The sequence below is a fragment of the Xenopus tropicalis genome, chromosome 9 (assembly GCF_000004195.4).
Source record: "Xenopus tropicalis strain Nigerian chromosome 9, UCB_Xtro_10.0, whole genome shotgun sequence".
NCBI classification, from domain to species: Eukaryota; Metazoa; Chordata; class Amphibia; order Anura; family Pipidae; genus Xenopus; species Xenopus tropicalis.
Genome location: NC_030685.2, coordinates 2,806,137 through 2,928,032, shown reverse-complemented (window position 1 = coordinate 2,928,032; position 121,896 = coordinate 2,806,137). Strand labels below are relative to the sequence as shown.

Genomic DNA, 121,896 nt, shown 5'->3' with positions numbered 1-121,896 from the left:
TATGTATTGAGAGGGAGAGAGAATGATGAGTGTGTAACGCAGCAGAGAGACCCCCTTTGTACAGACAGACAGTCTCTTCTCACTGTGCCACTCACAGTGCCCCCCTCACCTCTCCAGTCAGCAGATAGATAATCTCCAGTGTGAGATTCAGGATTCTCTCCTTCCGCTCCTCATTTTTATCCTTCTTCCCCATCACTGGGTCACTCGCTTCCTCCCACATTCCCATTGGCTCCTTGTGGGAGGGACTGGCCTGGAAGTGGAATTAAGCACTTACACGTTTCTATAGGAGATTATTCCCAGTAACATCCCCTGAAACAAACCAGATCCCTTGAATAGGGATGTAGCGAACCTAAAAAAAAATGTTCGCGAACCCGTTCGTGAACTTTCGCCGAAAAGTGCGAACGTTCGCGAACTTTGCGAACCCCATAGACTTCAATGGGAAGGCGAACTTTAAAACCTAGAAAAGCCATCTCTGGCCAGAAAACTGATTTTAAAGTTGTTTAAAGGGTGCCACCACCTGGACAGTGGCATGCAGGAGGGGGATCAAGGGCAAAAATTTCTCTGAAAAATACGTTGTTGACACAGCGTTGCGTTTTGTGCTGTTAAGGGGAGAAAACACACTACATTCCTAAACTTATGTAATAAACTGCTTTAAAAAGTCCGGCATCTACATTCCAATCAAGTCGTGTAAAGGTTACGGCCGGTTCACACGCAAAGACAAAACGCCGCATTTACTGCAACGAAAAAAAACGCAAAAAGCTTTAATGATACTGTCAAGTGTGCGAATATTAGTTTTTACTAGTTGCTTGTCACCTCCAGGACGTTTGTCCCGTCGGTGGGAATATTTCTGTAGTGGTGTGTTTAGCAGTCACCGTGCTTGTGCGCACGTGCACAGTCAGGCAGAGGTAATTCAATGTACAGTAACGTGAACCAAAAAACACTGATTCTGCAGTGTGGGCCCAGGTTTGTCCTACCTTTTCGATCACCTGTGGTGACCATAAAAGATACGATTTTGCCGCCGTTGCAGAACCCTGAAAAATCAGGAATGTGTACATTCCTAAAAAATTATGGTTTTTTTGTTGCAGCCACTGAAGCACAGAGGACAGAAAAAATATGTTAGATAGATGGTATCATAACCAATCCTGAGGCAGAACCTTTAAAAAATCGAAGATAGCGTACCAAGCACAGAAGACAGAAAAAATATCTTAGATAGATGGTATCATAACCATGCCCCAGGCAAACCCTTTCAAAGAACTCAGATAGGGTGACAACAAGCACAGAAGACATTAAAAACATCAAAGCTAGATGGTATAATAACCATGCCCCAGCCAAACCCTTTCAAAGAACTCAGATAGGGTGACAAGCACAGAAGAGTAGAAGAGAGAAAAATTCAGGATTTACCTGTCCAAAAAGTTTGGCTTACAATTAAGCCAGTAGGATTTGCACCCTAGTTTGTACGGTGGAGGAGGAGGACGCTAAAGGACAGCTGTGTGTGGTGTCAAGCGGCGTGCAGAGAAGGACAGCTGCATGGGCAGTCAGAACAAGTCTTCCGGCGTGCAGTAACCCTCCGAGATCCATGCCTCATTCATTTTAATAAAGGTCAGGTAATCAACACTTTTGTGACCTAGGCGAGTTCTCTTCTCAGTTACAATCCCTCCTGCTGCACTAAAGGTCCTTTCTGAGAGGACACTTGAGGCAGGGCAAGACAACAGATTTATGGCAAATTGTGACAGCTCTGGCCACAGATCAAGCCTGCGCACCCAGTAGTCCAGGGGTTCATCGCTCCTCAGAGTGTCAATATCTGCAGTTAATGCCAGGTAGTCCGCTACCTGCCGGTCGAGGCGTTCTCTGAGGGTGGATCCAGAAGGGTCCTGGCGCTGCCTTGGACTGAAAAAACTTTGCATGTCTGACGTTACAGAGTGGCCAAAGTGCATTGTCCTTGCAGGTGTGCTCGTGGGAGGATTACCGGCACCTCTGCCCCTGGAATGTGGAGTGACATCACCCTTAAAAGAATTGTACAACATGTTTTGCAGGCTGGTTTGGAAATGCAGCATCCTTTCGGACTTGTGGTACGTTGGTAACATTTCTGCCACTTTATGCTTGTAACGAGGGTCTAGTAGCGTTGCCACCCAGTACAGGTCCTTCTCCTTAAGCCTCTTGATACGGGGGTCCTTCAACAGGCATGACAGCATGAAAGACCCCATTCTCACAAGGTTGGATGCAGAGGTATCCATCTCCCCTTCCTCGTTATCAAGGACTACGTCCTCATCCACCACCGTCTCCTCCCCCCAGCCACGTACAAGACCAGGGCTCCACAAAAGGTGACCACAAGCCCCCTGGGAAGCCTGCTCCTGTTGGTCTTCTGCCTCCACAAAGCCACCTTCCTCCTCTGACTCCACTTCTGACACCTCTCCCTGCATTGCAGCAGGTGCCTGGGAACGTTCTGGTGATTCCGCCCAGAAATCAGGCTCTTGGTCACGCTGGTCTACAGCATCATCTGTCACTCGTCGCACGGCACGCTCAAGAAAAAAAGCAAAGAGTATTAGGTCGCTGATGGTGCCTTCAGTGCGACTAACCATATTTGTGACCTTGTCAAAAGGGCGCATCAGCCTGCAGGCGTCGCGCATAAGCACCCAGTAACGGGGGAAAAAAATCCCCAGCTCTGCAGATCCAGTCCTACCACCCAGTTCAAATAGGTATTCATTGATGGCTCTTTGTTGTTGCAGCAGACGTTCAAACATCATTAGCGTGGAATTCCAGCGAGTCTGGCTGTCGCAAATTAAACGCCTCACTGGCAAGTTGTGCCGCCGCTGAATGTCAGCAAGGCGTGCCATGGCTGTGTAGGAACGTCTGAAATGGCCAGACACCTTCCTGGACTGCCTGAGAATGTCCTGCAATCCTGGGTACTTCGAGACAAACCGTTGGACTATCAAATTTAAAACATGTGCTATGCAGGGCACATGTGTTAAATTGCCCAGTCTCAGTGCTGCCAACAGATTGCTTCCGTTGTCACACACCACTTTTCCAATTTTCAGTTGGTGTGGGGTCAGCCACCGATCAGCCTGTGAGTGCAGAGATGACAGGAGTACAGATCCGGTATGGTTTCTACTTTCCAGGCACGTCATGCCCAAGACAGCATGACAACGGCGTACCTGGCACGTCGAATAGCCTATGTGGAGCTGGGGGTGCACAGGTGTGGAGGAGGACACAGCAGCAGAGGAGGAAGAAGCCGAGGAAGAAGCCAAGTTAGAAGACGACTTAGAAGATGAGTTAGAGAGCAAAGGAGGAGTAGAGGTGGTGGCAGACCCGCATGCAACCCGTGGCGGTGACACCAACTCCACTGTTGTTGAACCACGCATTCCCTGCTTCCCAGCCATCACCAGGTTCACCCAGTGGGCAGTGTAGGTGACATACCTGCCCTGACCATGCTTGGAGGACCATGTGTCAGTAGTCATATGGACCTTTGCCCCAACACTAAATGACAGAGATGCGGTGATTTGGCTCTGCACATGCTGGTACAGGTGTGGTATTCCCTTCTGTGAAAAAAAATTGCGGCTGGGTACCTTCCACTGCAGTGTCCCAATTGCTACAAATTGGTGGAAAGCCTCAGAGTCCACCAGCTGGTATGGTAAAAGCTGGCGGGCTAAGAGTGCAGACAATCCAGCTGTCAGACGCCGGGCAAGGGGATGACTTGGAGGCATTGGTTTCTTACGCTCAAACATGGCCTTCACAGAAACTTGGCTGGGGGCAGATGAGCAGGAACTGGAAGGCGGAGTGGAGGGTGGTTGAGACGGGTCAAGGACAGCAGAGGTAGAGCAGTAAGATGCTGGAGCAGAAGGAGGGTGGCTTAGCGTTTGGCTGCTGCCTTTGAGGTGTTGCTCCCATAGTGCTTTGTGTTTGGCGTTCATGTGCTTTCGCATAGCAGTTGTACCTAAGTGGGTGTTGGGCTTCCCAAGACTCAGTTTCTGACTGCACTCATTGCAAATTACAGCGCTTTTGTCAGAGGCACACACATTAAAAAAATGCCACACTGCTGAGCCTTTTGATGTGGGCTTTCTAGCAGTAACAGTAGAAGTTGGCGGGTGCGTTGGCTGGCTGACCACAGGTGCCGATTCATGTTGTTGCCCTACTGTTCCCTGGGAGCTGTCCCTGCTTCTTCTAAGTCTTAATCTCCTCCTGCCTCTCTGACTCTCCGTCTCTCCATCTGAACTATCCTCCTCTTGCTCTCTTCTTGTGGGCACCCACAAAATATCACTCTCCTCATCATCATTCTCCTCAGATGCATCAATTTCTTCTGACAGCTCACAGAAGACAGCAGCAGCGGGGACCTCATCACACCTTATGTCCATCTCTGTTGTGTTGCCTGCCTGAATTATGATATCTGGTGTAACGTCCGCATCTCCTTCATCTTCTTCTGGCAATAATGGTTGCGCATCACTCAGTTCAACAAACTCATGAGTAAATAACTCCTCTGACTCCAGTGAAGAAGGGGTGGCGGTGGTGGAGGAAGTGGTAGGTGGGGTGCCCATAGCAAAGGAGGATGAGGATGTTGTGGCAAAGTTAGAAACAGTAGAGGATGGGGTGTGCTGTGTAAGCCAGTCAACTACCTCTTCAGCATTTTGGGAGTTCAGGGTAAGTGCCTTCGGAAAACTGGGCAATTTCCTAGGGCCACAGGATATCATAGCAGCACGGCCCCTAGTGCCTCTGCATGGCGGCCTGCCTTTGCCTGGCATTTTTTTTATTTTTACAAAACAACAAAAACTTGGGTGATGTTTCTGGACACGGAATTATTATTGTTATTTAGACAGATTGTGAAAAAGCTCACACAGCTAGGTGGCACTTGGTTGCAGACACCGGGCAACAAGGCCTGCAAGGGCAACGTATACAGTAGTGGATACGGAATATATTATTGCTGGTGGAAAACCGTCACTCAGGTTGTGTTTCTGGACACGGAATTATTATTGTTATTTAGACAAATTGTTATTTAGACAAAATATACAGAGCAGTAGAAAGTAGATTACTAGCCAGAAAAACTACTTAAACTCTGCCTCAAAATAAATACACAGCTCCTCAGTCCTCTCCCCACACAAATACAGAGCAGTAGAAAGTAGATTACTAGCCAGAAAACCTACTTAAACTCTCCCTGAAATGAATGCACAGCTCCTATCCCCACACAAATACAGAGCAGTAGAAAGTAGATTACTAGCCAGAAAACCTACTTAAACTCTCCCTGAAATGAATGCACAGCTCCTATCCCCACACAAATACAGAGCAGTAGAAAGTAGATTACTAGCCAGAAATCCTACTTAAACTCTCCCTGAAATGAATGCACAGCTCCTATCCCCACACAAATACAGAGCAGTAGAAAGTAGATTACTAGCCAGAAAACCTACTTAAACTCTCCCTCAAATCAATCACAGCTCTCTCCCTACACTATCTCTTCAAGCACACACAGGCAGAATGTAAAATGGCTGCTGGGCTTCGGTTTATATATGGAAGGGAGTGGTCCAAGGGGGGGGGGGGTGGCCCAGGAGGGAGAGCTGCCTGATTGGCTGCCATGTATCTGCTGGTTTGGGGTGAGAGGTCAAAATTTCGCACCAGCTAAGGCGAACCCAAATGGCGAACATACGCCGAAAGTTCGCGAACACCCGATGTTCGCGCGAATTAGTTCGCCGGCGAACAGTTCGCTACATCCCTACCCTTGAATACCATGTAAGGGAATAATAAATACAGCTTTGTCACCTTGCCATAATCCACGTTATTATTTATTTTTTCTAGTTTTCAAATTGTTTGCCTTCCACGTCTACATCTTTCCAGCTTTCAAATGGGGGTCACTGACCCCGGCAGCTAAAAACTATTGCTCTGTGAGGCTTACTATTGTTACTTATCTCTCTATTCAGTCCCATTTAGATTGTAAGCTCTTCAGGGCAGGGGCCTCCATTCTCTTGTCTCTTTGACTCTTAACTTATTGCAACCTTACCTTGTATTTATTTGTATTTATTATGTCACTTTGTATGTATCTATTATTGTAATAACCCTGTTTATGAATGTTTTGTTTAGCTGTACAATGCTGTCTACATAAGCAGCAGGTGAAAGCTGCTATTTGTTTAAGGAAAATGGGATGGTGCTGGTGAACAGATGGAATATATGCAGTACAAATGCCATGTGGTGGGGGAGATGTGCCCAACTTATATACAGAATGTAGGCTCTAAATGTCCTTTAAAGGGGACATATTGTGTGAAAAACTGTGCAAATAAAGTAGTGTTTCAGGCTGATTTATTGAAAATTACTCCAAACCCCCCCCACTAGCCCCGCCCATGTGTGCCACTTCCTGCTGCCTCCTTTCCCAGGTTGTGCAGGGGGACCGGCGGCACTGTAGGATAGGAACCAATCAGCAGCTAGGCTGACCTGATAGGGAACTGAAGCCTGTTGTGCTTGTGTGAGTGCAGGGCTGTGATTGGCTCTCCCCCTCCTACTGTGCTTCTGGCAGGGACCGTTAGGACACGCCCACCCCTCCTGCGTCTCTGTGTCCCTGTATGGGGCATCATCACAACAAGTCCACCAATGAATCAGACGGACACACATCTCTTGGGAAAGGAATTTCACAAAATAGATTTAATGATTTAAAGAGATCCTCCCTATACTGATACTGTAACGTCCTTTATTTCAGTGTTGATAGATGTCCCCGTGTTATTGGCATCCCACCAATTAAACATTCTAATCATATTCTATACACACAGTAAGAGCCTATGTACCCGGCAAGTCATTCCCAGCTGGGTATATCCCCATTATGTTACCTACTGTGTGAGCATTAGGGAACAGCATCTGCCCAAGTGATACCCTGGGGGGCTCGTACCCCTTGGAATATGTCCCTTCTTGTTGGTGGGAGGCGGAGATATATTCCAGTGTCGCTGTTCAGTGGGGCAGGTCCCTGTACTTCCTTTTAAAGGGGTGGTTCACCTTTAATTTAAAATTTAGTATGTTATAGAATTAACAATACTAAGCAACTTTCCAATTGGTATTTATTATTTTATTTTTTTTGTTTTTGAATTATTTGCCTTCTTCTATAAACTCTTTGCAGCTTTCAAATAGGGGTCACTGACCCCGGTAGCCAAAACCTATTGCTCTGTGAGGCTCTAGTTTTATTGTTATTGTTACTTTTTATGACTTTCTTTATCTATTCAGCCCCTCTCCTATTCATATACCAGTCTCTCATTCAAACCACTCCCTGGTTGCTAAGGTAATTTGGACCCTAGCAACCAGAGTTTCTGAACAATTATTGAATTAAAAAACTATAAATAAAAAATGAAGATCAACTGCAAATTGTCTCAGAATATCACTCTCTACATCATATTAAACATTAACTCAAAGATGAACAACCCCAAACAGAATATGTGAGAGCGCAGGGCACATAGTGAGGAAACCTCGCACCGAGCCAATAATAAAGCAGTGCCAGGAGGAAGGCACTTATGGTGCATTTGCTTTGGTGCAATCGCCTGTCCTGGCACAAACCTGTCTCTCATCAGGACCCAGCGAGTGCCAAGTACTGGGCTAATGTTTCTCATATGGATAAATGCTACGCTGCACAAATCTGTCCTCTACCAATATCAAAATCCATAATAAAGGACGTCAACCCCAAAAATATGTTTTTCTTTAATAAGAGAAACATAATTATAAGCAACTTTCCAATATGAATTTATGAAAAACATTTCAGTGCTTTAAAAGTTATGTGTAAATGTAATTTTTATTGAAAGAAGCATTTGCTGAACTCCTGGTTGTTACTTTTTAAACAATGTTGCAAAGGTCAGTCTCCCCCAGCGAGTCAGGTCTGTCAGGCTGCTGCCTTGTGTTACACTGTTTCAGGGGTCAGTCTCCCCCAGCGAGTCAGGTCTGTCAGGCTGCTGCCTTGTGTTACACTGTTTCAGGGGTCAGTCTCCCCCAGCGAGTCAGGTCTGTCAGGCTGCTGCCTTGTGTTACACTGTTTCAGGGGTCAGTCTCCCCAGCGAGTCAGGTCTGTCAGGCTGCTGCCTTGTGTTACACTGTTTCAGGCGTCAGTCTCCCCCAGCGAGTCAGGTCTGTCAGGCTGCTGCCTTGTGTTACACTGTTTCAGGGGTCAGTCTCCCCCAGCGAGTCAGGTCTGTCAGGCTGCTGCCTTGTGTTACACTGTTTCAGGGGTCAGTCTCCCCCAGCGAGTCAGGTCTGTCAGGCTGCTGCCTTGTGTTACACTGTTTCAGGGGTCAGTCTCCCCCAGCGAGTCAGGTCTGTAAGGCTGCTGCCTTGTGTTACAGTGTTTCAGGGGTCAGTCTCCGCCAGTGAGTCAGGTCTGTCAGGCTGCTGCCTTGTGTTAGTGTTTCAGGGGTCGGTCTCCCCCAACGAGTCAGGTCTGTCAGGCTGCTGCCTTGTGTTACAGTGTTTCCGGGGTCAGTCTCCCCCAACGAGTCAGGTCTGTCAGGCTGCTGCCTTGTGTTACAGTGTTTCAGGGGTCAGTCTCCGCCAGTGAGTCAGGTCTGTCAGGCTGCTGCCTTGTGTTAGTGTTTCAGGGGTCGGTCTCCCCCAACGAGTCAGGTCTGTCAGGCTGCTGCCTTGTGTTACAGAGCCCCCAGTGCAGAAACACTGCTTCTAATAGCCATTATACATACAAATAAGTCAAAAACCATTGCAAATTTGTCATGAATCTATATTGCAAGATTGCTTAGAATTTTGTTTTATTAGGCAAAGAATTATCGTGGGTTGACTTGTCCTTTAAAATATAATCAACATGTTTGCGTGAGTTGTAAATCATTTCACGCACAGAGCTTACGCTTTTCCCCCCGTGTGACTCTGAAAATGTATCTTAAGGTTACTGTTACGGGTAAAACATTTCCCACACTCAGAACAACAAAATGGTTTCTCCCCTGTGTGAGTTCGCTGATGATTATTAAGGTGGGATTGGTTTATAAAGCATTTCCCACAGTCGGAACAAGAGAAAGGTTTCTCCCCTGTGTGAGTTCGTCGATGGACTCTGAGGTCAGATGAAGTGGCAAAACACTTCCCACACTCGGCGCAAGGGAATGGTTTCTCCCCCGTGTGGGTCCGGTAGTGTCTCTTTAGATCCCAGCGCTTTATAAAGCTTTTTTCACACTGAGAACAGGAGAAGGGTTTCTCTCCCGTGTGGGTTCTCTGATGGACCGTAAGTTCCGACGGCTTTTTGAAGCATTTCCCACAGTCGGAACAAGGAAACAGTTTCTTACTTGCATGACATTTATGAAGGTATCTGCAACAGGGGAAGTGTTTCTCTCCTGATTGGGTTCTTTCACGTCTATCAACGTCTCTGTTTTGAAGAAAAGGTTTATGGCACGGATCGTATTTCCTATGTAAAGGTACCTGAGATTCATATGAGGGCGTATAGGCATTTTCATCATATTCATTACCCTGTATTTTTAAGACGCTGCAAACTAGGTTGCAATCTGATTGATTTTTGCCTTCCCAAGAAGCCGCCTCCTCTTTGATGCCATCCAATATATATTTAGCTGCCGAGCCGTTATTCAGGCTGCACCCCATGATAGGAGTAGCTGTGTCTGTTCCCTGTATCTGTTCTGTAAGGGGATTAATGCTGCAATCTGATTGGTTCCCTCCTTCCCATGAAGCCGCCTCCTCTTTAATCCCATTGGCTGGTGGGGGCTGTTCCGCTGGAGACATTTCAGGGTTTGTGAGATTTCCGTCGGCAAAAAAATCTGCCCCTTCAGCCCCAATCTTGCTTGGCTCATTATTATAACATAATGTTCCTCCCAGATCAGCTGGAATCTCTCTCATATCTTCATATTCACCGTCTGGCAAAGAGAAAATTACCCACTATGGATTATCACAGAGATATATCAGCTTGAAAAAAAATTCTAAACACAATACAGAAAACAGGTAGCATTTATTCATTGTACTACTGGACTAATAATTATAGAGTTTCCATTAGGGGTAGTTCATAAGATTTTCTGGTTGGAATGTTGGGAAGGATTTTAGCCCAGCCCTGCACCATGCATTTCCCAATACACAATGCAGGCAACTCTTACAGATCTGTATGACAGCTGGGCGCCTGTGCCACAAGCAATTAACTGGGTATAAATAGGTGCCCTAATTGACATGATCCAAGGTCTCTCAAAAATTACAAAACATCCTGCGTACTGTGCATATGATAGAAACCATTACTCACCCAGTGGGCGGAGCTGCTGGGGCTCCTCCTCCTTTATCCCTTCCCTGTAAAGGGTCTGATTTCCTTTTATATACTCCCACTCCTCCAAGGAAAAATAGATGGAAACATCCTCACACCTTATGGCAACCTGGCACACACAATGTTACAGTCATCCCCCAGCCAGAGAAAGGGATTATCATACACTGTTACTAAACAATAAGGGGGGATTGGGGGGCCGCACCCACCTCTCCAGTCAGCAGCTGGATGATGTTGGAGATGAGTTCCAGGATCTTCTTGTCATTTTCCTTCTGTATGACGGAGCCAGGGGCATGCAGGGCCCCCAAACCCACAGTTGGGCTCTTCTTCTTAGGGATGACGTAGCCCTATGTATTGAGAGGGAGAGAGAATGATGAGTGTGTAACGCAGCAGAGAGACTCCCTTTGTACAGACAGACAGTCTCTTCTCACTGTGCCACTCACAGTGCCCCCCTCACCTCTCCAGTCAGCAGATAGATAATCTCCAGTGTGAGATTCAGGATTCTCTCCTTCCGCTCCTCATTTTTATCCTTCTTCCCCATCACTGGGTCACTCGCTTCCTCCCACATTCCCATTGGCTCCTTGTGGGAGGGAGGGGCCTGGAAGTGGAATTAAGCACTTACACATTTCTATAGGGGATTATTCCCAGCAATATCCCCCAAAACAATTACAGGGGCCCAGACCCACAGAATCCCATTAATGGGACACTGTATATTTGCTGCTGTAACACAGAGCAGACAGTTAGTGTGTGAGTTGCAGGACTGGAGATAAACAAAGCTGCCCTGTACCTGCACTCTGATTGATGTGGGCGCCTTGCGCATGATTTGGATGGGGGGTAGTAAAGGGCCCATAAGGGGGGCAATAGTACAGACCTGCTGTGTTGAGGAAAAGGTCGGGGAGGAGGTTGGGCGCTGGGGGGAGAGTGGCCCCTGTGAGTTTAGCTCAGTACAACTCAGTTGGCTAGGGCAGAGATGCCAAGACTTACACCCACCCTGTGCCATGTAACAAACCATTACTGGGCATTTTGCTCTGGAGCTTTACTTACCCTTTAAGATAGAACACAGGGATGAACAAACCCCAGTAAGTGCCCCAGTTAAAGGGATAGGTGGGTAACCCTAGTGCTGCTGGGGATGTTGCACATACAATAGAATCCCTAGTACCAGTCCCAGGACTGCCCCTAACAATCCCCAGCTCTTACCCCCGACTCACTGCCCTGAAGCTCCTTATGTCCCACTGACACAGTCATTTCCGCCCTACTTACTGGCTGAGTTGGTTGGGGGATTGAGCGCTGCCCCGGTCCCTTACTGACCCGTTTCCGCACGCTGCTCCGCTGCCCGAAGCTGTAAGGGGAGGGGCGACACGCTGACTCGTTGGCTGAGAGTAGAAGGGGAGGGACGCGTTAGCCGATTGGCTAAGTGCTGAATGTAGGCGGGCACAAACAGCTATCGAGAAGAACAATTGGATTAGAAAAGACAAGGCGGGACTGAGATTTAGGGACAGAGGGAAAATGTATTGCTGTTTGTACAAGAGTAAAATATAAATAAAGCCCATGCGTTTTGCTAAGGGATACAGGCATCCGGCAAGAACCGAATTATTTTATTACAATTCTCTCTACGGAATTTCTGCCCCTCGGAGAGTCCGGAGCTAGCTTATATATCACTTGTAATATCGCCCATAGCAACTAGTTTTCGGTAGAAAATGAAAGCAAGGCTCTGATTGGTTGATGTGTGCAACACCCCCTGGTGATATTTATCAGTTCCAGCCCCTGGGATTTCATTCCTGTTTATATCTGAGTTTGTCTGAGCTCCTCATTCTGCCTAAACCTGCTGGGAAGTCTCTCCCTGAGCTGGGAATGGTGTGATCCAACTGTACCCCAGCTGGGCCTCCCAGGGAAATAGCACCTTGGCCCAGTCTGGCTCTGGGGTCATTCCCAAACTCCCCCACTAATGACTGCACAATCACTTAGATTGTAAGCTCTACGGGGCAGGGACCTCCTTCCTACTGTGTCTCATACCACATGGCACTTATAATAAATAAATACTATATATATATATGTGTGCAACACATATATCACTTGTCCTCCCTGTGTGTAATTCTGTATATTGTAAGATTGTACAGCGCTGCGTACCCTTGTGGCGCTTTATAAATAAAGTTATACATACATAAATACCATGTAATCACTTCATACATGCAGAGCCCTGTAATATGTAACCAATCAATCTCTTGGAAAAACAATAATATAAACTAGATTCAATGGGGTGAGCCCCTTCCTATGCTGATTGTGTGACCGCCTTTCCACCAGTCTCAATTCAGTTTCTATTGCCCATGTCTATATGATATAACATGCTGTAGCTCGTACCCTCCCTTTAAAGGAGACATATTGGATAAATGGGAAAAATGGCTAATTTTGTAGGCAATTATGAATAATATCCGGTGCTGGTTTCCCTTTGGGCTAAACATTAACCCTATCTGTAACAATGGCCCCTTAATTGGAGCTCCCTATAGATCCTCTCACTTCTCTGTCTGAGTTTGAAATGGAGAGTGGGCGTGTCCTAACGGTCCCTGCCAGAAGCACAGTAGGAGGGGGAGAGCCAATCACAGCCCTGCACTCACACAAGCACAGAGAGGCTTCAGTTCCCTATCAGGGCAGCCTAGCTGCTGATTGGTTCCTATCCTACAGTGCAGGGTACGGAGGGCCGCCGGCTCCCCAGCTCATCCAGAGAATTCAGCCAGCAGGAAGTGGCACAGATGGGCGGGGCTAGTGGGGTTTGGGGGAATTTCTCAATAAATCAGTCCAAAATACAACTTTCTTAGCACAATCCTTCTATATCTAGAGGAGTATAATTCCCTGGTACATTCATCATTTTTATAGGATATGTCTCCTTTAATGCTGAAATCATTCAGATGCTTTCCCTGCGTGAGTCCTGGCACTCGGAGTACGAGCCAATGGTTTCTCTCCTGTGTCAGATCTGTCAGGCTTGGAGGGTAGTGCTGTGTGTATTCCCCACACTCAGGGCAACAAAATGCCTTCCCTCACCAATGAGAGCCGTGGTGTCAATAAAAGTTCAATATTAGGCACGGTCAGTACTGGGAAATAGTTTCTCCCGTGTGAGTCCTGTGGTGTCTCTCAAGGTCGTGTGCAAAAATACAGACAATAATTTAGGGCACCTGGTGCAGCTGTAGTTTCTCTATAATGTATGGTTTGCTATGTGAGATTCAGACATGGAATGACAAAAACTTAACTTCAATACTTAAAGGAGAAGGAAAGGCTAGTAAAGAGTTAATCCCAAAATGCAGGCATACCTTCAGTTCTCTCAATAGTGCCCTTAAAGGAGACATATTGGATAAATGGGAAAACCCCTAACCCTGTATGAATATTATCCGGTGCTGGTTTCCCTTTGGGCTAAACATTAACCCTATCTGTAACAATGGCCCCTTTATTGGAGCTCCCTATAGATCCTCTCAGGTCCCTGTCTGGGTTTCACATGAGGGGTGGGCGTGTCCTAACGGTCCCTGCCAGAAGCACAGTAGGAGGGGGAGAGCCAATCACAGCCCTGCACTCACATAAGCACAGACAGGCTTCAGTTCCCTATCAGGTCAGCCTAGCTGCTGATTGGTTCCTATCCTACAGTGCAGGGTACGGAGGGCCGCCGGCTCCCCAGCTCATCCAGAGAATTCAGCCAGCAGGAAGTGGCACAGATGGGCGGGGCTAGTGGGGTTTGGGGGAATTTCTCAATAAATCAGTCAGAAACTGTTAAATATTGGGTATTGGAAAATAAGTTGTATCCCAGGCCTGAATGAGTTAACATGGTTCAAATGTGCACCCTGACTCACAATCTACACTATATCTCTATACATACACTATACATACCCCATTGTTCCTTGAGTCTGGAATGTGATTGATAGGAAACATATGGTCTTAGGGGTAATACAGTGGGGGAGGATTTTCCAACAGGGATATATATCAGCAACAAAAGGCTGGTCTCACAGATATACAGACACACACACCCTTACACACTCACACAAGCTCTCACTTACACACATTCACTCTAACACACATGCATACATACATTTTTACCACTTTAAATGAATACATACATACTTTGTATTGTATTGGGAAGCTGTCAATATTGTTTGTGACTGGCTTAATCATTGGTAATTTGTATGTACTTTTTGTAATTCTTTTCCACACATTAAATATACTTAAAATATCACCTTGGTGAGTGGTGTTTGTTGACCATAGTACTTATACAAATATATAAGAGAAAAGATAATTATAACAGATGGCGAGTCCAACCAAAATATAGCCCTGGACACTACACATATACACACTCTGTCAGCTTCAAAGGGGGACAGAAGGGTGTAGCTGAACTGAAGCTTCCAGATGTCTATATGAGTAAAAGAACCTAGAAGTTACTTGTGTAAGTATTAATTGCGGGCGCAGGAGGAATATTCTGCTTTCCGGTGAGTATGGATTTTCTTGATAATTTGGCTAGGAAAAGCAAATTTGAGTTTAAAATCCCTCATAGCATTATGTCTGATGCAGAGATATGGTCAGATATGTACAGTCAGTGTGTGGAGGCAAATGTTAAGTTAGAAGAAGGAATGTCATTTTCTAAGATGAAGCACAAAATTAACAATGTTATGTTAATGGTGAAAACATTTAATATGTTGATGTGCTCAGGTAGGAAGGGAACTGATGATGTAGGAAAGACTAATTCTCATTCTGGTGAGGAAAAAGTTGAATGTGATACAGTTAGTACTGACTGTCTGGCTAAGGGGATTGCTCAGCATGAACTGAGATTGGCAGCAGTAGAATCAGTTTTGCAAAGGAATAACCAGGTTTCGGTTATTACAAAAGAACAGAGATCTATGTTTATTCCGGATCTCAGTGATCCAGAATTAGATTATGATAGGGCAAAACTGCAATTAAAAGTTAATAAACAACTTTTAAAAATTGTGAAAAACATTCCACATTTTAATGCAAATAAGAGTGTTTTAACGAATTGTGATCTGTTCGAGTCTCATATAGAGAGATATGAGTTAAGTGAAGAACAGAAGAATAAAGCATTTAAACTGTGGGTGCCAGCACGTATTTCCCAGAGGTTATCAATCCCTGTGAGTGCTCCCGGCACTGATACAGATGGGAATCTAATACACGGCACAAGGAGGGACAGGCTATTAATGCTTAATTATATAATTAATGGTGAGAATATGCTTGATATAGAGGTGCTTAATAATCTAGAGACCTCTATAGATGATGACCCCTTTACATTTCTGGTTTTGTTTGAGCAAGTTTACAGACTGGTTATGGGCATTGAAGAAGATCAAGTTACACAGCAAATGATAAAAGCTTTTGTAAACAAGTTTAAATATCTAGATCCTGGTGCTAATATTTTTGCTTGCAGTCTGGATACTCTTCAGAAAGCAGCATCACATATAGATAAGTACAGGAGACAGCTTATACTGCATAACTCAGGCCCCTCAATCATTCACATGATAAGGGAAATATGCCAATCAAATAAAGCAAAGATAAAGGCATATACCCATGCAATCTGCCATTTTTGCAGAAAGCCAGGTCACTTCTTTAAGAGATGTTTTAAGAGACGTAATTTAATCAAAAAGCAAATTAAAAATGATAAAGATTCTGAAATGAGGCAAGAGCAAGCTCAGGTCTGTGCTGTTACACAGGCAAGGGAGCCTGATGCACAGAATGGCCACTCCCAGGGTCCCATGAATAGACCAGTCTGTCGGTATAAAAGACCCAGGACTGAAGAGAAAAGGAGTTACTCATTGTTACTGAGAAAAGGAATATGCACATTATAGGGTTAGTGCTAAAGAAATGTTAGTACTTATTTCTTAAAGGTTTGTAAACATTGTGTAATTTAATATAATTGGGTATACCTATTGAGAAAAACTTTTACATGGAAATATGTAGCAGTGTTATTGTGATTGTAATGTTTCATTGAACTGCAGAAGCAGGAAAGTTTAATGTGTGTTGAAAATTTTTATACTGTAGAATTTCTGCAAATGATAACCCCCTATTTAGACAAATGCCAAGTTAGGTTTGTTGAAAAGCTATTTTGGCAGTGGAATCATAAACATCAGAATTGTATTGTTATTTGTAGCATAAAGTGTCTCTGTATGCATTATGGGTTCTGAAGCCATATACTGTCTGTAGCCTAAATGTCAGGAAATTATTCTTGAGATTATGTAGCCCAGATATTATAATGGGTATAAGGGAGACAGGGAATATTTAAGGGAATGATGTCACCCAAAAGTTGTGGAGCAGAATTTATTAATCTATTATTCAAAGTTTGCTTGTGATGATCAAATAAAGGAGGTTTGGTGTTGATTGGTTCAGATTTCTAAGGCTGGGTGAATGACTAGGTTGAAAATTATTTTGGAGGATTTTTAAGATTCAGTGTAGTAAAAAGGTATCAGCACTGTTTTCCTATTTAAACAAGGCTCTCAGGAATATTGTACCAACCCCCATGCCAGAGTGATATGTTTTTCTAGTCTGTTTTACTAGAACCAGGAGAATATTGTGTTTCCACTGACTAATATGTTAGAAAGATATTGTCTCTAACAAAATCCGAGGTGATTTGAAGAAGCATATGCCCAGTGATTGATTGACATTATGGGGCTGGATAGTCTTGAAACATATAATATAGGGTATATGGTAGGCACATTGTGGATTCAGAGGGGGAAGGTAGGCATGGAGCATGATCTTTGATGGATGTGGGGGCCCAGAAAGTGTTAAGACTTTGTCTAGTTTCCATTTGTTTTTTTCAGCTGTTGGGGCCCCTAACTCAGGCCCTGGGAACCCTTTTGTGTGTACATCCTCTGTCTTCATTGTGTTGTTTCATCTGGTTCTCCAAAATGCCATACGGTCATTCCCATTCATACAGGGGCCTTATTATAGCAGTCTTTGGTTCCAAGGGGCACACTGGTAACATTCAGGTTACACCAGGGAGTGATGTGTAGAATTGCTCAGTCATAGGTATTGTGCTCATATAATGAGCATACTTCTACTGTATAAAAGTTGGGACAGTTAAACAAAGCTTATTTTGTGAAGATTGCATTGTATTTCCATGTAAATTGTTTCATAAACGGAGGGAAATTATTATTATAGGCATATTTGCCAATAAGGGAATTATTTCACTAACCTTTACCAAATAAGTACAGGAACAAGAGAGTAGATACATTTCTAATCTATAATTGCATTAGTACAATTTTTGGTTTGTATTTAGATAAAGGGTAACAGGGAAAGATGGGAAAAAGCTTGAATACACTAACATCTGCGAGGGGGATTCACAGAGAGTAAAAGGAAGGCTTAGGCCCTGAGTGATACATAAGGAGAGTAAAAGTTAAACAGATGAAATTACTGAAGGTGTAAAGAATGTTAGGACCTTGTAAACTAGTAAAATGAAAGCATACTAAGTTATATATTGTTTAACTAATTGTGAAATTTGCCAAGTTTTTGTGATTTTTTCAGATGGGTTTCTTCCTCTACTGAACAGACCAAGGATAATAAAGAAATGTGGTGTCTTCTGGTAGTCCATGGACAGACTATGCATGCAGTGTGGTTTTATGTGACATTGTTTAAGGACTGTCTGTTAATCCTTGGTCTCATAAGTTTGTTATATGTTTGTTTGTAGTGACTAACAGGAGCATGATTGCATGGTTCCAATACAGGGAAATCTTAATTAACATTGATTAATCTGCTCTCTGTTAACTACACTGTACCTGATTCAAGTAATTTTTACGTGTTTAAATTTGAAACTTAAAGGTGCACATACTGAAGTCCTGCGCAGGTTAATAAATTGTTTTTATATAAATTATTTTTGATAACGTACGTTTCAATCCATTGATGTTATGAATATGTTGGAAGAGTACTCTATATACATCTTATGGACCTTTGATAGTTTGGATAATCATATGACCTGGCCAGTTATGTGATGAAATGTTTAAACCTATCAAAGATGATTATAAGATGTATATGTTTAATAACTATGGTTTAATAACTAAGTTATGATTATGGATCCAATATTTTTTTCTCTTGCAAGATCATCAACTGTATATACATATGTTTTAGGTTTGTTTGGAGGTATAAAGTCATACTCAGTGTTAATTTTTTTTATACGTGTAATGTAAAATATAATTTCCATCAAAGTTTAGATTGCACAGGTTAATTAATTTAACCTGTATGATATTAGTCAAACTATTGAACTGGTTTCCAGTAGAGAGGTGCATTATTGCAAGAGGTTAACTAACTTAATATAAATAAGAAATGTTATCTAGATACTATTTCTAAATCTATGAAAGATGTCATTATAGAAATGTTACTATGGACCACATATTAAGATATGATGCAGGAATGATAACCAACTTTAATGCAGGCAGGAATTATTAAGGTATGAGGCAATTGCTGGGATGGATAGGATTATGTTTTTTAAGGTCTCAAATAATGGTCTTTTTGACTATGTAAGTTTATTTGTTTTAACATGGAGTCTGGTTAAATTGGTTGAGAACCTTGGTTTTTAAGGGTCTTTGAAACAGATGGGCTTTGGTATCCTATTACACAAGGACACATGTGATTCCATACTATACACACATACTACTGATCTATATATTATATAGTTAATACAGGGTATAAAGTGTATGTGTTAGGAGTTTGATTTTGTTTTTTCTCAATAGTTATATTAACACTAATGAAAAACAAAAGACCATAAGACACCAGTGACAAATACATTTCCCAGCAAAGAACAAAGAACTCATTCTTGTTTTAACAACATGTATATGCGGTATCATTATTTGTATAAATAAAGCAAAGTTGGGGATTTAACATTTCATTGTACAGGTAATACATCTTAGACACTCATCTGGATGAGAAGAAACATCTGAATAACATCAGCTGCTGAAATATTTCTTTTATATTTCATAGGAAATATTAAATGTGTTGATCATGGGGAAAAGTATCACATGGATAAAAACATCCTGCAATAGATAACAGATTATACAGTTTAAGAATGTTTTCCTTAATATGCAATTATGTTGGGACCATGAAAATAGTTATTACTTACAACATTTTAAAAGGTTAAGGTAATGAATGGACAATAATGATTTTTATGTCTATGCCTTAAACACATGTTTGTTAAGAACTGGGAAGAAGGCATAATTTTTATATGTTTTTATTTATAATTTTTTCCCATTTATGTTTTCCTTGCATTTTCATAAGATATTTATGATTTTCAATATGAAGGACATTATTAAGCATGAAATGTATAACATCATATTCATAAGAATGGCATGGTAATACAGTGATAAAATGTTAGATTAGTATAAATGTGCAGTTTAGCAGTAGCTATAGGCCATGCTGGACAAGACTCTGCAAAACAACAGAAGAGGAACAACATCCTTTGAAGAGAAGTGCTGGTTTTGGTGTGAAGTGATTTGCAACACAGACTGTGACTCAGGGTGAAATTATACTTGAAAGATAACATTCATAAGGGTTACCGGAGAAATTATTTGATTCTGAACTTTATGAACTGTTCACAAAGTGACTGTCTTATCCCTCCTGATTCTGTCAGTGTCTGGTTCAGTCTCTAACAGACTGTTTTTCTAAGATCCTGCTAAAGACTGTGTTATTACTGCTTATTCAAGTCCCACCATCCTTTCATTGGGTACGGCCTATGTTATGGCTGTTCTACATCAGGATAGATGCAAACATGCCAGGAACCTCAGAGTGACATTGGTGATGCCGGTACTGGTACAACTCCCTGATTCTGTAAAGGTGCTTAGTGGCTGATCTGCTAAAAGAGCCAAGGCTTAAATCCATTGGGCCCTACAGGACAAAGGGTTGCAGGATGCCGGGGATTTACCCAACTACAGGGAGCCCATCTGGATTCATTCACAGGAGAAATGTTTGATAAATATGGAATAACAATGTAACAAGGAACAAGGTTTCTTGGTATAACTGACTCCCATAATTGAGTACCGAACTTTTATTTGTCACTTTTGATGTTTGCTGACACATTTTGAATACAAGACCATGAAAGGTGTGGTAAGAAAGTGCAGTTGAAGTTACAGTTTCAATTGCAGTGAAACACAGTGCTATGACCAAAGACTGTAATGGAAGATTTTTAAAGTCAAACCAGGAAACAGTGAATGGATGAGCAGAGGATGGAACCGCCTATAGATAGATTATTTTAAATCTTCTAAATTATCACTGTTTACCATCTCATTACATGATATTACATCAGTTGTCATTTGTACAATGAACATTTGGTGTATTGCAAAGGAGTTCTGGAAATTTGTAGACTGGGTTTTCAAGGACTCTCTCTTCAAAGTTCTTTTCCAGTTTGTGTACAAATATTATGTTCTTGTCAAGTCAGTGTGCAAAGGGGGAAATGTTAAATATTGGGTATTGGAAAATAAGTTGTATCCCAGGCCTGAATGAGTTAACATGGTTCAAATGTGCACCCTGACTCACAATCTACACTATATCTCTATACATACACTATACATACCCCATTGTTCCTTGAGTCTGGAATGTGATTGATAGGAAACATATGGTCTTAGGGGTAATACAGTGGGGGAGGATTTTCCAACAGGGATATATATCAGCAACAAAAGGCTGGTCTCACAGATATACAGACACACACACCCTTACACACTCACACAAGCTCTCACTTACACACATTCACTCTAACACACATGCATACATACATTTTTACCACTTTAAATGAATACATACATACTTTGTATTGTATTGGGAAGCTGTCAATATTGTTTGTGACTGGCTTAATCATTGGTAATTTGTATGTACTTTTTGTAATTCTTTTCCACACATTAAATATACTTAAAATATCACCTTGGTGAGTGGTGTTTGTTGACCATAGTACTTATACAAATATATAAGAGAAAAGATAATTATAACAGAAACACAACTTTAAGCACAATCCTTCTATATCTAGAGGAGTATAATTCCCTGGTACATTCTTAATTTTTATAGGATATGTCTCCTTTAAGTCTCCCCATATTTCTCCCGTTCAGATGATCAGAAGCCTCATAGGGGAAAAAAATGCTGAGCTGTGTAAAGAAAGTTCCCATAATGCCTCACTCTTCACAAACCCCACTAGTCCCGCCCATCTGTGCCACGTCTTGCTGCCTCCTTTCCCAGGCTGTGCAGGTGGGGCGGTGGCACTGTAGGATAGGAACCAATCAGCAGCTAGGCTGACCTGATAGGGAACTGAAGCCTGTCTGTGCTTGTGTGAGTGCAGGACTGTGATTGGCTCTCCCCCTCCTACTGTGCTTCTGGCAGGAACCTTTCTTACTTTTACTTGGAGGCGTTAGCCACATTTTCACAGTCGGTTTACCGTAAAATTGTTTCCAAAAATCCATTCTGCACTATTCAGGTGATTTTTTTTTTTTTATTTGCAATCATGCTGAGTGGCTACTGAATTCGATTAATAATCACAATAACATATAACTTCCTACTAACGAGCATTAAAACCAATTTTAAGAAATGCACCAGTGAATCAATATACACGCAGCCCATCTCTTGGGAAAGGGATTTGACAAAATAGACTTTAGAATGTAAAGAGACCTTCCCTATACCGTACCCCTTGGAATATGTCCCTTCTTGTTCAATAAAACCCAGATTATTATCTGTTGGGGGGAGGGGGAGATGTATTCCAGTGTCTGGGAACTAAGGGTGACATTTTAGAGAGATAACCTTTATTTGTTCCGCTCCCAGCCCAGGAATTACCGTAAAGATTAGAAATAACGAAGACAGGACCAGACCACATGTAACAATGCGGTGGGTGTAGGGTGAATCTACTAGAGCTTATGGGGGGGTTCATTTTGTCTCTCGCACATATCAGGGAGTTTTGAGAATTTCTGACCAAGTGTTATAATGGGTATATCAATGAAGGGTTGAGTTAGGAGGGAGTGGAATTGGGATACAAGTAGCTGAAGCTCCATAATAGGCATTATATGTTCCAGTCTCCAGCAGAAGTATCAGCGCACTTGTGTCCGAATTGAGAATTAAAGGCATGCAGGGAATGGAAGGATATTTTGTTGGGTATGTTATCCTTTAGCAAGAGAAAAGAGGGTATCTTCCAATGTATATAATGTTATGAGGCCCATTCTTGGGATCTGCAATGGCTTTTTGGGTGCCATAATGGAATGTCCAAAGGATAATAGTTTGTGTCTCCAAGGGAAAACTAAGAACCAGCACTGCATTATACACCAGCAGTATACGAGAGCCTCGGCTGAGCGCCTGCCCGGACTAATAAAGTCAATAATCCTTGCAATTTTTTCAAACCAACTGACAGGGACATTAGAGCATTAACTATAAAACATGGAGGATAAATACTTAAACAAATGAACCAGCCCCAGATAGATAAAGGCAACTTCTTATAGGTTTCCCCGTCCTATAATGGGAGGTAACAATGGATCCAGATTCAGCTCAACATATTTATCATATTCATTAGAAGCCACACCCCCCAGGACAGTATTCTGTCCACTGCAAAGGATACATATTATACTTAGGGTCTTCCATGGGGTCACGTGCTGCTATTATACTTCCCCCATTATTCTCCTCTTTACATATTGCAATACATGTTAAATTATATATCTAATGCAAAATAAATGTAAAAACATTGCACCCATTAAAGGGAAACTAAACCCAACCGTAAAAGCTTTCCCACAGCGCCCCCTAGTTCTCTATAGAAGTTGATGAAAAACCTAATTACACATGGAAACCAATTCACCAATGAGAATTCTACTGACCCAAAACTTCATTATAGATGCAAGAGAAGTGACCAATGAGAATGCTGATTCCCTGTGTCAGGCCCCTTGCTGGTACCTTACATATAGAGATAATGCCATTTTCCTGTCATTATATGGCACAGGAATCAGACATGGGGATAAAGGGACAGACTTGTTCAGTGCTGGGAAACTGTGCTTATTGCTCCCAACTCCAATTGCAGGAACAGAGAACAGGGAGCCGGATTTACTCACATCAGCTGGGATTCTCATTGGAGGATTCTTTTGCATTTCTGCCAATGCGGGCCCTAGAGAGCTGGGAAAGTTTTATTGTGCAATATTGCTTTAAGAATACAACCCTGATGTTACTGGACTACAGCTCCCAGCATGCCTCACCCTTCATTATATGTTACATTATTCTGGGATTTGTAGTCTAGCAACAACTGGGTAAAGTTTGGTTGAGCAGCAGGGTTTAATGTCCCTTTAAGAACAAACTTATGGTTTTGCTACTTTGTGCAGCTCAAGGTGTAGTTTTAGGGTACGGTTACGCGTGAAACATTTCCCACACTCCAAACAGGAAAAAGGTTTCTCTCCCGTGTGGGTTCTGTGATGGACAGTGAGTTGTGTTGATCTGGTAAAACATTTCCCACACTCAGAGCAGGCAAATGGTTTCTCCCCTGTGTGGGTTCGGAGATGGACAGTGAGTTCGGAGGACGTGGCAAAACGTTTCCCGCATTCCGAACAAAAAAATGGTCTCTCGCTTGTGTGCATTCGTCGTCGATGGACAGTGACTTCTGATGAAGTGGAAAAACATTTCCCACATTCAGAGCAAGAAAATGGTTTCTCCCCTGTGTGAGTTCTCTGGTGATATTTAAGGTTATTTTGATTCGAACAACATTTCCCACACTCGGAACAAGAAAACTGTTTCTTATCGTCAGGAACGCTCAGATGATTATGAAGAGATCTGTGATGAAGAAAGTGTCTCTCTTTTCTGTGAGTTCTTTCATGTCTATCGATGTCTCTTTTCTGAAGAAACTGTTTATGGCACAGATTGCAGGTGTATTTCTTGCGAATAATCTGTTTTGTTATGTCACATTCATGTTCGGTTGTAAAGGCATTCTCATCATGTTTATTATCCTGCATTATAAATAGGCTGCACCCCATGACAGGAATAGGGGTGTCTGTTCCCTGTTCTGTCAGTAGATTAATGCTGCAATCTGATTGGTTTCCCTCTTCACATAAAACCACCTCCTCTTTGATCCCATCCGATATACAATTAGCTGCCGAGCTGTTATTCAGGCTGCACCCCATGATAGGAGTAGGTGTGTCTGTTCCCTGTATCTGTTCTGTAAGGGGATTAATGCTGCAATCTGATTGGTTTCCCCCTTCCCATGAAGCCGCCTCCTCTTTAATCCCATTGGCTGGTGGGGGCTGTTCCGCTGGAGACATTTCAGGGTTTGTGAGATTTCCGTCGGCACAAGAATCTGCCCCTTCAGCCCCAATCTTGCTTGGCTCATTATTATAACATAATGTTCCTCCCAGATCAGCTGGAATCTCTCTCTTATCTTCATAGTCACCGTCTGGCAAAGAACAACAGAGATTATTTATGTTTGATTGCAGGTTTTGGGTATTAGGATATTTAATTACAACGGTTCTGAAGGCAAAAAATGAAAATTGCTTAGTGTGTTCTCTACAGCACATAGAGCCATTTTGCAATATAAACTTATTAAAAAAAACAGTACCATTTGCCTTTAGATCCCCCTCATAGGGCACTTATCGCCCTTATCTATACGAACACACGCTTAAAGGAACAGTAACACCAAAAAATGTATATATTTTAAAGAAATTAAAGGAGACATATTGGATAAATGGGAAAACCCTAATTTTGTAGGCAATTATGAATAATATACGGTGCTGGTTTCCCTTTGGGCTAAACATTAATCCTGTCTGTAACAATGGCCCCTTTATTGGAGCTCCCTATAGATCCTATCTCTTCTCTGTCAGAGTTTGAAATGGAGAGTGGGCGTGTCCTAACGGTCCCTGCCAGAAGCACAGTAGGAGGGGGAGAGCCAATCACAGCCCTGCAGTCACACAAGCACAGACAGGCTTCAGTTCCCTATCAGGTCAGCCTAGCTGCTGATTGGTTCCTATCCTACAGTGCAGGGTACTGAGGGCCGCCGGCTCCCCAGCTCATCCAGAGAATTCAGCCAGCAGGAAGTGGCACAGATGGGCGGGGCTAGTGGGGTTTGGGGGAATTTCTCAATAAATCAGTCAGAAACAATACTTTTTAAGCACAATCCTTCTATATCTAGAGGAGTATAATTCCCTGGCACATTCATCATTTTTATAGGATATGTCTCCTTTAAACTTACCAGTGCAGGGCAGCAGCACATTATAAAGTTTTGTGTTTGCTTCAGAAACATTACTAGAGTTTATATAAACCCTGGTGTGTAGCCATGGGGGCAGCCATTCAAAAAAAGAAAAGGCACAGGTTATACAGCAGCTAACAGATAAACCCTGTAGAATACAATGGTGTCTTATCTGTTATCTGCTATGTAACCTGTGCCTTTTCTCTTTTTTCCCAGCTTGAATGGTGAAGAATATTCTCTCAGATTTTCTTTAAGGTTCTTTGTTCTCTTTATACATAGATCTTAACAAAGGAGAGCTTTCCCATAAAGTTAGCCAAGCAGCTGCTATGTTAATGTCCTATACAATAAGTTAGATATAGGAGCAGGTGCAAGTCATATAATTTAATTAGGATTATATATATATATATAAAGTCAAAATGCGAGCGGCTTCTTTTTCTTCTTATATATATATATATATATATATAAGCCGAGGTACCTAATTTTACCTAAGAAAACTGGAAAAACTTATTGACTCGAGTATAAGCCTAGGGTGGTAGTAAGTTTCATTTTTTTTGTTCTATACTGTACTGTATGTGTGTAGCTTTAAATTACAGTACTGGTAACTAATGATAATTAATAGCCTTTTTCAAAGTGAATAAAAAGCACACAAAGACCCACTGACACCTCCTAGCGGGGGCATAATAAACATAAATACAAATAAAAATAAAAACAAACAGTAAAACAGTAATGTTATATCACAGAAAATAATAACACAAAAAAAAATATAGATATATATATAGATATATAAGACATAATAGGACATTCACAAGAAAGGAAAAGAAGTGTTTCAGGAACACAACCTGTTTTGCTTAACTGCAACCCTCCTGTAATGCCGAGTGTTACAAGCTAAGGGTGCGCAGGTTTTTATCTAGGTAGGAAGAACAAGTGACGATCGTGTCACTTATACATTAATATTCACTGAAACGCAGAATGTATGCTTAGGCCATATAGAAAAAATAACTACCTCGAGTGTGATCCCCTGCCAGCAGTTCCTGCTCCAGCCCGCCCCACCAACCCAACAGACTGCCTGCGCGCCGCTCCCCTGCCAGCGGTTCCTGCTCCAGCCCGCCCCGGCAACCCCAAAGACTGCCTGTTTGCGCTCTTCTGCGCGGCGCAGTAGTTCCTGGGGCGGAGGTGACGTCACGCTCCCCTGCAGAAATCCCGGCCTTGACTTCTATGTAGACAGGAACTACTGCGGTGCGCAGAAGAGCACAAACAGGCAGTCTTTGGGATTGGCAGGGCGGGCTGAAGCAGGAACCGCTGGCAGGGGAGCGGCGCACAGGCAGTCTGTGGGGTTGGTGAGGCGGGCTGGAGCGGGAACCGCTGTCAGGGGATCACACTCGAGTATAAGCCGAGGGTGACTTTTTCAGCACATTTTTGGTGCTGAAAAACTCGGCTTATACTCGAGTATATACGATATATATATATTATGGTCTGATGTAATTAGCTTTGGGTGTATGTGTGTGTTTTATGAGGATTGGGGGTCTGGAGAGAAATCTGCAGAATAGGAGATATGTCAAACTTCACTGATAAAGTACTATAGGGTCAAAAAGGATATTTTAAGAAACGTGAGAAGGGTCATTATAACCTTGACCTTAAGGGCTCTGGCACACGGGGAGATTAGTCACCCGCGACAAATCTCCCTGTTCGCGGGCGACTAATCTCCCCGAGTTGCCATCACCTGGCATCCCACCGGCGAAAATGTAAGTCGCCGGTGGGATGGCACACGCGGCGGCACGATTTTGGGGAATCGCCGAAGTTGCCTCGCAAGGCTTTTTTCGGCGATTTCCCGAAATCGCGCCGCCGCGTGTGCCATCCCACCGGCGACTTACATTTTCGCCGGTGGGATGGCAGGTGATGGCAACTCGGGGAGATTAGTCGCCCGCGAACAGGGAGATTTGTCGCGGGTGACTAATCTCCCCGTGTGCCAGAGCCCTTAGGCACAATAGAATATATTGGAGTAATTTATACATATTAGAGAACAAAGGAAGTACATATATTTTATCTTATATGTTGAAATATTCAAATGGTACATACATGGAAATAGATAGAACATATATACATCATGAATATATGACAAAACCAACATATACTATGTAGTTATTGTATATTTAGTGTTTTTGTGAATATATATGTTAAACTAATTGTATAGCCTTAGTAATTACAATTGAAGCAGAACTGACATTTTGATGATGATTAATGATCCAATTTAAAGGCAGATGGCACTTTTTATGACAGTTGGATATATTATGTAAAGGAGTTTATTATTCCAAGAACTGTATATAAACTGGCTGAAATTTTGAGTAAGAGAGCTCATTCCTTACTCTTACCACCGAGAAGGTCCGAACAATCAGAGCTCCAACTGTGCGGAAGGCTATCAGATTCCCACCAGTAATAACTGCCTTCCAGTCACTCTTCTGTTGATGGTCATTTGTATCTGCAGACTCTAAGTTTTGCATTACTATTTTTGCTGTTAGAAATAAATTATTTTCCTAAGCTATAAGGCTTGGTGTTTGTGGACTGGGATAGAATTCAATTTATTTGGCCCAGAATTCTACAAATGGCTGCCCCCGGGGCTACACAGCAGCTTATTTATATAAACTATATTAACGTTACTGTAGCAAACACCCCAGCTGTACCGGTGCAGGAATGGCTGCCCCCGGGGCTACACAGCGGGGTATTTATATAAACTATAGTAGGGTTTCTGTAGCAAACACCCCAGCTGTACCGGTGCAGGAATGGCTGCCCCCGGGGCTACACAGCGGGGTATTTATATAAACTATAGTAGGGTTTCTGTAGCAAACACCCCAGCTGTACCAGTGCAGGAATGGCTGCCCCCCGGGGCTACACAGCGGGGTATTTATATAAACTATAGTAGGGTTTCTGTAGCAAACACCCCAGCTGTACCAGTGCAGGAATGGCTGCCCCCGGGGCTACACAGCGGGGTATTTATATAAACTATAGTAGGGTTTCTGTAGCAAACACCCCAGCTGTACCAGTGCAGGAATGGCTGCCCCCGGGGCTACACAGGGGGGTATTTATATAAACTATAGTAGGGTTTCTGTAGCAAACACCCCAGCTGTACCAGTGCAGGAACGGCTGCCCCCGGGGCTACACAGCGGGGTATTTATATAAACTATAGTAAGGTTTCTGTAGCAAACACCCCAGCTGTACCAGTGCAGGAATGGCTGCCCCCGGGGCTACACAGCGGGGTATTTATATAAACTATATTAGTGTTACTGTAGCAAACACCCCAGCTGTACCAGTGCAGTGCCACAGTACGTTATATTTGCATTACTTTAAAACATTTTTGGTGTTACTGTTCCTTTAATACGTAAATTACATTCCCAGTATATCTTTAGCAACCATAGTATGGGGTATGAGGTGCAAAACGTATTATAAAAAAAACCTTGAAACCATGCAGAGCATAGATATGCTTTGACATATGATCGAAACCATTACTCACCCAGTGGGTGGAGCTGCTGAGGCTCCTCTTCTTTTATATCTTTTGTGCTAAGGGCATTGTCTTTATTCAAATTCTCTGACTCCTGCAAGGAAAAATAGATGGAAACATCCTCACACCTTATGGCAACCTGGCACACACAATGTTACAGTCATCCCCCAGCCAGAGAAAGGGATTATCATACACTGTTACTAAACAATAAGGGGGATTTGGGGGCCGCACCCACCTCCCCAGTGAGCAGACGAATGATACTGAAGATGAGTTCCAGGATCTTCTTGTCATTTTCCTTCTGTATGACGGAGCCAGGGGCATGCAGGGCCCCCAAACCCACAGTTGGGCTCTTCTTCTTAGGGATGACGTAGCCCTATGTATTGAGAGGGAGAGAGAATGATGAGTGTGTAACGCAGCAGAGAGACCCCCTTTGTACAGACAGACAGTCTCTTCTCACTGTGCCACTCACAGTGCCCCCCTCACCTCTCCAGTCAGCAGATAGATAATCTCCAGTGTGAGATTCAGGATTCTCTCCTTCCGCTCCTCATTTTTATCCTTCTTCCCCATCACTGGGTCACTCGCTTCCTCCCACATTCCCATTGGCTCCTTGTGGGAGGGAGGGGCCTGGAAGTGGAATTAAGCACTTACACATTTCTATAGGGGATTATTCCCAGCAATATCCCCCAAAAGAATTATGAGGACCCAGACCCACAGAATCCCATTAAACCTCCCTACATTCTGTATTCCTTCCTATCATTATGGGATGTTCTAACAAAGAGGGAAGGGGAAGAAAGAATTACGTGGGGGGTTCCAATGTACAAAAGATCAGTACAAACTGAGGTGCCCTTGGTACCTGCACTTCTCATTGGTACAATGGACTCACATTCTGATCATTGCAAGGCCCTGTATCAGTATCATTAGGAGATCAGTGCTCTCCCTACATAACGTTGCGACACTACGGACAAATAAAAAGGCACAGGCCATGTATGTATAACCTGAGATATTGCTTCGTGCCCCGATGCAGAACGGGAATGAAAAAGCAGCCAATCAGCGGCCAGTTCCGGGTAAATTTACCAGTAGGTGGCGCGTTGCTGATGACATCATCCGCAGCGCGCCGGCATTTACTGCTAAACTTGCCCTTACATTTGCCAACACTTTTTTTATTTTGCTCAGGATTACGAACTTCCCTTTTCCCGTTCGGCATGCAGGTACCTGGGACCCTGGTGCAAACACCGAGCAGGGATAGTGCAGCGCACAGCATAGTGACCAACCCTCCCTACTTCCCCGGGACGGTGCTACAGTGAGAATCACCTCAGGTGTGAGCGCAGCGCCGCTCCCTTACCGACCTGTCTCTCTCACTGCTCTGCTTCCTGTAGCTGGACACGGGGGGCGGGGCCGATTCCACTATTGGTTAAGAGGTCAGGAGGCGGGATTATGAGCTGCAGCGGCGGAAAGAGAAATGTTTAAGAAACAAACGCGCCAGGGACTGCTGCAAATTCTCCGACACTATGAAAAGCGAACACATTTTTGTGGCACACGGTTTATGCAGAAGGGAAAGGACGGTGTTTAGGGGGAATAGTAGCAGCTATGCCTCTGACTCTAGAAGCTCCGAACGGACCTGAAGATGAGGCTCGGAACGCAGAATGAGCCCGCCAATGATTGGCTGAGCTGCAGGGCGGGGCGTTGTATACAAATCAGTACTTTGTTAACCAAACAGCGCTAAGGTGCTTTGGCCAATGGAACTGGTTTACGAGTAGGCTGTAACCTGCCGATGGCATCCAATCAGGAGTTAGTTTGCTAAATGGTCCAGAAAATAATTGTACAAACTTGGACAATTGGGCGGTACGCCCGCCTGGAAAAGGGTGTTTTTTGTAAAGTGGGCGTTGTATTTAGGGTGTGGCCACAAAGTGGGCGTGACCGAATTCGTTTTTTTGTTCTTTCTTTGTGGGAGCCATGTTTGTGCCAAGTAACAGTAATGCCCATCATGGAGCTGCCACCTAGGGTCGCCCCTCACCCCTGTAATACCGGCCGCATATTAAACCCACACCCTGCCCCCCTGACTGGCATTAAATGCACTGACTGCGCATAAAACTGTCCAATCTGCAGCAGCATCGAAATGAATTGCTAACGAGCCCCGCGGGGTGTGGGTTTAATATGCGCCCGGTATTACAGGGGTGAGGGGCGACCCTGGGTGGCAGCTCCATGATGGGCATCACTCTATGGACCCCAGGCCGCCCCGCAATCAGGGTCCAGATTCCTCAGCACAAACCAGAGGAAAGGAGAGGGGGAGAAAAGAAAGTAAAAAAAAAGAAGGATATTGGGGTATGTTGGCAGTTATACGTGGAAGAGCTCGGCGGTAGATACCTGGGTGCCGGGTGCAAATGCCCCCCACCTACAGCGTGAGGGGAAGTTCTACCTCAATACACACGGGGGCGCTCACACATCCCACGGGCAGCCAATAGCAGCTACAAACAAAGAAGCTTTATTGCAATTAGACCACATTATAGCCTTACGCGTTTCATGCACTTAATCATAGGCTGGGAAACAGGATACAGAATGCACCGTATATACCCCATATTCACCAATCACAAATACAGTCTCATTAGCCAATCAGATCAAAGGGAAAAAATATAATTTAAGGTGCCACAGACAGTCACTATTTATTGGGCTGGGTTTGAGCCTCTGGGTACTGGGAATGCCAGGGCCTATTTTGACTCCCAGGCCAGACCTGCACAGGTTGCTCTAACCAGGTGGGTCACCATTCTGATGGGGGTTTCATGGGTTTCTAAGCTCATTTTACTGAAAGCATCAGAATTATCACAACCGGACACTGCCTCTAGGTGGCAGAGTTGAGCTTCTGTTCTAAATTGATTTGCAGCTCAGGTGATTGGACACAGGGATGGCGGGGTTGGTGATGCCCTGGATGTTATTCCGCAGCACTTTCCGCTTTTACTGCATCCGGACACTTCAGTCACTAAGGCGGGAAGTAATACAAAGTATGATCACAGCAGCCCAGCCGTCCACTTATATATAGATCCATGGGACCAGAGCGGGAACTTTAATGAGGGCGGAGTGCGTGTGTAACGTAGCCCTTGATTGGATAATACAAATATTCCTTTGTCTACTTATAGCCAATGACAGAAGCCTCAACACAAAAAAATAAATTCAAATCGCCCGCCAAAGTAAAGAGACAACTATTTAACTTCCATTTCAATTCAGTCACTGGGGCTGTGGGATTTGTTACTAAAGAATAAGGGGCGGCTGTAACTTCTACCGATACACTAGGAAAAGCTCGTAAGGGCTCTGTACCAGAGAACACTGTATATTGTCCTCATAGCACATTACAGCCACTTGAGCTCTTCCCTCACTGTATCAATGCCCCGTCACTAACTCTTCTACCTACATGCCGGGATGCAAGAGTTTTATTCTTCCAACACCACGTTTTCTAACCAGCTTTCATTCTACACACAATAACCAGTTACAGATCTTATAGGGAGGGGGTGGGTGGCTCTTAGAAGAGCCTTTGTGTTGCTGGGAGTAGGGCAGGAGATGGGGCAGCAGTTACTTGGCGCTGGTGTACTTGGTGACAGCCTTGGTGCCCTCGGACACGGCGTGCTTGGCCAGCTCCCCAGGCAGCAGCAGGCGGACCGCGGTCTGGATCTCCCGGGAGGTGATGGTGGAGCGCTTGTTGTAATGAGCCAGGCGGGAGGCTTCCCCTGCGATGCGCTCAAACACATCGTTGACAAAGGAGTTCATGATGCTCATGGCCTTGGAGGAGATGCCGGTATCGGGGTGCACCTGCTTCAGCACCTTGTACACGTAAATGGCGTAACTCTCCTTCCTTGTCTTCCTGCGCTTCTTCCCATCTTTCTTCTGGGTCTTGGTCACTGCTTTCTTAGAGCCTTTCTTCGCGGCTGGAGCGGACTTGACTGGATCAGGCATGATCAACTATCCTTACGCTTTCCAATAAACGAGAAAACTGTTTCCTCCGCCTCCCGGGCTGCTGCTTTTATAGCCCTCCCATGCAAATGAGGCTGCTTGATAAAATTGATTCTAACTGGCCAGCTTTGTCACATGGTATGAAATCCGTCCTCCTTCAGACTCTAGCAGCAAATGGTTGGCGTTTGATAAAGCTTCTTTGTAATTGGCTGCAGTATATCCAGCTTGGAAAAAAAAAATAAAAAATATAAGGCGAGTCGGTATCTTAGTCACCTATTGGTGCTTTCTGAACCAAGCTATGTGATTGGTTAAATTGAGAATCAGCCAGTGAGAGAAGAGAGGCGGGCCACTTACTGTCTATAAAGTGTGGGACATAGTACGAATTTGGTACTGTTTCGTCTATTTGAATACAGAAGCTGAGATGTCCGGAAGAGGCAAACAAGGCGGGAAGACTCGGGCTAAGGCCGGAAGACTCGGGCTAAGGCCAAGACCCGCTCATCTCGGGCTGGGCTGCAGTTCCCAGTTGGCCGAGTTCACAGGCTCTTGAGAAAGGGCAATTATGCTGAGCGGGTGGGAGCCGGAGCTCCGGTCTATCTGGCCGCAGTGCTCGAATACCTGACCGCTGAGATCCTGGAGTTGGCCGGGAACGCTGCCCGGGATAACAAGAAGACCCGTATCATCCCCAGGCACCTGCAGCTCGCTGTGCGCAATGATGAGGAGCTGAACAAACTGCTCGGAGGAGTCACTATCGCTCAGGGCGGGGTCCTGCCCAACATCCAGTCCGTGCTGCTGCCAAAGAAAACCGAGAGCTCCAAGGCGGCCAAGAGCAAGTGAGCTGCCCGGTCACAGCGCCCCCATCAGGAAACAACACAAAGGCTCTTTTCAGAGCCCCCACACCGGCTAAAGAGGGCTGCATGACACATATACAAAGCGCACACTGTTCTGAAATTACCGCTATTGTGTCAGCAAAAGGGAAATATTCAACGGTTTCATCGTAACGACCATTTCATGTTCCAATTTGAAAATAGCGCAAAAGCATTTTTGCGGGATTTCTGTATTCATAACTGATTGGCCAGAGAACACTGGGTGGGTTTTTAGCGAATCAATTATTGGGAGTATTTGCTCGGGGGTTTAAACGCAATACTGATATTTTCAGCTGATTAAAGTGACGTTTCTTCCGTAAACTGGGAAAATTAAATTAACTGGAGCTTCCATCATTCCCCTGAGAAATTGAAAAATCTTAGTTGGTTTGGCGCATTATTATCCGATAGGGGATTCCCGGGAGTAACAAGTACAGGGGCTGAGAGCTCGGAGGAACCTGCATCTCAGTCCGTGTATAAATAGGGATCAGTAATGAGCCGGTTCCTATTACAGAGCCCGGGGGGGGAGGTGCAGCAGTTTCCGAGCTCTGCTCTGGTGCAAAGGGAGTCAGTGAATTGCCCGTGGGGGTCTGAGTGCAGGGGAAGTAGAACTACCAGAGAATCAATACATACAAACCCATAACTAGATATAACCGCTACAAATTTGATCAAGCAGTAACAGCTCTGGGAGAGTGAGTGGGGGCTCTGAAAAGAGCCTTTGGGTTTAAACCGGTTTATGAGCAGATTCAGCCCCCGAAGCCGTAGAGAGTGCGGCCCTGGCGCTTGAGAGCGTACACCACATCCATGGCGGTAACGGTCTTCCTCTTGGCGTGCTCGGTGTAGGTGACGGCGTCCCGGATGACATTCTCCAGGAAAACCTTGAGGACCCCCCGAGTCTCCTCATAGATAAGGCCAGAGATGCGCTTGACTCCCCCTCTCCGTGCCAGGCGGCGGATGGCGGGCTTGGTGATGCCCTGGATGTTATCCCGCAGCACCTTCCTGTGCCGCTTGGCGCCTCCTTTCCCCAAACCCTTCCCGCCTTTACCGCGTCCGGACATTTTCACTGATGCTCCTAAGAATAAACTGTGATAATCGACCCGCTCAACCGCTTTATATGCAGCTGGAGAGGACCTGAGAGAGAACTCAAGGAGTATGGGCGGAGTCCACCAGTGGGGTGTTAGTCGCGTAATTTCTGATTGGCTAATGGAAATGAATTATAATTTAAAGCCACTCACTATATTCCATCTACACCGGGAACTGAATCTAATAGCGGGATACCGGGCAAGATCCTATCGCCACATCCCGGGTATCGCTTGATAGTGACATCAGCCTTTCCCGGGGTGCTGCCAACTCGCTGCAGTTCTGTATAAGGAGCTTGTATGAGCCGCTGGCAGAGAGAGGGTTACACGCCAGGAGCCCGAGTTAGTTGTGCTATCCACTTAACATGCCACTTGGAGGCGCTGTTACCACACACTGCGGCTTATAGAGCCAATGCCGGACTCTCCTTATACCGCAGTGTTCGGCTGAGACACAGGGAGTGAGTGCAGCAGTTTCCTTATTTGTACATTGGGGCTGGGGGAGTTGCTGCAGGTCGGGCACTGGGGGAGAAGGCTACAATCAAGTGGAAGGAAATTGTATGTTCCCGCCATACAGAATACTTGAAAATATTGTTTATCAGCTGTGTTGTAATTAGTAAAAATCAAGCGTTTGTTTTGAATTGCTAAAAGCTCTAGGCGTCATCTTCAAGGCTTTTTGTTCTGTTCCCCTTTATGTCACGCACATATTTTCCTTACATACATTTATCAGATAAGGACAGAAACAAACTCGGGGCTCTGCATTCTGATTGCTATTCAGTAGGATCGCGCCTTCCCCCCCACTCCCATTGAGTAACCCTTGTACGGCCGCTGTTAAGTAGGAAAGGAGAGGGTTTCAGGGAATTGCTGGATAAAATAAGATTCAGCTCATTTTATTGGGGATTTGGTGGCTCTGAAAAGAGCCTTTGTGCTGTTGGGGAGGAAGGTTCTGCGGGTTGGATCTAAGCCCTCTCGCCTCGGATCCTGCGGGCCAGCTGGATGTCCTTGGGCATGATGGTGACCCTCTTGGCGTGGATGGCGCACAGGTTGGTGTCCTCAAAGAGACCGACCAGATAAGCCTCGCTGGCCTCCTGCAGAGCCATGACGGCTGAGCTCTGGAAGCGCAGGTCGGTCTTGAAGTCCTGAGCGATCTCCCGGACCAGGCGCTGGAAAGGCAGCTTGCGGATGAGCAGCTCGGTGGATTTCTGGTAGCGGCGGATCTCCCGGAGAGCGACTGTGCCGGGCCGGTATCTGTGAGGCTTCTTGACGCCGCCGGTGGCTGGGGCGCTTTTCCTGGCTGCCTTGGTAGCCAACTGCTTGCGGGGAGCTTTCCCTCCGGTGGATTTACGGGCGGTCTGCTTGGTACGGGCCATTGTAACTACAAAACCTCTCTGAGTAACACACTCAAACTGAAACAAACGGCTGCTGGTTTCTGCTTTATTGGCGCCTCCTCCCTGTGATTGGGTGATTATAAGCACGCCCCTACCGCCTCCGCAAATCCACCTCGATTTCTTGAATCCCGCCTAAAATATCCTGTGTTATTGGCTAATTTAAATAGATCCCGCCTCTATGTCCGATAACCGCTAAGTTTCATTTGGCCGCCAAAATAAACCAGGGTTCCCTCTAGCAGCCGCCCCACAGGAATATATATTTACAGTTTAGCGGTTCAGTTTAATTTATTAGCGGTGATATTTCGGCGCGTGTAAATGCTACGCGCTTTATACAGAGTACATTTTGCTCTTATATGTGTAAAATGTTTTCGAAACCTAAAACCTCTGGCCTTTTGCTAACAAACTGTCCTGCCAAATCCCACTGCCGTCTCCTCTGAATCGGAAGCCCCACTGGGCCGCGTATAACTGGCAACTGGAAAAGAAACCACGGAACCAGTCTCCACTAATCTAACGCCCGGCACTGATTGTTACACTGTTCCTTGGTGCTCGGGCGACACCTAGTGGCAGGATATGAATAAATAGCAGATAAGGGACATTTCAGGCTACACATAAAGTCTTACTCTGCCGCAACGTCTGCGACGCAAAATAAAAATAATCCCCTCTCCCCGTATCCTGTAGCAACAGATTTGGATTCAGTTCGTTACTTAGAGCGGGCTGTTTTGGCGGGTCATTTGAAACTGAAATCGATTTGTCTGGGGCCAATCGGAGATGAAGGATTTTGGCGGTACATATAAACCCCGCCCGAACTCTTTTGGCTCCTCCTTCTCAGTTTTGTATAAAAAGAGCGGCCAGAAAGCCTTGGTTACAGACTGATTCTATCAGAGCTAGTAGCAAGATGTCCGGACGCGGTAAAGGCGGGAAGGGTTTGGGGAAAGGAGGCGCCAAGCGGCACAGGAAGGTACTGCGGGATAACATCCAGGGCATCACCAAGCCCGCCATCCGCCGCCTGGCACGGAGAGGGGGAGTCAAGCGCATCTCTGGCCTCATCTATGAGGAGACTCGGGGGGTCCTCAAGGTTTTCCTGGAGAATGTCATCCGGGACGCCGTCACCTACACCGAGCACGCCAAGAGGAAGACCGTTACCGCCATGGATGTGGTGTACGCTCTCAAGCGCCAGGGCCGCACTCTCTACGGCTTCGGGGGCTGAATCTGACTGCTGATTCGCTCATAAACCCAAAGGCTCTTTTCAGAGCCCCCACTCGGTCAGTCTCAGAGCTGTTACTGATTTTATGTATCGCTTTGTACCGTGAGGGCTAAACTCAATGGCAGAGCAGTTCGTATTATTTGCAGTTATCCCTCCCGGGAAATCCCGCCACATCTAATAGTGCCTGTACCCCCTGCCATAAAATCAGCCCACACACACACAGAATGTCGGGGTACAACTCGCTGTGACAGAAACTTGATCTAAAGTAAAAGATCGCATCGCTCCCTGTCTGTTCTACACGGGACACAGTGGGTTTCGGTCTCCGCACCCGTACTTGGTACTCACTGAGCAGCACAATCTCCCACAGTCCCGGCCCCACACTGACCGCTACAGTTCGGTCTCCAGCAAATCCATAATAAACCCAGATCTGTTTGAAAACCCTCAGTGCTGGGGAGTTAGAAATAGAACAGGAGACTCCCCGGAACCCTGACAGCTGCGCATTGAAACAGAAGCGCCGGGTTTCACAGGATTCTCTCTGCAAAGAAATAGAGGTTTCCCAACATCTTTCCCTAATGAGTTATTATAGGCCCACAGCCAGTTTATATATCCGCACTACGGACTGACCTGTCTAATACCACTGGGCGCCTCCACCGCCTTCTGTCTGTACTAACGGGCTTGTAAGGAACTATAATGATCAATAGGAATTCCCTCCCCCCCTGTGTGCGCCATGCAGCCCTCTTTAGCCGGTGTGGGGGCTCTGAAAAGAGCCTTTGTGTTGTTTCCTGATGGGGGCGCTGTGACCGGGCAGCTCACTTGCTCTTGGCCGCCTTGGAGCTCTCGGTTTTCTTGGGCAGCAGCACGGACTGGATGTTGGGCAGGACCCCGCCCTGAGCGATAGTGACTCCTCCGAGCAGTTTGTTCAGCTCCTCATCATTGCGCACAGCGAGCTGCAGGTGCCTGGGGATGATACGGGTCTTCTTGTTATCCCGGGCGGCGTTCCCGGCCAACTCCAGGATCTCAGCGGTCAGGTATTCGAGCACTGCGGCCAGATAGACCGGAGCTCCGGCTCCCACCCGCTCAGCATAATTGCCCTTTCTCAAGAGCCTGTGAACTCGGCCAACTGGAAACTGCAGCCCAGCCCGGGATGAGCGGGTCTTGGCCTTAGCCCGAGTCTTCCCGCCTTGTTTGCCTCTTCCGGACATGTTCTCACGATCAAAGACAAAGATATTGCAGAATGTAAAATTACCGACTGGTTCTGCTTTTATAGGGAGCTCTGGACACACCTCTCTTCTCCAATTGGGTAAGTTGCAATGCAACCAATCACCGTATAGGTTTTGAAAGCACCAATCAATTGCTCTAAATATATTCCTCCTTTTAATGGGCGGGATTGAGTGCAACCAGTCACACAGTTGCTTTCAGGTACACCAATCCATTGCTGTAGATGGGAGAGCTTTATACTATGTGACAAAGCTGACCAGTTAGAATCAATTGTATCAGGCAGCCTTATCTGCATGGGAGGGCTATAAAAGCAGCAGCCCGGGAGGCGGAGGAAACAGTTTTCTCGTTTATCGGAAAGCGTAAGGATAGTTGATCATGCCTGATCCAGCCAAGTCCGCTCCAGCCGCGAAGAAAGGCTCCAAGAAAGCGGTGACCAAGACCCAGAAGAAAGATGGGAAGAAGCGCAGGAAGACAAGGAAGGAGAGTTACGCCATTTACGTGTACAAGGTGCTGAAGCAGGTGCACCCCGATACCGGCATCTCCTCCAAGGCCATGAGCATCATGAACTCCTTTGTCAACGATGTGTTTGAGCGCATCGCAGGGGAAGCCTCCCGCCTGGCTCATTACAACAAGCGCTCCACCATCACCTCCCGGGAGATCCAGACCGCGGTCCGCCTGCTGCTGCCTGGGGAGCTGGCCAAGCACGCCGTGTCCGAGGGCACCAAGGCTGTCACCAAGTACACCAGCGCCAAGTAACTGCTGCCCCATCTCCTGCCCTACTCCCAGCAACACAAAGGCTCTTCTAAGAGCCACCCACCCCCTCCCTATAAGATCTGTAACTGGCTCTGTGGGACTTGCCTGATCCCTTAGGGAATCCAATGTAACTGGGAGTAAAGGAACCTTTTCCCCAAACACTAAGTGGATACTCTGTGTTTCTTGTATTCTGAGGGAAACAATAATCCAAGAAGCTCCCGGGCGTGAGTACAATATACAGGGCCGTTTGTATTATGAGGGAGTAATAATCCGGGAAGCGCAGCTGCTCTAATATACAGGGAGTACAGGAGCGCAGGGAAGGAAAGCAAAGCTGCTACTCTGGGATGTTGGAATCGGACAAAAGGTTTTGGAGGGATGGTTGAAATTCCCAACGGTTGTGGTGCAGCCAATCAGAATGGGAAGGGGGCGGGGCAGTGGGTTTCGATATATATTGTATGTATATTTTCTTTATGAAGCGCTACTTATGTACGCAGGGTTGTATAGTAGAAAATAAATACAAAGTATAACCAAGAAAAATAAAAACACGTTCAGTTGCAATAAATTAGGAATCCAAAAGATAAGAGGATGGAGGTCCCTGCCCCATAGAGTTTATAATTAGTGATGAGCGAATCCATCCTGTTTCGTTTCCGAAAATAATTCACGAAACAACTGGAAAAATAGCAAAACGGCGATAAATTCCACAAAACACATTTGTTGTGCAACTTTTTTTTTTTTTTTTTTTTTTTTTTACTACGTGCCCCGACCCAATGCCTGTTGCCACTCCCCTCACTGGGGTCCCCCGACACATTTCACTTATATGCGCTCAGGGGAGGACGTCGGACTGGTAGTGGGGGCCCCTTGGGGAGTGTTGGGTCCCTGCACCCTCCATTCTGACCCTGACCCCAAACTACTGAATCCGGAGTCCTGTGGCGGGAGAGAGGGGTAATGTGCACTTCAAATGCATTAAGATTATTTTTTTTCCCACAAGCATACCTACTATATTACAAACTGACAAATCAAACTGTGGAGAGAATAGGCCCTCCAACTGCTGGGGGGGCACTGTGGGACTAATAAGCAGCTGCAATATATATTCAGGTATAATGACATTATGTAGGAGCCGCTCATATCAGTCAGTAAATAGATCCCAATACAAACAGCCGATGTGACTCTATAATAACCAGTCATTCCCCTGCTGGAAAGTTCATGTAGGAGCCGCTCATATCATTCAGTAAATAGATCCCAATACAAACAGCTGATGTGACTCTATAATAACCAGTCATTCCCCTGCTGGAAAGTTCATGTAGGAGCCGCTCATATCATTCAGTAAATAGCTCCCAATACAAACAGCCGATGTGACTCTATAATAACCAGTCATTCCCCTGCTGGAAAGTTCATGTAGGAGCCGCTCATATCATTCAGTAAATAGATCCCAATACAAACAGCCGATGTGACTATAATAACCAGTCATTCCCCTGCTGGAAAGTTCATGTAGGAGCCGCTCATATCATTCAGTAAATAGATCCCAATACAAACAGCTGCCGTTACTCTATAATAACCAGTCATTCCCCTGCTGGAAAGTTCATGTAGGAGCTGCTCATATCAGTCAGTAAATAGATCCCAATACAAACAGCTGATGTGACTCTATAATAACCAGTCATTCCCCTGCTGGAAAGTTCATGTAGGAGCCGCTCATATCATTCAGTAAATAGATCCCAATACAAACAGCCGATGTGACTCTATAATAACCGGTCATTCCCGTGCTGGAAAGTTCATGTAGGAGCCGCTCATATCAGTCAGTAAATAGATCCCAATACAAACAGCCGATGTGACTCTATAATAACCAGTCATTCCCCTGCTGGAAAGTTCATGTAGGAGCCGCTCATATCAGTCAGTAAATAGATCCCAATACAAACAGCCGATGTGACTCGATAATAACCAGTCATTCCCCTGCTGGAAAGTTCATGTAGGAGCCGCTCATATCAGTCAGTAAATAGATCCCAATACAAACAGCCGATGTGACTCTATAATAACCAGTCATTCCCCTGCTGGAAAGTTCATGTAGGAGCCGCTCATATCATTCAGTAAATAGATCCCAATACAAACAGCTGATGTGACTCTATAATAACCAGTCATTCCCCTGCTGGAAAGTTCATGTAGGAGCCGCTCATATCATTCAGTAAATAGATCCCAATACAAACAGCCGATGTGACTATAATAACCAGTCATTCCCCTGCTGGAAAGTTCATGTAGGAGCCGCTCATATCATTCAGTAAATAGATCCCAATACAAACAGCTGCCGTTACTCTATAATAACCAGTCATTCCCCTGCTGGAAAGATCATGTAGGAGCTGCTCATATCATTCAGTAAATAGATCCCAATACAAACAGCTGATGTGACTCTATAATAACCGGTCATTCCCGTGCTGGAAAGTTCATGTAGGAGCCGCTCATATCAGTCAGTAAATAGATCCCAATACAAACAGCCGATGTGACTCTATAATAACCAGTCATTCCCCTGCTGGAAAGTTCATGTAGGAGCCGCTCATATCAGTCAGTAAATAGATCCCAATACAAACAGCCGATGTGACTCTATAATAACCAGTCATTCCCCTGCTGGAAAGTTCATGTAGGAGCCGCTCATATCAGTCAGTAAATAGATCCCAATACAAACAGCTGATGTGACTCTATAATAACCGGTCATTCCCCTGCTGGAAAGTTCATGTAGGAGCCGCTCATATCAGTCAGTAAATAGATCCCAATACAAACAGCTGATGTGACTCTATAATAACCGGTCATTCCCCTGCTGGAAAGTTCATGTAGGAGCCGCTCATATCAGTCAGTAAATAGATCCCAATACAAACAGCCGATGTGACTATAATAACCGGTCATTCCCCTGCTGGAAAGTTCATGTAGGAGCCGCTCATATTATTCAGTAAATAGATCCCAATACAAACAGCTGATGTGACTCTATAATAACCAGTCATTCCCCTGCTGGAAAGTTCATGTAGGAGCCGCTCATATCATTCAGTAAATAGATCCCAATACAAACAGCCGATGTGACTCTATAATAACCAGTCATTCCCCTGCTGGAAAGTTCATGTAGGAGCCGCTCATATCATTCAGTAAATAGATCCCAATACAAACAGCTGCCGTTACTCTATAATAACCAGTCATTCCCCTGCTGGAAAGTTCATGTAGGAGCTGCTCATATCATTCAGTAAATAGATCCCAATACAAACAGCTGATGTGACTCTATAATAACCGGTCATTCCCGTGCTGGAAAGTTCATGTAGGAGCCGCTCATATCAGTCAGTAAATAGATCCCAATACAAACAGCCGATGTGACTATAATAACCAGTCATTCCCCTGCTGGAAAGTTCATGTAGGAGCCGCTCATATCATTCAGTAAATAGATCCCAATACAAACAGCCGATGTGACTATAATAACCAGTCATTCCCCTGCTGGAAAGTCCATGTAGGAGCCGCTCATATCATTCAGTAAATAGATCCCAATACAAACAGCTGCCGTTACTCTATAATAACCAGTCATTCCCCTGCTGGAAAGTTCATGTAGGAGCTGCTCATATCATTCAGTAAATAGATCCCAATACAAACAGCCGATGTGACTCTATAATAACCGGTCATTCCCGTGCTGGAAAGTTCATGTAGGAGCCGCTCATATCAGTCAGTAAATAGATCCCAATACAAACAGCCGATGTGACTCTATAATAACCAGTCATTCCCCTGCTGGAAAGTTCATGTAGGAGCCGCTCATATCAGTCAGTAAATAGATCCCAATACAAACAGCTGATGTGACTCTATAATAACCGGTCATTCCCCTGCTGGAAAGTTCATGTAGGAGCCGCTCATAATATTCAGTAAATAGATCCCAATACAAACAGCTGATGTGACTCTATAATAACCAGTCATTCCCCTGCTGGAAAGTTCATGTAGGAGCCGCTCATATCATTCAGTAAATAGATCCCAATACAAACAGCCGATGTGACTATAATAACCAGTCATTCCCCTGCTGGAAAGTTCATGTAGGAGCCGCTCATATCATTCAGTAAATAGATCCCAATACAAACAGCTGCCGTTACTCTATAATAACCAGTCATTCCCCTGCTGGAAAGTTCATGTAGGAGCCGCTCATATCAGTCAGTAAATAGATCCCAATACAAACAGCCGATGTGACTCTATAATAACCAGTCATTCCCCTGCTGGAAAGTTCATGTAGGAGCCGCTCATATCATTCAGTAAATAGATCCCAATACAAACAGCTGATGTGACTCTATAATAACCGGTCATTCCCCTGCTGGAAAGTTCATGTAGGAGCCGCTCATATTATTCAGTAAATAGATCCCAATACAAACAGCTGATGTGACTCTATAATAACCAGTCATTCCCCTGCTGGAAAGTTCATGTAGGAGCCGCTCATATCAGTCAGTAAATAGATCCCAATACAAACAGCCGATGTGACTCTATAATAACCAGTCATTCCCCTGCTGGAAAGTTCATGTAGGAGCCGCTCATATCATTCAGTAAATAGATCCCAATACAAACAGCTTCCGTTACTCTATAATAACCAGTCATTCCCCTGCTGGAAAGTTCATGTAGGAGCTGCTCATATCATTCAGTAAATAGATCCCAATACAAACAGCTGATGTGACTCTATAATAACCGGTCATTCCCGTGCTGGAAAGTTCATGTAGGAGCCGCTCATATCAGTCAGTAAATAGATCCCAATACAAACAGCCGATGTGACTATAATAACCAGTCATTCCCCTGCTGGAAAGTTCATGTAGGAGCCGCTCATATCATTCAGTAAATAGATCCCAATACAAACAGCTTCCGTTACTCTATAATAACCAGTCATTCCCCTGCTGGAAAGTTCATGTAGGAGCTGCTCATATCATTCAGTAAATAGATCCCAATACAAACAGCTGATGTGACTCTATAATAACCGGTCATTCCCGTGCTGGAAAGTTCATGTAGGAGCCGCTCATATCAGTCAGTAAATAGATCCCAATACAAACAGCCGATGTGACTATAATAACCAGTCATTCCCCTGCTGGAAAGTTCATGTAGGAGCCGCTCATATCATTCAGTAAATAGATCCCAATACAAACAGCCGATGTGACTATAATAACCAGTCATTCCCCTGCTGGAAAGTTCATGTAGGAGCCGCTCATATCATTCAGTAAATAGATCCCAATACAAACAGCTGCCGTTACTCTATAATAACCAGTCATTCCCCTGCTGGAAAGTTCATGTAGGAGCTGCTCATATCATTCAGTAAATAGATCCCAATACAAACAGCTGATGTGACTCTATAATAACCGGTCATTCCCGTGCTGGAAAGTTCATGTAGGAGCCGCTCATATCAGTCAGTAAATAGATCCCAATACAAACAGCCGATGTGACTCTATAATAACCAGTCATTCCCCTGCTGGAAAGTTCATGTAGGAGCCGCTCATATCAGTCAGTAAATAGATCCCAATACAAACAGCTGATGTGACTCTATAATAACCGGTCATTCCCCTGCTGGAAAGTTCATGTAGGAGCTGCTCATATCATTCAGTAAATAGATCCCAATACAAACAGCTGCCTTTACTCTATAATAACCGGTCATTCCCCTGCTGGAAAGTTCATGTAGGAGCTGCTCATATCATTCAGTAAATAGATCCCAATACAAACAGCTGCCGTTACTCTATAATAACCAGTCATTCCCCTGCTGGAAAGTTCATGTAGGAGCTGCTCATATCATTCAGTAAATAGATCCCAATACAAACAGCTGATGTGACTCTATAATAACCAGTCATTCCCCTGCTGGAAAGTTCATGTAGGAGCCGCTCATATCAGTCAGTAAATAGATCCCAATACAAACAGCTGATGTGACTCTATAATAACCAGTCATTCCCCTGCTGGAAAGTTCATGTAGGAGCTGCTCATATCATTCAGTAAATAGATCCCAATACAAACAGCTGATGTGACTCTATAATAACCGGTCATTCCCCTGCTGGAAAGTTCATGTAGGAGCCGCTCATATCAGTCAGTAAATAGATCCCAATACAAACAGCCGATGTGACTCTATAATAACCAGTCATTCCCCTGCTGGAAAGTTCATGTAGGAGCCGCTCATATCAGTCAGTAAATAGATCCCAATACAAACAGCCGATGTGACTCTATAATAACCAGTCATTCCCCTGCTGGAAAGTTCATGTAGGAGCCGCTCATATCATTCAGTAAATAGATCCCAATACAAACAGCTGATGTGACTCTATAATAACCAGTCATTCCCCTGCTGGAAAGTTCATGTAGGAGCCGCTCATATCAGTCAGTAAATAGATCCCAATACAAACAGCTGATGTGACTCTATAATAACCAGTCATTCCCCTGCTGGAAAGTTCATGTAGGAGCCGCTCATATCATTCAGTAAATAGATCCCAATACAAACAGCTGATGTGACTCTATAATAACCAGTCATTCCCCTGCTGGAAAGTTCATGTAGGAGCCGCTCATATCATTCAGTAAATAGATCCCAATACAAACAGCTGATGTGACTCTATAATAACCAGTCATTCCCCTGCTGGAAAGTTCATGGCAACTCAAAATGGCACCCTCCTAGTTGCGGATTAAAGGGGACACATTGTGGGAAAAACAATATTGTGCCAATGAATTGTACTCATCTAAATACAGAAGGCAGGGTCGGACTGGGCCGCCGGGACACCGGGAAAAATCCCGGTGGGCCCCTGGGGCCCTAGTGGGCCCCAGCGGCCCAGTCCGACCTTTACCGGCGCTCCCCCTACTGACTGTTCCTCCCCGACACGTTCAATTTATACGCACTCGGGGAGGACGTCAGTCGGGGGCCCTTCGGGGGGGTTAGGGGGCCCCCTGGGGGGGTTAGGGGACGCGGCTGGGGCACCTGCAGGGCCCCTGGGGCGGGAGGCGTGGTGGGCCCTGCACCCCCCAGTCCGACCCTGACAGAAGGAATGTAAATGTAGTGTTTTAGGCTGAATTCTTGAAATTCCCCGCAAACCCCACTAGCCCCGCCCCTCTGTGCCACTTCCTGCTTCCTCCTTTCCCAGGCTGTGCAGGGGGGACAAAGTGAGTCATTTTTATATGAAAAGAGCCCTGGCGACTGCTAGAAAATAGGGTTAAAATTAGGGATGAGTAAAATTTTGGATTCGCAGTAAAATTCTGCAGTTCACCATTGGCGGATTTTTCCGCAAAACAGCCACAAAACTTCGTCATGAAACAAGTTTCGGTCATGTCAAAAAAGTCGGGGCCTGGACAAAAAATGTGTCGCCGCCTTTGACAAATTTTGTGCCGTTCCGCAAATTTTTTCACAGTTTTGCGAATTTTTTTTGAATATCCCTGGTACAGAAAGAACAGAGAGAGGGGAATGGGGGCGGAGCCAGGGGTGTGACACAGCTAAGCTCATCCCCCCCAACCACCTGATCACTACAGATCCAGGCAGGAATCTTTGCTTTTAATATTCATTCTGAGGGGATAGTTTTCCTTTAAAGGAGACATATTGGATAAATGGGAAACCCCTAACCCTGTAGGCAATTATGAATAATATCCGGTGCTGGTTTCCCTTTGGGCTAAACATTAACCCTATCTGTAACAATGGCCCCTTTATTGGAGCTCCCTATAGATCCTCTCAGGTCCCTGTCTGGGTTTCAAATGAGGGGTGGGCGTGTCCTAACGGTCCCTGCCAGAAGCACAGTAGGAGGGGGAGAGCCAATCACAGCCCTGCACTCGCACAAGCACAGACAGGCTTCAGTTCCCTATCAGGTCAGCCTAGCTGCTGAATTCAGCCAGCAGGAAGTGGCACAGATGGGCGGGGCTAGTGGGGTTTGGGGGAAAGGAGGCAGCAGGAAGTGGAACAGATGGGCGGGGCTAGTGGGGTTTGGGGGAAAGGAGGCAGCAGGAAGTGGCACAGATGGGCGGGGCTAGTGGGGTTTGGGGGAATTTCTCAATAAATCAGTCAGTAACACAACTTTTTAAAGGAGACATATTGGATAAATGGGGAGCAACGCTAATTTTGTAGGCAATTATGAATAATATCCGGTGCTGGTTTCACTTTGTGCTAAAAATAAATTCTCTCTGTAAAAATGGCCCCTTTATTGGAGCTCCCTATAGATCCTCTCACTTCTCCCTCCAGTGTGAAATGGAGAGTGGGCGTGTCCTAACGGTCCCTGCCAGAAGCACAGTAGGAGGGGGAGAGCCAATCACAGCCCTGCACTCACACAAGCACAGAGAGGCTTCAGTTCCCTATCAGGTCAGCCTAGCTGCTGATTGGTTCCTATCCTACAGTGCAGGGTACGGAGGGCCGCCGGCTCCCCAGCTCATCCAGAGAATTCAGCCAGCAGGAAGTGGAACAGATGGGCGGGGCTAGTGGGGGTTTGGGGGAATTTCTCAATAAATCAGTCAGAAACACAACTTTTTAAGCACAATCCTTCTATATCTAGAGGAGTATAATTCCCTGGTACATTCATCATTTTTATAGGATATGTTTCCTTTAATAAAATAAGATTTAGTGAATCTTGGGGTGAGACACAGAGCGTTTTGCATTTTCTTATTCATTTACATCCCAAGTGCAGTGAGTAAAGCAATCGGCAGGGCTTTCCCATAATGCCATGTTTTTTCCCAGGATTCCGCTGTGGACAGGATAGGGCTTTGTGCCTGAGCAGCTGCCACAGTAATTACGTGAGTTTCCCCGCAGTTCACCATAAATTACGTTGAAATACCTCCAAGTAGTGATGAGTGAATCAGTCCCATTCACTTTGCTGAAAAATTCACAAAACTGCAAAAAAAAAAGTCACGAAACGGCAAAAAAATTGCAAAATGCAGGTTCTGCACGACTTTTTTTATGCACGTGACTTTTTTGACTCAACTGTGCCTTTTTTACAGAGCCACAGATTTTGGGGGCAAAATTTTGTGGAAGATTCATGAAACAATTCGCCAATGACAAAATGCGGAATTTTGCTGCGAATTCATGCCTGGTAAAAAATTAGCTCATCGCTAGTGATGAGCGAATCTGTCCCGTTTCGCTTCGCCAATAAATTCGTGAATCTTTCAAAAGATTCACGAAATGGCGAAAAAATCGCGAAACAACGAAAATGTTGCACAGAAAAAAATTACTATTCTTTTGATGCCCGCGACTATTCTTGCAACAATTTTTGGACGCGCTGTGAATTTTTCCGAGGCAAATTTTTTCAGAAAAAAGCTGCAGTTGCATTAAAAAAGTCGCATGTGTAAAAAATCTTGCAGGTTCCATCATTTTGCAGTTTTGGGACAGATTTGCTCATCACTAACAGGCAGCTCTGAGTTTGTTACGGTCCCTGTCTGTGTTCCCAACGTTTAATAAAGTTTTCCTTCTTCAATAAAAAAAAAAAAAGGCAGCAGAGAGTGAAGGGGGGCTGGGCGTGGCTTCCTGTGTGTGGGGGAGGGGCTGCTTGTGGCTGCCGGGAGGGGATTTGGAAGAGAGGAAAGTGGAAAGAGAAAGAGACAGACAGAGAGGAGGCGCAGAAGGTAATGACAGAAATGGGGAATGAAGGGATAAGCAGCACAGAATGTGCAGCAGCAGCAGCAGGAGAGAGAGGGGAGGAGTCTGGGAGGGAATCATGGGAAAGCATTTAGCACCAATGGCAGTGAGGGGAGAGTTGCCCATCTGCTCATATGTACAAGTGTCACACACCGTACTGTGAGGGAGACTCTGCCCTACAGGTTCCACTCAGGCTGCTGCTATTGGCTCTTTATCATTCTTATTAGTATATTCCTGCCCCACAGCCCCTCGCTGCCCCCGGGTAAGGCTCCTACTCACATGGCAGCAGCCTGTCTCCCTGTGTCCGGCCCTGAGTGGGGCCCTGAGTGGGGCTCTGAGTGGGGCCGTGAGTGGGGCTCTGAGTGGGGGCCTTAGTGGGGCCCTGAGTGGGGCCCTGAGTGGGGCTCTGAGTGGGGCTTATACACTCGCTCCTATACAGGCCTGGGGGGGGAGCAACTGGCAAAGTAACAAAGCTGTATTTATTATTCCCTTCCATTGGTATTCAAAGGATCGGGTTTGTTTCAGGGGATGTTACTGGGAATAATCCCCTATAGAAACGTGTAAGTGCTTAATTCCACTTCCAGGCCCCTCCCTCCCACAAGGAGCCAATGGGAATGTGGGAGGAAGCGAGTGACCCAGTGATGGGGAAGAAGGATAAAAATGAGGAGCGGAAGGAGAGAATCCTGAATCTCACACTGGAGATTATCTATCTGCTGACTGGAGAGGTGAGGGGGGCACTGTGAGTGGCACAGTGAGAAGAGACTGTCTGTCTGTACAAAGGGGGTCTCTCTGCTGCGTTACACACTCATCATTCTCTCTCCCTCTCAATACATAGGGCTACGTCATCCCTAAGAAGAAGAGCCCAACTGTGGGTTTGGGGGCCCTGCATGCCCCTGGCTCCGTCATACAGAAGGAAAATGACAAGAAGATCCTGGAACTCATCTCCAACATCATCCAGCTGCTGACTGGAGAGGTGGGTGCGGCCCCCCAATCCCCCCTTATTGTTTAGTAACAGTGTATGATAATCCCTTTCTCTGGCTGGGGGATGACTGTAACATTGTGTGTGCCAGGTTGCCATAAGGTGTGAGGATGTTTCCATCTATTTTTCCTTGGAGGAGTGGGAGTATATAAAAGGAAACAAGGCCCTTTACAGGGAAGGGATAAAGGAGGAGGAGGAGGAGCCCCAGCAGCTCCGCCCACTGGGTGAGTAATGGTTTCTATCATATACAGGGCACAGTATGCAGGATATTTTGTCTTTTTAGAGAGACCCAGAAGAATGTCAATTAGGGCACCTATTTATACCCAGTTAATAAAACAGATCTGTAAGAGTTGCCTGTATTGTGTATTGGGAAGGATTTTAGCCCAGCCCTGCACCATGCATTTCCCAACATCCTATCCGGAAGATCTTATAAACTAGCCCTAATGGAAAACCTTTAATTATTAGTTCAGTACTACAAATAATAAATCCTACCCATTTTCTGTATTGCCTTTATTAAGTTTTATTTTTCAAGCTGATATATCTGTAATAATAATTTTTCTCTTTGCCAGACGGTGAATATGAAGATAAGAGAGAGATTCCAGCTGATCTGGGAGGAACATTATGTTATAATAATGAGCCAAGCAAGATTGGGGCTGAAGGAGCAGATTTTTGTGCCGACGGAAATATCTCAAACCCTGAAATTTCTCCAGTGGAACAGCCCCCACCGGCCAATTGGATTAAAGAGGAACCAGCTTCATGGGAAGGGGGAAACCAATCAGATTGCAGCATTAATCCCCTTACAGAACAGATACAGGGAACAGACACACCTACTCCTATCATGGGGTGCAGCCTGAATAACAGCTGGGCAGAGGATTATATATTTCAGAATATAAAAGAGGAGGCGGCTTCATCTGAAGAAGAAAACCTTTCTGATATCAGAATTATTACTGTTTCAGAATCAATACTGGAAACCGACACATCTGCTTCTATGACGGAATGGAGCCTAAATACCAGCTTGTCACCATCGTGTGAAGGGGGAAACCAATTAGATTGCAGCGGAACTCATGCTGAGCAAGAACCTTTGTCTTGTGTTGAATCCGATGCAGGACACAAGCCGTTTTCTTGTTCTGAATGCGGGAAATGTTTTTCGTGTCGATCAGACCTTGACGATCATCAGAGAATTCACTCAGGAGAGGAGAAACCATTTGCTTGTCCTGAGTGTGGGAAACGTTTTCCTTATCGCAGATATCTCAGTTATCATCTCAACGTTCATGTGGGTAAGAAACCTTATCCTTGTTCTGAATGTGGGAAATGTTTTGAAACGTCATCGAAACTCACTGTCCATCGGAGAACTCACACGGGGGAGAAACCCTTTTCTTGTTCTGAGTGTGGGAAATGTTTTGCCAAATCATCAGTGCTTAGAGTTCATCAACGAAGAACCCACAAAGTGGAAAAACCATTTTCTTGTTCCGAATGTGGGAAATGTTTCTCCTATTCCTCAGACCTCAATTATCATCACAGAACCCACACAGGAGAGAAACCGTTTTCTTGTTCCGAATGTGGGAAATGTTTTTTATATTCATCAGATCTTAAACATCATCACAGAACCCACACAGGGGAGAAACCGTTCTCTTGTTCTGAGTGTGGGAAATGTTTTACACGTAACAGCAGTTTAAAAATACATTTCCAGAGTCACACAGGAGTAAAACCATAAGCTTGTCACATCTTAATATGCATTTCTGTGGTTTCAGAGGAGAGGAACAACTTTGTGTACAACAAAAATTATCCACAGGACAATCCCGTTCAGCTGAAGGCTCCAGGGCCTAATGAAGGTGAAGGCTCAGACAGGTCCCCCATAATGCTCTTCCCACGGCACTGTGTCCCCATTGGGAACTGAGGGACCTCATTTCATGCTTAGTTCCCAGCCACTGGAATATATCTCCCCCTCCCCCCAACAGATAATATTCTGGGTTTTATTGAACAAGAAGGGACATATTCCAAGGGGTACGAGCCCCCCAGGGTATCACTTGAGCAGATGCTGTTCCCTAATGCTCACACAGTAGGTAACATAATTTAACTTACGCAATTTGTAGAATGTTTAATTGGTGGGATGCCAATAACACGGGGACATCTATCAACACTGAAATAAAGGAGGTTACAGTATCAGTATAGGGAGGATCTTTTTAAATCATTAAATCTATTTTGTGAAATTCCTTTCCCAAGAGATGTGTGTCAGTCTGATTCATTGGTGGACTTTAAAGTAGGATTGAATGCTTGAGCAGGGAATGTGATACGCAAGATATGGAGGTTATGCAGGGAACGTCACAGGAATTAAACATGGAGGAGCTTTGGTTTCCTTGTTAAGCTCAAAAATAACTAAAAACTTTAGATTGTGATAAAAAAAAATCCCAGGGAAAAAGTATGATCAGCACAAGTTCTATTCATTGCACGTATATTACACAAGGTGGGATACTGCCCCTTTAGCCTGCCTGTGTGCCTCTGGAGCGTGGATGGAAAAAGGAGCAGCTGGAGGAAACTCAGAGACGTGGAGGGAACTCACAGACTCCTTGCAGACAGTTCCTAGGCCGAGCTCAAACTGAGTAACTATAACTGCACGTAGTGTTGCTAAACAGGGATCCACTGGTTAATATCTGGGGGGGGGGGGGGGCAGATAAACTTCCACACGTAGAAACAGTTTTGCTTATAAAACACCAAACCCTACACTCACTCCATAATGAATACTGCTGCCAGGCTCATACACCTCTCCAACCGCTCCTCCTCTGCCGTGCCACTCTGCCAATCCCTGCAGTGGCTTCCCCTACCATCCAGGATAAAATTCAAGCTATTGACCCTCACATTTAAAGCAGTCCATAACTCTGCCCCACCCTACATCTCTGAACTCATCTCTAGGTACCATCCAACCCGCTGGTTACGCTCCTCTACTGACCTGCTCCTCAACTCCTCTCTCATTCCCTCCTCACACGCTCGCATTCAAGACTTTGCAAGGGCTGCCCCCCTTCTCTGGAATTCGCTCCCACAAACTGTCAGACTTTCTCCCAATCTTACTTTGCAAGGGCTGCCCCCCTTCTCTGGAATTCGCTCCCACAAACTGTCAGACTTTCTCCCAATCTCTCTGCCTTCAAGAAATCTCTAAAAACACATTTATTTAGAGAGGCTTACCCTAATCTAGCTTAGCAATACCCTGTGCCCCACCTCTCACAACTCTGGTCATGCCCATTCCCACACCTTGTGTCTCAACCCTTTCTCCTTGTAGATTGTAAGCTCTTTTGGGCACCTCTTGTATCGGTTACTGGTTGCTTTATATGTTACTCTGTATGTCCAATGTATGTAACCCACTTATTGTACAGCGCTGCGGAATATGTTGGCGCTTTATAAATAAATGTTAATGTAATGTAATATAAGGAGCTTCTGGCTTAGTGCCTGTGGGGCCTGGGTTCTACTGCGTGGATGAGCATCACTGCCATGGCTTTTGTTTATTTTGCCTAGAAAGTCTGAGACATTTCCACAAATACACTTCTAAATATGATAATTCAATAAGTCTGTGCAAAAAGGTCAAAGCCAATCCCTGCCGAGCTGATGGACTTCCCACAAATCCTTTTAGTTCAAAGCAAACAAGAAAAACTATTTGCCCCCTTCCTGATTTCTTATTCTTTTGCATGTTTGTCACACTTAAATGTTTCTGCTCATCAAAAACCGTTAACTATTAGTCAAAGATAACATAATTGAACACAAAATGCAGTTTTTAAATGAAGGTTTACGTTATTAAGGGAGAAAAAAAACTCCAAATCTACATGGCCCTGTGTGAAAAAGTGATTGCCCCCCTTGTTAAAAAATAACTTAACTGTGGTTTATCCCACCTGAGTTCAATTTCTGTAGTCACCCCCAGGCCTGATTACTGCCACACCTGTTTCAATCAAGAAATCACTTAAATAGGAGCTACCTGACACAGAGAAGTAGCCCAAAAGCACCTCAAAAGCTACACATCATGCCAAGATCCAAAGAAATTGAGGAACAAATGAAAACAAAAGTAATTGAGATCTATCAGTCTGGTAAAGGTTATAAAGCCATTTCTAAAGCTTTGGGACTCCAGCGAACCACAGTGAGAGCCATTATCCACAAATGGCAAAAACATGGAACAGTGGTGAACCTTCCCAGGAGTGGCCGGCCGACCAAAATTACTCCAAGAGCGCAGAGACAACTCATCCGAGAGGCCACAAAAGACCCCAGGACAACATCTAAAGAACTGCAGGCCTCACTTGCCTCAATTAAGGTCAGTGTTCACGACTCCACCATAAGAAAGAGACTGGGCAAAAACGGCCTGCATGGCAGATTTCCAAGGCACAAACCACTTTTAAGCAAAAAGAACATTAAGGCTCGTCTCAATTTTGCTAAAAAACATCTCAATGATTGCCAAGACTTTTGGGAAAATACCTTGTGGACCGACGAGACAAAAGTTGAACTTTTTTTTTTTTGAACCCGTTACATCTGGCGTAAAAGTAACACATCGTTTCAGAAAAAGAACATCATACTAACAGTAAAATATGGTGGTGGTAGTGTGATGGTCTGGGGTTGTTTTGCTGCTTCAGGACCTGGAAGGCTTGCTGTGATAGATGGAACCATGAATTCTACTGTCTACCAAAAAATCCTGAAGGAGAATGTCCGGCCATCTGTTCGTCAACTCAAGCTGAAGCGATCTTGGGTGCTGCAGCAGGACAATGACCCAAAACACACCAGCAAATCCACCTCTGAATGGCTGAAGAAAAACAAAATGAAGACTTTGGAGTGGCCTAGTCAAAGTCCTGACCTGAATCCTTTTGGGATGTTGTGGCATGACCTTAAAAAGGCGGTTCATGCTAGAAAACCCTCAAATAAAGCTGAATTACAACAATTCTGCAAAGATGAGTGGGCCAAAATTCCTCCAGAGCGCTGTAAAAGACTCGTTGCAAGTTATCGCAAACGCTTGATTGCAGTTATTGCTGCTAAGGGTGGCCCAACCAGTTATTAGGTTCAGGGGGCAATTACTTTTTCACACAGGGCCATGTAGGTTTGGATTTTTTTTCTCCCTAAATAATAAAAACCCTCATTTAAAAACTGCATTTTGTGTTTACTTGTGTTATCTTTGACTAATAGTTAAATGTGTTTGATGATCAGAAACATTTTGTGTGACAAACATGCAAAAGAATAAGAAATCAGGAAGGGGGCAAATAGTTTTTCACACCACTGTATAGTGTAGTACTTTCTTTTAACAATCCAAAGTATAATTATACAAGTGATCAGTAGAAAAACATTCAGTCTATAAAACCAAAAGATTCCCAAACCGATATACAACACTTAAACCAAAACGAATCCCTTATCTGGGGTGGTTTTTATAAAGGAGAAAAAAACAACTATTACTTATATTAGAAAGAGAAGGGTTCTAGTTGTACTGTAACTCTCCCACTAGTTATAGTGCAGGCTCATCACATTGGAATCATAGTTGATAATCTTCCGTAATATTTCACATCAGCATAATGGTTCTCTCTAAAAACATATAACGAGCAGGAAAAGCTCCAATAGTGTAAAATCTTTTAGTAAAGTATTTTAGTATTTTAGTAAAGTATTGCACTTAGAGGGTTAAAAGCATTTTTGTGGCACTCAAAAAGCAGCGTCCTGGATTTGAAAAGTGGGTATAACCAGCGCCCTGATCCCCATCTCCTGCCAGTCTTCAAGAAGTGTTTTCTGCCTAACGCGTTTCACCCGGAGGGCTTCCTCAGAGGCGTAACTTAAATATCCTGCCTCCCCCCTTGTGAATTCTCTTGTGCACATCGTCCTGACCGGAGTGTGTAGCTACTCCAATCCTGTGCTGAGCAGGACTCTGATTGGCTGCTCAGATACGGCCTTGCCTACTCTCACTGTAGAAAAACAAAAAATACCTTAACTCGCACACCCTCGGCTCTCCTGACAATTTCAACGCTCGGTGCACACTGCTGGGGGGATCAGCACCCTCCCAAAAATTCTGTGTAGATAAATTAGCACTGGCACTCTGGAGCTGTATACGGGACAAGCCCTTTAATTATCTTTATTACGGAAATGCAACGTTTCGAGGCACAAAGTAGCCCCTTTGGCAAGCATGCTTGACAAAGGGGCTACTTTGTGCCTCAAAACGTTGCATTTCCGTAATAAAGATAATTAAAGGGCTTGTCCCGTATACAGCTCCAGAGTGCCAGTGCTAATTTCTCTACTCTCACTGTAGGCCACTGGGCAGTACTGAGGGTACTAGGCTGCACTAGAACTGATCTGCTGCCTTCTACCAATGATACACTGCTCTCCAGGTACTTCTACCCCTCAGCACAATGTTCTTTTCTTCTCCCGAGACTGAATAAACTTGGGTGAGACACTGGCTGCACTGCCATGGAAAAGAACATTCCATTAAAGGAGACATATTGGATAAATGGGAAAAACCCTAATTTTGTAGGCAGTTATGAATAATATCCGGTGCTGGTTTCCCTTTGGGCTAAACATTAACCCTATCTGTAAAAATGGCCCCTTTATTGGAGCTCCCTATAGATCCTCTCAGGTCCCTGTCTGTGTTTCACATGAGGGGTGGGCGTGTCCTAACAGTCCCTGCCAGAAGCACAGTAGGAGGGGGAGAGCCAATCACAGCCCTGCACTCACACAAGCACAGACAGGCTTCAGTTCCCTATCAGGTCAGCCTAGCTGCTGATTGGTTCCTATCCTACAGTGCAGGGTACGGAGGGCCGCCGGCTCCCCAGCTCATCCAGAGAATTCAGCCAGCAGGAAGTGGAACAGATGGGCGGGGCTAGTGGGGTTTGGGGGAATTTCTCAATAAATCAGTCAGAAACACAACTTTAAGCACAATCCTTCTATATCTAGAGGAGTATAATTCCCTGGTACATTCATCATTTTTATAGGATATGTCTCCTTTAACACTTTTGCATCTCACACTACGATTGGTTTAGAACAGCGGAAATGATTTCCTGAGAAGATAAAAGATAAATGTTAAGAACATTTTAAAAACTGACATAACTTAGACATGTTCTTATTTGCTGCTATTTCCTTACGAGATCCGCCTGGGGAAGTCTTGCTGCTCAGACACAAAAGACGAATCTATAGATGCTGATTGTTATCCAGGTCTCCGTCTTCTCCTTCATGGTGTAATCTTCCCAATGGTGATTTGTATTGAACCACCACTCCCTGTTTGCTTGCATTTGGGGAGGCCTAGTAGATCTATACCCCCTACTGTAAATGATAAGGATATTAGCAGTCACTGAGGGGTTCTGTGCCCCCCATATAAAGGCACAAGGCTGCAGGCTGAGTTATACAGGGAACTCTGAGTATCACTCATGTATTATAAGGGATAATGTACCCCCTACTGTAAATGATAAGGATATTAGCAGTCACTGAGGGGTTCTGTGCCCCCCATATAAAGGCACAAGGCTGCAGGCTGAGTTATACAGGGAACTCTGAGTATCACTCATGTATTATAAGGGATAATGTACCCCCTACTGTAAATGATAAGGATATTAGCAGTCACTGAGGGGTTCTGTGCCCATATAAAGGCACAAGGCTGCAGACTGAGTTCTTTATAGAGATAATAATACACTAAAAGTCCAAGTGACTGTATTGAGCACAGTTTACCCTTAAATCATGTGACCATGAGATGAGATGGGGGGGGGGTGGGGGGTATAGGGCAACAGCAACATTTTTGGTTGATAAGTGAACGTTGGGCTGATAGGGCACAATGCAAGGATACACAGCGCTGTTACTTGATATAATTGTTACAACTGCACATTCTGTTCCCAACAAGTTCCCTTGGGTGAGAATGTAGCAACAGTCACAGCGATAAGCAACAAACTCCTGCAAAAACACCAATATATATAGAAATATAAACAAAAAATACGGAAATGTAATGTCTGTCTATCTATCTATCTATCTATCTATCTATCTATCTATCTATCATCTGTCTATATATGGCCCCTCACAGTGGGGACTGAATTGATAAAAGACTCGGCGCAATACCAGGCACCTAGTTCCTCTCACTGTGAGTTTAGCACATTCCCTGTTACTTTAAGTTGAGACAACGTCATGGCAAATAGACAAGTAGAACAGGGACTTCTGTGGCATCCTGGGATTTGTAGTGCAGCTGTGCCTCTATGGCTAGAAATTATCCCCCGACAAAACTACATCTCCCAAGGAGCACCGCTAGGAGGGTCACATGATAAATTGTATCTCATGATCAATTACAGCCTCAGCAGATAACGTTCCAGGAGACAAGGCAGTATCACATGACAAGCCAGAACCAATCAGAGTGACGCCTGTCCCTGAGGGAAGATTGGAGGCGGGGCTTGTCAGGCAGAGATTGCTCAGGTAGGAAGGAGTTTGCGGCTGAGTGAGTAGGTTGGGGTTGCTCTGGAATAATGGCGTTGTGTATGGCTTGTGGGGAAGTTCTGTGAGGGGGAAAGTGCCCTCTGCTGTCTGTCCGGCATCTGTCCTGTTTAATGCCCGACACTCTGCACTCACACCTTGGACAGACGAGTACTCAGCTGGGGGACTGGCGCTGAGCTACAGATCCAGGGACTGAGGGCAAGGCTGGCAGTGCCAGTAGCACAGTACCCCGGGCTGGCACACAGATCACCATGGGTGAGACAAGGGCACATAGTGCTGCTGCCATGCTGAGCTGCCCATATAAAGGTGCCTGGCACTGATACTTATTGGGTTTCTACAATGAAACAGCAGGGAAACAAAACCAGAAGCATTAGCTCCCCACCAACCCATTCTAACAGGGTTGCGTCCCCCCTGCCTCCCTCTAGTTCCTCTAGTAACGGGCTAAAGCACAATATTTATCTGAAAAGACACATTTGCCTATGGACAGTAACCCATGGCAACCAATCCAATTTTTGCATTCATTGTTCTACCTGCAGATAGCTGAAAAAAGCCAGTTGCTGATTGGTTGCTATGGGTTACTGCCCATGGGCAGGTTTGCACAGTGTTGATAAATGAACCTCACTGTGTTCTAATTACTTTGATACCAGTGTGACTATAGGAACTATGTAATGTAAATATGCCAACGTACTCTGTGCATCCAGCAAGGAGAGCTTCTCTGGTGCAACTAATACCTTAGGCTTCTCCTCCATACCCCAAAGTAACACGGGCGGAACTACCCCCAGTCTGGCACTGGCACCTCAGTATGAGGATAAGGGAAAATAGCCCCCTACCTGCCTGACACAGAGCACAGGGAGATTTAATGGGATTCTGTGGGTCTGGGCCCCTGTAATTCTTTTGGGGGATATTGCTGGGAATAATCCCCTATAGAAATGTGTAAGTGCTTAATTCCACTTCCAGGCCCCTCCCTCCCACAAGGAGCCAATGGGAATGTGGGAGGAAGCGAGTGACCCAGTGATGGGGAAGAAGGATAAAAATGAGGAGCGGAAGGAGAGAATCCTGAATCTCACACTGGAGATTATCTATCTGCTGACTGGAGAGGTGAGGGGGGCACTGTGAGTGGCACAGTGAGAAGAGACTGTCTGTCTGTACAAAGGGGGTCTCTCTGCTGCGTTACACACTCATCATTCTCTCTCCCTCTCAATACATAGGGCTACGTCATCCCTAAGAAGAAGAGCCCAACTGTGGGTTTGGGGGCCCTGCATGCCCCTGGCTCCGTCATACAGAAGGAAAATGACAAGAAGATCCTGGAACTCATCTCCAACATCATCCAGCTGCTGACTGGAGAGGTGGGTGCGGCCCCCCAATCCCCCCTTATTGTTTAGTAACAGTGTATGATAATCCCTTTCTCTGGCTGGGGGATGACTGTAACATTGTGTGTGCCAGGTTGCCATAAGGTGTGAGGATGTTTCCATCTATTTTTCCTTGGAGGAGTGGGAGTATATAAAAGGAAACAAGGCCCTTTACAGGGAAGGGATAAAGGAGGAGGAGGAGCCCCAGCAGCTCCGCCCACTGGGTGAGTAATGGGCGCAGGGCACAAAATATCAGAAGCTTGCGTGCAACTGAACTTGTTAACAGGACCAGTACAAGGGCTGTGTTGGGACTATAGTAGCCAACGTATTGTGGAAGTACAGAGGACCTTAAAGGGTTAACAGTTTGAAAAAAAATAAGTAGATATCGTTATTTACATGACCAAATTGCAAATATAATATATATTACTATATCTCCTTATTTTTTTCAAACTGTTATAAAAGTGAACCACCCCTTTAAAGAGTATTTGTCAAGATGCCAGCTAATGTCTTTTTAGTGAGTAGGAAGCCAGCAGCCAGGCTGACCTGACAGGGGACTGTAAAGGTCCCCATACACGGGCCGATAGTAGCTGCTGATATGGGTCCCTTAGACCGATTCGGCAGCTAATAGGCCCGTGTATGGGCACTACCAACGGGCCTGCCAGACCGATATCTGGCCTGAAATCAGCCAGATATCGATCAGGCAGGTTAAAAAAAATCTAGTCGGATCGGGGACCGTATCGGCTAGTTGATGCGGTCCTCGAACCAACTTTGCCTACACCTGTCGTTATAATTCGATCGTTTGGCTTCAGGGCCAAATGATCGAATTAGCCTGGATTCTCCTGATATCGCCCACCCATAGGAGGGGATATCGCAAGAAGATCCGCTCGCTTGGCGACATCGCCAAGCGAGCAGATCTGAAGGTGTATGGCCACCTTAACACTCTCCCTTTGGGAAAGCAGAGCTGTGCTATCCGCATTGTCCTGCATTATCCCCCCCAGACCAGAGAAGTACTTTAAGGAGCATCAGTAGGGCAAATATAAGGGCAAATATTTAAAGGTAACGATCCTATCTAGGCCAAATTGAAATCAAGCCCCATATTTTACTTATATGCAGTGCCCCATATCGAGTACAGGGTGCTGTCTGACACTATGGGCCCGATTCACTAAAGTCCGAAATAAGGAGTGCTATTTATAGCATGCGTTAAAAATCTTATCACTTCTTATTTTTCGTTCGATTCACGAAAAGGACACTTGTCATAATTAAGAAGCGATGTTCTTGGCGTTATTTATCTTACGATGACATATTTTAATGAAAAAAACTATGCGATAAGCGTTATAGGGGCCGATTCACTAAAGGTCAATAACGCTTATCGCATAGTTTTTTTCATTAAAATATGTCATCGTAAGATAAATAACGCCAAGAACATCGCTTCTTAATTATGACAAGTGTCCTTTTAGTGAATCGAACGAAAAATAAGAAGTGATAAGATTTTTAACGCATGCTATAAATAGCACTCCTTATTTCGGACTTTAGTGAATCGGGCCCTATATGTGATTGGATACAGGGTGAGGGGGGGTTAAAGACCCTATGTGCCATCTTGTGTGTGGTTATTTGTACTTACATGATAGGTGTGTTCTTACCTGACGGGTCTCTTTCTGTTACTGTTAATCAGGAAATAGTTTATCAGTGCATTTTATACAAAACTAATAAAGCAGTCTTTGTACAAGAGATTTAGTGTCCCGCGATAAATCTATGTTATTGCAGACACCTGACCTCTCCAAAATGCCTTTTCATCTGTAACCATGGGAATCACTAGTGGAAAGGCCTACGCATCAAGTCACGTGAAGTTGCCTGCAGGAGGAAACTTTGTGTGACTTCGGAAAGCCAAATCGATGCGCAGGCCTTTGCACCGGCAGTCGGGCGTTAACCTAAATGTTTTAATCAAATATTTTCTGTTTGCCAGACGGTGAATATGAAGATAAGAGAGAGATTCCAGCTGATCTGGGAGGAACATTATGTTATAATAATGAGCCAAGCAAGATTGGGGCTGAAGGGGCAGATTTTTGTGCCGACGGAAATATCTCAAACCCTGAAATTTCTCCAGCGGAACAGCCCCCACCAGCCAATGGGATTAAAGAGGAGGCGGCTTCATGTGAAGAGGGAAACCAATCAGATTGCAGCATTAATCCCCTTACAGAACAGATACAGGGAACAGACACGCCTACTCCTATCATGGGGTGCAGCCTGAATAACAGCTCGGCAGCTAAATATATATCAGATGATATAAAAGAGGAGGCGGCCTTACGTGATGGGGGTAAACAATCATATTGCAGCATTATTCCCCTTAAAGAACAGATACAAGGGGCAGATGCACTTACTCCTATCATGGAATCCTGTCCCAGTAATAGCTTGTTACCTGCTTATGTGCCAAATGTTGTTAGAGAGAAACCCCCATCTAAGAGTGGAGAGCAGGGCTATTGCAGGGGTAGTACAGATGGGGAACAGACACAGGGGCCAGATGTATGTGCCCATAGTCACTTACAAAACAACACCTTACCAGCAGTTTCCAATCAAACAGGGAGCCATAACTGTTTGCTGAGCAATTGTAGCAAAGAAGAAGAGAAGGCGTTTGCTTGTTCCCAGTGCAGGGAGAGTTTTGCAGTTCACTCTCAGCTTATTGCGCATTCTCAAAGCCACACGGGGGAGAAACTGTTCATTTGCTCTGAATGCGGCCAGTGTTATAAATCGTACTCGCAGCTCAGCGCGCACCAGAGAACTCACAGGAAAGAGAAGCCATTTGCTTGCTCCGAATGCGGGAAACATTTCAGCCAGCGCTCCGGCCTCAGTGAACACCAGAGAAGTCACGAGGGGGAGAAATCACATACTTGCTCGGAATGTGGCAAAACCTTTGCAGATTCCACACAGCTCACCCGCCATATTAGGACTCACACCGGAGAGAAACCCTTTGCTTGCCCTGAATGTGGCAAATGCTACAGACGCCGCACGTCCCTCATTATCCATCAGAGAACTCACAGGGAAGCCAAAGCCCTTTGCTGCTCCGAGTGCGGTGAGTGCTTTAAATATCGCTTCCAGCTCACTCACCACATCAGAGGTCACACAGGGGAGAAACCATTCACCTGTTCGGAATGCGGGAAATGTTTCCCGAACGTCTCCAAACTTAACACACACCATAAGAGTCACAAAGAGGAGCGGCCGTTTGCTTGTTCCCAGTGCGGGAAATGTTACAAACATCACTCGGACCTCACCAACCATTACAGAATCCACACAGGGGAGAGACCTTTTATTTGCTCCGCGTGCGGCAAAAGCTTCACCAGTCGGCAGATTCTCTCGCAGCACTTTAGGTGTCACACGGGGGAGAGACCCTTCACTTGCTTGGAGTGTGGGAAAAGTTTTACGCGGTGCTCCAGCCTAACGGAGCACAAGAGAATGCACACAGGGGAGAAGCCGTATCCTTGCTCGGAATGTGGCAAGTGTTTCACTAAACGCTCCAGCCTAAAGGAGCATAAGAGGATTCACACCGGGGAGAAACCCTATATCTGCTCCGAATGTGGGAAGAGTTTCATAAAATGCTCCCGGCTAACTGAACATTATAGAAGTCACACTGGAGAGAAGCCGCACACTTGATGGAACCATGGGGGGGAGCCATATACCTGCTCCGAATGGGCAAATGTCTAATTACTGATCTATGCAGAATTCATCTATATTATCTATAATTTGGTGCATGAAACCCTATTATAACATTATTATATTCTGGAGTCCGAAGCTCATTTTGTCGATGATTCTTTATTCGGTTTCAGTAAATGGTTTAAAGGGGAAATCTAGTGTCGGTAAAAAGCATTTCCCCATAGCATTATACACCAGTATAATAGAAGGAATGTGACATTCCACAGCTCCGGTGCACAGGTTTCTCACCTTCTGGGTGTTTGTGAATTGGTGCTGATCACATTCAGTCTCCATATATATGACTGCTTTTTATATAAAGCCACCAGGCGTGGGGGGTACTCTTAATGCCCTCGCCCCCCTCCACCTTAGAGAACTTCACGCCAGGCAGCCCACCCTGGGCTATACAAGGACAAGCAGGGTCCACTTTACAAAATATGGGGCCTAAGGTAATAGTTAAGCTTTATCCAGATATGTTGGTGTATTCACTACAGAAAAGGGATGAGCATATTACCCTCAGACATGCCAGCCAGATCATTGCAGAAATGGGCAGGAGCACTCTGTTAACCACAGACATGCCAATAAGATCACTGCAGAAATAGATAAATTACATCACCCAAGCAGAACACCTCACACTTTTCTTTTTTCCCCCTGACGCTGCCTCTTTCTGTCTCCTGCCTAGCTGGAATGCACAGCCATTCTTTTTCCAATCTCTACTGTGAAACGCACGACTGTGTTTGATTTTCCCCCCTCTCCTTTTCCAGAAGGAAGCGGAAAGCTGTGAGTGGTCGGCAGGTGCCCCACCCCCTTGGTTTGGGTCCACCAGAATTTATTCCCCTATCCCAGTGGGCCGGTTGGGCCCTGATAGATCAGAAACAAGCGGATCTGCTTTTTATGCCTTTCTATAAGTAGTTGTGGTTTAGAGAGGGTCAGTACAATAACTGGTGTAAATGAATGTGGTCTAAAACTCCCAATTGTAGAGCGTTGGGAGAAAATAGTAAAATAAACGAATTTGCTGTATAATTAATGCAGTCATGTTTTGAATCCTCGTCACCTTCCTTTTGTCATGGGGTAAGGTAAACAGAATTACATGGATTCTACACCCGGATGGAGTCATTGTAAATAGACTCTCTTTTTCTAGAGGGAGGGGCTTCAAAATAAACAGTGTATTTGAGTAATGTCAGGCGCAGCCACAGGTGGGTGGCTGGCAGGTAGGAGCTTATATGCCGTGTAATATGGGTACAGGGGGTACTTCACTTGTGGATAGCCAGGAAACAAGTTATGCTGCTGAAACATGATTTATTAATGAAAATTGAGTAATAACAATATGGAAGTCCTTACAACAGGCCAGTGGTCAGAGGCAGGCAGAAGACGAAACAAATCCGTAAAACAGGCAGAGGGTCAGGACTGGCAGCAAACAAGGAGGGTCCGGAATAACGGGCAGTGGTCAAAGGCAGGCTGAAGGCAGGGAGAGTCCAATAATCAGGCCGAGGTCAAAACCGGGAGATCAAACAGAGGTAAGGAACAGGAGTCGTAGAACAGGGTAAGGTAACGGAATCAGGCAGGTATGCGGGCAGGAGTCGGGCAGGAACAGGGACTGGAACAAGCGGGTAAGGTCACTGGAACGTAAAGGGCTTATAAAGTCAGTTAATTGACCGATTGGAACCACCTGGGCTAATTAAGGGAGGAGAAGGAGAACATAAACACAGAAGCAAAGAAGAGGGGTTAACAGAATGTTCAGGCTGGATGCCCAAAGTCTCCAGTGGCTCAGTGAGGTAATGCAGAACCTGCCCAACATAGAGTCCAGAGTTCTGGTACAGGCAGGTCCTGACATTACCCCCCCCTTGAGGATCGACCTCCGGGCGATCCCAGGATCGGGTGGACATCTTTCAAACATCTTCTTTACAAAAATGTTTTCAGTCCAAAAGTCCAAAACTTTCAAGTCCACAGAACCCAAAAACAGAAAACCTGCAAAAATAGAAAATACTGGCCCAAAACTACTTTGGAAAATCGCAGAAAAACATAAATTAAACCAAAAGAAAAAACTTCTTAGAAAAAGTCCCAAACAAGGTGAATGCCAGAATAGGTGGTTCATCAGAAACAGCGGCCAGAACAGGAGAGTAACCAAGTCCAGGAACCACAGCAAAGGAGACGCCAGGGACTGGAGCCAGAACATAGGAGTGCCTAGGGTCGGGAGCCAGAGCAACGAGTTGCCAGAGTTGGAAGCCCGAATAGAAGTGTCACCAGAGTCAGGAGTCAGAGTGGATGAAATGCCAGGGTCAGGAGCCAGAGTGGATGAGACGCCAGGGTCAGGAGCCAGAGTGGATGAGACGCCAGGGTCAGGAGCCAGAGCGGAGTCGTCGCCAGGGTCAGGAGCCACAGCGGAGTCGTCGCCAGGGTCAGGAGCCAGAGCGGAGTCGTCGCCAGGGTCAGGAGCCACAGCGGAGTCGTCGCCAGGGTCAGGAGCCACAGCGGAGTCGTCGCCAGGGTCAGGAGCCACAGCGGAGTCGTCGCCAGGCAAAACACCCACTACAGGTGGAAGAGAGATGCCCAGGGAAACAACAAGACCACCAAACACTGCAACAGAACTGGCAGAGTCTGGGACACCAGAACTACCAGATCCAGTAGCAGGGAAGGCAGGTCCTGAAGCAGTTTTGTCCTCAGATGCTGGTGGCAGAAGTATTGGCACCGAGGCAGGAGCAGGCACGACCGCTGGCACCGAGACAGGAGCAGGCACAACCGCTGGCACCGAGGCAGGAGCAGGCACAACCGCTGGCACCGAGGCAGGAGCAGGCACAACCGCTGGCACCGAGGCAGGAGCAGGCACAACCTCTGGCACCGAGGCAGGAGCAGGCACAACCGCTGGCACCGAGGCAGGAGCAGGCACAACCACTGGCACCGAGGCAGGAGCAGGCACAACCGCTGGCACCGAGGCAGGAGCAGGCACAACCGCTGGCACCGAGGCAGGTTCAGGCACAACCGCTGGCACCGAGGCAGGTTCAGGCACAGGAGCTGAGGGTTGCAGTTCAGGCACAGGAGCTGAGGGTTGCAGTTCAGGCACAGGAGCTGAGGGTTGCAGTTCAGGCACAGGAGCTGAGGGTTGCAGTTCAGGCACAGGAGCTGAGGGTTGCAGTTCAGGCACAGGAGCTGAGGGTTGCAGTTCAGGCACAGGAGCTGAGGCAGGACAAGGCCGCTGTCTGGGTGCTGGAACTGGACAAAGCCGCTGTCTGGGTGCTGGCACAGAGGCTGGAGCAGGAGACTGAAGTACTGGCACAGAGGCTGGAGCAGGAGTCTGAAGTACTGGCACAGAGGCTGGAGCAGGAGACTGAAGTACTGGCACAGAGGCTGGAGCAGGAGACTGAAGTGCTGGCACAGAGGCTGGAGCGGGAGACTGAAGTGCTGGCACAGAGGCTGGAGCGGGAGACTGAAGTGCTGGCACAGAGGCTGGAGCGGGAGACTGAAGTGCTGGCACAGAGGCTGGAGCGGGAGACTGAAGTGCTGGCACAGAGGCTGGAGCGGGAGACTGAAGTGCTGGCACAGAGGCTGGAGCGGGAGACTGAAGTGCTGGCACAGAGGCTGGAGCGGGAGACTGAAGTGCTGGCACAGAGGCTGGAGCAGGAGTCTGAAGCGCTGGCACAGAGGCTGGAGCCAGCAGAGGTGCCTTGGTTATATTAGAAAAACAAACAAATTGAGGTTCAGGCCTAAGATCTTGAGGGGCTGATACAGCAGGAAAAGAAACAGACAGAGGAATAGGAGAGTTCTTGGAGATAGACCGACCTTTAAACCTAGTGGTAAATGCCGTAGGTATTTCTTCCTCATCTGAGTCCAAATCTTCCCATTCTTTGTCGTCAAAAATATCTTGCCAATCTTCCTCATCAGGTGAATCTTCAGAAAACTCTTCTACCTCAGAAAACTCGCTGAAAGAATTTGAAGCAGGTGTGCAGTCTTTGGGCCTGGGTGAGTACCTTGGAATCGGAGGAGTGAGTTGGAAAGTTTTGGGTAGTACAGCAGCAGAAGGATTTGAGGTGGAGGAAAATACATTTGAAACTGGCCATAGATCTCCTGTAAATGTTGCTTTTAAAAATGAAAGAAAAGAACAGGGGTCTTCTAAAAAATGTGCTTCTTCATCAATGCAGGTTTCAGCCCACTCTGCGGCCTCACCGCCCAAAAGGAATAGAATAATTAACTTGCTCTTCATATTATCAGGAGCTTCTTTGAAAAAAGGCACTGTAGAAAACTTTTTACATAAATCAAGCAAATAATTGAATGAGTCTTTCTCCCCCTCATACCTCTTAATGGAGGAAAGCCATTCTGCAGAGAGTTGTAGTTCAGCATTACTTTGAACCTCAGAGTTGTTACCAGCAAGCTCCTCTTTATGTGGCTTGATCATTCTGTCAGGCGCAGCCACAGGTGGGTGGCTGGCAGGAAGGAGCTTATATGCCGTGTAATATGGGTACAGGGGGTACTTCACTTGTGGATAGCCAGGAAACAAGTTATGCTGCTGAAACATGATTTATTAATGAAAATTGAGTAATAACAATATGGAAGTCCTTACAACAGGCCAGTGGTCAGAGGCAGGCAGAAGACGAAACAAATCCGTAAAACAGGCAGAGGGTCAGGACTGGCAGCAAACAAGGAGGGTCCGGAATAACGGGCAGTGGTCAAAGGCAGGCTGAAGGCAGGGAGAGTCCAATAATCAGGCCGAGGTCAAAACCGGGAGATCAAACAGAGGTAAGGAACAGAAGTCGTAGAACAGGGTAAGGTAACGGAATCAGGCAGGTATGCGGGCAGGAGTCGGGCAGGAACAGGGACTGGAACAAGCGGGTAAGGTCACTGGAACGTAAAGGGCTTATAAAGTCAGTTAATTGACCGATTGGAACCACCTGGGCTAATTAAGGGAGGAGAAGGAGAACATAAACACAGAAGCAAAGAAGAGGGGTTAACAGAATGTTCAGGCTGGATGCCCAAAGTCTCCAGTGGCTCAGTGAGGTAATGCAGAACCTGCCCAACATAGAGTCCAGAGTTCTGGTACAGGCAGGTCCTGACAAGTAACTTTTGGGCATAAAACCAATTTGTCTGATTCTCTGATGTGAATAGAAGCCCCAGTGTGTGCCCAATACAGAGAGCTTGGTTATATCATCCGCTTCTCTCCTGTAGTACAAAAGGGGCCGGACCGCCTAATTACACATAGTCACAATCATTTCATGTAATTATAAAAAAATAGGGGTGCACCAAACCACTATTTTGGGATTCGCCGACCCCCGATATCTATGTGAGAGATTCAGAAGCTCGCGGAACCAAATCTCAATCCTAATTTGCATATGCAGATAAAGCAGCAAAGGGCTTAAAGGGAACTGTGCGCTGAGAACACGGTTCCCATAGGGAAATGACCCAACTGTATATTATAACATTATTATACCCTAAGCATGTATTTTCTTTGATGTGTAGATGCTAAACTGGTGGAAGCCCTGTGACAAGCGCACTTTATGTTATGTAATAAAATAGAGGTTACACTAAGAGTTTCCCACAGACAACAGATTTCGATTTTTTTGTCTTCTTGTGTCGGTGCGTGACAGATGTTCCCAACTGTGTGAGCCATATTTAGGATCCTAAGGGGCAGTTATGTCAGCTACCACAGACAACTGATCTCCCTGAAACGCCTTCCCGCTGGTAATAAAGTGAATATCTGGCGGAAAGGCATACGTGATAAATACAGTTATCTGAAGTGAGGAACAGTGAGAGCTCCCCCAGTTCAGGCACAATAAGGGGAAGAATAGAGCCTCATCCTGAGGCGGCTGTGGGAAAATGGCTGCCCTACTGCACATACAGCCCCTCAGCAATGGCCCCTCCAAGCCATACCTCCCAACTGTCCCGGTTTTTGCAGGACGGCCCCTCTTTTCACAGCTCAGCCCGCAGTCCCGGATTCTTACTGAAAAGTCCCTCATTTCCCTCTGATCTCCTGCACCGAAGCTAAAAAAGATACAAATTTAATTAAAAAGTAGCTTTTGGCAGAGAGCCCAGAAATCTGAACCAGTGTCACCTGCACTTAGATACAGTGTTTCTCACATTTAATTAAATAAGTGGCTTTTGGCAGAGGCTGGAAAGGTAAAAAGCCCCCCCTGCACTGAGATACAACTGTAACTAATAAGTTAAACAGGTCTCTTAGGGGAACTGAGACTCACAGCTTAAAGGAGACATTTTGGGAAAACCCCTAACCCTGTAGGCAATTATGAATAATATCCGGTGCTGGTTTCCCTTTGGGCTAAACATTAACCCTATCTGTAACAATGGCCCCTTTATTGGAGCTCCCTATAGATCCTCTCAGGTCCCTCTCTGGGTTTCACATGAGGGGTGGGCGTGTCCTAACGGTCCCTGCCAGAAGCACAGTAGGAGGGGGAGAGCCAATCACAGCCCTGCACTCACACAAGCACAGAGAGGCTTCAGTTCCCTATCAGGTCAGCCTAGCTGCTGATTGGTTCCTATCCTACAGTGCAGGGTACGGAGGGCCGCCGGCTCCCCAGCTCATCCAGAGAATTCAGCCAGCAGGAAGTGGAACAGATGGGCGGGGCTAGTGGGGTTTGGGGGAATTTCTCAATAAATCAGTCAGAAACACAACTTTAAGCACAATCCTTCTATATCTAGAGGAGTATAATTCCCTGGTACATTCATAACTTTTATAGGATATGTCTCCTTTAAAGGGCAATTTCACCTTTTCAGCTAATAACACATAAAACAGGACCCCAAAACCCCCAGAAATATGTTTAAACTTTAAATAACCTGCCAAATTTAGTCAAATGGGAGTGGCATTTAGGGGATGTGGTCGCAAAAATTGGTGTAGTCAAAAAAATTCACCACGCGCAGCATTTATTTTTGTCCCTCTTTCCGTTTTCAAAATGTTGGGAAGTATATTCCAAGCGGAAATTCATTTTGAGTGAAAATCATTTTGTGTTCATTCTGACCAGCACGCAGGTGTAAAATATGTGCACAAAATAAATGTTTCAGGTGCTTTGGGACAATGAAATGAGAGGGAACGTTATGGCACCTCAGTATGTATCAGCAAGGGGTAATACTATGGGGTTATGGGATGTGCTGGGAACCCTGCCCATAGCCATACTAAATACAGTGAGACTCCTACTGCCAACCCTGAACTCCTAACTTCGCTCTGTCACTGATGTATAAAACAAAAGTGCAAATTATTAGATGGAAATATGTGGCTATCAATGGCATTCTGGGCTTTGTAGTGCCGCTGTGCTACTGATAAAACTACATTTCCCAGAGTGCGGCAGCGGCAGGATAAAGGAAGAGTCATATGACAAGTCACAGCCAATCAAAGTAAAGCCTGCTTCTGAGGGCGGATTGGAGGCGGGGCTTCTCAGTCAGGGACTGCGGGGAGTCGGGAGGGAGGAATCTCGGAGCGGACCGTACGGGCTGGAGGTGAAGTTGGTTTCCCTGTGAGATTAATGCGCCGAGTAATGTCATTCTGTGGGGGAAGCAAATGTATTAGAAAAAGTGTTAGTGACTCTGGGGAGGGAGCAGTCTGTCTCCTCATGTGTCTGTCTGTCTGCACTCCTGCATCCTGACCCGTTTTATTCCTGGAATCCTGCACAGGCGCTCAGGGTCAGGTACCAATACAAGCCCAGTGGTGCTACAGAACCTACTGATGTTCTATGTATGTGCCCTGCCAGCAAGGCTTGTTTACAGCACTGCTCATGGGAGAGACCTGGGTAGGAGAGATAGGAAATGATATCTGAGCCAAAGCTAATGAAACACAGGCAGTGTAACAGGTCCCACAGATTTAACTAAATACTAAATGGCTCATACATTGCATGGAGATTGGTATTGAGCTTATTTGTACCCTCCCTTGTACCGACACCGGCAGAACCACCCCCCACTCTGCACTCTTTCCCCAGCGAGGAACGGCCCCAGCACAGGCACAGACTGTAGGGATTCTGTGGGTCTGGGCCGCTGTAATATTGCTGGGAATAATTCCCTATAGAAATGTGTAAGTGCTTAATTCCACTTCCAGGCCCCTCCCTCCCACAAGGAGCCAATGGGAATGTGGGAGGAAGCGAGTGACCCAGTGATGGGGAAGAAGGATAAAAATGAGGAGCGGAAGGAGAGAATCCTGAATCTCACACTGGAGATTATCTATCTGCTGACTGGAGAGGTGAGGGGGGCACTGTGAGTGGCACAGTGAGAAGAGACTGTCTGTCTGTACAAAGGGGGTCTCTCTGCTGCGTTACACACTCATCATTCTCTCTCCCTCTCAATACATAGGGCTATGTCATCCCTAAGAAGAAGAGCCCAACTGTGGGTTTGGGGGCCCTGCATGCCCCTGGCTCCGTCATACAGAAGGAAAATGACAAGAAGATCCTGGAACTCATCTCCAACATCATCCAGCTGCTGACTGGAGAGGTGGGTGCGGCCCCCCAATCCCCCCTTATTGTTTAGTAACAGTGTATGATAATCCCTTTCTCTGGCTGGGGGATGACTGTAACATTGTGTGTGCCAGGTTGCCATAAGGTGTGAGGATGTTTCCATCTATTTTTCCTTGGAGGAGTGGGAGTATATAAAAGGAAACCAGGCCCTTTACAGGGAAGGGATAAAGGAGGAGGAGCCCCAGCAGCTCCGCCCACTGGGTGAGTAATGGGTGCAGGGCACAAAATATCAGAACCTCATATTTAACAAACTGGCATAATTAGACCACAACACACAGATATTGTTATATTATCTAATAGCCCCTCTAGTTATGTAAAGGTGCGGATAATGTTTTTATATATTCTCTGAGCATTTTTTTAAAATAAAACTAATATTGCTAACTAGATATATGGCTGATCTGTGCACTACATGTTATTTAAAAAATATTAATTGCTTTTGTCTTTTTTTTTTTTTTGCCAGATAATGAAAATAAGAATAATATTAAAGATAATCTCAGAGCAACATTATGTTATAATAAAGACCCAAGCAAGATTGTGGCTAAAGCAGATTTTTGTAGTGAAATGTCTCCAGTTGAACAGCCCCGACCAGCAAATGATATTAAAGAAGAATCAGATTGCAGCATTAATCCCCTTACAGAACAGATACAGGGAACAGACACACCTACTCCTATCATGGGGTGCAGCCTGAATAACAGCTCGGCAGCTAATTATATATCAACTAATATAAAAGAGGAGGCGGCTTTATGGGAAGGGGGAAACCAATCAGATTGCAGCATTAATCCCCTTACAGAACAGATACAGGGAACAGACACACCTACTCCTATCATGGGGTGCAGCCTGACTAACAGCTCGGCAGAGGATTATATATCAACTGATATAAAAGAGGAGGCGGCTTCTTGGGAATGGGGAAACCAATCAGATTGCAGCATTAATCCCCTTACAGAACAGATACAGGGAACAGACACACCTACTACTATCATGGGGTGCAGCCTGAATAACAGCTTGGCAGATAATTATATATCAAATGGAATATACTATGGAGTCAGTGAAGAGAACCTATTTATTTGTTCTCAGTGTGGGGAACAGTTTGCAGTTGAATCACAGCTTATTGGGCATTACAGGTGTCACACAGGAGAGAAACTATTTACTTGTTCTGAATGTGGCAAATGTTTTACAAGAAGCTCGAGCCTTAATGAACATAGGAAAATGCATACGGGGGAGAAACCATACACATGCTGTGCATGTGGGAAATGTTTCACAAAACGCTCCAGCTTAGTCGAACATAACAGAATACACACTGGAGAGAAACCATATACCTGCTCTGACTGCGGGAAATGTTTTACAAAAGGCTCAGGACTAATTGAACATAAGAGAATGCACACGGGAGAGAAACCATACACATGCTCTGAATGTGGCAAATGTTTTACGAAACGGTTCAGCCTGACTGAACATAAGAGAATACATACAGGAGAGAAACCGTATACCTGCTCTGAATGTGGCAAGTGTTTTGCAAAATGCTCAAGGCTAACTGAACACAAGAGAATGCATGCAGGAGAGAACCCAAATAGTACTGAATGTGAGAAAGGCTGTACAGAGTCTACAAATCTTAGTTGCAGCAGCCACGCAGGAAACAATCTGTCTACTTGTGGTGAGGGAAAATGTTATAAAAGTAGCGCATCTCTTGTTCTTCACCAAAGAACTCACACAGGGGCAAAACCCTTTGCTTGCTCACAGTGTGGGAAATGTTTTAAATATCACTTGCAGCTCACTCACCACGCTAAGAGCCACTCATTGGAGAAACCATTTAGCTGTGATGAATGTGGGAAATGCTTTCCAAGTAGCAAAAGCCTGAAAATACATCATAAAAGCCACAGAGAAGAGCGGCCATTTTCTTGCTCTCAATGTGGGAAATGTTATAAACATCAGTCGGACCTCACTAATCATAACAGAATTCACACCGGAGAAAGACCCTTTGTTTGTTCAAAATGTGGCAAAAGCTTTACCACTCGCCAAATCCTAACCCAACATTTCAGACGTCACACGGGGGAGAAACCATTTACCTGTTCCGAATGTGGGAAAGGCTTTACAACTCTGTCATACCTTAATGTACATCAACGACTTCACACAGGGGAGAAACCATTTACTTGCGCTGAGTGTGGGAAATGTTTTCCAAACAGCACAAACCTGAAAATACATCATAAAAGCCACAGAGAAGAGCGACCGTATTCTTGCTCCGAATGTGGCAAGTGTTATAAACATCACTCGGACCTTACCAACCATTTAAGAATTCACACAGGAGAAAGGCCGTTTGTTTGCTCGAAATGTGGCAAAAGCTTTACCACTCGTCAGATTCTCACCCAACATTTTAGACGTCACACGGGAGAGAAACCATTCACCTGTTCTGAATGCGGGAAAGGATTTACGACTCTGGCGTACCTTAATGTACATCACAGAAGCCACACTGGGGAGAAACCATATGCTTGTTCCGAGTGTGGGAAATGTTTTGCAAAACGCACTGAATTGACCGACCATAGCAAAGTCCATCTTTAAAGGAGACATATTGGATAAATGGGAAAAAAGGTAATTTTGTAGGCAATTATGAATAGTATACGGTGCTGGTTTCCCTTTGGGCTAAACATTAACCCTATCTGTAACATGGCCCCTTTATTGGAGCTCCCTATAGATCCTCTCACTTCTCTGTCCGAGTTTGAAATGAAGAGTGGGCGTGTCCTAACAGTCCCTGCCAGAAGCACAGTAGGAGGGGGAGAGCCAATCACAGCCCTGCACTCACACAAGCACAGAGAGGCTTCAGTTCCCTATCAGGTCAGCCTAGCTGCTGATTGGTTCCTATCCTACAGTGCAGGGTACGGAGGGCCGCCGGCTCCCCAGCTCATCCAGAGAATTCAGCCAGCAGGAAGTGGAACAGATGGGCGGGGCTAGTGGGGTTTTTGTGGAATTTCTCAATAAATCAGTCAGAAACACAACTTTTTTAAGCACAATCCTTCTATATCTAGAGGAGTATAATTCCCTGGTACATTCATAATTTTTATAGGATATGTCTCCTTTAAAATCATATATATATTGTGGTACTCGAAATCCAGTTATAACGATATTATACGACTTACAGTATTTGCAAGATCCATGAACTTTATACTTGGAGATTTGACGATATGAGCACAATCATGTAAACGACCCTCAAAAAGTATTTATGTAATGAATTACATAAGGCAGCAGATATTTATGTTGTTGTATGTGGGTCCTGATGATGTTCATGTTTGTGAAGCCGATAATTTACCTGAAGGTGTTGCTCAGTGTACGTATGACTGCTCCTACATGGGGGTAACTGGGCAGGTAGTATTCTTATGGATATGGCACTGAATATTGGATAGATCTCTCTCACTGTGGGGTCGTACTTACACACACACTGTGCCTTACACCTGTATCTTTTATCCTGTGATCCCAAATCATGAAAGTGTTAAAGGAGACATATTGGATAAATGGGAAAAACCCTAATTTTGTAGGCAATTATGAATAATATCCGGTGCTGGTTTCCCTTTGGGCTAAACATTAACCCTATCTGTAACAATGGCCCCTTAATTGGAGCTCCCTATAGATCCTCTCACTTCTCTGTCTGAGTTTGAAATGGAGAGTGGGCGTGTCCTAACGGTCCCTGCCAGAAGCACAGTAGGAGGGGGAGAGCCAATCACAGCCTTGCACTCACACAAGCACAGACAGGCTTCAGTTCCCTATCAGGTCAGCCTAGCTGCTGATTGGTTCCTATCCTACAGTGCAGGGTACGGAGGGCCGCCGGCTCCCCAGCTCATCCAGAGAATTCAGCCAGCAGGAAGTGGCACAGATGGGCGGGGCTAGTGGGGTTTGGTGGAATTTCTCAATAAATCAGTCAGAAACACAACTTTAAGCACAATCCTTCTATATCTAGAGGAGTATAATTCCCTGGTACATTCATCATTTTTATAGGATATGTCTCCTTTAAGGGCATACAAGTGTGCTCATAGGTTATGGAGGAGAGGGGATGTGGCCTAAAAGTCCAATTTTTATATATTGAATGTCTTGATCGATGTGTATAAAAGAAAACAAACAACACCGGGTACAAGGTTCAATTGGATTTTAGCCTCTCAGCGAGGTAATACGTTTGGCAATAGGACAGATTCCAAGTCAGTGGTCCAGTAAACGGAAAGAAAGAATTATAATGTACAAACAAGAAAGGGTCCTAATTGGTTGGCATTATTTGCATTTACTGGCGTATAGTTAAAGGAGAAAAGACAACAATGTTTTTTTGTTTTTTTAAATCCAGGATTCGGCCAAATTCTAAAACTTTTTGTTAAAATTGGACAGCCGAATCAAATCTAAACCCGATAGACCAGCGTTTTTCAACCGCTGTTCCGCGGCACACTAGTGTGTTGCCTGGTGTGCCGTAGGCAGGGCCGCAATTTTTACTTTAAAAAAAAAATCCGGGCCCTGTCATTGGTTGCGCCCCGTGTGTACGGGTGACGTCAGTACGCACGGGGCGCAACGTTATAAAAGGGCCTGTGTGCGGTCGCGTGTAGGCAGAAGTGCAGAGGCGGCGCGCGTGAGGGGAAGATGCTGCTGAAGCCGCCGAAGAGTAAAATGCTGCTGGGCACCAATGTATTAGGGGGGGCCACGGGGCACACTGACTTATGGGGGCACTGCTGCTGGGCACCAATGTACTAGGGGGGCTGTCTCTTGGCACCAATGTACTGGGGGGCACTGCTGCTGGGCACCAATGTACTAGGGGGGCACTGCTCTTGGCACCAATGTACTAGGGGGGCACTGCTGCTGGGCACCAATGTACTAGGGGGGCACTGCTCTTGGCACCAATGTACTAGGGGGGCACTGCTGCTGGGCACCAATGTACTAGGGGGGCACTGCTCTTGGCACCAATGTACTAGGGGGGCACTGCTCTTGGCACCAATGTACTAGGGGGGCACTGCTGCTGGGCACCAATGTACTAGGGGGGCACTGCTCTTGGCACCAATGTACTAGGGGGGCACTGCTGCTGGGCACCAGTGTACTAGGGGGGCACTGCTCTTGGCACCAATGTACTAGGGGGGCACTGCTGCTGGGCACCAATGTACTAGGGGGGCACTGCTCTTGGCACCAATGTACTAGGGGGGCACTGCTGCTGGGCACCAGTGTACTAGGGGGACACTGCTCTTGGCACCAATGTACTAGGGGGGCACTGCTGCTGGGCACAGAGTTAAATTTTTTAACATTTTCTAATGGTGGTGTGCCTCGTGATTTTTTTCATGAAACAAGTGTGCCTTTGCCCAAAAAAGGTTGAAAAACACTGCGATAGACAGCAGACATAGTGGTCCCATCATATACATATATTAACATCTCTGCAAAATATCCACTCAGCCAAAGTATCTACCAGTCGTAGAGGAGATATGGTTTCTTCCTGTTTAGGACACGTACCACTTATTCAAGGAAAACTGTCTGTTACCGCCAAAATGCCTTTCCACCAGCAACAAAGGGAATGGCAGATGGAAAGGCCTACGTATCGCTGTGGATTTCTAAAATCGTTATGAAGTAGCCTGCAGGAGGAAACTTTGCCCGACTTTGGAAAACCGAAGCGATACGTAGGCCTTTCCATCTGCCGTTCCCTTTGTTGCCAGTGGAAAGATTAGTTGGCTGTGGTATCGGAGATCTATTGTGAGCGACTAAATCTCTCGGTGGGACAGTAGCCTTATAGTGCCGAGACAGGAAAGGGCCCCTCAAACTGTTCCACAAAAGAGGGAGCATTGAATTGGCAGGAATGTCATTGTAAAAATTTAGTGTTACTTTTCCTTTAAAGTAAAAAATCTATTCTACCCTGCTCCAATAATTGCCCTATCCTGCACAGCATTTATTATTTAGAATGCTTTACTAGAAAATACCTTCTAAAACTTTGCATCATTTCAAATACTGCGATCTTCCCTCTGCACAATCCACTATACGACGATCCACATCTCCTCCTTGCCCGACTCCAGAACCTGAACCTTGCCTGTACAGAAGGAAGGCTAGGAGGAGATGTGGATTGTGCAGAGGGAAGCAATGAAATGAATGGATGAAAAGTTTTAGAACAGGGGTGGCCAATACGTCGATCGCGGTCCACCAGACGATCTCCCGTGGATTTCTGGTGGACCACGATCAAGCCGGGGATGCGGAAGTGCTGCGTGAATGCGTGTGTTGGTACGCTGCGCCAGATACGTACGCATTCACACCGCAATTCCGCGTCGGTCCGGTCGATCGCAACTGAAGAAAGTCTGTCCACCCGTTTTAGCAGGTATTTTCTAATAAAGCATTCAAAATAATAAACGCCGTGCAGGATAAGGCAATTATTGGAGCAGGGTAGAATATTAGTGTTACTTTTCCTCTAATTTCATTGGCACCAAACCATCAGCCCCAGACCGTCTCATTGAATATTAATGAGGATATATGTATTTTCATGTATCAGCCCAGAGTGATTTATCTTCAGCAGTGTTGGAGCCTCTGGCACAAGAGACTTCCTCAGGTCCAATCGTACATTGTTGAACTTTCCCCAACAGCTCCCCAATATAAATTCTGGCTTTTGGTGGACGCTGGAAGTTGCCCACTGGTTGGTCAGCTCAGATATAAACTCTGTTGCCATCTTGCCCGACTATATCTCACCTATACCTGCAAATGTTGCACTGTAGGGCCCCACTGTAGGCATGAAGGCCCAGGAGAGTTTTGGTTGTTTCTGTATTTACCTACTAAAGTGTTTCCTGTCGAATAACCAGCCTTCCATTGTTGCTTTATTAAAGGGGATATAAAGCCTGACCGAGCAAATGCAACTCATGTACCTAACAGCCAATGACTGGGAGGATGGAAGCCTCAAAGTAATACTCTTTTTTTTCCGGATCCCACTAACTTCCCTGTGCAGGTTGCACTGCAAATGCTCAGTGGGCTACTGTGGCACTTCCCAGGCATGCCGGAATTCATATTGTCTATAAGCCTGGTCAACATGAGGTTTAGGTCTCAGACTCAGACTGTGAGTATATGGTGCTGAAATTAAGTATTTGGGTTCTTCACTGCTAATTCCATAGCAACGGCTCTCTTCCTAGAAAAAAACATTTTTATACCTGTCAGTCCCATCAGCCCCAGTACTTACCTTTATACAAAGCTCCATTTGTCTGTACTGTTTCCCCTGGCGTCAGGCAGAGTAGCTTGGCTTAGGCTGGCCATACACATACCGATAAGATTTCGGACTGTGTGTGGGCTCTGTATAGTCCTGATAATTTTCGTACCATGACGATCGGTCATTTTGTTGATGGGACAGGTTAGAACATTTTAGTCGGCTAACAGAAAAATCTGTGCATTACTGTGTATCAGGTGATATCCGTGGGGGACCTACAAGTCACTATCGTACAATTGGTGTCTGCTGTATCCTACAATATCAATCTGAACGTTCATCGGAAGAAGACTAAAATCTAAACATGTATGGCCGGCTGTAGAGACAACCGAGGGAATTATATATAGTCAGTTTTAACCTATAGAACTGCTCTAAAGCTGGCCATACACGCACCGATAATATCGTACGAAACCTCGTTTCGTACGATATTCTGTGCGTGTATGGCAAGTCAACCGATATCGCAGGAGGCTGCTGATATCGGTCAACTCGCCGATCGGGCCAGTAAAAATATTTTGATCAGGCGCCATAGAAAACGCCTGACCAAAATCTGCCTTCAGTGCTGAATCGGCAGAAGGAGGTAGAAATCCTATCTTCCGTGCGACCATCAGATCGCCACGTGTGTGGCCACCTTTAGAACCTGCTGTGTAGGTCTAAGCTATCCCATCAGCCCCGGTGCATAGAGTAAGTGCCTTCTACCTGGGTCAGGATTGGGGGCAGTGCATTTGCCTACCCAAGGGGAAGAAACTCATGCAAATGGACCTAGTTTTATTGACCGCTGTGGACTTAGACTTGGGCGATACCTCGGATTACTGGTTGTATATTTTCTGAACTAGGCACTATCAGAAAGAAAAAACAAAGCTTTTGTTGGTTCCTAAAGAACTGGACAGCAGACTGTCCCTTTAATCCTTAGTGTATATGTCTAGGCAACACAGCAATAAAACTACACACAAAACAATTTGGCAGAGCGCCTCATCAAGCAGACATTTTTTAAAACGGGTTTTTCGTACGTTTTTTTTTTTCTGAAATGTTATTTTTACAGGACATCATCTTGAATAATCACATAACACACAAAATACCTGTGTATAGTCACGGGAGTCACACCCATACCCCACAGCAACGATATCATTCCACACATTTTAATACTTTCATAAAAAGTGAAGATTTTAGCCGCTAATTCCAGGACAATCTCCGGAAGTTTCCCAGTCTGCTATCTGCTGCCTTCTTACATGAAATGGGTTGTCTAGGAAGTGCCGACTGTATTACTATCCCTTGAATAAAGCCATTTCAGTTGGTTTAATCTCACCTTGAAATAAGAACTCACCCTAATTTACTTTTAAGATGTGCTATAGATGTATCTATAAGTGCATTCTCCCCAAATCTCACCCTAAGGGGAATATTTATAATGCTGTGTAAAAAGTGGAGCAAACCATTACCAGTGATGTTTGCCAGGGCAACCAATCAGCAGTGAGATTTCAACAGTTAGCAGCCAATCAGGTGCTTTACTTTGGTTTTCTATAAGCAACATCAGAGACCCTCTACTCCCTGGGGGCTATAGGCAGGCCACTTCCCATTGGTTGTTGATTTTGGTCAGTAATGGGTTTTACTAAGCAGGGGCAGAACTAGAGGTAGGCAGGTGAAGCTGCTACTGGGCCTGACTCTGTTACTAAGTGGTGTGTTTTGAGGTAAAGTCAGACCGTACATCCCCTGCCAACGGATGTGGCGCTGGGAAGTTAAAGGCGACTAGTCACATTTCGCCCATTTCATGCAAATGAACCGTGTTGCCTAGCTACTCGGATGTTTTATAGGGGCTCCTGGAAAGAAAGGGTTTATAGAGACGTTGACACTTTTACAGTTAATGGTCCCCTCCCCACCCCAATAAAACGCTTCAGTTTTGTCAGTGCTACAGATGTTCCGAGTTCCAGCAGTGATGGATCTAGAACCCCGTGATACGAGGAGACTAAGCGACACCCGTGCTCCTCTGCTAACGGGAGCCGAAGCGGGACGACTATCTGCAATATAAATATAGGGGAACAGTGACCCTAAAAGCATCGGTATCCATTTCCCGTAAGAGGCAGAAGATAACAAAGTGGTACCAACAAGCACAAACGTATTTATGTACGTGGTGCCGGATATGCCCACCAGTCATGATGGTTTTTGCACCCTAGAGAATCGCTAACATCTAGTTATATAGGAACACAGTTAATATCCTAAGAATAAACACCAAAAGGTACATCAGGGATTTACAGTGAAGCCAGGGGGGACTTTTCTGAATCTGTGGTTACGCCCAGCACAGCTTGCACTCACGCAGCAAGAACAATACGAGTGCAGGAGCGCCGAGACGCCCCCAGAAGGCAAAGGGGTGCACACAGCTTACATTCAGATAATAGACTCAATAGGCTGACAGCCAGGGTACTCAGAATGGGACTCCTGGGCGTTAAAGGCAGATACAGAGTTAATACACCAAGCTTGCACACGGAAGGAGGCACACAGGTCGCACACAGAAGGCAAAGTCACCAACAGAGCTTACACTACAATACACAGAGCAGAGAGGTATATACACCCAGAGATGTGCCTAAATAGAAGCTGAATTGCAACCATGACACCCTAACAGGAGGACCAATGATAAAGGAACAGTTCAGGGTTAAAAGTGGGTAAATAGAGAGGCACAATAACAACTGGTTCCAGTAGACTTAGCCAAAAATGTCATCTATAAAGGCTGGAGGGGATGTCTAATGTCATAGCAACAACCCGACTTCCTGCTTTGCATCTCTCTAACCTGTTACTCGATGGGACAGAACGGTTCAGTTTCTAAGCACACAGGTCAGGATAAAAAAGCAAACTAAATGAATAGTTCTGTCCCATGGGGCCCCCCATCCAGCCACTGACCAACAGGTAAGAAAGATACAGTTTAGAGAGACATAAAGGAAGAAGTTGGGTTGTGTCTATGATATTATATTAACAACATGTATTTAAAAAGCATCAACCTATCCCGCAGCGCAGTACAATAAGTGGGTTTATACACTGGACATACAGAATTACATACAAAGCAATCAATAATTGATACAAGAGGTAAAGGGGATCCTGCCCAAAAGTGCTTACAATCTATAAGGAATGTTAGACATGCACTTTCACCAGCCTTCTGTATAGATTATAGGATTGGCCACTGCCTCTATTGGAACCAGCCTCTCTATTTGCCCACTATTATTGTTACCATAAACTGTTCCTTTAATGTCCAATACAGCTAAAAATTATACAAAATTAACCATTGTGATCCCAGGGACCTTGTGAGTGGGTGCTCATACCAGTTAAAAAAAACCTGCAATGTTTATAATGCAGCTGTAAAAACCACTGGCGGGGGGGGGGGGGGGGGGGCGAGGATACAAATGCAACAAAGAATCAAAGCAAAACATTGGCCCTGTCCATAAAAGCTTCCTTGTATCATAGGGCAAACTCTAGGGGCAAGGAGCCAATACATTTTGGGAAAAGGCTTCTTTGATTAGATGTATCTGCCCTTGCACGCATGTGAATGGCCGGGGGTAGCAGGAGTAATGGCAAAGGAGGGGGGGGTGGGTAGAAGGTGATACGGGAGAAGGAAGACGGCAGATTTTATCACACAGAATTTCCTACTTCCATAAATATCTCTAAAGCTAAAATACAGCCAACACCGGGGGGTGGGATGGAAAGCAGCAGCCGGCGCTCTGTGTCACACAGCAGGAAATCTAATGGAATCGCTATCTTAATGGGGGTCGATGCTTTATATCCCATGTGACCTCACATTCTGTTTTAGATCCAGTAAATCCGGCCTAGTGATAGATTTAACTACATTGTCATTGTACATCCTGCGCCCCGGCCAATGCTTCCCTTACTGCTGCCTCCTTAGTGAATCGGTGTCATTCCCCAGCCCTGGGGGACTGCAAGGCACAGTGATAGCTCCGAGCCCATCACAGACGTTGTGCTGATCAATCTTAATGACTTGTTTCATGAGTAACATGAGTCCTTTAGTGATCTCAGTTCCTTATAGTGTCACTGTCGTAACCGTAAGTGTCCGTACTGTAGTGATCAATACTGTCTCTGTTGGTATGAGATTCTTGCACCCAGTCCGTGCTGCCATGTTTACTCCTAATGGGATAATCACAGAATGAAACATTTCCTACTTTGGGCACCAGAAACCTTTTATTTTGCCTCGAGAAATCCGCGTTAAGGCCAGCCGGTTTTGCTTTACAGATTGAAGAAAGGAAAGGGTTTGTTGATCAGGTGAATCTTTTCATGAGCGGTGAGGTGGGAGTGACGCGTGAAACACTTGCTGCATACGGAACAGGAGAACGTGTTCTCGCCAGTGTGAATCCTCTGGTGCTCAGTGAGGAGTGTATGGCGCTTAAAGCACTTCCCGCATTCGGAACAAGAGAAGGGCTTCTCCCCCGTGTGAGACTTTTGATGTTCCACGAGGATGGAGTAGAGCTTGAACCATTGGCCGCATTCGGCGCAAGTGAATGGTTTCTCTCCGGCGTGGGCCTTCTGGTGCAGGAACAGCTGAGCACTCTGCCTAAAGCGCTTGCCACATTCAGAACAGCAGAATGGCTTCTTGCCCATGTGGCCCTTTTGATGAGCAAGAAGGTGTGAGTGCTGCGTAAAACATTTGCCGCATTCGGGGCAAGTGAAGGTGTTCTCTCCGGTGTGGATTCTCATGTGCTCACTAAGCAGCGAAATGCGCTTGAAGCACTTCCCGCAGTCGGAACAAGCAAACTCCTTCTCCCCCGAGTGAATCCTCATGTGCAACTCCAGCTGTGGGCTCTGTGCAAAAGATTTCCCGCATTCGGAACAAACAAATGGCTCTTCACCCGTGTGGCACTTACGGTGCTCGGTGAGCCGCGAGAACTTCTTAAAACACTTGCCGCAGTCGGCGCAAGTAAAGGATTTGTCTCCGGTGTGAGTCTTGTGATGCTTGATGAGAAGCGAGCGCCATTTAAAGCACTTCCCGCACTCGGAGCAGGAAAACGGTTTCTCTCCTGTGTGATTTCTCCGATGCAGAAAGAGCTGCGAGCTTTGCCGGAAACATTTCCCACACTCGGAGCAGGAGAACGGTTTCTCCCCTGTGTGGATTCTGTTATGGATGTTCAGTTGTGTGCGACGGGTGAAACCTTTCCCACAAACAGAACAGGTGAACGGTTTCTCCCCTGTGTGGGTTCTTCGGTGCACATTAAGGTCTGCGCGCTGCGTAAAACACTTTCCGCAGTCGGAGCAAGAAAATGGTTTTTCTCCGGTGTGAATTCTCTGATGCCGGACGAGGTTGCTTTTATTGTTGAAGGCTGTGTGGCACACCTCACAGTTGAACATTACACTCAGAGCACCTTTGCTTAGCTGAGACGTGCATGCCGCCATACTGTTGTCGTACTCGCTGCCTTCCGTGCTGTGGGGAGAGGCATCTGCTACCTGCGCGGGGTCGGTAACTGTGATAATTCTGTAGTCGGAAAAATGTTCTTCATCATAGGGCTCCTCTTTAATAGCATTTGGCATGAAATTAGGGGATGAGCTGTTATTGAGGCTGCAGAAAGTATCCGGATTGGGATCTTCCAATACTGGCTCTGAAACAGTAACAATTTTGTAATCGGAAAGTTTCTCTTCTTCACACGAATCCGGCTCCTCTTTAATAGTTTTTAATAGATAATCCTCTGCCGAGCTGTTATTCAGGCTGCACCCCATGATAGGGGGAGATTTATCTGTTCCCTGTATCTGTTCTGTAAGGGGATTCACACTGCAGTCTGAGCGGTTTTCTCCTTTGCACGATCCAGACTCCTCCTTTATTCTGTTTGCTAGTGGGGGCTGTTCCGCTGGAGGGAATTCTGACTTTGGGAGATTTCCAGCTTCACACAAAGTTGCTCCTTTATCCATCCTAGTGTTTGGCTCATTATCGAAACGAGCCATTGCTTTCAGACTGATGCTTACGTCGGCCTTGTCTTCATATTCACAATCTGGAAAAGGCAAGCGTATAAATGAGTGGCACTTGTGAGTCAGTCTGCGTCGGGCAGTCCGGTACATTTTGTGAGGATGTAACAAAACTGTTTTATATAATTGCTAGGATTCTTACACAGTATCAGGGGAGCTTTTATTTCATCATATATCAGATCTAATGGTATTAATATCTGTTTTATCATGGGTACTGTGCTTCTCCCCAATAGCAGTAACCCATAGCAACCAGTCGGCAGGTAGAGTTTTCTGGTCACCTGTTTAAAAGCAAACATCTTTGTTGCTATGGGTTACTGCTCCTGGGCAAATATAGTGCCTTTTATTACATATGGGGGATAATTGTGCTTGTAGTTAAACTACATGAGCGGGGTCCATTTCCAATTAAGATTACTTATTTTTCCCCTTCAAATTATTACTTACCTGCTGAGTAGTGTTGCTGGGGATTCTCTTTTATCACGTCACTGTGAAAGATTGTGTTTCTTTTTATACATCCCCATTCCTAAAAAGGAAAAATAGATGGAAACATCCTCACACCTTATGGCAACCTGGCACACACAATGTTACAGTCATCCCCCAGCCAGAGAAAGGGATTATCATACACTGTTACTAAACAATAAGGGGGGATTGGGGGGCCACACCCACCTCTCCAGTCAGCAGCTGGATGATGTTGGAGATGAGTTCCAGGATCTTCTTGTCATTTTCCTTCTGTATGACGGAGCCAGGGGCATGCAGGGCCCCCAAACCCACAGTTGGGCTCTTCTTCTTAGGGATGACGTAGCCCTATGTATTGAGAGGGAGAGAGAATGATGAGTGTGTAACGCAGCAGAGAGACCCCCTTTGTACAGACAGACAGTCTCTTCTCACTGTGCCACTCACAGTGCCCCCCTCACCTCTCCAGTCAGCAGATAGATAATCTCCAGTGTGAGATTCAGGATTCTCTCGTTTCGCTCCTCATTTTTATCCTTCTTCCCCATCACTGGGTCACTCGCTTCCCCTGACATCACATCAGCTCCTCATAAGGGCGATTGAAGTTCTCTCTGTAATTAAGCAGAAGGACATTTGTATACGATATTCCCCACAAACATGGCACAGAATTAGGCTGTAGTTCAGTTACACCTAAGGGGTTACATTAATGCCTATAAGATAGTATTGAAATGGTCACATGCTATTTAGGAGCAGGAACTGACACTGCTGATTGGCTAGTGTTAGATTTAGGGGCTGGGGTTCTGGTAGGGGATTTATATTATAAAATGAAAGTAACAGAGGCAGCACCATTCCTTCTGTTATAACAAAACAGCACAAAGGCTCAGTAAGTAGAAATACACCGCAGGGCAGTGTCTGGCAGAGTTGTATCTGGACTCCATGACTGGTTTGCGCCATTATAATCCCCCTCCCACCCTGTTGGGGTCAATAAAATGGTGGTCAGTGAGACTGTGTGGGACAGAACAGGGCAGCGGGGGGAGGAACATACCCAGCAGAGCTCAGTTCCCCGGTTAAAGCCTCACAATGAGCCGAAAATCCCCTCCCTCACAGCTGCTGCCAGGGAGACAGCGGGCACAGAACGGAAGCCCGGGACAGAGACAGCGCTCAGCCAGACAAAGCGACAGGAAGAGAACCAAGGTAACCAGGAAGTGAACTCACTTGGTAACGCAGCCACTCGGAAGAGGCGGTCCTAGGAACTTCGGCTGCAACAGGAAGCGATAGGTGAGTCACATGACCTCAGGAGCGCAAAATGCGGAAGTTCTGGCTAGAGAAAAATCAGAACGGATTATGGCTTCATTGTAGGAAGTGCGCAAGTCAGATTCACTCACTGGGGCCAGAATATGCGAACTCACCTGAACTCATAGGGAATGGCCGGGCTGTGCCCTGTACTGTAGGGCTGGGGGGGAATGGCCGGGCTGTGCCCTGTACTGTAGGGCTGGGGGGGGAATGGCCGGGCTGTGCCCTGTACTGTAGGGCTGGGGGGGAATGGCCCGGGCTGTGCCCTGTACTGTAGGGCTGGGGGGGGAATGGCCGGGCTGTGCCCTGTACTGTAGGGCTGGGGGGGAATGGCCGGGCTGTGCCCTGTACTGTAGGGCTGGGGGGGAATGGCCGGGCTGTGCCCTGTACTGTAGGGCTGGGGGGGAATGGCCGGGCTGTGCCATGTACTGTAGGGCTGGGGGGGGGAATGGCCGGGCTGTGCCCTGTACTGTAGGGCTGGGGGGGAATGGCCGGCTGTGCCCTGTACTGTAGGGCTGGGGGGGAATGGCCGGGCTGTGCCCTGTACTGTAGGGCTGGGGGGGGAATGGCCGGGCTGTGCCCTGTACTGTAGGGCTGGGGGGGAATGGCCGGGCTGTGCCCTGTACTGTAGGGCTGGGGGGGAATGGCCGGGCTGTGCCCTGTACTGTAGGGCTGGGGGGGGAATGGCCGGGCTGTGCCCCTGTACTGTAGGGCTGGGGGGGAATGGCCGGGCTGTGCCCTGTACTGTAGGGCTGGGGGGGAATGGCCGGGCTGTGCCCTGTACTGTAGGGCTGGGGGGGAATGGCCGGGCTGTGCCCTGTACTGTAGGGCTGGGGGGGGAATGGCCGGGCTGTGCCATGTACTGTAGGGCTGGGGGGGGGAATGGCCGGGCTGTGCCCTGTACTGTAGGGCTGGGGGGGAATGGCCGGGCTGTGCCCTGTACTGTAGGGCTGGGGGGGGAATGGCCGGGCTGTGCCCTGTACTGTAGGGCTGGGGGGGAATGGCCGGGCTGTGCCCTGTACTGTAGGGCTGGGGGGGAATGGCCGGGCTGTGCCCTGTACTGTAGGGCTGGGGGGGGAATGGCCGGGCTGTGCCCTGTACTGTAGGGCTGGGGGGGAATGGCCGGCTGTGCCCTGTACTGTAGGGCTGGGGGGGAATGGCCGGGCTGTGCCCTGTACTGTAGGGCTGGGGGGGGGAATGGCCGGGCTGTGCCATGTACTGTAGGGCTGGGGGGGGGGAATGGCCGGGCTGTGCCATGTACTGTAGGGCTGGGGGGGAATGGCCGGGCTGTGCCATGTACTGTAGGGCTGGGGGGGAATGGCCGGGCTGTGCCATGTACTGTAGGGCTGGGGGGGAATGGCCGGGCTGTGCCATGTACTGTAGGGCTGGGGGGGAATGGCCGGGCTGTGCCCTGTACTGTAGGGCTGGGGGGGGAATGGCCGGGCTGTGCCCTGTACTGTAGGCTGGGGGGGGAATGGCCGGGCTGTGCCCTGTACTGTAGGGCTGGGGGGGAATGGCCGGGCTGTGCCATGTACTGTAGGGCTGGGGGGGAATGGCCGGGCTGTGCCATGTACTGTAGGGCTGGGGGGGGGGGAATGGCCGGGCTGTGCCCTGTACTGTAGGGCTGGGGGGGGAATGGCCGGGCTGTGCCCTGTACTGTAGGGCTGGGGGGGAATGGCCGGGCTGTGCCATGTACTGTAGGGCTGGGGGGGAATGGCCGGGCTGTGCCATGTACTGTAGGGCTGGGGGGGGGGGGAATGGCCGGGCTGTGCCCTGTACTGTAGGGCTGGGGGGGGAATGGCCGGGCTGTGCCCTGTACTGTAGGGCTGGGGGGGAATGGCCGGGCTGTGCCATGTACTGTAGGGCTGGGGGGGGGGGGGAATGGCCGGGCTGTGCCCTGTACTGTAGGGCTGGGGGGGAATGGCCGGGCTGTGCCATGTACTGTAGGGCTGGGGGGGAATGGCCGGGCTGTGCCATGTACTGTAGGGCTGGGGGGGGAATGGCCGGGCTGTGCCCTGTACTGTAGGGCTGGGGGGGAATGGCCGGGCTGTGCCCTGTACTGTAGGGCTGGGGGGGAATGGCCGGGCTGTGCCATGTACTGTAGGGCTGGGGGGGAATGGCCGGGCTGTGCCCTGTACTGTAGGGCTGGGGGGGGGGAATGGCCGGGCTGTGCCCTGTACTGTAGGGCTGGGGGGGGAATGGCCGGGCTGTGCCTGTACTGTAGGGCTGGGGGGGGAATGGCCGGGCTGTGCCCTGTACTGTAGGGCTGGGGGGGGAATGGCCGGGCTGTGCCCTGTACTGTAGGGCTGGGGGGGGAATGGCCGGGCTGTGCCCTGTACTGTAGGGCTGGGGGGGAATGGCCGGGCTGTGCCCTGTACTGTAGGGCTGGGGGGGGAATGGCCGGGCTGTGCCACTAACGATAACAAATTGGGTGCTGAACAAACCCAAGGCGACTGTCAGACTGGAGTACCTGGGGCTCACCCCCTGCACAGACACAGACAAGCAAGGTTGCCTCAAGGTTAGGTAAAAGTAAGGCAAGGGGATCCAAAACTCTAAATAAAAGATGGGCGTGGGTATCACTGCAGAGCAACTTTACTTTATTACATATTTGACACAAATACAATTCATAGCATTTCGCCATGGGGGAGGTGCAAGGGGTCACACAGGGGCACAGATTGGTGGGCGATCAGGGGGCCAGAAGGCAGCGAGTGGGGCCCAGCAGGACTAATTGTCCCGGTATCCCAGGGTACAGGGTGTTTCTGTACCACATTCTACCCAAGAAGTCATATGTAATATTCACCATGGCAGCTCCTATTACCCTGCCCGCCCCCCCCCCCAGGACTCTGTAGTTTGGGGTTTGCCCAGATATGGCTGTAATTCGCGGGAGGAGGTGTACGCCAGACTCATATACCTCTCCTCCCACTCCCCAAGTGCCGCCCGTCTCTGCCAACCGTTGCACTTCACGATTCTCGTACTCACCTTCAAAGCACTCACTGGTGCCGCACCCCTCTATTTATCCCCCCTAATCCCCAAGTACCCCCCCAGGGGTAACCTTCTCTCTACACACGACCTCCTTCTCTCCTCACTCATCCCCTCCCCTCACTCTCACACCCATCCTCTGGAACGCTCTTCCCCATCCCATTAGGCACTGCCAGACTCTCCAAGGCTTTAAACGGTCTCTTAAAGGAGACATATCCTATAAAAATTAAGAATGTACCAGGGAATTATACTCCTCTAGATATAGAAGGATTGTGCTTAAAGTTGTGTTTCCGGCTGATTTATTGAGAAATTCCCCCTAACCCCACTAGCCCCGCCCATCTGTGCCACTTCCTGCTGGCTGAATTCTCTGGATGAGCTGGGGAGCCGGCGGCCCTCCGTACCCTGCACTGTAGGATAGGAACCAATCAGCAGCTAGGCTGACCTGATAGGGAACTGAAGCCTGTCTGTGCTTGTGTGAGTGCAGGGCTGTGATTGGCTCTCCCCCTCCTACTGTGCTTCTGGCAGGGACCGTTAGGACACGCCCACCCCTCATGTGAAACCCAGACAGGGACCTGAGAGGATCTATAGGGAGCTCCAATAAAGGGGCCATTGTTACAGATAGGGTTAATGTTTAGCCCAAAGGGAAACCAGCACCGGATATTATTCATAATTGCCTACAGGGTTAGGGGTTTCCCATTTATCCAATATGTCTCCTTTAAAACTCACCTTTTCCTTCAAGCCTGTAACCTAAACCCTCAGAAATGCCATTACCCACTGAGCACTAGTGATGACCGAATTTTTTCGGCAGGCAATTTTGGATTTGCAGCGAATTTCCACATTTCGCCATTGGTGTTAAGTGAAACTTTCGTGAAAATTCGCCGCGCAAAATTTTTGTTTGTTGTGCGTCAAAAAAGCACAGGCAACAACAACAAAAAAAATTGTGCAACAAAAAATATTGCGCAACAAATGCGTTTTGTGGATTTTTCGCCGCTCATCACTACTGAGCCCCCCTATTCTTCCCTCAAGCACTCACTAACCACTGGTTTTCACCTCACTCCGCACTTACTGTCACTTTACAGATGAACTCTAACGCCTGCTAGTTACCCTGACTTTATGCCTCAACCCTCCCCTTTTAGAATGTAAGCTCTTGCGAGCAGTGCCCTCCCCCTAGTGTCTCCAATCCTCATCCAATGTAACCGAAAACCATTTTTTTAAATTGTTTATATGTACATGTTAACGGTTATGTATTTTGTACCCCTCTATTAATAATAATTTACTTATAAAGAAGCTGAACCATAGCAACGATATTTCCAATAAATAGTCCAACCCACTGCCCAACCCCCATCACATTCTGATTGGCTGTGCAGCAACCTTTGAGAATTTTGAAAAAGCCCTCCAAAATCTTTTGTCCCATTCCAACATCCCAGTGCAGCAGCTTTGCCCCCACCCCCAGTTACCAATAACTCGCACTGTATATCCAGGGAAGGGCCAGGAATTACTGCATGGAAACCCCATGTACTGTCCCTGCAAAGCTGCTCCCATAACCGGACCTGCCACTAAAGGAGTAATTGGAATGAAAGTGTATATAGTACCGGCACCCTGGGGAGTTTCTGTATATTAGAGCACCTGAGCTTCCCAGATTATTGCTCTCATAATACAAACAGCACACTGGATCCCCTAAGGCAGGGGGCCCCAACCTTTCTTACTCGGGAACCACAGTCAAATGTAAAAAGACTAGGGGAGCAACACAAGCACCATAAAAGTTCATGGAGGAGCCAAATAAGGGCTGTAATTGGCTATTAGGGGCCTCTATGCAGCCTATCAGCTTACAGGGGACTTTATTTGGTAGGAAATCTTGTTTTTATTCAACCAAAACTTGCCCCCCAAGTCAGGAATTCAAAAATAACTACCTGGTTTGGGGGCACTGAGAGCAACATCCAAGGGATTGGGGAGCAACATGTTACCCCCGAGCCACTGGTTGGGGATCACTGCCCTAAGGGATCAGGCAAGTCCCACAGAGCCAGTTACAGACCTTATAGGGAGGGGGTGGGTGGCCCTTAGAAGAGCCTTTGTGTTGCTGGGAGTAGGGCAGGAGATGGGGCAGCAGTTACTTGGCGCTGGTGTACTTGGTGACAGCCTTGGTGCCCTCGGACACGGCGTGCTTGGCCAGCTCCCCAGGCAGCAGCAGGCGGACCGCGGTCTGGATCTCCCGGGAGGTGATGGTGGAGCGCTTGTTGTAATGAGCCAGGCGGGAGGCTTCCCCTGCGATGCGCTCAAACACATCGTTGACAAAGGAGTTCATGATGCTCATGGCCTTGGAGGAGATGCCGGTATCGGGGTGCACCTGCTTCAGCACCTTGTACACGTAAATGGCGTAACTCTCCTTCCTTGTCTTCCTGCGCTTCTTCCCATCTTTCTTCTGGGTCTTGGTCACCGCTTTCTTGGAGCCTTTCTTCGCGGCTGGAGCGGACTTGGCTGGATCAGGCATGATCAACTATCCTTACGCTTTCCGATAAACGAGAAAACTGTTCTCTCCGCCTCCCGGGCTGCTGCTTTTATAGCCCTCCCATGCAAATGAGGCAGCCTGATATTACAGATTCTAACTGGTCAGCTTCGTCACATGGTACGAAATCCATCCTCCTTCAGACTCTGGCAGCAAATGGTTGGCGTTTGCTAAAGCGTCTTTGTAATTGGCTGCAGTATATCCATCTTAAATAAAAAAAAAAAAAAAAAAAGATATGGCGAGTCGGTTTCTGAGTCACCTATTGGTACTCTTTGAACCAGCTATGTGATTGGTTAAATTGAGACTCAGCCAATGAGAGAAGAGAGGCGGGCCACTAACTGTCTATAAAGAGTTGGAAATAGGAGTCATTTGGTACTGTTTCGTTTATCTGAACACAGAGGCTGAGATGTCTGGAAGAGGCAAACAAGGCGGGAAGACTCGGGCTAAGGCCAAGACCCGCTCATCCCGGGCTGGGCTGCAGTTCCCAGTTGGCCGAGTTCACAGGCTCTTGAGAAAGGGCAATTATGCCGAGCGGGTGGGAGCCGGAGCTCCGGTCTATCTGGCCGCAGTGCTCGAATACCTGACCGCTGAGATCCTGGAGTTGGCCGGGAACGCTGCCCGGGATAACAAGAAGACCCGTATCATCCCCAGGCACCTGCAGCTCGCTGTGCGCAATGATGAGGAGCTGAACAAACTGCTCGGAGGAGTCACTATCGCTCAGGGCGGGGTCCTGCCCAACATCCAGTCCGTGCTGCTGCCCAAGAAAACCGAGAGCTCCAAGGCGGCCAAGAGCAAGTGAGCTGCCCGGTCACAGCGCCCCCATCAGGAAACAACACAAAGGCTCTTTTCAGAGCCCCCACACCGGCTAAAGAGGGCTGCATGGCGCACACACAGGTGGGAGGGGATTCCTACTGATCATTATAGTTCCTTACAAGCACGTTAGTACAGACAGAAGGCGGTGGAGGCGTTGTTAAGCTCCCCCAGTGGTATTAGATGGGTCAGTCCGTAGTGCGGATATACGGTATAAACTGGCTGTGGGCCTATAATAACTCATTAGGGAAAGATGTTGGGAAACCTCTATTTCTTTGTAATCCTGTGAAGCCCGGCGCTTATGTTTCAATGCGCAGCTCTGTCAGGGTTCCGGGGAGTCTCCTGTTCTATTTCCCCAGCACTGAGGGTTTTCAAACAGACTTGGGTTTATTATGGATTTGCTGGAGACCGAACTGTACCGGTCAGTGTGGGGCCGGGACTGCGGGAGATTGTGCTGCAGTTGTACCCGTCATTGTACGTGTGGGGCAGATTCTATGTCAGGGGGTACTGGCACTATTAGATGTGGCGGGATTTCCCGGGAGCCAAGGATTACTCGATCCCGGCTTCATGTACCTAACAGCAGAACAAAAACGATATTGAGTTTAGCCCTCACGGTACAAAGCGATACATAAAATCAGTAACAGCTCTGAGACTGACCGAGTGGGGGCTCTGAAAAGAGCCTTTGGGTTTATGAGCGAATCAGCAGTCAGATTCAGCCCCCGAAGCCGTAGAGAGTGCGGCCCTGGCGCTTGAGAGCGTACACCACATCCATGGCGGTAACGGTCTTCCTCTTGGCGTGCTCGGTGTAGGTGACGGCGTCCCGGATGACATTCTCCAGGAAAACCTTGAGGACCCCCCGAGTCTCCTCATAGATGAGGCCAGAGATGCGCTTGACTCCCCCTCTCCGTGCAAGGCGGCGGATGGCGGGCTTGGTGATGCCCTGGATGTTATCCCGTAGCACCTTCCTGTGCCGCTTGGCGCCTCCTTTCCCCAAACCCTTCCCGCCTTTACCGCGTCCGGACATCTTGCTATTAGCTCTGATAGAATCAGTCTGTAACCAAGTCTCTCTGGCCGCTCTTTTATACACAGCTGAGAAGGAGGAGCCAACAGAGTTCGGGCGGGGTTTAATGTACCGCCAAAATCCTTCATCTCCGATTGGCTCCAGACGCATCGATTTTGGTTTCAAATGACCCGCCAAAACAGCCCGCTCTAAGTAACGAACTGAATCCAAATCCATTGCTACAGGATACGGGGAGAGGGGATTGTTTTTATTTTGCGTTGCAGACGTTGCGGCTGAGTGAGACTTTATGTGCAGCCTGAAATGTCCCTTATCTGCTATTTATTCATATCCTGTAGGGTCACAATATTTAGGGATCGTTCTGCTGGAAGTGACTGCATGGGACAAATTAGTAAAGGTAAAGCCTTTAGTAACGCCGCTTTGTAGTAGGGATGTGACCTCGGCAAGTTCCCTGGGATAGGAATTGTGTGAGATCCAAACTGCCACTAGGTGTCGCCCGAGCACCAAGGAATAGTGTAACAATCAGTGCCGGGCATTAGATTAGTGGAGTTTACTGGTTCCGTGGTTTCCTTCCCATTTGGGCTAAGAATTTCCTTTCTTCCAGTTCTGCTGCCAGTTATACGCGGCCCAGTGGGATTTGGCTGGACAGTTTATAAGCAAAAGCCAGCGGTTTTAGGTTTCGAAAACATTTTACACATAGAAGATGGAAATTGACTCTGTATAAAGCGCGTTGCAGTTATATGCGCCCAGTACCGAAATATCACCGCTAATAAATCAAACCGAACCGCTAAACTGTAAATGTATGTTCCTGTGAGGCGGCTGCCAGGGAGAATTCCGGGCTATTTTGGCGGCCAAATGAAACCTAGCGGGTATCAAACCTACAGGCGGGATCTATTTAAATTAGCCAATAACACGGGATATTTTAGGCGGGATTCAAGAAACCGAAGTGGATTTGCGGAACCGACAGGGGCGTGCTTATAATCACCCAATCACAGGGAGGAGGCGCCAATAAAAGCAGGAACCAGCAGCAGTTTGAGTGTGTTACTCAGAGAGGTTTTGTAGTTACAATGGCCCGTACCAAGCAGACCGCCCGTAAATCCACCGGAGGGAAAGCTCCCCGCAAGCAGTTGGCTACCAAGGCAGCCAGGAAAAGCGCCCCAGCCACCGGCGGCGTCAAGAAGCCTCACAGATACCGGCCCGGCACAGTCGCTCTCCGTGAGATCCGCCGCTACCAGAAATCCACCGAGCTGCTCATCCGCAAACTGCCTTTCCAGCGCCTGGTCCGGGAGATCGCTCAGGACTTCAAGACCGACCTGCGCTTCCAGAGCTCAGCCGTCATGGCTCTGCAGGAGGCCAGCGAGGCTTATCTGGTCGGTCTCTTTGAGGACACCAACCTGTGCGCCATCCACGCCAAGAGGGTCACCATCATGCCCAAGGACATCCAGCTGGCCCGCAGGATCCGAGGCGAGAGGGCTTAGATCCAACCCGCAGAACCTTCCTCCCCAACAGCACAAAGGCTCTTTTTAGAGCCACCAAATCCCCAATCAAATGAGCTGAACGTCATTTTATTTTCTGTAAATCCTCCTGTGTATGGGCAACATTTATTCTTTCTTCCCCCCACCACACCCATATTTTCCGGGTGGATCTGTATACATAAATACATATAAATAGGTGAGGAAAAAATGTAAAGAAACAGCGCCGCCAAGTGGCAGGGTGAGCACGGTACAGTAAAGGTTCCTCTATAGAACACTATATGGAGAGACCTTTGCAGCAGATCCTGCAGAACTGTATCACTGTCAGGGGGTTGGTAGTTTTCCCCTTATATATCAATGTAACCCACTACAGTAGGCTATGTAGCGTTGCAATATGATTTCCTAGAGCAACAGCGCCCCAGGTGGTATTTCATGTGAACAGAACATTCCCGGGCAGAATCGGTTATTTAGCCTATTTCTTGTGGGACCAGAGACTCCGGGCTGAGCGCGGTTGCCAGTCAGTTACACAGCAGCTGCGCTTGGAAATGACCTGCACTGTAGGGCGCGGCGCTTGTTGCTCGGCTCATAGGGCCCGTATAGTGCGGTCAGTCAGTAATAAACACAGGTACCTGCTCTTTAGATGGAGGAGGTGGGGGCTCTGAAAAGAGCCTTTGGTGCGATGCGCAGGGGCCCCGGGGCCACATTACTTCTTAGGCGCCGCCTTCTTTGCTTTAGCCGCTTTGGGTTTGGCTGCCTTGGCCTTTGCGGGGCTCTTTGTAGCTTTAGGCTTGGTGGGCTTCTTAGCCGGGCTCTTGGCAGCTTTGGGCTTGGCGGCCTTTTTAGCCGGGCTCTTGGCCACCTTCTTGGGTTTGGCCGCTTTGGGCTTCTTGGGGCTTTTGGCGGCCTTTGCCGGTTTCTTCACCTTCTTGGGGCTCTTTGCTGCTGCCGAGACCTTCTTGGGCTTTTTAGGGGACTTGGGCGCCTTCTTTGCCGCTGGTTTCTTGGCTTTGGGCGCCGCTGGCTTCTTCTTGGCCGCCTTCTCCTTACTCTCCAGCGGCTTCTTGTTCAGCTTGAAGGATCCGGAGGCTCCGCTCCCCTTGACTTGGGTGAGAGTCCCCTTAGTGACCAAGGCCTTGAGAGCCAGCTTGAGGCGGCTGTTGTTCCTCTCCACATCGTAGCCTCCGGCAGCCAGAGCCTTCTTGAGAGCGGCCAGGGACACCCCGCTGCGCTCCTTAGAGGCGGACACGGCTTTCACGATCAGTTCGGCCGCGCTGGGCCCGGCGGGTTTCTTGGCTTTAGCGCCTCCCTTCTTGGGCTGCTTCTTCTTGGCAGCGGCGGGTTCTGCCGGGGGAGGAGCGGGAGCGGTTTCAGCTGCAGTTTCTGTCATTCTAAACGATATCAGTCAAACCCACAGAGATCAATAATTGCGATGTGGGTTCCAGTCCTCTTTATATACATCCCTCCTTTTCCCCGATTGGTTCATTCTCTGGTTAATCTTTCCTTCCTATTGGGTGATTTTCATTTCCCCGCCTATATACTCTCTTCCATTCTAACCTGTAGCGCGAAAGTCTCTGTGTTTCTATAGACAAAAACATTCGTATTTTCTCTCGGCTCTGAGTATAAATGTGCCCCAGTCTGTATGGGATCAGCTGCCCCAGTAAGTGCCCGGGTCTGTGCCACTAATTCCCATTCTATTGGCTGCATATATTGCCCAGAGCAGCTCCTGGGAACTCAGTCCCGCTCCCCGGAAAGGCTCCGCTTCATTTCTCTCCTTCCCATTTGTGGGAATTGTTGGGGATGAATAGAAATCCTTCCCCTCCCGCTGTTCCCCAAAGAAATAAGGGGGCCCCGGGTATAATATGGGCAGGTGAGTGAGAGAGGGGGAGGCTATAAAGGGAGTGTGGGGGGGTCGGAGTCCCAGGCAAGTAGCACAGTACAGGGAGCCATTGCTGGGGGAGTTTGGCTGCAGCACTCAGGGAGGGGTCGGTCCCACTGACCGGATTGGGTTGGGTTATTGGTTCCATTCTAGAGACTGATCACTTGCTGATCCCCCAACATGGGCACAGGGAGAGGGAACATTAGATGCTGCACTGGATCCAGATCTGTATTATTAGTATATGGGGCCAATCCCAGCCCTGCACTGAATCTTATCATAAGGAATATGGGGGGGAGCCAAACTGGGGGGCAGGAAGGGTAGAACCACTGGCTCAGCGCTGGGGTAAATAAAGTGAGAAACCCAGACTGGTACCAAGATGCCCAAAGGGAAATGGTGTCTGTGTTGGGCAGGAGAAGCCCATTCAGCCTCCGACTCACTGACACACAGGGCCCTATAGGGAACATGGGCCCCAGGGGGATACATTGTGCTGCTGGGGGGAGCGGAATTACTGACTAGTGAATTTTGTCACCAGACATGACAAGCAGTTTGCCATGGGGGATTTTTGTTTCATGAAAATGTATGTTTGCCATTGGCGGGTCATTTTGTGAAACAAAATTAAGTTGTTGCGCATCAAATAATGCCGCATGTCCAAAAATATTTTTCTCTGAAAAATACGTTGTTGACACAGCGTTGTGTAAAACCACAAAGGCAGCTGGCAGACCTAGCGGAAATACGCAGCGTTTTTTGCTATTTTGCACTATTAGCACCATGGAAACGGGATTTGCTGAAAAACGCCATGTGCGGCTTGTGCGGCGTTTTTAGGCTGAGAAAAAACGCAGCGGAAAAACGTCATGCCAACATTTGCGAACACCCGATGTTCGCGCGAATTCGTTCGCTGGCGAACAGTTCGCTACATCTCTATCTGCCAGTAACATGCAGGGAAGGGGTTAAATCCTACAAACCAGGCAAATAATTTTTTCTGTTGGCTTCCTGGCAGCACATCCCAGTTACTTCATAGGCAGTGTAAGATATTTTCACAGAATTATAATTAGAGATGTAGCGAACTGTTCGCCGGAGAACTAATTCGCACGGAAATCGGGTGTTCGCATGTTAGCGAACTTTTAGCAAAGTTCACAATTTTAGGTTCGCCTTAGCTGGAGCCAAATTTTGACCTCTCACCCCAGAGCCAGCAGATACATGGCAGCCAATCAGGCAGCTCTCCCTCCTGGACCACCCCCGGACCACTCCCTTCCATATATAAACCGAAGCCCAGCAGCCATTTTACATTCTGCCTGTGTGTGCTTGATGAGTTAGCATAGGGAGAGAGCTGTGCATGGGTTTGAGGGACAGTTTAGGTAGCTTTGCTGACTAGTAATCTACTTTCTACTGCTCTGTATGTAGCTGCTGGGGACAGCTGTCCTGCTGATCTCATCTGCTGTAACCCAATAGTCCTTGTAAGGACTGCTTTTATTTTCTGATTACTGTTACTCTTCTTTTCATTGTGTACTGCAGCTCCGTCTGTGTGTGTTTGCTACTGTAATTTATAGACCCCAGTGCTATTAGTCTAGCTGTGTTGGGGACTGGTGTGCTGCTCCTAGTAGTTCACCCCCAGCACCAACCAGAAATTTAAGTTACTGTTCTTTAATGTGTCCAGTGCTGTTTGCTGTCGCTGAGCGATGTTTTTCCACCAGCAATAATATATTCCGTATCCACTACTGCGGCGTTTTGTCTTTGCGTGGGAACCGGCCATAACCTTTACACGACTTGATTGGCATGTAGACGCCGGACATTTTAAAGCAGTTTATTACACAAGTTTAGGAATGTAGTGTGATTTCTGCCCTTTACAGCACAAAACGCAACGCTGTGTCAACAACGTATTTTTCAGAGACATTTTTGCCCTTGATCCCCCTCCTGCATGCCACTGTCCAGGTCGTGGCACCCTTTAAACAACTTTAAAATCAGTTTTCTGGCCAGAAATGGCTTTTCTAGTTTTTAAAGTTCGCCTTCCCATTGAAGTCTATGGGGTTCGAAAAGTTCGCAAAAGTTCGCACTTTTTGGCAGAAGTTCGCAAACTTTTTTTGTGAGGTTCGCTACATCTCTAATTATAATTCCACAGCACATGAAATGTATACCTGCCATTCACACATACTTGTAAGTTAATTTGGGAAAGGACTGAGCCACCTTTTAAAATATGTTCTTGCCTTTTATAGATACTTGGGGGGTCGGGACACACTGACACCCGGCATATACTCTGGGGCACAAGTCTCTCTCTCTCTTCCCAGGAGGGACAGACAGACCTCTTTTCTTGAGAGATGGGCACACACCCAGGCACACACACACACACACACACACACACATTTCCTGGACTCCTTGAAACAGCATATACCATGGGTTATCCCCACCCCTTCAGTTGATAGGACAGGCCCCCACCTCTACCTTGCAAATTAAAAATGCATATAAACTATCCCTCCCCCCAGACTCACTGTCTTTTTTCCTGTCCTGGTTGGTAGTGCAGGCGTTTTTTTATAACGCTAAAATTCTTCTTTTTGACTCACCTGGGTGTCAGTCCATACACCCTTCCGCCAGTTCTCTCTTTTCTCTCTCTGCTCCGAGGTCCCTTCTTAACCCCGCCATTAGGCTGTGGACAGTTGGGAGCCCTGTTAGGTGGCCAGGGCTGGTAACTAATGTTTGTTAAAAACTTGTATACCAGGGGGGATTGGTTATGTTAGTATAGGCGAGAGCGAGCCGCGCTCCTTCACGCGGCTGCGTGCATTCGACGCGTTTGAGCGCATTCGATCCTGTGAGGCTACTCCTTCAACTTCTTCAGGTCAAATGAAAGAGTTTATTACTTGGATAAAGAAAGCGGTTTCTTCTTCTCTTGAACCTGCAAGCACTAGTCAGGGTCATGGCCAAGAATTTTTTTCTGAGGTATCAGAAGAGGAGGAAGATTTTTCTTCTTGTTCAGATGAAGATCCAACTTGTGAATCAGGATTTGATCTCACTTTGGTAGAACCTTTGATCAAAGCTGTTAAGATGCTCTGGATCTTGCTCCCAAAGAGGTTAGTGAGTCAAAAGCTGATAAAATGTTCGGAAAAAGATCAAAAAGACAATACACTTTTCCTTTCCATGAGGTTGTTAAAGGAGACATATTGGATAAATGGGGTTTTCCCATTTATCCAATATGTCTCCTTTAAAGGAGACATATCCTATAAAAATTATGAATGTATCAATGAATTATACTCCTCTAGATATAGAAGGATTGTGCTTAAAGTTGTGTTTCTGACTGATTTATTGAGAAATTCGCCCAAAATCCCACTAGCCCCGCCCATCTGTTCCACTTCCTGCTGGCTGAATTCTCTGGATGAGCTGGGGAGCCGGCGGCCCTCCGTACCCTGCACTGTAGGATAGGAACCAATCAGCAGCTAGGCTGACCTGATAGGGAACTGAAGTCTGTGTGCTTGTGTGAGTGCAGGGCTTTGATTGGCTCTCCCCCTCCTACTGTGCTTCTGGCAGGGACCGTTAGGACACGCCCACCCCTCATGTGAAACCCAGACAGGGACCTGAGAGGATCTATAGGGAGCTCCAATAAAGGGGCCATTGTTACAGATAGGGTTAATGTTTAACCCAAAGGGAAACCAGCACGGGATATTATTCATAATTGCCTACAGGGTTAGGGGTTTTCCCATTTATCCAATATGTCTCCTTTAAGGACCTTATTTCAGCTGAGTGGCGAAAGTGGGGGCAATATGATGGCTGCTGGCACAGGTACAGATTGGGGGCAATATGTATGCATCTGGTGCTGGCCCGGCCCCCCGTCAAATTTTAAAAGTCAATGTGGCCCCCGAGCCAAAAAGTTTGCCCACCCCTGCGATAGAGGATGGTGCATCGTTCAAAGATCCCATGGAGAGAAGAATGGAAGCTGCGTTAAAGGAGACATATTGGATAAATGGGAAAACCCCTAACCCTGTAGGCAATTATGAATGGTTACAGACTAGAGTTCAGACATCTTCCACCACAAAAGATTTTCCAGTCCCGGATTCCAGTGGATTACGGAAGGCGGCTGGCTCTTCAGGAGTCTGTAAAGACACTTTTTTTCCAGGGAGTAATTGCAGAAGTACCTTTTCAAGAAAGAGGTCTAGGAAGGTATTCGCCTCTCTTTCGGGTTTTGAAACCAAACGGAAAGTTTCGCACCATTTTAGACCTCAAATTAATGAATCAATATGGAATCCCTCAAACTGATATGTGCAGGTATTCTTCAAGGCAATTGGATAGTAACTATAGATCTCAGAGACGCTTATTACCACGTTCCAGTAGCTCTCCAAGATCAGAGATTTCTGAGGTTCGCCATTGGCTCTCTCCATTTCCATTTCACTTGCCTACCCTGCGGGCTTTCAACTTCACCAAGAACGTTCTCGAAAATTCTGATTGCTCTAGTAGCTCATCTGAGGATAGGGGGAATACAGATTTTTCATTATCTGGACGATCTTCTGATAAAAGCTCCTTCCAAGGAAGTCCCTTTGAATGTTCTGGAGATAAGAGCACTTTGGGAAGCAATCCAGACTTTTGCCCCAGTTCTCAGAGGGAAGGCTCTTCTGTGCAGACTAGACAACACTGTAGCGGTACAATACATAAAGAAGCAGGGTGGAATCAGAAGTCTTTCTCTTCTGGGTGAGATAATACCCATTATGACCTGGGCAGAACAGAATCTTTCCAACTTGTCAGCCCTCTATTAACCAGGCAAACACAATATTTGCGCAGATTTTCTGAGCCGAACACAAGTTCATCCTGGAGAATGGGAGTTGGAGGAAAAGGCATTCAGGTTTATCACCAAACCATGGGGTCTTCCAGAAGTAGATCTTTTTGCAACCTCTTCCAACAGGAAAGTTCAGAGATTTATGACAAGATTCCCTTCGAAGGTTGCAGAGGCAGTGGATGCCTTAACAGCTCAGTGGCAGTTCAAAAGGGGATTTGCCTTTCCCCCCTTTCCTTTGTTACTTCCACTGTTGAAGAGAATAGCCTCAGAACGAGTAACGATAATTCTGGTGGCACCCCTTTGGCCGCGGAGAGTTTGGTTCCCGATTCTGAGGAGTTTGGCTTGCTGTCCACCTATCATATTGAATCAATTCCCCTGTCTTCTACATCAGGGTCCCATTCAGCATCCAGATCCCCAAATCTTCAATTTAGCGGCTTGGAAGTTGAGGAGTCTAGATTAAAGGAGACATATTGGATAAATGGGAAACCCCCTAACCCTGTAGGCAATTATAAATAATATCCGGTGCTGGTTTCCCTTTGGGCTAAACATTAACCCTATCTGTAACAATGGCCCCTTTATTGGAGCTCCCTATAGATCCTCTCAGGTCCCTGTCTGGGTTTCACATGAGGGGTGGGCGTGTCCTAACGGTCCCTGCCAGAAGCACAGTAGGAGGGGGAGAGCCAATCACAGCCCTGCAGTCACACAAGCACAGACAGGCTTCAGTTCCCTATCAGGTCAGCCTAGCTGCTGATTGGTTCCTATCCTACAGTGCAGGGTACGGAGGGCCGCCGGCTCCCCAGCTCATCCAGAGAATTCAGCCAGCAGGAAGTGGCACAGATGGGCGGGGCTAGTGGGGGTTTGGGGGAATTTCTCAATAAATCAGTCAGAAACACAACTTTAAGCACAATCCTTCTATATCTAGAGGAGTATAATTCCCTGGTACATTCATCATTTTTATAGGATATGTCTCCTTTAACATTATATTTATATGCATTAATTGTACAGATTACTCCTGTGAGCTGTCATGTGTACCGTATATACTCGAGTATAAGCCGATCCGAATATAAGCCGAGGTACCTAATTTTACCTAAGAAAACTGGAAAAACCTATTGACTCGAGTATAAGCCTAGGGTGTCACCAGTAGGGCTGGTGCGAGTGAGCCAGCACACAAAGTGTGCTCAAACTTTGGTTTAGTTGATTATCCCAAAAATTGCCCCCTGTCTATCCCAAGAAATATATATAGGGTATAGAGTGTTTTAGACAGCGGTGGCCTAAGAAAGGTACTAGAAAGGGACTAGACAAGGTGGAGTGGGCAAAGATCAGGAGAGACTGGAAAAGAACAGGACCAACTGGCCTGACAAGTGCGGGACAGGTAGGAGCAAGTTGGAACAGGCATAAAACAGGACAGACAAAAGCAGGACGGAACATTTAGATAATCCCCTACTCAACATTATAGCATTTACATTGCTAATACCAGGAATATATTGAATTCTTATCACTACTTTATAAATATAACTTTATATAAATGCCCATGCCTCAGCTTGTAACATCCATAATGACTTGTATGGCAGGGCAAACATTGGGCCTGTACTCCAGTATGACTTGTTCCTATCAGCTTTTGTTGTGCCTTGTGGCAGGTGCAGAAAAGGAGCAGTTGTCAGTAAAAAAGGTTGCATTGTGGGATAAAAATGGCAACTGACCAATTTTGCACATAATGCTTTTATATCTTTTTCCCCAATTGGTTGCCCTTCAGCTACTGCCAAGCGACTTAAAGTTCCCTCAGTCCCGCTCTCTGCCTATGCCAGCTTCCCAGAAATATGCACATAAGATATATACCGTAGTTTCCGGCGTATAAGACGACTATACGCCGGAAAATACGGCTTGTATGATAACAGGCAGAGGCAGGTTGCCCTGATTAATGAGTATAAGTTGCAGCTTTTAAAATACATTTCAGGCTCGAATACATTTGAACGCCATGTCTCAAATAGTCTGCAAACTAACTGTAGCCAATATGACATTTCCTAGTTGTATTTAACTGAACAGAGATGTAAAACATACTGGTAGGCGGCAGGACTGGTAGGACTGGCGGCACAGAGAGACCTGGAGCTGCAGAGTATGTGTATCCCCGCCCCCCGACGCGTCTCCCAGCGTAGCGCGTCTCCCAGCGTAGCGCGTCCCCCAGCGTAGCGCGTCCCCCAGCGTAGCGCGTCCCCCAGGACCAGAAAGGAAAGGATAGGAGGGGAATGAGACGGACTTGTGTCAGTGCACCTGCGCTCTCCCTATGTCAGCTTCCCAGAACCGGCATCCTGCTACCTGTGTGCTCATCTGCTCTGCTTGGCGCCGCAGTCGCGCCAGTGACGTCACGCGCCCCCTTCAGTTACTCATGGCCTGATCTTAGACCTTGTAAGATCAGGTAGCAGGATGGCGGTTCTGGGAAGCTGACATAGGGAGAGCGCAGGTGCACGGACACAAGTCCATCTGGGGGATCGGCACAGTCAGCACAAAATATCATACTCGAGTATAAGCCGAGGGTTACTTTTTGAGCACATTTTTAGTGCTCAAAAACTCGGCTTATATTCGAGTATATACGGTATGTGTGACTGGCTGTTTGTACTTTGCATATAATTTGTAACTCCACCCAATAAAGATATTTTGTTATTACCTTGGTGAGTTATTAAACCCGGGAAACCTGTTACCTCTGGGCAGAGGAGACGGGCATCACCACCTCACGTGTGAGTACTGCAGTGTCAGACTGGGACCCCAGGGCCCCACCAGAAACCTTAGACCCTAGGCCCACTCCCCAAACTATTTTTCCTCACCCAACTCCTAGTCTCTTTTATTTACATATATCAGGTCAGCCTAGCTGCTTAGTCACCAGTAAAATTCCCCATGGCAGCTATTACCTCCTTCTTCCGGTACTCTGGACTCTATTGGCTGAATTTGTCGCAAAACGAGGGTCAAAAAAGAATTCTTGCGCATAAAAATAGAAATGATGCGGGACAAAAACGTGCAACATTGCCATTTTTCAAGAATTTGGCAGCGAAGCGCGACAGATTCGCTCATCACTAATGGCTGCAATTCGCTATTATAGCTGAACCATGGCAGCCACACTCCCAATGTACAGTCCAACGCACTGCCCCGCCCCATCGCATTCTGATTGGCAGAGCAACCACTTTTGGGAATTTCGAAAAATCCCTCCAAAATCTTTTGTCCTATTGCATCATCCCAGTGCAGCGGCTTTGCTTTCCTTCCCTGCGCTCCTATAGCCCCTCCCCCGTTACTAGTAACTCGCACTGTATATCCAGGGAAGGGCCGGGAAATACTGCAAGGAAACCCCACGTCGTGGCCCGGCAGCTCCCATAACCGGACCTGCTACTGAAGGGTTAATCGGAACCGATTAACCCTTCGGCACGTTTAGTGCCAGAATTTAGAGGGGGGGCACCCCCGTATATTACAGCAGCTGCGCTTCCCGGATTATTGTTCCCTCATAATAAAAACCGCACAGAGTAATCACTATTTGTGTTTGGGGAACGGGCTCCCGGCTTCAACGCGGTTCCACAGAGCCAGTTACAGACCTTATAGGGAGGGGGTGGGTGGCTCTTAGAAGAGCCTTTGTGTTGCTGGGAGTAGGGCAGGAGATAGGGCAGCAGTTACTTGGCGCTGGTGTACTTGGTGACAGCCTTGGTGCCCTCGGACACGGCGTGCTTGGCCAGCTCCCCAGGCAGCAGCAGGCGGACCGCGGTCTGGATCTCCCGGGAGGTGATGGTGGAGCGCTTGTTGTAATGAGCCAGGCGGGAGGCTTCCCCTGCGATGCGCTCAAACACATCGTTGACAAAGGAGTTCATGATGCTCATGGCCTTGGAGGAGATGCCGGTATCGGGGTGCACCTGCTTCAGCACCTTGTACACGTAAATGGCGTAACTCTCCTTCCTTGTCTTCCTGCGCTTCTTCCCATCTTTCTTCTGGGTCTTGGTCACCGCTTTCTTGGAGCCTTTCTTCGGGGCTGGAGCGGACTTGGCTGGATCAGGCATGATCAACTATCCTTACGCTTTCCGATAAACAAGAAAACTGTTCCCTCCGCATCCCGGGCTGCTGCTTTTATAGCCCTCCCATGCAGATAAGGCTGCCTGATACAATTGATTCTAACTGGTCAGCTTTGTCACATGGTATAAAGCTCTCCCATCTACAGCAATGGATTGGTGTACCTGAAAGCAACTGTGTGACTGGTTGCACTCAATCCCGCCCATTAAAAGGAGGAATATATTTAGAGCAATTGATTGGTGCTTTCAAAACCTATACGGTGATTGGTTGCATTGCAACTTACCCAATTGGAGAAGAGAGGTGTGTCCAGAGCTGCCTATAAAAGCAGAACCCGCCGGTAATTTTACATTCTGCAATATCTTTGTCTTTGAGCGTGAGGTCTTGTTCGTGAGAGCATGTCTGGAAGAGGCAAACAAGGCGGGAAGACTCGGGCTAAGGCCAAGACCCGCTCATCCCGGGCTGGGCTGCAGTTCCCAGTTGGCCGAGTTCACAGGCTCTTGAGAAAGGGCAATTATGCTGAGCGGGTGGGAGCCGGAGCTCCGGTCTATCTGGCCGCAGTGCTCGAATACCTGACCGCTGAGATCCTGGAGTTGGCCGGGAACGCTGCCCGGGATAACAAGAAGACCCGTATCATCCCCAGGCACCTGCAGCTCGCTGTGCGCAATGATGAGGAGCTGAACAAACTGCTCGGAGGAGTCACTATCGCTCAGGGCGGGGTCCTGCCCAACATCCAGTCCGTGCTGCTGCCCAAGAAAACCGAGAGCTCCAAGGGGGCCAAGAGCAAGTGAGCTGCCCGGTCACAGCGCCCCCATCAGGAAACACAAAGGCTCTTTTCAGAGCCCCCACACCTGCTAAAGAGGGCTGCATGGCGCACACACGGGGGGGATCATTATAGTTCCTTACAAGCCCGTTAGTATAGACAGAAGGCGATGGAGGCGTTTATAAGCCTATAATAAAACTCGTTAGGTAAGATGTTAGGAGACCTCTATTTCTTAGTGGAGAGAATGCTGTAAAACCTGGCGCTTCTGTTTAAATGCGCAGCTCTGTCAGGGTTCCGGGGAGTCTCCTGTTCTATTTCTAACCCACCAGCACTGAGGGTTTTCAAACAGACGGGTTTATTTTGGATTTGCTGGAGACCGAACTGAAGCGGTCAGTGTGGGGCCGGGACTGTGGGAGATTGTGCTGCTCAGTGAGTACCAAGTACCGCTGCGGAGACCGAAACCCACTGTGTCCCGTGTAGAACAGACAGGGAGCGATGCGATCTTTTACTTTAGATCAAGTTTCTCTGGCACAGCGAGTTGTACCCCGACATTCTGTGTGTGGGCTGATTTTATGGCAGGGGGTACAGGCACTATTAGATGTGGCGGGATTTCCCGGGAGGGATAACTCGAAATAATCTCTACTGCTCTGACATTGAGTTTAGCCCTCACGGTACAAAGCGATACATAAAACAAGCAGTAACAGCTCTGAGACTGACCGAGTGGGGGCTCTGAAAAGAGCCTTTGGGTGCGATGGATCAGTAGCCGGAGGAAAAAGGAGCAGATTCAGCCCCCGAAGCCGTAGAGAGTGCGGCCCTGGCGCTTGAGAGCGTACACCACATCCATGGCGGTAACGGTCTTCCTCTTGGCGTGCTCGGTGTAGGTGACGGCGTCCCGGATGACATTCTCCAGGAAAACCTTGAGGACCCCCCGAGTCTCCTCATAGATGAGGCCAGAGATGCGCTTGACTCCCCCTCTCCGTGCCAGGCGGCGGATGGCGGGCTTGGTGATGCCCTGGATGTTATCCCGCAGCACCTTCCTGTGCCGCTTGGCGCCTCCTTTCCCCAAACCCTTCCCGCCTTTACCGCGTCCGGACATTTTGCTATTGGCTCTGATAAAAATCAGTCTGTAACCGAGTCTCTCTGGCCGCTCTTTTTATACACAACTGAGAAGGAGGAGCCAACAGAGTTCGGGCGGGGTTTAATGTACCGCCAAAATCCTTCATCTCCGATTGGCTCCAGACATATCGATTTTGGTTTCAAATGGCCCGCCAAAACAGCCCGCTCTAAATAACGAACTGAATCCAAATCCATTGCTACAGGATACGGGGAGAGGGGATTGTTTTTATTTTACTTTGCAGACGTTGCGGCTGAGTGAGACTTTATGTGCAGCCTGAAATGTCCCTTATCTGCTGTTTATTCTTACCCTGTAGGGTCATTATATTTGGGGATCGTTCTGCTGGAAGTGACTGCTTGGGGCAAATTAGTAAAGGTAAAACCTTCAGTGTGATCTCAGCAAGTTCCCTGGGATAGGAATTGTATAGGATTTGTGTGAGATCCAAACTGCCACTAGGTGTCGATCGAACACCAAGGAACAGTGTAACAATCAGTGCCGGGCATTAGATTAGTGGAGCTGATTGGTTCCGTGGTTTCCTTTCCATCTGTAAATGTATATTCCTGTGGGGCGGCTGTTAGAGAGAATTCCGGGCTATTTTGGCGGCCAAATGAAACATAGCGATTATCGAAAGTACAGGCGGGCTCTATTTAAAATTAGCCAATAACACGGGATATTTTAGGCGGGATTCAAGAAACAGAAGTGGATTTGCGGAAGCGGCAGGGGCGTGCTTATAATCACCCAATCACAGGGAGGAGGCGCCAATAAAAGCAGAAACCAGCAGCAGTTTGTTTCAGTGTGTTACACAAAAAGATTTTGCTTTGTAGTTACAATGGCCCGTACCAAGCAGACCGCCCGTAAATCCACCGGAGGGAAAGCTCCCCGCAAGCAGTTGGCTACCAAGGCAGCCAGGAAAAGCGCCCCAGCCACCGGCGGCGTCAAGAAGCCTCACAGATACCGGCCCGGCACAGTCGCTCTCCGGGAGATCCGCCGCTACCAGAAATCCACCGAGTTGCTCATCCGCAAACTGCCTTTCCAGCGCCTGGTCCGGGAGATCGCTCAGGACTTCAAGACCGACCTGCGCTTCCAGAGCTCAGCCGTCATGGCTCTGCAGGAGGCCAGCGAGGCTTATCTGGTCGGTCTCTTTGAGGACACCAACCTGTGCGCCATCCACGCCAAGAGGGTCACCATCATGCCCAAGGACATCCAGCTGGCCCGCAGGATCCGAGGCGAGAGGGCTTAGATCCAACCCGCAGAACCTTCCTCCCCAACAGCACAAAGGCTCTTTTCAGAGCCACCAAATCCCCAATCAAATGGGCTGAACGTCATTTTATTTTCTGTAAATCCTCCTGTGTATGGGCAACATTTATTCTTTCTTCCCCCCACCACACCCATATTTTCCGGGTGGATCTGTATACATAAATACATATAAATAGGTGATGAAAAAAATGTAAAGAAACAGCGCCGCCAAGTGGCAGGGTGAGCACGGTACAGTAAAGGTTCCTCTATAGAACACTGTATGGAGAGACTTTTGCATCAGAACTGTATCACTGTCAGGGGGTTGGTAGTTTTCCCTTTATAGATCAATGTAACCCATAACAGTAGGCTATGTAACGTCGCAATTTGATTTCCTAGAGCAACAGCGCCCCAGGTGGCATTTTATGTGAACGGAACAATCTCGGGCAGAATCGGTTATTCAGCCTATTTCTTGTAGAATCAGAGACTCCGGGCTGAGCGCGGTTGCCAGTCAGTTACACAGCAGCTGCGCTTGGAAATGACCTGCACTGTAGGGCGCGGCGCTTGTTGCTCGGCTCATAGGGCCCGTATAGTGCGGTCAGTCAGTAATAAACACAGGTACCGGCTCTTTAGATGGAGGAGGTGGGGGCTCTGAAAAGAGCCTTTGGTGCGATGCGCAGGGGCCCTGGGGCCACATTACTTCTTAGGCGCCGCCTTCTTTGCTTTAGCCGCTTTGGGTTTGGCTGCCTTGGCCTTTGCGGGGCTCTTTGTAGCTTTAGGCTTGGTGGGCTTCTTAGCCGGGCTCTTGGCAGCTTTGGGCTTGGCGGCCTTTTTAGCCGGGCTCTTGGCCACCTTCTTGGGTTTGGCCGCTTTGGGCTTCTTGGGGCTTTTGGCGGCCTTTGCCGGTTTCTTCACCTTCTTGGGGCTCTTTGCTGCTGCCGAGACCTTCTTGGGCTTTTTAGGGGACTTGGGCGCCTTCTTTGCCGCTGGTTTCTTGGCTTTGGGCGCCGCTGGCTTCTTCTTGGCCGCCTTCTCCTTACTCTCCAGCGGCTTCTTGTTCAGCTTGAAGGATCCGGAGGCTCCGCTCCCCTTGACTTGGGTGAGAGTCCCCTTAGTGACCAAGGCCTTGAGAGCCAGCTTGAGGCGGCTGTTGTTCCTCTCCACATCGTAGCCTCCGGCAGCCAGAGCCTTCTTGAGAGCGGCCAGGGACACCCCGCTGCGCTCCTTAGAGGCGGACACGGCTTTCACGATCAGTTCGGCCGCGCTGGGCCCGGCGGGTTTCTTGGCTTTAGCGCCTCCCTTCTTGGGCTGCTTCTTCTTGGCAGCGGCGGGTTCTGCCGGGGGAGGAGCGGGAGCGGTTTCAGCTGCAGTTTCTGTCATTCTAAACGATATCAGTCAAACCCACAGAGAACAATAATTCCGATTTGGTTTCCAGTCCTCTTTTTATACATCCCTCCTTTTCCCCGATTGGTTCATTCTCTGGTTAATCTTTCCTTCCTATTGGGTGATTTTCATTTCCCCGCCCATAAACTCTCTTCCATTCTAACCTGTAGCGCGAAAGTCTCTGTGTTTCTATAGACAAAAACATTCGTATTTTCTACCGGCTCTGAGTATAAATGTGCCCCAGTCTGTATGGGATCAGCTGCCCCAGTAAGTGCCCGGGTCTGTGCCACTAATTCCCATTCTATTGGCTGCATATATTGCCCAGAGCAGCTCCTGGGAACTCAGTCCCGCCCCCCGGAAAGGCTCCGCTTCATTTCTCTCCTTCCCATTTGTGGGAATTGTTGGGGATGAATAGAAATCCTTCCCCTCCCGCTGTTCCCCCAGAGAAATAAGGGGGCCCCGGGTATAATATGGGCAGGTGAGTGAGAGAGGGGGAGGCTATAAAGGGAGTGTGGGGGGGTCGGAGTCCCAGGCAAGTAGCACAGTACAGGGAGCCATTGCTGGGGGAGTTTGGCTGCAGCACTCAGGGAGGGGTCGGTCCCACTGACCGGATTGGGTTGGGTTATTAGTTCCATTCTAGAGACTGATCACTTGCTGATCCCCCAACATGGGCACAGGGAGAGGGAACATTAGATGCTGCACTGGATCCAGATCTGTATTATTAGTATATGGGGCAAATCCCCACTGCACTGAATCTTATCATAAGGAATATGGGGGGCTGCCAAACTGGGGGGCAGGAAGGGTAGAACCACTGGCTCAGCGCTGGGGTAAATAAAGTGAGAAACCCAGACTGGTACCAAGATGCCCAAAGGGAAATGGTGTCTGTGTTGGGCAGGAGAAGCCCATTCAGCCTCCGACTCACTGACACACAGGGCCCTATAGGGAACATGGGCCCCAGGGGGATACATTGTGCTGCTGTGGGGGGAGCGGAATTACTGACTAGTGACAAGCAGTTTGCCATGGGGGAATTTTTTTCATGAAAATGTATGTTTGCCATTGGTGGGTCATTTTGGGAAACAAAATAAAGTAGTTGCACATCAAATAATGCCGCATGTCAAAAAATATATTTTTTTTGACGCACATTATTATTTCAGGAATCTTTTTTAAAAATCACAAATTTTACAATGAAACGGGACAGATTCGCTCATCAATAGCCACAACTTATTTATTTGAAATTTATAACAAACTGTTTTGCTTACACAATTTCATGTTTACCAGTCGGTCTCTGCCAGTAACACACAGGGAAGGGGTTAAGTCCTACAAACCAGGCAAAGAATTTTTTCTGTTGGCTTCTTGGCAGCGCATCCCAGTTACTTCAGTGTAAGATATTTTCACAGAATTATAATTCCACAGCAAATTAAATGTACACCTGCCATTCACACATACTTGTAAGTTAATTTGGGAAAAGAACCGCCTTTTAAAATATGTTCTTGCCTTTTATAAATATTAGGGGGGTAGGGACATACTGACACCCGGCATATACTCTGGGGCACAAGTCTCTCTCTCTTCCCAGGAGGGACAGACACATCTCGCTCTCTTCCCTTGAGAGACAGATAGACCTCTTTTCTTGAGAGATGGGCACACACACACACATATGAAACATACACACATATCACATATACTTAACCAGTAGTGACATAAGTGTAACCCTTTCTTGGCACACTCACTTCTGTTGGGCTGTGTACTTGATTAACAAAAGATTTGGTCCCCTTTGCAAATAGTGAAAGGTACTTGGAACTGGGATTTTAGCTCAGTGCCGCCACCTAGTGGACACTGAGAAACACAGCTCAAGGGGATTTCCACTAGGAAAATAATCACACAGAGTTTGCAGCAAATAAAATAATTATAACAGGCAAACAGTAATAACCCTGCTTTGGGAAACCTGGATGGGTTTAGCCACTACTGGCTCAGTCTCTCTGGGGGCTCAGTCCCACACTCCCCTCCTGGAGGAAATACCCTTTCCCAGTTCAGCCCCTTCCCCAGAGTTCCCCCAGGTAGCGCTACCTGCCCCAAAGTACCTCTCCCTTTGGAATAGGCAGTTGCTCCCATGTAGCCCCGAGAAACACCTGCCCTCACCCAGGGGCCACACACGGAGACTCTATACCTTTATCCTCATATGGGTCACTCACGGGGGATCCGCAGGGAGTAAAGGCATCTAACAGCAGTGTAGCGGATCTCTCTTTACAGGCTGGCACTCAGCAGAGTTCCCTTCAGCCTTTACACACTCACTGCTTACTGGTTGGTCTCTCTGTCTCAACTCTGGCAAAACAACAGGGGCCGCTTCAGGGTCGGACTGGGAAAAATCCCGGTGGGCCCCGGCTCTAGTGGGTCCCAGCGGCCCAGACACGACCCTTGCGGCGCTCCCCCTGCCCAACCGCTCCGACACGTTAAATTTACGTGCTCGGGGAAGGACGTCGGGTGGGGGGCCCTGCGAGGGGGGCCCAGTCCGGGCCCCTTTATAAACTGCTGGGCCCGCCCCTGATTTTTGGCTCCAAACCTAGGCACTCCTCCTCTCTCCCCACAGTGCACTGGGGCATCCAGCCAATCGGGTTCCTCCCCAGTCTGTAGCTGGCCTGGATGGTGTCACGGACTGCGAAACAGAGAGAGAGTTCTCCCCTACATAAGGTTAGAATTTTCTTGTGTGCAAACTAAAAACTTTTATTTTTGATTACATTGCAAAGTTAATTGCCAAGCAGGGAGTAGCCCTTAAATCATCAATTCCAGGGGAATCTGTTTGTGTGAGGTCAGACAATGTAGGAGCAGTTTCTTATATAAACAGGGAGGCACCAGGATCCTGGCAATGATGAAGGAATTAGAGCCAATAATGCTCTTTACCAAGATGTTCTTGGTGGGTTTACGTCCCAGGATCCTTGAATCAGCCAATTTCCTACATCGTCAGACTCTGGAGGGGAGTGGAGTTTGAATGGGCAGGAGTTCAAGTTAATAACAAGCATGTGGGGAACCCCATTGGTGGATATTATGGCCACTCAGCGCAGCTGCAGGATGAGGAGATTTTACTCCAGGTTTCCCCATGATCAAGTGCCAGCAGTGGGTGCCTATGCCCAGGCCTGGAACAATCTGTGGGCCTATGTCTTTCCTGGCCATCTCCCATCAACATGAAAACACTAATGGGTTGCCTGGAAGGGGATAGGGATGTAGCGAACATCGCCAAAAATTTTTGCGGACCCGTTCGCGGACTTTCGGCAAAACTCGCGAATATTCGCGAACTTTGCGAACCCCATAGACTTCAATGGGAAGGCGAACTTTAAAACCTAGAAAAGCCATTTCTGGCCAGAAAACTGATTTTAAAGTTGTTTAAAGGGTGCCACGACCTGGACAGTGACATGCAGGAGGGGGATCAAGCTAAAATTTATCTGAAAAATACTTTGTAAAAAAAACGCAAAAAAAAAAAAAACCGCCAAAAAATAACGACAGAAAAAAAACGCCAAAAAAATAACGCAAAAAAAAAACCCGCGGCGAACCCAAAATGGCGCACATCGCCAAAAGTCCGCGAATTTGCGCGAACGAGAACACCCGATGTTCGCGCGAACAGTTCGCTACATCTCTAGAAGGGGACCCTGTGCGCGATGCACTTCCTGGTTAGAGGAGACTGATGATGCCATTGGCCGACCCCCTTCAGCGTTACTAAGAGCCTGGCGCCAGTGCTTCTCTGCCCCTGTTGCTGCTCGCTTTGTGCCGTAATGGATTTGGCTAAGGGAGCCGCTCCCAGTGTGGTGATGTGAGTACTGCAGTGTCGGGCTGGGACCCCAAGGGCCCACCAGAAACCTTAGACCCACTCTCCAAACTATTTTTCCTCACCCAACTCCTAGTCTCTCTTATTTACATGCTAGCATTTATTCTTCCATCTCTCCTCTTTGTTCCCATTCAGAAATAGGGAATGAGCATGAAATAGGCCAAATGGCCAGGAGCGCCCACTGGGAGTTTTCTTGGTATCCTGGTGGGCCAGTCCGACACTGGAGTACTGAGTATTTTATTCCATCCCTACGAAAAGAATCCCCCAGTTCCCAGGCCCTTATGTCCTACCCTTATTCTTCTGGGGCTTCTGCTCCCTCTGATAAGCCCGGCAGGGAGAAAGTAAAGCAGAATTGAGAGACGCTGCAAGGCTTCCCATAGGGCTGCTATGAAAGACTAAATAATCTGTACAGACTGCTTCACTGAATATATGTCTGATCCTTATGTTTCTGGATTATTGTTCCCTCATAATAAAAACAGCACAACGATAGCACTATTTGTGTTTGGGGAACGGGTTCCTTACTCCCGGTTACACTGGGTTCCCTAAGGGATCAGGTAAGTCCCACAGAGCCAGTTACAGACCTTATAGGGAGAGGATGGGTGGCTCTTAGAAGAGCCTTTGTGTTGCCGGGAGTAGGGCAGGAGATAGGGCAGCAGTTACTTGGCGCTGGTGTACTTGGTGACAGCCTTGGTGCCCTCGGACACGGCGTGCTTGGCCAGCTCCCCAGGCAGCAGCAGGCGGACCGCGGTCTGGATCTCCCGGGAGGTGATGGTGGAGCGCTTGTTGTAATGAGCCAGGCGGGAGGCTTCCCCTGCGATGCGCTCAAACACATCATTGACAAAGGAGTTCATGATGCTCATGGCCTTGGAGGAGATGCCGGTATCAGGGTGCACCTGCTTCAGCACCTTGTACACGTAAATAGCGTAACTCTCCTTCCTTGTCTTCCTGCGCTTCTTCCCATCTTTCTTCTGGGTCTTGGTCACCGCTTTCTTGGAGCCTTTCTTCGCGGCTGGAGCGGACTTGGCTGGATCAGGCATGATCAACTATCCTTACGCTTTCCGATAAACGAGAAAACTGTTCCCTCCGCCTCCCGGGCTGCTGCTTTTATAGCCCTCCCATGCAGATGAAGCTGCCTGATATTACAGATTCTAACTGGTCAGCTTTGTCACATGGTACGAAATCCATCCTCCTTCAGACTCTGGCAGCAAATGGTTGGCGTTTGCTAAAGCGTCTTTGTAATTGGCTGCAGTATATCCATCTTTAAAAAAAAAAAAAAAAAAAAAAAAAAGATATGGCGAGTCGGTTTCTGAGTCACCTATTGGTACTCTTTGAACCAGCTATGTGATTGGTTGAATTGAGACTCAGCCAATGAGAGAAGAGAGGCGGGCCACTAACTGTCTATAAAGAGTTGGAAATAGGAGTCATTTGGTACTGTTTCGTTTATTTGAACACAGAAGCTGAGATGTCCGGCAGAGGCAAACAAGGCGGGAAGACTCGGGCTAAGGCCAAGACCCGCTCATCCCGGGCTGGGCTGCAGTTCCCAGTTGGCCGAGTTCACAGGCTCTTGAGAAAGGGCAATTATGCCCAGCGGGTGGGAGCCGGAGCTCCGGTTTATCTGGCCGCAGTGCTCGAATACCTGACCGCTGAGATCCTGGAGTTGGCTGGGAACGCTGCCCGGGATAACAAGAAGACCCGTATCATCCCCAGGCACCTGCAGCTCGCTGTGCGCAATGATGAGGAGCTGAACAAACTGCTCGGAGGAGTCACTATCGCTCAGGGCGGGGTCCTGCCCAACATCCAGTCCGTGCTGCTGCCCAAGAAAGCCGAGAGCTCCAAGGCGGCCAAGAGCAAGTGAGCTGCCCGGTCACAGCGCCCCCATCAGGAAACACAAAGGCTCTTTTCAGAGCCCCCACACCGGCTAAAGAGGGCTGCATGGCGCGCACACACGGGGGGGGGGGGGAGGCGATTCCTACTGATCATTATAGTTCCTTTCAAGCCTGTTAGTACTGATAGAAGGCGGTGGAGGCGTTTATAAACTCCCCCAGTGGTATTTAATAGGTCAGTCCGTAGTGCGGATACATAAACTGGCTGTGGGCCTATAATAAGATTCCTTAGGGAAAAGATGTTGGGAAACCTTCATTTCTTGGAGAGAATCCTGTGAAACCCGGCGCCTCTGTTTCAATGCGCAGCTCTGTCAGGGTTCCGGGGAGTCTCCTGTTCTATTTCTAACCCCCCAGCACTGAGGGTTTTCAAACAGACTTGGGTTTATTATGGATTTGCTGGAGACCGAACTGTAGCGGTCAGTGTGGGGCCGGGACTGTGGGAGATTGTGCTGCTCAGTGAGTACCAAGTACCGGTGCGGAGACCGAAACCCACTGTGTCCAGTGTATAAACCGCTTATAGAGAGAATCGGCTCCTAACAGACAGGGAGCGATGCGATCTTTTACTATAGAAAAAGTTTCTCTGGCCCAGCGAGTTGTACCCCGACATTGTACGTGTGTGGGCGGATTCTATGGCAGGGGGTACAGGCATTATTAGATGTGGCGGGATTCCCCGGGAGGGATTACTCTGAAATAATCTCTACTGCTCTGCCATTGGGTTTAGTTCTCACGGTACAAACCGATCTATAAAACAAGCAGTAACAGCTCTGAGACTGACCGAGTGGGGGCTCTGAAAAGAGCCTTTGGGTGCGATGGATCAGTAGCCGGAGGAAAAAGGAGCAGATTCAGCCCCCGAAGCCGTAGAGAGTGCGGCCCTGGCGCTTGAGAGCGTACACCACATCCATGGCGGTAACGGTCTTCCTCTTGGCGTGCTCGGTGTAGGTGACGGCGTCCCGGATGACATTCTCCAGGAAAACCTTGAGGACCCCCCGAGTCTCCTCATAGATGAGGCCAGAGATGCGCTTGACTCCCCCTCTCCGTGCCAGGCGGCGGATGGCGGGCTTGGTGATGCCCTGGATGTTATCCCGCAGCACCTTCCTGTGCCGCTTGGCGCCTCCTTTCCCCAAACCCTTCCCGCCTTTACCGCGTCCGGACATCTTGCTTTTAGCTCTGATAGAATCAGTCTGTAACCGAGTCTCTCTCTGCCGCTCTTTTTATACACAACTGAGAAGGAGGAGCCAGCAGAGTTCGGGTGGGGTTTATATGTACCGCCAAAATCCTTCATCGCCGATTGGCTCCAGACACATCGATTTTGGTTTCAAATGACCCGCCAAAACAGCCCGCTCTAAATAACGAACTGAATCCAAATCCATTGCTACAGGATACGGGGAGAGGGGATTGTTTTTATTTTACTTTGCGTTGCAGACGTTGCGGCTGAGTGAGAATTTATGTGTAGCCTGAAATGTCCCTTATCTGCTGTTTATTCTTACCCTGTAGGGTCATTATATTTGGGGATCGTTCTGCTGGAAGTGACTGCTTGGGGCAAATTAGTAAAGGTAAAACCTTCAGTGTGATCTCAGCAAGTTCCCTGGGATAGGAATTGTATAGGATTTGTGTGAGATCCAAACTGCCACTAGGTGTCGATCGAACACCAAGGAACAGTGTAACAATCAGTGCCGGGCATTAGATTAGTGGAGCTGATTGGTTCCGTGGTTTCCTTTCCATCTGTAAATGTATATTCCTGTGGGGCGGCTGTTAGAGAGAATTCCGGGCTATTTTGGCGGCCAAATGAAACATAGCGATTATCGAAAGTACAGGCGGGCTCTATTTAAAATTAGCCAATAACACGGGATATTTTAGGCGGGATTCAAGAAACAGAAGTGGATTTGCGGAAGCGGCAGGGGCGTGCTTATAATCACCCAATCACAGGGAGGAGGCGCCAATAAAAGCAGAAACCAGCAGCAATTTGTTTCAGTGTGTTACACAAAAAGATTTTGCTTTGTAGTTACAATGGCCCGTACCAAGCAGACCGCCCGTAAATCCACCGGAGGGAAAGCTCCCCGCAAGCAGTTGGCTACCAAGGCAGCCAGGAAAAGCGCCCCAGCCACCGGCGGCGTCAAGAAGCCTCACAGATACCGGCCCGGCACAGTCGCTCTCCGGGAGATCCGCCGCTACCAGAAATCCACCGAGCTGCTCATCCGCAAGCTGCCTTTCCAGCGCCTGGTCCGGGAGATCGCTCAGGACTTCAAGACCGACCTGCGCTTCCAGAGCTCAGCCGTCATGGCTCTGCAGGAGGCCAGCGAGGCTTATCTGGTCGGTCTCTTTGAGGACACCAACCTGTGCGCCATCCACGCCAAGAGAGTCACCATCATGCCCAAGGACATCCAGCTGGCCCGCAGGATCCGAGGCGAGAGGGCTTAGATCCAACCCGCAGAACCTTCCTCCCCAACAGCACAAAGGCTCTTTTCAGAGCCACCAAATCCCCAATCAAACGAGCTGAACATCATTTTATTTTGTGTAAATCCTTCTGTGTATGGGGCAACAGTGAAGGGGGACATGTACTAAATATATATTTCTTATAGAACTTTACATTCTTCTCTAAATTCCCCATACTTTCCTGGTTTGTATATATATGTGTGTGTATATATATATATATATATATAATATATAATTATAGGTGAGAAAAAAAAAATGTAAAGAAACAGCGCTGCCAAGTGGCAGGTTGAGCACGGTACAGTATAGGTTCCTCTATAGAACACTGGATGGAGAGAGACCTTTGCAGCAGATCCTGCAATGTAACCCATTACAGTAGTAGGCGATGTAGTGTTGCAATATGATTTCCTAGAGCAACAGCGCCCCAGGTGGCATTTCGTGTGAACAGAACATTCCCGAGTAGAATTGGTTATTCAGCCTATTTCTTGTGGGACCAGAGAGACTCCAGGCTGAGCGCGGTTGCCAGTCAGTTACACAGCAGCTGCGCTTGGAAATGACCTGCACTGTAGGGCGCGGCGCTTGTTGCTCGGCTCATAGGGCCCGTATAGTGCGGTCAGTCAGTAATAAACACAGGTACCGGCTCTTTAGATGGAGGAGGTGGGGGCTCTGAAAAGAGCCTTTGGTGCGATGCGCAGGGGCCCCGGGGCCACATTACTTCTTAGGCGCCGCCTTCTTTGCTTTAGCCGCTTTGGGTTTGGCTGCCTTGGCCTTTGCGGGGCTCTTTGTAGCTTTAGGCTTGGTGGGCTTCTTAGCCGGGCTCTTGGCAGCTTTGGGCTTGGCGGCCTTTTTAGCCGGGCTCTTGGCCACCTTCTTGGGTTTGGCCGCTTTGGGCTTCTTGGGGCTTTTGGCGGCCTTTGCCGGTTTCTTCACCTTCTTGGGGCTCTTTGCTGCTGCCGAGACCTTCTTGGGCTTTTTAGGGGACTTGGGCGCCTTCTTTGCCGCTGGTTTCTTGGCTTTGGGCACCGCTGGCTTCTTCTTGGCCGCCTTCTCCTTACTCTCCAGCGGCTTCTTGTTCAGCTTGAAGGATCCGGAGGCTCCGCTCCCCTTGACTTGGGTGAGAGTCCCCTTAGTGACCAAGGCCTTGAGAGCCAGCTTGAGGCGGCTGTTGTTCCTCTCCACATCGTAGCCTCCGGCAGCCAGAGCCTTCTTGAGAGCGGCCAGGGACACCCCGCTGCGCTCCTTAGAGGCGGACACGGCTTTCACGATCAGTTCGGCCGCGCTGGGCCCGGCGGGTTTCTTGGCTTTAGCGCCTCCCTTCTTGGGCTGCTTCTTCTTGGCAGCGGCGGGTTCTGCCGGGGGAGGAGCGGGAGCGGTTTCAGCTGCAGTTTCTGTCATTCTAAACGATATCAGTCAAACCCACAGAGAACAATAATTCCGATTTGGTTTCCAGTCCTCTTTTTATACATCCCTCCTTTTCCCCGATTGGTTCATTCTCTGGTTAATCTTTCCTTCCTATTGGGTGATTTTCATTTCCCCGCCTATAAACTCTCTTCTATTCTAACCTGTAGCGCGGATGTCTCTGTGTTTCTATAGACAAAAACATTCGTATTTTCTACCGGCTCTGAGTATAAATGTGCCCAGTCTGTATGGGATCAGCTGCCCCAGTAAGTGCCCGGGTCTGTGCCACTAATTCCCATTCTATTGGCTGCATATATTGCCCATAGCAGCTCCTGGGAACTCAGTCCCGCTCCCCGGAAAGGCTCCGCTTCATTTCTCTCCTTCCCATTTGTGGGAATTGTTGGGGATGAATAGAAATCCTTCCCCTCCCGCTGTTCCCCCAGAGAAATAAGGGGGCCCCGGGTATAATATGGGCAGGTGAGTGAGAGAGGGGGAGGCTATAAAGGGAGTGTGGGGGGGTCGGAGTCCCAGGCAAGTAGCACAGTACAGGGAGCCATTGCTGGGGGAGTTTGGCTGCAGCACTCAGGGAGGGGTCGGTCCCACTGACCGGATTGGGTTGGGTTATTGGTTCCATTCTAGAGACTGATCACTTGCTGATCCCCCAACATGGGCACAGGGAGAGGGAACATTAGATGCTGCACTGGATCCAGATCTGTATTATTAGTATATGGGGCAAATCCCCACTGCACTGAATCTTATCATAAGGAATATGGGGGGGAGCCAAACTGGGGGGCAGGAAGGGTAGAACCACTGGCTCAGCGCTGGGGTAAATAAAGTGAGAAACCCAGACTGGTACCAAGATGCCCAAAGGGAAATGGTGTCTGTGTTGGGCAGGAGAAGCCCATTCAGCCTCCGACTCACTGACACACAGGGCCCTATAGGGAACATGGGCCCCAGGGGGATACATTGTGCTGCTGTGGGGGGAGCGGAATTACTGACTAGTGAATTTTGTCACCAGACATGTTTTCTGCATATAAAAAACCGTTGATGTATTTGGAGTGACATTTTTTTTAATGCGTTGCCCATTGATTTCAATGCATTTTACAGATTCACTCATCACTATTACTGATACTTTGAATCCCTCGGGTTTCCAACATGGGCTGATAAATGACATCACTCAAACCCCATGGAATAAAGGCGCAACTCTCACTGTGCGGCAAGGGCCACAACTTATTTATTTGCCATTTATAACAAACTGTATATGTGACTTCATTGAAACAGGACAGATTCGCTCATCACTACTGCTGAGCTCAGTCTACAAAAAGCCTCCAAAGTCAAGATTGGAAAGTAGGAAAGTACAAACACAGACCAACAGTGCTGCTCATCTGCTGTTTTGAATCCACAGAATGGTCCCTGTTTAAAGAGCAAGGAAAGGCTACTACTGTAGCCCTTAGGGCCCTATTGAGACAACTGAAGGTCCTTTCAGGACACAGACAGCAGCTGACCCAGTGAATACATTGGTGCCAGCCTTGGGCAGCTCTGTATCCATAGCAGGGGGTAAGGCCTGGGCCGGAGGATGCCGCACTCTGCAGGGGATGAAACTGGAAGAAAGAGCCTGGGCCAGACGCCTTCCCTAAATAAGCGCTAATGGGCTTCCCCCTCGCACTTCTGTTCCAACACTTTGTATTGCGTTCCCTTTTCTGTCCCTCCCCTTTCCCAATTAACCAATCATTTACTGCTACAGATTTTTTTTTTTTTTACCAACTACCTCCAACTCCACCCCCTTAGCCCAGAGCTTCTAACCCAGAGAACCCGCTGGGCAGCAGGCAGGACAGAAAGGGTCAGTGTAATCAGGTTCGCCCATCCACCCCTCAGCCAATGAGTGACAGCGTCCC

The 121,896-nt window shown here is 47.2% G+C and overlaps 20 protein-coding genes across 20 annotated transcripts; 8 read left to right on the top strand and 12 right to left on the bottom strand.

The window, feature by feature from the left end:
• Positions 1-8,659: 8,659 nt before the first annotated feature.
• On the bottom strand, positions 8,660-10,700 carry LOC105948311 (oocyte zinc finger protein XlCOF7.1-like; the record flags this gene model as incomplete). The annotated part of the gene is made up of 4 exons (XM_031893079.1): positions 8,660-9,809; positions 10,184-10,310; positions 10,408-10,545; positions 10,656-10,700. Coding segments are annotated over 4 exons (1,323 nt in total), but the record flags the coding sequence as incomplete, so codon positions are not given.
• Positions 10,701-23,362: 12,662 nt separating this feature from the next.
• Positions 23,363-29,175, bottom strand: LOC116407568 (oocyte zinc finger protein XlCOF7.1-like). Its single transcript, XM_031893068.1, has 3 exons — positions 29,069-29,175; positions 28,846-28,927; positions 23,363-24,551 (listed from the first exon to the last, which is right to left on the bottom strand). Exon 3 carries the CDS (start codon positions 24,418-24,420, stop codon positions 23,467-23,469), a length of 954 nt encoding a protein of 317 aa, XP_031748928.1. The 5' UTR covers positions 24,421-24,551; positions 28,846-28,927; positions 29,069-29,175; the 3' UTR covers positions 23,363-23,466.
• A 3,014-nt stretch (positions 29,176-32,189) lies between these two features.
• Positions 32,190-32,963, bottom strand: LOC100498553 (histone H2B 1.1). Its single transcript, XM_002942857.5, has one exon. The coding sequence runs from the start codon at positions 32,773-32,775 to the stop codon at positions 32,395-32,397; it is 381 nt and encodes a 126-aa protein (XP_002942903.3). The 5' UTR covers positions 32,776-32,963; the 3' UTR covers positions 32,190-32,394.
• A 215-nt stretch (positions 32,964-33,178) lies between these two features.
• Positions 33,179-33,666, top strand: LOC101733262 (histone H2A type 1). Its single transcript, XM_031893092.1, is given in 2 exon segments — positions 33,179-33,223; positions 33,226-33,666. Coding segments are annotated over 2 exon segments (411 nt in total). The 5' UTR covers positions 33,179-33,193; the 3' UTR covers positions 33,607-33,666.
• A 1,942-nt stretch (positions 33,667-35,608) lies between these two features.
• On the bottom strand, positions 35,609-36,118 carry LOC100493036 (histone H3). The gene has a single exon (XM_002944613.5). The coding sequence runs from the start codon at positions 36,076-36,078 to the stop codon at positions 35,668-35,670; it is 411 nt and encodes a 136-aa protein (XP_002944659.1). The 5' UTR covers positions 36,079-36,118; the 3' UTR covers positions 35,609-35,667.
• Positions 36,119-38,049: 1,931 nt separating this feature from the next.
• Positions 38,050-38,528, bottom strand: LOC100492873 (histone H2A type 1). The gene has a single exon (XM_002944612.5). It carries the CDS (start codon positions 38,500-38,502, stop codon positions 38,110-38,112), a length of 393 nt encoding a protein of 130 aa, XP_002944658.1. The 5' UTR covers positions 38,503-38,528; the 3' UTR covers positions 38,050-38,109.
• A 312-nt stretch (positions 38,529-38,840) lies between these two features.
• Positions 38,841-39,430, top strand: LOC116407585 (histone H2B 1.1-like). The gene has a single exon (XM_031893106.1). The coding sequence runs from the start codon at positions 38,894-38,896 to the stop codon at positions 39,272-39,274; it is 381 nt and encodes a 126-aa protein (XP_031748966.1). The 5' UTR covers positions 38,841-38,893; the 3' UTR covers positions 39,275-39,430.
• Positions 39,431-48,708: 9,278 nt separating this feature from the next.
• LOC100496815 (gastrula zinc finger protein XlCGF53.1) lies at positions 48,709-52,027 on the top strand. Its single transcript, XM_031893047.1, has 5 exons — positions 48,709-48,811; positions 49,409-49,549; positions 49,660-49,797; positions 49,895-50,027; positions 50,373-52,027. Exons 2-5 carry the CDS (start codon positions 49,433-49,435, stop codon positions 51,515-51,517), a joined length of 1,533 nt encoding a protein of 510 aa, XP_031748907.1. The 5' UTR covers positions 48,709-48,811; positions 49,409-49,432; the 3' UTR covers positions 51,518-52,027.
• A 9,716-nt stretch (positions 52,028-61,743) lies between these two features.
• Positions 61,744-74,296, top strand: LOC116407624 (oocyte zinc finger protein XlCOF7.1-like). Its single transcript, XM_031893308.1, has 7 exons — positions 61,744-63,201; positions 67,119-67,196; positions 70,516-70,673; positions 71,368-71,406; positions 71,517-71,654; positions 71,752-71,882; positions 72,235-74,296. Exons 1-7 carry the CDS (start codon positions 61,791-61,793, stop codon positions 74,225-74,227), a joined length of 3,948 nt encoding a protein of 1,315 aa, XP_031749168.1. The 5' UTR covers positions 61,744-61,790; the 3' UTR covers positions 74,228-74,296.
• A 5,298-nt stretch (positions 74,297-79,594) lies between these two features.
• znf585a (zinc finger protein 585A) lies at positions 79,595-85,589 on the bottom strand. The gene is made up of 3 exons (XM_012962018.3): positions 85,458-85,589; positions 85,236-85,314; positions 79,595-84,820 (listed from the first exon to the last, which is right to left on the bottom strand). Exon 3 carries the CDS (start codon positions 84,771-84,773, stop codon positions 83,070-83,072), a length of 1,704 nt encoding a protein of 567 aa, XP_012817472.1. The 5' UTR covers positions 84,774-84,820; positions 85,236-85,314; positions 85,458-85,589; the 3' UTR covers positions 79,595-83,069.
• Positions 85,590-91,553: 5,964 nt separating this feature from the next.
• LOC101731959 (histone H2B 1.1-like) lies at positions 91,554-92,056 on the bottom strand. The gene has a single exon (XM_004913809.4). It carries the CDS (start codon positions 91,999-92,001, stop codon positions 91,621-91,623), a length of 381 nt encoding a protein of 126 aa, XP_004913866.1. The 5' UTR covers positions 92,002-92,056; the 3' UTR covers positions 91,554-91,620.
• A 348-nt stretch (positions 92,057-92,404) lies between these two features.
• LOC101731897 (histone H2A type 1) lies at positions 92,405-92,875 on the top strand. Its single transcript, XM_004913808.4, has one exon. The coding sequence runs from the start codon at positions 92,423-92,425 to the stop codon at positions 92,813-92,815; it is 393 nt and encodes a 130-aa protein (XP_004913865.2). The 5' UTR covers positions 92,405-92,422; the 3' UTR covers positions 92,816-92,875.
• Positions 92,876-94,871: 1,996 nt separating this feature from the next.
• On the top strand, positions 94,872-95,381 carry LOC108648869 (histone H3). The gene has a single exon (XM_018097427.2). It carries the CDS (start codon positions 94,912-94,914, stop codon positions 95,320-95,322), a length of 411 nt encoding a protein of 136 aa, XP_017952916.1. The 5' UTR covers positions 94,872-94,911; the 3' UTR covers positions 95,323-95,381.
• A 587-nt stretch (positions 95,382-95,968) lies between these two features.
• On the bottom strand, positions 95,969-96,725 carry LOC101731839 (histone H1B-like). The gene has a single exon (XM_031893077.1). It carries the CDS (start codon positions 96,701-96,703, stop codon positions 96,020-96,022), a length of 684 nt encoding a protein of 227 aa, XP_031748937.1. The 5' UTR covers positions 96,704-96,725; the 3' UTR covers positions 95,969-96,019.
• An 8,870-nt stretch (positions 96,726-105,595) lies between these two features.
• Positions 105,596-106,031, bottom strand: LOC100495041 (histone H2B 1.1). Its single transcript, XM_004913806.4, has one exon. It carries the CDS (start codon positions 105,974-105,976, stop codon positions 105,596-105,598), a length of 381 nt encoding a protein of 126 aa, XP_004913863.1. The 5' UTR covers positions 105,977-106,031.
• Positions 106,032-106,359: 328 nt separating this feature from the next.
• Positions 106,360-106,831, top strand: LOC100496089 (histone H2A type 1-like). The gene has a single exon (XM_002943272.5). It carries the CDS (start codon positions 106,382-106,384, stop codon positions 106,772-106,774), a length of 393 nt encoding a protein of 130 aa, XP_002943318.2. The 5' UTR covers positions 106,360-106,381; the 3' UTR covers positions 106,775-106,831.
• A 2,907-nt stretch (positions 106,832-109,738) lies between these two features.
• On the bottom strand, positions 109,739-110,500 carry LOC116407572 (histone H1B-like). Its single transcript, XM_031893078.1, has one exon. It carries the CDS (start codon positions 110,471-110,473, stop codon positions 109,790-109,792), a length of 684 nt encoding a protein of 227 aa, XP_031748938.1. The 5' UTR covers positions 110,474-110,500; the 3' UTR covers positions 109,739-109,789.
• Positions 110,501-114,931: 4,431 nt separating this feature from the next.
• Positions 114,932-115,395, bottom strand: LOC100495396 (histone H2B 1.1). The gene has a single exon (XM_002943267.5). It carries the CDS (start codon positions 115,325-115,327, stop codon positions 114,947-114,949), a length of 381 nt encoding a protein of 126 aa, XP_002943313.1. The 5' UTR covers positions 115,328-115,395; the 3' UTR covers positions 114,932-114,946.
• Positions 115,396-115,723: 328 nt separating this feature from the next.
• Positions 115,724-116,202, top strand: LOC100496244 (histone H2A type 1-like). Its single transcript, XM_002943273.5, has one exon. It carries the CDS (start codon positions 115,753-115,755, stop codon positions 116,143-116,145), a length of 393 nt encoding a protein of 130 aa, XP_002943319.1. The 5' UTR covers positions 115,724-115,752; the 3' UTR covers positions 116,146-116,202.
• Positions 116,203-119,263: 3,061 nt separating this feature from the next.
• LOC100496657 (histone H1B) lies at positions 119,264-120,025 on the bottom strand. Its single transcript, XM_004913811.4, has one exon. The coding sequence runs from the start codon at positions 119,996-119,998 to the stop codon at positions 119,315-119,317; it is 684 nt and encodes a 227-aa protein (XP_004913868.2). The 5' UTR covers positions 119,999-120,025; the 3' UTR covers positions 119,264-119,314.
• Between the last annotated feature and the right edge of the window lie 1,871 nt (positions 120,026-121,896).

Bases quoted from the DNA above. Each gene is read 5' to 3' on its own strand.
- LOC116407568 (XM_031893068.1), bottom strand. From the start codon at position 24,420: ATGTCTCCAGCGGAACAGCCCCCACCAGCCAATGGGATTAAAGAGGAG.
- LOC100498553 (XM_002942857.5), bottom strand. From the start codon at position 32,775: ATGCCTGATCCAGTCAAGTCCGCTCCAGCCGCGAAGAAAGGCTCTAAG.
- LOC100493036 (XM_002944613.5), bottom strand. From the start codon at position 36,078: ATGGCCCGTACCAAGCAGACCGCCCGTAAATCCACCGGAGGGAAAGCT.
- LOC100492873 (XM_002944612.5), bottom strand. From the start codon at position 38,502: ATGTCCGGAAGAGGCAAACAAGGCGGGAAGACTCGGGCTAAGGCCAAG.
- LOC116407585 (XM_031893106.1), top strand. From the start codon at position 38,894: ATGCCTGATCCAGCCAAGTCCGCTCCAGCCGCGAAGAAAGGCTCCAAG.
- LOC100496815 (XM_031893047.1), top strand. From the start codon at position 49,433: ATGGGAATGTGGGAGGAAGCGAGTGACCCAGTGATGGGGAAGAAGGAT. The intron at 49,798-49,894 runs GTGGGTGCGGCC...TGTGTGTGCCAG, and splicing joins TCCAGCTGCTGACTGGAGAG to GTTGCCATAAGGTGTGAGGA. The intron at 50,028-50,372 runs GTGAGTAATGGT...TCTCTTTGCCAG, and splicing joins CCAGCAGCTCCGCCCACTGG to ACGGTGAATATGAAGATAAG.
- LOC116407624 (XM_031893308.1), top strand. From the start codon at position 61,791: ATGGGGTGCAGCCTGAATAACAGCTCGGCAGCTAAATATATATCAGAT. The intron at 71,407-71,516 runs GTGAGGGGGGCA...CTCAATACATAG, and splicing joins TCTATCTGCTGACTGGAGAG to GGCTATGTCATCCCTAAGAA. The intron at 71,883-72,234 runs GTAATGGGTGCA...AGATTTTTGTAG, and splicing joins CAGCTCCGCCCACTGGGTGA to TGAAATGTCTCCAGTTGAAC.
- znf585a (XM_012962018.3), bottom strand. From the start codon at position 84,773: ATGGCTCGTTTCGATAATGAGCCAAACACTAGGATGGATAAAGGAGCA.
- LOC101731959 (XM_004913809.4), bottom strand. From the start codon at position 92,001: ATGCCTGATCCAGCCAAGTCCGCTCCAGCCGCGAAGAAAGGCTCCAAG.
- LOC101731897 (XM_004913808.4), top strand. From the start codon at position 92,423: ATGTCTGGAAGAGGCAAACAAGGCGGGAAGACTCGGGCTAAGGCCAAG.
- LOC108648869 (XM_018097427.2), top strand. From the start codon at position 94,912: ATGGCCCGTACCAAGCAGACCGCCCGTAAATCCACCGGAGGGAAAGCT.
- LOC101731839 (XM_031893077.1), bottom strand. From the start codon at position 96,703: ATGACAGAAACTGCAGCTGAAACCGCTCCCGCTCCTCCCCCGGCAGAA.
- LOC100495041 (XM_004913806.4), bottom strand. From the start codon at position 105,976: ATGCCTGATCCAGCCAAGTCCGCTCCAGCCCCGAAGAAAGGCTCCAAG.
- LOC100496089 (XM_002943272.5), top strand. From the start codon at position 106,382: ATGTCTGGAAGAGGCAAACAAGGCGGGAAGACTCGGGCTAAGGCCAAG.
- LOC116407572 (XM_031893078.1), bottom strand. From the start codon at position 110,473: ATGACAGAAACTGCAGCTGAAACCGCTCCCGCTCCTCCCCCGGCAGAA.
- LOC100495396 (XM_002943267.5), bottom strand. From the start codon at position 115,327: ATGCCTGATCCAGCCAAGTCCGCTCCAGCCGCGAAGAAAGGCTCCAAG.
- LOC100496244 (XM_002943273.5), top strand. From the start codon at position 115,753: ATGTCCGGCAGAGGCAAACAAGGCGGGAAGACTCGGGCTAAGGCCAAG.
- LOC100496657 (XM_004913811.4), bottom strand. From the start codon at position 119,998: ATGACAGAAACTGCAGCTGAAACCGCTCCCGCTCCTCCCCCGGCAGAA.